Here is a 137,407-nt window from a genome sequence, read left to right as displayed (position 1 = left end):
ATCCTGTCTCAAAAAATAAAAAGTCTAATGTGTGCTTGTGTGCTGGGCACTGTGAGAATCATTTGACATCTGCAAACCTCTGGAGTCCTCACAATAATCCTATAGAGTAGGTGCTATTATTGGCTTTTTGACAGATAAAGAAACCGAGGCACAGAGAGGTTAAGTAATTCACCCAAGGTCAAGTAGCATGGGAGTCAAGGGGCCAGGATTGGAACCCAGTGAGTCACTGAAGACCACAGTCATATCTTTTTAAAATGTTTTTCAGCCAGGCGCGGTGGCTCACGCCTGTAATCCCAGCACTTTGGGAGGCTGAGGCGGGCGGATCACCTGAGGTTGGGAGTTCAAGACCATCCTGACCAACATAGAGAAATCCTGTCTTTACTAAAAATGCAAAATTAGCCGGGTGTGGTGGCACATGCCTGTAATCCCAGCTACTCGGGAGGCTGAGGCAGGAGAATTGCCTGAACCCAGGAGGCAGAGGTTGTGGTAAGCCGGAGATCGCACCATTGCACTCCAGCCTTGGCAAGAAGAGCGAAACCCCGTCTCAAAAAAATTATTATTTATTTATTTATTTTTGGAGATAGAGTCTCACTCTGTCGCCCAGGCTGGAGTGCAGTGGCACAGTCTCGGCTCACTGCAACCTCCACCTCCCAGGTTCGAGAGTTTCTTCTGCCTCAGCTTCTCTAGTAGCGGTGATTACAGGCACGCACCACCACGCCTAGCTAATTTTTTTTTTTTTTTTTGAGACAGAGTTTCTCTCTTGTCACCCAGGCTGGAGTGCAATGGCGCAGTCTTGGCTCACTGCAACCTCTGCCTCCCAGGTTCAAGCGCTTCTCCCGCCTCAGCCTTCCGAGTAGCTGGGATTACAGGCGTGCACCATCATACCCAGCTAATTTTTTTGAGATGGAGTCTTGCACTGTCGCCCAGGCTGTAGTGCAATGGTGCGATCTCGGCTCACTGCAACCTCCGCCTCCCAGGTTCAAGAGATTCTCCTTGCCTCAGCCTCCCAAGTAGCTGGGATGACAGGTGCCCGCCACCATGCCTGGCTAATTTTTTTGTATTTTTAGTAGAGACAGGGTTTCACCATGTTAGCCAGGCTGGTCTCGAACTCCTGACCTCATGATTCACCCACCTTGGCCTCCCAAAGTGCTGGGATTACAGGCATGAGCCACTGCGCTGGGCCCACAATCATATCTGATCCTCCTCAATATCTGGATCTGAAGATCCCATTCGTTGATAGCTCTCAAATCTTGGAGCCCAAATTAAAGTGGTCCTTCCAGCAGGAAACACAAGATGACTTTCACCTCCTTTTTCCCCTAGGGAGGCTGTTGCCTAATAGGGACCAACAAAGGAATGACCTGGAAGAACCTGCTTAAATGCAAATTCTCAAGCTCTATGGTCAGAGATTCTGACTAAACAGGTCTGGAATGAACCTAGAAATGTGTGTTTCTTACCAGGAACCCCTAGTAATTTAAAAATATGTAGTCCTTGGCCGGAGAACAGTGGCTCACGCCTGTAATCCCAGCACTTTGGGAAGCTGAGGTGGGTGGACCACCTGAGGTCAGGAGTTTGAGACCAGCTTGACCAACATGGAGAAACCCTGTCTCTACTAAAAATACAGAATTAGCTGGGCATGGTGGCGCATGCCTGTAATCCCAGCTACTTGGGAGGCTGAGGCAGGAGAATCGCTTGAACCCTGGAGGCAGAGGTTGCGGTGAGTCAAGGCTGCACCATTGCACTCCAGCCTGGGCAACAAGAGCGAAACTCTGTCTCAAAAAAAAAAAAAAAAAAAAAATATATATATATATATATATATAGTCTTTGCACTATATTCTGTTTTGTTGTTGTTTTGGAGACAGGGTCTCACTCTGTCACCCAGACTGGAGTGCAGTGGTGCCAATTCGGCTCACCGCAGCCTCAACCTCCCAGGCTCAAGTGATTCTGTTGCCTCAGCCTCCCGAGAAGCTGGGACTGTAGGCGCTTGCCACCAAGCCTGGCTACTTTTTAAATTTTTTATTTGTAGAGATGGGCTTTTGCCATGTTCCCTAAGCTGGCCTCAAACTCCTGGGCTCAAGTGATCCTCCCATCTCGGCTTCCGAAAATGCTGGGATTACAGGTGTGAGCCACTGTGCCTGGCCCTTGCACCATATTCTAAGAAGCATTCTCGGCTCCATAATTCAGAGCAGCACTGTCATGAGCATTACAAATACGACTAATGTGAGGCAGGCAGGGGCTGAATTTTACATATTATTGAATTTTAATTAACAGAAATCATTAGCTACAATATTGGGCAGTGCAATTCTAGATTTCATATTTCTAGTTTCTGCAGCCTCTGAGTAACTGAGCTCTTTTGATTACTATCTCAACAATTTCTCTTTTCTTTTTTTTTTTTTTTTTTTTTGAGACAGAGTCTCACACTGTCGCCTGGGCTGGAGTGCAATGGCGGCTCTCAGCTCACTGCAACCTCTGCCTCCCAGGTTCAAGTGATTCTCCTGCCTCAGCCTCCCGAGTAGCTGGGATTACAGATGCCCACCACGCCTGGCTAAATTTTTTTTTTTTTTGTATTTTTTTGTAGAGACAGGGTTTCACTATGTTGGCCAGACTGGTCTCAAACTCCTGACCTTGTGATCCGCCCGTCTCGGCCTCCCAAAGTGCTGGGATTACAGGCATGAGCCACCGTGCCTGGCCCATCTCAACAATTTTTTTTTTTTTTTTTTGAGACAGCGTTTTGCTCTTGTTGCCCAGGCTGGAGTGCAATGGTGCAGCCTTGGCTCACTGCAGCCTCCACCTCCCAGGTTCAAGTGATTCTCCTGCCTCAGCCTCCCAAGTAGCTGGGATTATAGGCGCATGCCACCACGCCCGGCTAATTTTTGTATTTCTAGTAGAGACAGGGTTTCACCATGTTGGCTAGACTGGTCTCAAACTCCTGACCTCAGGTGATCCGCCTGCCTCAGCCTCCCAAAGTGCTAGAATTACAGGCGTGAGCCACCGCACCTGGCCAGAACAAGGCGTTCTCTAACATAACCTCAGTAAAATGATCAAAAGCAGAAAATCTGCAGACCTAATTAGATTTCACCCATTGTCACATCACTGACCTTTATAGCAAAAGAAAATCCCAGATCAGTTGTTGTTTCCAGTTGTCTTTTTAGTTTCTTTCACTGAGATCAATTTCTGAGCCTTTTTGTGTTTTGTGACCTTGACGTTTTAACAAAATGTAGGTTAGTTATTAGGCAGAATGTCTTTCAACTTGGGTTTGTCTGCTGTTTCCTTATGATTAGATTCAGGTTGTGCCTTTTTGGCAGGAAGACCCCAGCGTGTCTCTGCTATAAAGTTACTGCTTTCCGGTTTGTAATTATTAAGTTTCTTGTGGGGAGGTATGTGGAGACTCTATAAATATCCTATTATTCATCAGACTTTCACTCTTTCAGCATTCATTCTTGCCTGAATCAATTATTATTCAAAGGATTTTTTTTTTTTTTGAGACAGTGTCTCACTCTGTCGCCCAGGCTGGAGTGCAATGGTGTGATCACAACTCACTACAGCCTCGACCTCCCAGGCCCAAGCGATCCTCCTGCCTCAGCCTCTCAAGTAGCTGGGGCTACAGGTGCAAGCCACCATGTCTGGCTAATTTTTGTAAAGAAGGGTTTCGCTGTGTTGCCTAGGCTGGTCTCCAACTCTTGGGCTCAAGCAATCTACCCACCTTGGCCTCCCCAAATTATGGGATTACAGGTGTCAGCCACCACACCCAGCCAGCCTCACTGGATATTTTGAAGCAAATCTGAGGCCTCAAATAATTTCATTTGTAAATACTCCATTTTTTTATCTCTAAAAGGTAGCAACACTTAAAAAAATGCTACAATACCTTTTTTGGGCAGGGTGTGGTGGCTGACTCCTGTAATCCCAGCACTTTGGGTGGCTGAGGTGGGAAAATAGCTTGAGCACAGAGGTTGGAGGCCATCCTGGGCAACATGGTGAAACCCTGTGTCTACAAAAAAAAAAAAAAGCTGGGCATGGTGGCATGCACCTGTAGTCCCAGCTACTCGGGAGGCTGAGCGGGGAGGATTGCTTGAGCCCAGGAGGCAGAAGCTGCAGTGAGCAGAGATTGCCCACCTGCGTTCCAGCCTGGGTGACAGAGTGAGACCCCCCCATCTCAAAAGCAAAACAAAACAAAAACCGAAAAACCTTTCTGTAGAACCAAGGTCTCACTGCGTTGCCCAGGCTGGTCTGGAACTCCTGGGCTCAAGCGATCCTTCTGCCTCAGCCTCCCAAAGTGCTAGGATTACAGGCATGAGCCACTGTGCCTGGCCTTTCTTTCCACTTTTCCCTGATAACTAAGAATGATCCAGGGATTCGGATGCCATCCGCCTGACCCTGCCTTTGTAAATTCCCCACTTGGCGTTTCCCTAAAGGTTTGATCATCCATGGATAACCATTGCCTGGAACTGTTGTTTCATTAGCAGTCTTCAAAGGGTTTCTGGCTGGGCGTGGTGTGGCCCACGTCTGTAATTCCAGTGCTCTAGGAGGCTCAGGCGGGAAGATTGCTTGAGGCCAGGAATTCGAGACTAGCCTGGGCAACACAGTGAGACACCCCCAGCTCTACAAAAAATCTTAAAAATTAGTTGGGCATGGTAGCATGAACCTATAGTCCCAGCTACTCAGGAGGGCAAAGCAGGAGGATCACTTGAACCCAGGAGTTGGAGGATGCAGTGAGCTATGATGGCACCACTGCACTCCAGCCTGGGCAGTAAAGTGAGACTGCCTCTCTAAAAACAAACAAACAGAAAACCTGCAAACGATTTCTGAACCGTCTCTCCATCCTCATATCTAGCCATTTTTTTCCCATTTGTCTACAAAGCTGACATACTTGCCCAAAATTCAGACACCCAATACCACCACCTTCCCCCTTTTTTTGGACAGATTTAACTATTCTCGGATAAGAAATTCAAAGAAAGCAATACCACCACCCTTCATTGAATGTCTTATCCAAGAATAGACAAATCTGTCCAAAAAACGGGAAATGAAGTGGGTCGGATGTGATTCATTGTTGTCGGCAATTGTTGTGGCATAACTGTTAAAAGTGCATACTATCAAGTTAGGAAAAGCAGATTTGAATCTCACATCCCACACTCAACAATCCAAGTAGCCTTTGGGGATGGCACATGACAACTGTCAGCTGGCCTCATCTATAAAATGAGTATGTTACTTTATTTTTTCTGAGATGGAGTCTCACTCTGTCTCCCAGGCTGGAGTGCAGTGGCGCGATCTTGGCTCACTGCAACCTCCGCCTCCCAGGTTCAAGCGATTCTCCTGCCTCAGCCTCCCCAGGAGCTGCGATTACAGGTGCCCACCACCACGTCCAGCTAATTTTTGTATTTTTAGTAGAGACGGGGTTTCATCATGTAGCCAGGCTGGTCTCAAACTCCTGGCTTCAAGTGATCTACCTGCTTCGTGATCCACCCGCCTCGGCCTCCCAAAGTGCTGAGATTACAGGCATGAGCCACTGCACCCAGCTCATTACTTTTAATAGCAAAGATCGCAATTACCTTTGCACCAACTAATGATCCCCAACTTGCAGATTGCTTTTGGAGAATCAGCTGTGGTTAATTGGTGGTCTTTTTCCAGGAAGGAGTCTCCTCACGTGACATCCCTCTGGCTTAATTTAAGGCCAGGGCAGGCCTAGCTTTTATTCCTGCTCACCGCGGTGTAGACAGGGAAACTTTCTTTGCAGTTCAGGAGCAGACGCTGTGTATTTTCACGTCATTCTCCAGGAGGTGGGCAAGTCTCTGGCCTGTAACTGGCATTTTTTCTCTAGGGCTTGTGGCTTTCATGGACAATGGCCATGTCATGGACCCTGGCAGGCTGAAGGAGGCTGGGAAGAGTTGAGGGAGGAAGGCAGGGTGTAAGTGGCCTGGAAAGAAAGAAGGAAGCCTAAGTTTGGAGTGGGTGAGAAAAATGAAGATAAGTGCCTTGGTAATTTCTATAATCAGAATTACACAGTATGTACCCTCTTATGACTGGTTTCTTTCATACAGTGTAACGTTTTTGAAATTCACCTTTTTTTGTTTGTCTGTTTTTTCTAAGATAGGGTCTTGCTCTGTTGCCCAGGCTGGAGTACAGTGGCATAATCATAGCTCACTGCAGCCTTTATCTCCAGGGCTCAAGCGATCCTCCCACCTCAGCTTCCCGAGTAGCTGAGACCACAGGCGTGTGCCACCATGCCCAGCTAATTTAAATTTTGATTTTTTTTATTTTTTGCTGGGCGCAGTGGCTCATGTCTGTAATCTCAACTCTTTGGGATTACAAAAAAAGAAAAAAAATTAGCTGGGTGTGGTGGTGCATGCCTGTAGTCTCAGCTACTACTTGGGAGCCTGAGGCAGGGGGACTGCTTGAGCCTGGGAGGTTGAGGCTGCAGTGAGCTATGATCACATCACTACACACCAGCCTGGGTGACACAGCAAGACCCTGCCTCTAAAAAAGAAAGTTTATGACCCTTGTGTATAATATTCCATGTGAATAAGTAACTATTTATCTGTTCTATTATTGTTCATGTTGTCTTCAGCTTTTGGCTATTGTGAGTAAACTATTATGAACATTCCTTGTTCATGTCAATTGGTAGATATATACACTCATTTCAGGCATGGGATTGGTGGGTCCTGGGCAGCAGTAGACTTGGCTTTAGCAAATGTTGCCAAATCATTTTCCAAAGGGGCTATACCATTTGAGACTTCCTCCAGCAGCATAGAAGAGTTCTGGTTTTGCCAACACTTGAAAAAAATTTTTTTTTTCATTTGTGTGTGTGCGTGTGAGGGTGATACTGTATTGCGGATTGAGTTTGCATTTCCCTGATGACTAATGAAGTTGAGCAGCTTCCCACGTTAGCCTGGGCCATCTGGGCATCCTCTTTTGTGAAGTGCCTATTTAGCTCTTTTAGCCACTTGGTAAAAAAGTGATTGTCATTAAGTTGAAGGAGTTCTATATGTATTATAGGTATGAGTCTTTTGTCAGACGTATGTCTGTGGCTTTTCTTTTTTTGTTTGAGATGGAGTCTTGCTCTCTCACCCAGGCTGGAGTGCAGTGGCGCGATCTCGGCTCACTGCAACCTCCGCCTCCTGGGTTAAGCAATTCTGCCTCAGCCTCCCAAGTAGCTGGGATTACTGGTGCCCGCTACTGCGCCTGGCTAACTTTTGTATTTTTAGTAGAGGCAGGGTTTCACCATGTTGGCCAGGATGGTCTCAAACTCTTGACATCATGATCCACCCGCCTCGGCCTCCCAAAGTGCTGTGATTACAGGCGTGAGCCACCGTGCCCGGCTGTCTGTGGCTTCCTTTTTAATGGCATCTTTTGATGAACCAAAACTCATTTTCAGCTGGGCGTGGTGGCTCACACTTGTTATCCCAGCACTTTGGAAGGCCAAGGTGGAAGGGTCACTTGAGGCCAGGAGGTCAAGACCTGCCTGGGCAACATAGTAAGACCCTGTGTCGACCAAAAAAAAAAAAAATTAGCCAGGTGTGGTGGTGCATACCTATAGCCCCAGCTACTAGCTACTCTGGAGGCTGAGGTGAGAGGATCACTTGAGCCCAGGAGTCCAACATTGCAGTAAGCTGTGATTGCACCACTACACTCCAACCTGGGAGACAGTGAGACCCTGTCTCAAAAAAAAAAAAAAAAAAAAAACCCAAAAACTCATTTTCATAGAGTCCAGCATATTTTCTTTTATTAATGTGCTTTGTGTCCTGCCGAAGAAACACTTGCTTGTCCACAAGTCACATAGATGTTCTGTGTTTTATTTCAAAAGCTTTCCTGACTTTGCTTTCGTGTTTAGATATGTGATGTGTCTGAGTTGTCTTTTTTTTTTTGGAGACAGGGTCTTACTCTGTCACCCAGGTGGGAGCACAGTGGTGTGATCATGGCTCATTGCAGCCTCAACCTCTTTGGGCTCAGGTGATCCTTCCACCTCAGCCTCCAGAGTAGCTGGGACTACAGGTGCCTGCCACCATGTCCAACTAATTTTTTTTTTGAGAGGGAGTTTTGCTTTTGTTGCCCAGGCTGGAGTGCAATGGCGTGATCTCAGCTCACTGCAACCTCTGCCTCCCAGGTTCAAGCAATTCTCTTACCTCAGCCTCCCAAGTAGCTGGGATTACAGGCATGTGCCACCATGCCTGGCTGATTTTGTATTTTTAGTAGAGAAGGGGTTTCACCATGTTGGTCAGGCTGGTCTTGAACTCCTGACGTCAGGTGATCCACCCAGCCTAATTTTTGTATTTTTTTTTTTGCAGAGATGAGTCTTGTCATGTTGCTCAGGCTGGTCTTGAATTCCTATACTCAAGCAAATCCACCTGCCTCGGCCTCCCAGATTGCTGGGATTACAGGTGTGAGCCACTGCCCAGCCTGTTGGTAATTTTGATGGATATTTGTAAACTGAGCATTTAATGTGGGAAGAACAGGCTTTGTACCCTCTCTCATCTGTGTAGGGCTCCATAATACTTTATTGGGGGCTAACTACATCCTGCGTGCTTTGCTACGCACTGGGCATCGGTGGGGGTATGGCTGATGTAAATCTCAAAATATATGATCAACAGCTGGGGTAAAGGCTCCGAAAGAAAGGGCTTGACTTCTAAAAGACCATGGAACAAAGACCTGAAAGGGCTAGGGGAGGTCAGGAAAGGCTCCTTGAAGGAGGTCATGGTTGAGCCACAATAGGGAGAATAATTGTAGATTATCCAAGCAGGAGAACTGGGTGTGTAGAATAGGACTTTCCAAGCTAAGGAAACAGCACGTGCAGAAGCCTTGCAATACATATCTATGGCTGCATTAACAACAAGCCTCAAACCCCAGTAGCTCAGAACAACACCCATGCATTATATCCTGTGGTTTCTGTGGGCTGGGAATTTGGGTGCAGCTCTGTTAGGGGTCTCTCATGAGGTTACAGTCAGATATCATCTGTGGTTCCACCCATCTGCAGGTCTGATGGGGGCTGGAGTGCAGCTACTTCCAATGTGGCTCACTCACCTGGCTGATAAATTGGTTTCTCTTCCTATGGGCCTCCCTGCAGGGCTGTTTGAGCATCCTTACAATATGGCAGCTGGTTTCCTGGGGAACACAAGGTGGTGCTGCAATGCCTTTTATGATCTAGCCTTGGAAGTCCCTCACCTTCTCTTGGCCACATAAACTGGCCCTGACTATGGAAGAAGGCTTGGCAGGGCATGAATACCAAGAGGCAAGAGACATTGAGGGCCTTCTTGGAGGCTGGCCACCACAGGTCTTAGGCAGAAAGAGGCTGGAACTGTCCATGATGTGGCTCAAGTGGAGTGGGTTAATAGGTGGGCAGCAGGAGCTGAAAGGACAAGACAGGGCTGGGCACTGAGGCCTTGTGGGCTGCAGTGGAGAAGGTAGGGTTGGGTTTACCCTAAGAGCCCTGAGAAGCCATTCAGGGTCATTCGGTGAGGTGGGGAGGAGCTAACATGATCAGATTTGGGTTCTGATGAACTTCTTCTGTGGTGAATGGATGGTGAGGGGGCCAAGTAGCAGCCCAGGAATGAGGCTGGGCAGGCATCCAGCAGAAAGGTGAGGGTGACCTGGGCCAGGGGCCCAGGAGGGGCAGATCAGCTGACTCAAGGGCTCTTTGAAGGAAAAACCCACAGGGCTTGGCAGCAAGCCTCTTGTGATCCCCAACAGGGAGCTGTCTGCCTGCTCAAAGGTCCCACGAGGAGTAGGCGGCTCTACCCAGCACATGCTATGGGACTTGGGTTTCTGCAGATCTGATTCCTAGCTTAGGTAAGTCGAGCCTGGAGAGAGTGCTTCTGAGGCCCTTCCAGGGTAAGGGTGGTAAAGTGTCCCCATTGTTACTGAGTGCTGCTGTTCCTGCCCAGGGCCTCTGATGGGCCTGGCACTGAGCACGGTGTCTGGGATGACTCACCTTCAGCCTTCTGACTGACCGTAGCTCAGGACACGTGGCCAGCTCTCCACCAGCCCTCGTGCTCTGGGCTGCCTGGACCTCGGTTAGACTGGTCTCTGGGCCTCTCCTGGCCTCCCTGGAATGTGGCCTGGGAAGCAAGGAGCTATGGCCTGGCAGATCTTTCCTTTTCATTTACATTTTTTCTTTTTGGTGGGGACAGAGTCTTGTTCTGTCACCCAGGGTGGAGTGCAGTGGCATGATCTTGGCTCACTGCAACCTCCACCTCCCAGGTTCAAGTGATTCTTGTGCCTCAGCCTCCCGAGTAGCTGGAATTACAGGCGCCTGCTACCATGCCCAGCTAATTTTTGTATTTTTAGTAGAGATGAGGTTTCGCCATGGTGGCCAGTCTCGGACACCTGACCTCAAGTGATTCACTTGCCTTGGCCTCCCAGTGTGCTGGGATTACAGGCATGAGCCACCGTGCCCGGCCTAAATTTATTTTTTGTTTTTTAGAGATGTGGACTTACTCTGTTGCCCAGGCTAGAGTGCAGTAGCATGATTATAGCTCACTGCAGCCTCAAATTCCTGTCCTTAAGCAATCCTGCCCCAGCTTCCCAAAGCGCTGGGATCACAGGCATGAACCACCATGCCTGGCCTGGCAAGTCTGTCTTGTGGCATATTAGGAAATGTGACTTTGGAGGCTGAGAGGTGGAGGCAGAGTGAATGCCCATGAAATCTGTACCTGTTTTCTTTTAGAGGCTCCACTTCCTTCTCTCAGGTAAGGCATGAGCCACTGTACTCGACCTTTGTTTGGTCTTTCTTTTCTCCTTTCTTTTTTTTTTTTTTTTTTTTTTGAGACTGAGTCTCACACTTTCACCCAGGCTGGAGTGCAATGGCGCAATCTCGGCTCACTGCAATCTTGCCTCCCGGGTTCACGCCATTCTCCCGCCTCAGCCTCCCGAGTAGCTGGGATTACAGGTGCCCACCACCACGCCCAGCTAATTTTTTTTTATTTTTAGTAGAGACGGGGTTTCACCGTGTTAGCCAGGATAGTCTCAATCTCCTGACCTCGTGATCCGCCCGCCTTGGCCTCCCAAAGTGCTGGGATTACAGGCGTGAGCCACCGTGCCAGGCCTTCTCCTTTCTTTTCTTTTCTCTTTCCTTTCTCTCTCTCTTTCTCTCTCTCTCTTCCTCTCTTTCTCTCTCTTCCTCTTTCTCTCTCTCTTCCTCTTTCTCTCTCTCTTTCTCTCTCTTTTTCTCTTTCTCTCTCTCTTTCTGTCTCTCTCTCTGTCTCTTTCTGTCTCTCTCTCTCTCTTTCTCTCTCTCTCTTTGTCTCTCTCTCTCTCTCTCTTTCTCTTGCTTTCTCTCTCTCTGTGTGTCTTTCTCTCTCTCTCTTTCTTGATGGAGTCTCACTCTGTTGCCCAGGCTGGAGTGCAGTGGCACAATCTCAGCTCACTACAACCTCAAACTCCCGGGTTCAAGCGATTCTCCTGCCTCAGCCTCCCAAGTAGCTGGGATTATAGGTGTGAGCCACCGCACCCAGCTAATTTTCATATTTTTAGCAGAGATGAGGTTTAACCATTTTGGCCAGGCTGGTCTCAAATTCTTGACCTCAAGCGATCCACCTGCCTCGGCCTCCCAAAGTGCTGGGATTACAGGCGTGAGTCACTGTGCCTGGCCCTTTGTTTGAAATTTCTAGTGGTCAAGTGAACAAAGCAAATGACCCAGGAACTGGAGACAAAACTAGGTTTGTAACCTGATCTGGTTTGGGTTTCTGTTTGTGAAATGGAAATGACACTGTTGTTGGGGGAAAAACAACTTTACTTTTATTTATTTTGAGACAGGGTCTCGCTCTGTCGCCCAGGTTGGAGTGCAGTGTTGTGATCTTGGCTCACTGCAACCTCCGCCTCCCGGGTTCAAGCAATTCTCCTGTCTCAGCCTCCTGAGTAGCTGGAACTACAGGTGCACGACACCACACACGGCTAATTTTTGAGGGTTTTTTTTGAGACAGAGTCTTGTTCTGTTGCCCAGGCTTGAGTGCAATGGCACGATCTTGGCTCACTGCAACCTCCGCCTCCTGGGTTCAAGCAATTCTCCTGCCTCAGCCTTCTGGGTAGCTGGGACTACAGGTGCATGCCACCATGCCCAACTAATTTTTGTATTTTTAGTAGAGACAGGGTTTCACCATGTTGGCCAGGCTGGTCTCAACTCCTGACCTCAGGTGATCTGCCTGCCTCGGCCTCCCAAAGTGCTGGGATTACAGGTGTGAACCATCGTGTCTGGCCTAATTTTTGTGTTTTTAGTAGAGATGGAGTTTCACAATGTTAGCCAGGCTGGCCTCGAACTCCTGACCTCAGGTGATCTACCTGACTTGGCCTCGCAAAGTGCTGGGATTACAGGTGTGAGCTACCATGCCTGGCCTCATGTCCTATATGTTAATTCAACCTATATTTGCATTCCTCTGGAGCTTGTAGTCTGTGGAGGAGTCAGCACACTAAGGCCTGAAGGCCAAATCTGGCTGGCCATCTGTTTTTATAAATAAAGTTTTACTGGAACACAGTCATACCTACTCATTTACATATTGGTGATGGCTATTTCTGCACTTTGATGATGGCAGGGTTGAGTAGTTGGGGCATAGAATGTGTGGCTCATGAAACCTGAAATATTTATCTGGTTCTTTAGAGAAAATGTGTGCCAACCCCTGCTTTGTTCTTGTGGGACAGACAGATTATGATAGATAGTAAATAAGAAAATCTCAGGCTGGGCGCAGTGGCTTACACCTGTAATCCCAGCACTTTGGGAGGCGGAGGCAGGCAGATCACCTGAGGTCAGGAGTTCGAGACCAGCCTGGCCAACATGGTGAAACCCCGTCTCTACTAAAAAAATACAAAAAATTAGCCAGGTGTGGTGGTGGGTGCCTGGAATCCCAGCCACTCAGGAAGCTGAGGCAGGATAATTGCCTGAACCTGGAAGATAGAGGTTGCAGTGAGCTGAGATTGCACCACTGCACTCCAGCCTGGGTGACAGAGCAAGACTCTAAGAAAGAAAAAAAAAAAAAAGAATCTTTGACAGTGGTAAATGCTACGAAAAAACAGTAATAGTAAAGCATGACTAGGTGGGTAAAGGGTTGCTTCCCAGTGGTCTGGGGAAGCCTCTGTTTTGAGGCAACGTTGAGCTGTGTGAATCTTCCAGAAGGCTGATTTGGGCAGAAGTGGCAGCAAAAACAAAGGCTTTGGGGCACTTAAGAACTTGAGAGGCCAGGGGCAGTGGCTCATACTTGTAATCCCAGCACTTTGGGAGGCTGAGGCAGGAGAATCGCTTGAGCCCAGGAGTTCAAGACCAGCCTGGGCAACATAGCAAGACCCTGTCTCTACCAAAACAAAACAAAACTAGTCAGACGTGGTGATGTGTACCTGTAGTCCCAGCTACTTGGGAGGCTGAGGCAGGGTGATTGCTTGAGCCCAGGAGTTGGAGGCTGCAGTGAGCTGTGACTGCACCACTACACTCCAGCCTGGGCGACAGAGTGAGACCCTGTCTCAAAAATACAAAATGTAAATAAAGCTAGGCCGGGTGCAGTGGCTCATGCCTGTAATCCTAGTACTTTGGGAGGCTGAGGTGGGCAGATCACTTGAGGTCAGGAGTTCGAGACTAGCCTGGCTAACACGGTGAAACTCTGTCTCCACTAAAAATACAAAAATTAACCGGGCGTGGTGGTGCGTGCCTATAATCCCAGCTACTCGGGAGGCTGAGGCAGGAGAATTACTGGAACCCAGGAGGCAGAGGCTGCAGTGAGCTGAGATGACACCACTGCATTCCAGCTTGGGGAACAAGAGTGAAACTCCGTCTCAAAAAAAAAAAAAAAAAACACCCCAAAACTGGTGCTCAGTGAAGGGAGGAATAAGACTCACCCAAACAGGACCCTGTAAAAATAGTAAAATGCTTAGATTTTATTTCAAGAACAATGGGAAGTTCTGGAAGGTTTTAGTGGCGAAGAAGGGGATGGCATGTTCCAATTTATTTTTGTAAACATTTCTCAGGGCCAGGTGCAGTGGCTCATGCCTGTAATCCCAGTGCTTTGGGAGGCTAAGGTAGGAGGATTGCTTGAGCCCAGGAGTTTGAGGCTGTAGTGAGCTATGATCATGTCACTGTACTCCAGCCTGTGGGGACAGTGAGACCCCAGCTGGGTTGCTGTTGTTGTTGTTTAAAAAAAGGCCGGACACGTAGCTCACACCTGTAATCCCAGTACTTTGGGAGGCTGAGGCGAGTGGATCACTTGAGGTCAGGTGTTTGAGACCAGCCTGGCCAACGTGGTGAAACCCCATCTCTACTAAAAATACAAAAAATTAGCTGGACATGGTGGCTCGTTCCTGTAGTCCCAGCTACTTGGAAGGCTGAGGCAAGAGAATTGCTTGAACCTGGGAGATGGAGGTAGCAGTGAGCCAAGATCACACCATTGCACTCCAGCCTGGGCATCAGAGTGAGACTCTATCTCAAAAAAAAAAAAAAAAGGCCTGGTGCGGTGGCTTACACCTGTGATCCCAGCACTTTGAGGGGCCAAGGTGGGTGTATCACAGGTCAGGAGTTGGCCTGGCTAACATGGTGAAGCCTTGTATTTACTAAAAATACAAAAATTAGCTGGGCGTGGTGGCGAGTGCCTGTAATTCCAGCTACTTGGGAGGCTGAGGCAGGTGAACTGCTTGAATCCGGGAGGCAGAGGTTGCAGTGGGCTGAGATTGTGCCACTGCACTCCAGCCTGGGTGACAGAGTAAGACTCTGTCTCTAAATAAATAAATAAAATAAAGCTTTCTAGCCGAAGCGTTTGGAAGGGACTCTCCAGGGCAGCTGGGAGGTCAGGGAGGAGGCTTCTAGAATGAAGTCCAGGTGAGTGATGATGGCGGTTTGGGCTGGGGTAGCAGGAGCGTGGATAAGTAGAAAGACTTGGCTTGTATTTTAGAGGAAGAACCAGCAGAGCTTGCTCATGTTTTGCATCTGAGGCAAGGAGAGGCATGAAAGGAGATGCCTGGATTTTTTGCCCAGACAACTTGGAAGCAAATTCCAACTTGCAGGGTACCCTTAAGGCAAATCGTTTCCGTATCTGAGTTTTTTCCCCATATCTGGAAGATGGGTCAAGCTATCTCCTCCTGACAAGGTTGACAATGCTGTTACAAAGGAAATCTAGCTTAGAGGAAGTCTCCAATAAATGCAGCTGGTCTCCTTGCGTTGAAGTCCTCAGTAGGAGGTCTGTTCATCTGTCCCCTCTTCCTATTTCCTCCCCCGGCTCTAAGGTGGGTTAGGGGCCCTGATCATGGGTTCTGACAGGTTTATGGGCCTAAGGTTCACTCTGGTGAGACTGTCTTCTGTCATTCCCTTTCTGTTCCTACCCTAGTCCAGCTTCCTTCAAGTGCTATCCCTTTGGTCTCCCATGGCCTGGACAACTGGCCATCCCTGGGGCCACTGTTTTGCCCTCAGGTTCTGGATGAAAGACAGCTGGTTTCATGGTCCGTACTGCTGAGTGAGTCTATGATCTTGGGTAAGTGGCCTCTGAGAGTCCTATGTGATGAATATTTCAGGCCATGGCAAACAGGGTCCTGCTACCTACCTTTTATGGTTAAGGATTAAATTAAATAATTCCCAGGCTGGGCAACATGGGACACCCTGTCTCTACAAAAATATATAAAAAATTAGTCAAGCCTGGTGGTGTGTGCCTGTGGGTCCCAGCTACTTGGGAGGCTGAGATGGGAGGATTGCTTGAGCCTGGGAGGCTGAGGTTACAGTGAATGGTGATCGTGCCACTGCATTCCAGCCTGGGTGACAGAGTGAGACCCTGTCTCAAAATAGAAGAAGGCTGGGCACAGTAGCTCAGGCCTGTAATTATAGCACTTTGGGAGGCTGAGGCAGGAGGATCACTTGAGTTCAGGAGTTTGAGACCAGCCTGGGCAACACGGCAAAACCTTGTCTCTACAAAAATTAACCAGGCATGCTGGCGCATGCCTGTATTCCTAGCTACTCGGGAGGCCGAGGCAAGATAATTGCTTGAGCCTGGAAGGTGGAGGTTGCAGTGAGCCGAGATTGCACACCATTCCATTCCAGCCTGAGAGACGGGAGTGCAACCCTGTCTCAAAAAACAAAACAAAACAAAACAGCCGGGCGCGGTGGCTCACGCCTGTAATCCCAGCAATTTGGGAGGCCGAGGCAGGCAGATCACGAGGTCAGGAGTTAGAGGCCAGTCTGGCCAACATAGTGAAACCTCGTCTCTACTAAAAATAAACAAAAAATTAGCTGGGCTTGGTGGTGGGCACCTGTAATCCCAGCTACTCAGGAGACTGAGGCAGGAGAATTGCATGAACCCGGGAGGCGGAGCTTGCAGTGAGCCGAGATCGCACCACTGCACTCCAGCCTGGGCTACAGAGCGAGACTCAGTCTCAAAAACAAAAAACAAAAAACAAAAACAAAAAGCCCCAGGCACAGTGGTTCACGCCTGTAATTGCTTGAGCTCAAGAGTTCAAGACCAGCCTGGGCAACATAGTAAGACCCTGTCTCTATTAAAAAAAAAAAATTGAAAAAGAAAAAGTTATCTAAAGAGCCTGGTAGACTACGTAAGTGCTGATTCAATATTAATCGCTGGGAATTTTAGTCTTATTATTTAGTCTTCCTGGGTCCTGCCAAGTGTGAGCAATTCATAGCAAATGGAGGGTCTGTGTGAAGGTTCACTTCTGGCCAGGATGACCCTTCCCTACCAGCTGTTGGGGGAACTGTGTGTGCATGTATATGTACATGCATATAAACACATTCACTTGTGAATTTTATAATACAAATATTTTGCAATACAAAAATGTAAAAGTATGCCCTAATTTTAAACTCCTTTCTGGTGCTTCTTGTTGTTGAAGGTAAAGTACTTTTTAGGGCTAGGTGCCGTGGCTCATGCCTGTAATCCCAGCCCTTTGGGAGGCCGAGGTGGGCGGATCACTTGAGGTCAGGAGTTCAAGACGAGCCTGGCCAACATGGCAAAACCCTGTCTCTGCTAAAAATACAAAAATTAGCTGGGCGTAGTGGCGCGTGCCTGTAATCCCAGCTACTCGGGAGGCTGAGGGAGGAGAATTGCTGGAACCCAGGAGGCAGAGGTTACAGCGAACCGAGATCGTGCCACTGCACTCCAGCTTGGGCAACAGAGTGAGACTCTGTCAAAAAAAAAAAAAAAAAGAAAAAAACTTAGCCCCATTTACTAATGGTATTTTATTTACCATCTTATCAATTTTTCAGTGTACAGTTCAGTATATACACATTGTTGTGCAACAGATCTCTGGAATCATTTTGTAAAACTGAAACTCTTGAACAATAACTCCTTTTCCTCCTTCCCCCCCGGCCTTGGTAACCACTATTCTACTTTCTGTTTCTAAGATTTTGATTACTTTAGATACTTCATAAGTGGAATTGTATGGTATCTGTCTTTGTGTGATTAGGTTCTCTCACTGCGCGTAATGTCCTCAAGGTTCATCCATGTTGTAGCATATAATAAGATATTTTTTCTTTTCTTTTGTTTTTTGGAGATGGGAGTTTCACTCTTGTCACCCAGGCTGGAGTGCAATGGTGTGATCTCAGCTCACTGCAACCTCCACCTCTCGGGTTCAAGCAGTATTCTTGCCTTAACCTCCTAAGTAGCTGGGATTACAGGTGCATGCCACCATACCCAGCTAATTTTGTATTTTTACTTTTATATTATTTATTTATTTATTTATTTTGAGATGGAGTTTCCCTCTTGTTGCCCAGGCTGGAGTACAATGGTGTAATCTCGGCTCACCTCAACCTCCACCTCCAGGGTTCAAGCAATTCTCCTGCCTCAGCCTCCGGAGTAGCTGGGGTTATAGGCATGAGCCACTATGTCCGGCTAATTGTGTATTTTTAGTAGAGATGGGGTTTCTCCATGTTGGCCAGGCTGGTCTCGAACTCCTGACCTCAGGTGATCCACCCGCCTTGGCTTCCCAAAGTGTTGGGATTACAGGTGTGAGCCACTGCACCTGGCCATTTTTTTCTTTTTTAAAGACTGAATTAGGCTGGGTGCAGTGGCTTACACCTGTAATCCCAGCGCTTTGGGAGGCCAAGGCCGGCAGATCGCTTGAGCTCAGGAGTTTGAGACCAGCCTGGGCAACATGGAGAAATCCTGTCTCTACTAAAAATATAAAAAATTAGCCCATTGTGGTGGCACATACCTGTAGTCCCAGCTACTTAAGAAGCTGAGGTGGGAGTATGCCTTGAGCCCAGGAGTTTGAGACCTGCCTGGGCAACACAGCAAGACCCCATCTCTTAGCAGCAATATGATCTTTTTTTTTTTTTCTGTCTCTTGGCTGTTGTGACTAATGCTGCAATGAAGACGGGTATGCAAATATCTCTTTAAGATCCTCTTTTCAATTCTTTTCAATTTATATCCAGAAATGGGATTGCTGGATCATATGATAATTCTATTTTTAATTTTTTTGAGGAACTTCCATGCTGTTTCTCATAGCAGCTCCACCATTTTATTCGACTCTCAACCGTGCACAAGGGTTCCAGTTTCTCCACATCTTCACCAACACTTATTATTTGACAGTGGCCATTCTAAGGGGTCTTAGGGATATTTCATTGTGGTTTTGATTTGCATTTCCCTGATGACCAGTGATGTTGAGCATCTTTTCATATGCTTGTTTTCTATTTGCATATCTCCTTTGGGAAAGTATGTATTCAAATCATTTGCTCTTTTTGTTTGTTTTTGAGACGGAGTCTCGCTCTGTTGCCCAGGCTGGATGGAGTGCAGTGGTGCAATCTTGGCTTGCTGCAAGCTCCACCTCCCGGGTTCACACCATTCTCCTGCCTCAGCCTCCTAAGTAGCTGAGACTACAGGCGATTGCCACCACGCCTGGCTAATTTTTTGTATTTTTAGTAGAGATGGGGTTTCACCACGTTAGCCAGGATGGTCTCGATCTCCTGACCGCGTGATCTGCCTGCCGCCTCGGCCTCCCAAAGTGCTGGGATCACAGGTGTGAGCCACCGCACCCAGCCCATTTGCTCATTTGTAAGTCGAGTTTTTGTTGTTGCATTGTAGAAATTTATTATTTTTTTAATTTTTATTTGAGACAGAGTTTCTCTCTTGTTGCCCAGGCTGGAGCGCAATGGTGCAATCTCGGCTCACTGCAACCTCCGCATCCCAGGTTCAAGTGATTCTCCTGCCTCAGCCTTCCGAGTAGCTGGGATTACAGGCACACCACCGTGCCCAGCAAATTTTTATATTTTGAGGAGCGACAGGGTTTCACCATGTTGGCCAGGCTGGTCTCAAACTCCTGACCTCAGGTGATCCACCCGCCTTGGCCTCTCAAAGTGCTGGGATTACAGGCGTGAGCCACCAAGCCTGACGGGTAGTAATTTATTTTTTATATAATTTTTTTCTTCTTTTTTTGGTAGAGATGAGGTTTTGCCATGTTGCTCAGGCTGGTCTAAAACTACCGGGCTCAAGTGATCTGCCTGCCCGGGCCTCCCAAAGTGCAGGGATCACAAGCATGAACCACCATGCCTGGCTGTAATTTTTCATATATTCCGGATATTAACCCTTTACCAGATAATACAGTTTGCAAACTTTTTTTTTCCCCATTCTGTAGGTTGTCTTTTCACTGTTGGTCATTTCTTTTGCTGTATAGCTATCCTTAAGTTTGTTGCAAACCCATTTGTCTATCTTTTGTCTTGTTGCCTGTGTTTTGCTGTCATATCCAAGAAATCATTGCCAAATCCAATGTCATGAAGCTTTTCCCCATGTTTTCTTCTAGGAGCACTATAGTTTCAGGTCTTATGTTTAAGTCTTTAATAAATTTTGTGTTTTTGTATATGGTGTAAGGTAAGGGTCCAACTTCATTCTTTTGTATGTGGTTATACAGTTTTCTCAGCACCATTTGTTAAAGACACAATCTTTCCCCCATGTTCTGGTGCTTTAAAAAAAAAAAAATTCTGGCCGGTTACGGTGGCTTAGGCCTATAATCCCAGCACTTTGGGAGGCTGAGGCAAGTGGACTGCTTGAGGCTAGGAGTCCAAGACTAGCCTGGCCAACATGGTGAAACCCTGTCTCTACCACCGAAGATACAAAAATTAGCCAGGCGTGGTGGAGTACGCCTGTAATCCCAGCCTACTAGGGAGGCTGAGGCATGAGAATCGCTTGAACCTGGGAGGCAGAGGTTGCAGTGAGCCAAGATCTCACCACTGCACACCAGCCGGGGTGACAGAGTGAGGCAGGGTCTTACCCTGTCGCCCAGGCAGGAGTCCGGTGGCCCAATCATGGCTCATTGCAGCCTACACTGCCAGGGTTCAAGCCATCCTCCCACCTCAGCCTCCCAAGTAGCTAGGATTACAGGTGTGTGTCACCATGCCCAGCAAATCTTTGTATTTTTTGTAGAGATGGGGTATCCCTATGTTGCTCAGGCTGGTCTTGAACTCCTAACCTCAAGCGATCCTCCCACCTGGGCCTCTCAAAGCACTGGGATTACAGGTGTGAGCCGCTGCGCCTGACATGGTGCTTCTTAATTTATTCTTACTTTTTATTTTTATTTTTTTGAGACAAGGTCTTGCTCTGTCTCCCAGGCTGGAATGTAGTGGTACAATCATGGCTCACTGCAACCTCTGCCTCTCTGGTTCAAGTGATCTTCCTGGAGTAGTTTGGACTACGGGCATATGCCACAACGACTAGCTAATTTTTGTTTTTCTTTTTTTCTTTCTTTCTTTCTTTCTTTTTTTTTTTTTTTTTTGAGATGCAGTTTCTCTATGTTACCTAGGCTGGTCTAAAACTCCTGGGCTCAAGCGATCCTCCCACCCTGGCCTCCCAAAGTGCTGGGATGACAGGCGTGAGCCACGTGGTGCTTAAAAAAGGCAACAAAAAACCCCACACACACTGGGTATAGAAGTGGCATGGGCCTCTATACACTGTGAGATTCTTGGTACTAGCTACAAATTCTGTGTATACTCAAGATTTTCTAGAGTAGGTGCAATTACCCTGTTTTACAGATGAGGACACAGAGGCTGAGCCGTAGTGACCCACCCAAGGTCGTATAGCCAGCAAATAGATGGAGGTTGGATTGGAACTGAGGACTTTACTCAAGGGCTCTCACAAACCCTTGGGGGCTTCTCGCTGCTTTATCCCCATCACACCTGAAAGAATGAATGAATGAATGCCTCGGGCACCGTGCCCACCTCCCAGCAAACCGTGGAGCTTGGACGAGCCCACTGCTCCGCGTGGGGGTGTGTGCCCGCCTTGCGCATGCGTGTTGCCTGGGCATGGCCGGCTCCGTTCCATCCTTCTGCACAGGGTATCGCCTCTCTCCGTTTGGTACATCCCCTCCTCCCCCACGCCCGGACTGGGGTGGTAGACGCCGCCTCCGCTCATCGCCCCTCCCCATCGGTTTCCGCGCGAAAAGCCGGGGCGCCTGCGCTGCCACCGCCGCGTCTGCTGAAGCCTCCGAGATGCCGGCGCGTACCGCCCCAGCCCGGGTGCCCACACTGGCCGTCCCGGCCATCTCGCTGCCCGACGATGTCCGCAGGCGGTAGGTACCATGGGGGGGAACACGGACTCAGGGGGACAGGCAGGGCGCTGGGTGGGGGGTCGCTTCCCCTCGGGGTGGCCGGTGGCCGCTGCTGACAGACGGGCGCGCATGCGTGGGGTGGTGCGGCGCGCAGCGGCAGTTGGCGCGGGCTGGGTGGCACTTCCGGTCGCGCGTGCCCGGGCTGTTTGGCGCCAAAATGGGCCGTGGATTCCCCCGTAGCTCCCTGGTGGCTAGAAACTAGGCGGGGTGGGGGTTCTCTTTTGATCCCCAAATACAGCAAGCTTTGGGTTCGTTTCCGGGGTCCCCTTCTTCAAGCAGCGGTGGGCCGGGCTCCTGCCTCCAGCTTGGTCGCACAGGAAGTGGGCAGCCCGCGGCCAACGGACACCCCTCGGGCACCGGCACTTCGGCCTCCACTTCCGGTGTCCGGCCCGGTCCCCGGGGGCGCTTCTGTGGTGGGGGGTCCCTCAGTGCCTTTCCCCCAAAGCTGTGCATCTCGATGGCGGCCTCCAGAGACGGATGTCACCCGTCGGGGCCTGGGCTGGGCTGGCTCATGTTCGAGAGCCCAGCCTTCCGTGGGGGTACTCATTCTGTCACTTGGGACTGTGTGGTTCGTGCTCCTTGGGAAAGTCCATGTTTTGGCAGGAACTTTAACCGTGCATTGCAGCGCAGGGCCCGGGAAGCGTGAAGGCTGCATGGTTGGTCTTTTCCTGTAAATCTGTGCCTGTGAGCCGTGGGCATCAGGGAAGTCTTGCTAGTGAGAACTGGCTACACTTTCGTGTGTGTTTGTGTGTGCTCATGGGTGTGTTCTTTAGTGTGTGTCTAATGTTGGAGGCCCTGGCTTTAGCAGTTCATGCCTCTGTCCAACTTCCGTGCACAAGGATCAGTGGGAGCACTGGTCCCAGCCCCTTGTTCATGAACGCCATCAGTTCATTCCTGAAAACTTGTGCAAGTGAGGTGTGCGTGAGTCATAGGAACCCTCACCAGGCGTGGACACTTCCAGCTGGATTTGTGAAAGCACTCTTTGCCATTTTTCTATTTCCTTGGGCTTGTTAACTGACCTGGTTGGGCCAGTCCGGTTCTGATTTGGGTCTTTGGGGAGGGATGGATATTTGGTTCGACCCCCGCTTTTTCTTTTTCTTTTTTCTTTTTCTTTTTTTTTTTTTTTCTGAAGGCTGGGTGCTGTGGCTTATGCCTGTAATCCCAGCAATTTGGGAGGCAGTGGCGGACGAATCTCTTGAGCCAGGAGTTTGAGACCAGCCTGGGCAACAAGGCAAAACCCCATGTCTACTAAAAATACAAAAATTAGCCAGGAGTAGTGCCGTGCGCCTGTGGTCCCAACTACTCAACAGACTAAGGTGGGAGTATCACTTGAGCCCCAGAGGTTGAGGCTGTGTGTAGCGAGCTGAGATCGCGCTATTGCACTCCAGCCTGGGTGACAGAGTGAGACCCTGTCTCAAAAAAAGAAACACTTTTTATTTTTAGAGATGGGTCTCACTCTGTTGTCCAGGCTGGAGTGCCCTGGCATAATTATAACTCACTGTAGCCTTGAACTCCTGGGCTTAAGGGATCCTCAGCCTCCTGAGTAGCTGGGACCACAGGCACCCACCACCATGCCCAGGTGACTTTCTTAGTTTTTGTTTCTGTATACGTGAGGTTTCACCATATTGCCCAGGCTGGTCTTAAACCCCTGCCCTCAAGCAGTCCTCCTGCCTTTGTGTCCCAAAGGTTAGGATTACAAGTATGAGCCATCATGCCTTAACTACTACTTTTTTTTGTTTGTTTGTTTGAGATGGAGTCTCATTCTTTCACCCAGGCTGGAATGCAGTGGCGTGATCTCGGCTCACTGCAACCTCCACTTCCAGGGTTCAAGTGATTCTCCTGCCTCAGCCTCCCAAGTAGCTGGGATTACAGGTGCACACCACCACGCCTGGCTAATTTTTGTGTTTTCAGTGGAGTCGGGGTTTCTCCATGTTGGTCAGGCTGGTCTCGAACTCCTGACCTCGTGATCCACCTGCCTCAGCCTCCCAAAGTGCTGGGATTATAGTCAAACCGCTTCTTAACCAGTTAGTGGGTATATATCTTCTTGAATCATCTGTGCCAGTATCCTCCCAAAATAAAACTTGATTTAAAATGGAATGGAAGTGAAATTATGAAAGTGCCTGGCTTCATGATGTTACACCCAATTCAGAGAAGTTTGGGCCCGGCCTTCCTTTTTTATTCCTTTTTTTTATTTTGTAGAGATGGGGTCTTGCCATGTTGCTCAGGCTGGTCTTCGATTCCTGGCCTCAAGCGATCCTCCTGCCTCAGCTTCCCAAAGTGTTGGGATTACGGGTGTGAGCCACCATGCCCAGCCTGCCCAGCCTTCTTGAAAACATGACCTCCACTGGCTCAATGACCTTAAACAAGCGTATGCCACCTCTATATCCATAGTCTAGGAATAATGACATGGGTTTTCAGCTGGTATTGGGTTAAATGAGAATATGCATGGCACATAAAGGTTCACATGCTAGTGGCTAACTTAGCTTGTTTTTTTCAGTTTTTTTTTAAGAGACAGGATCTCACTGTGTCACCCAGGCTGGAATGCAGTGGCACAGTCATGGCTTACTGCAGCCTTGAACCCCTGAGCTCAAGCAATCCTCCTGCCTTAGCCTCCTGAGTGGCTGGCACATGCCACCATGCCCAAGCTAATCCTTAAAAAATTTTTTAGAAGGCTGGGCGCGGTGGCTCACGTCTGTAATCCCAGCACTTTGGGAGGCCGAGATGGGCAGATCACCTGAGGTCAGGAGTTTGAGACCAGCCTGGCCAACGTGGCGAAACCCCATCTCTACTAAAAATACAAAAAAATTAGCCAGGTATGGTGGCAGGTGCCTGTAATCGCAGCTACTCGGGAGGCTGAGGCAGGATAATCGCTTGAACCCAGGAGCCGAGATTGCACCGTTGCACTCCAGCCTGGGCAACAGGAGCGAAACTCTGTCTCAGAAAAAAAAAAACAAATTTTTTTTTTAGAGGTGAGGGTCTTGCTTTGTTGCCCAGGCTGGTCTTGAACTCCTGGACTGAAGCAATCCTCTGCGTTGGCCTCCCAAAGGGCTGAGATTACAGGCGTGAGCCACTGGGCCCGGCCATTATTCCTCAAGAGTTCTTAAAAGTGGATGCTGCAGGAGTTAACTGCCAGGAAGCAGGAATTCCTGCTAAGGTCTGCTGCTTGCCAAAGCCTTTCCCTTCAACAGGGGTTGCCAGTAGGCCACTGGCTCAGGGGCTCTGTTGGCCCTGTGCAAATATTTTGTTTGGCTGAATTGGAATACCATTAGGTGAGCCTTACAATCCACCATTGACCCTGGGTTCCACATTTCTTTACACTCAGATTGCTTCACTGTAGGCATTGGAGTTTTGGAGGACTGCTTTTGACCATGTGGTAGACATTGAAATTGTAGTTTATATGACTCACTCCACAGATTTTTTTTTTTTTTTTTTACATTTTGAAAATATTTCATTAAATGAAAAATAAACATGGTATCCAACAGTACTTGAAACTTAGATTTTTTTTTTTTTTTTTAATTGAGGCAGGGTCTTGCTCTGTGGCCCAGGCTAGAGTGCAATGGTGTGATCTCAGCTCACTGCAGCCTCCGCTTCCCGGGTTTAAGCAATTCTCCTGTCTCAGCTTCCCAAGTAGCTGGGATTACAGGTGTGCACCACCACGCCCAGCTAATTTTTTTTTTTCCCCCTCGAGGCTGAGTCTTGCTCCGTCGCCCAGGCTGGAGTGCAGTGGCCATGATCTCGGCTCACTGCAACCTCCACCTCCCGAGTTCAAGCAATTCTCCTACTTCAGTGTCCCAAGTAGCTGGGATTACAGGCGCCCGCCACCAAGCCCAGGTAACTTTTGTATTTTTATTAGAGACTGGGTTTTGCCATGTTGACCAGGCTGGTTTCAAACTCTTGATCTCAAGTGATCCACTTGTCTTAGCCTCCCAAAATGCTGGGATTACAGGTATGATGGTGTCCAGCCGGTTCATTGTTTTTATTTTATTTTATTTTATTTTATTTTTGAGACAGAGTCTTGTGCTGTCGCCCAGGCTGGAGTGCAGTGGTGCGAACTTGGCTCACTGCAACCTCCCCCTCCCGGGTTCAAGTGATTCTCCTGCCTTAGCCTCCTGAGTAGCTGGGATTACAGGCATGTGCCACCACACCCGGCTAACTTTTTCTTATTTTTAGTAGAAACCGGGGTTTACCGTGTTGGCCAGGCTGGTATTGAACTCCTGGACTCAAGTGATTCGCCTGCCTCAGCCCCGCAAAGTGTTGGGATTACAGGCACGAGCCACCGTGCCTGGCCTTTTAATTCATTCTTAAGCCTGCTCTCAGACAGCTAGGCTTGCTTCTCCACAATAAGAGTGTTGAATTTTGTCGGTGTACCCCGCATGGTGCCATTATAACACTGAAATTAGTGATTATTTCAGGGTCTGTTACCAGAGCGTGTCTGCCGTATTCACTGTATCTGCAGCTTGGAGCACAGTAGACTCAAATGCTTGCATGCCAGCTCTTCCCCTGTACAGCCTGGATTAACACTAATGCTAGCAGACTCCTTTGCACAACTGATTAGCTTTCGTAACTACCACAGCTTTCTTACTGCTAGTCATTCTGTGATGGGATTAAGCTAGGTCTTGAACTCCTTAACTCCAGTTCCTTGGCTACTACTGAGTACATACTGAATAAGGCAAAATTGACTTACCTCTTTTGTTTTGCTCCCCTGTGGTAGAATTCTAGGGGTACAGACTGCTGGGTTTCAAATGCCGCCCTACTTGCCAGCCGTATGGCTAAGTTATTGAACTTCTTGGTGCCTTGGTGTTCCATCTATAAAAAGGGGGTGGGGCTGCCTGCTCGACAGGGGTGTTAGGAAGACTGAGCTTATCAGTACAGATATGTTGAGAGCAGCACCTGTCCAAAGCCCTTCATCACTGGTTATTACGTGGTACTGTGTGTACAGTGGGGATGCTGTGGGTTTGGTTCCAGACCACTGCAGTAAAGTGAATCTAGCAAGAAAGTGAGTCACACACACATTTTGGTTTCCTAGTATGTGTAAAAGTTATTAGACTAGGCCGTGTGCAGTGGCTCATGCCTGTAATCCCAGCAGTTTGGGAGGCCAAGGCAGGAGGATCACTTGAGCCAAGGAGTTCAAGACTAGTCTGGGCAACATAGGAAGACCCCCCCATCTCAAAAAAAAAAGCCAAAAGTGGTGGCATGCACCTGGGGTCCCAGCTACTCGGGAGGCAGAGGTGGGAGGATCACTTGAACCCATGAGGTCGAGGCTGCAGTTTGCCATGATTGTGCCACTGCACTCCAGCCTGGGTGAAGGAGTGAGACTCTCTCTCAAAAAAAAAAAAAAAAAAAAAAAAATCAGCTGGGCGTGGTGGCTCACGCCTGTAATCCCAGCACTTTGGGAGGCCAAGGCGGGCAGATCACGAGGTCAGGAGATCGAGACCATCCTGGCTAACACGGTAAAACCCCGTCTCTACTAAAAATACAAAAAAAATTAGCCAGGCATGGTGGCACGCGCCTATAGTCCCAGCTCCATGGGAGGCTGAGACAGGAAAATTGCTTGAACTTGGGAGGCGGAGGTTGCAGTGAGCCGAGATCATGCCACTGAACTCCAGCCTGGGCAACAGAGCGAGACTCCGTCTCAAAAAAAAAAAAAATCATCTGAGTCTTCAGCGATTCATAATCTTTTTGCAGGTGGAGGGTCTTGCCTCAAACTTGCCGGCTTAAAGGACATACATTTATTACCTTATGCAGGTCAGAAATCTGATGTGGGTCTCACCGGATGAAAATCAAGGTGTAAGCAGGCTGCATTCCTTTCTGGGGGCTCCAGGGGAGAATCTGTTTCCTATTTTGGGGTGTTGGGAGAAGGTGGTAGTTGTAAGACTCAGGTCCCGTTTTCTTCACTGGTTCTAAACTGAGGGTCGTTGCCCGCTTCTGGAGGCGGTCTCATCCCTCGGCTCATGCCCCCTTCCTCTACCTTTAAAGTCAGCATTTGCGGGTTGCATCTCTCTCTGACTCGTCCTCCAACGTTGCCCGCTCTCTGCAGCTAGAAAGGTTCTGTGCTCTTAAGGGCTGAAGTGATTAGATTGGGCCCACCCCAGATAATCCAGGATAATCTCCCCATCTCAAGGTCTGTATTCTTAGTTACATCTGCAAAATCGCTTTGGCCACGTAAAGTAATATATTCACAGGTTCCAGGGATTAGGGCATGAACATTTTTCGGTGGGTCCACTCTTTTTGAGATGGAGTCTCGCTCTGTCGCCCAGGCTGGAGTGCAGTGGCATGATCTCGGCTCACTGCAACTTCTGCCTCCTGGGTTCAAATGATTCTTGTGCCTCAGCCTCTTGAGTAGCTGGGATTACAGGCGTGAGCCACCAAGCCCGGTTAATTTTTGTATTTTTAGTAGAGATGGGGTTTTGCCATGTTGCCCAGGCTGGTCTTGAACTCCTGAGCTCAGGTGATCTACCCGCTTCAGCCTCCCAAAGTGCTGGGATTACAGGCATGAGCCACTGTGCCCAGTGGGTCTACTCTTTTGCCTACTGTGGATGCCTTCTTGGGCAGCCCTGCTCCAGCTGCCATGCAGCCGGCCTGAAGAAGCTGGTTTGACAGAGACTTGTAACTTGTCTTGCATGGTCCGCTACATTTTATTTTTAGAGACAAGGTCTTGCTGTGTCACCCAGGCTGGAATGCAGCGGCACAATTATAGCTCACTGGGCTCTAGTGATCCTCCTGCCTCAGTCTCCTGAGTAGCTAGGACCACAGGTGCATGCTGCCACACCAAGCTAATTACTATTTTTTGTTTAGGCAGGGTCTCTGCTGTGTTGCCCAGGCTGGTCTCGAATTCCTGAGCTCTATTGATCCTCCCGCTTCGGCTTCCCGAGTAGCTAGGCCTATAGGCACATGCTAGCACACCCAGCTAATTACTAATTACTATTTTTTGTAGAGACAGGGTCTCGCTGTGTTGCTCAGGCTGGTCTTGAATTCCTGGGCTCTAGTGATTCTCCCGCCTCAGCCTCCTGAGTAGCTAAGACTATAGGTGCATGCCACCACACCCAGCTAATTACTATTTTTTGTAGAGACAGGGTCTCGCTGTGTTGCCCAGGCTGGTCTCAAATTCCTGGGCTCTAGTGATCCTTCCGCCTCGGCCTCCTGAGCAGCTAGGAGTACAGGTGCATGCTATCATACCCAGCTAATTACTGTTTTCTTGTAGAGAGAGGGTCTCACTGTATTGCCCAGGCTGGTCACAAATTCCTGAGCTCTAGTGATCCTCCCGCCTCTGCCTCCCGAGTAGCTAAGACTATAGGTGCATGCTACCACAGCCAGCTAATTATTCTTCCTTGTAGAGACAGGGTCTCGCTCTGTTGCCCAGGCTAGTCTCGAATTCCTGGGCTCAAGTGATCTTCCTGTCCTGGCTTCCCGAGTGTAGAGATTACAGGCATGAGCCACTGCGCCCAGCCATGGTCTGCTGTATTTCAGACGAGCATTTCTGGCGTAGAGGTGTTAGGGTAATCTAACATTTTATAATTTCTTCCTATCCAATCTATACTAGATACCTCTGCTGGGTTAGTTTTCTTAACATGGCTCTGATGTCATTGGTTCTACTTCCCCTTGACTGCTTTGGTGGTTTGTTAACTATGGAACAAGATTGATAAGTGTGATGCTTTTGCCCTCCCTCCGACTGTCCCCAGCCACCTCTCTGGAGGTGCCTTTCCCTCCCTGTATGTGGCCAGTCTCGTGTTTGTTTCTTGTGTGTTTCCAGAACCAGCCACTTCTCAATGGTGCCCCTGTTTGAGCAGCTTCCTGTGCCCGGTTCACACAGAGCTGTCAACTTCTTCCTGAGGCTGTTATACCCTTTCTCTTGGGAATCCCGCAGGCAGGCGTGAGCTGTATTTGCCTTATTCCTCTGTGGTTGTTTATATATATCTTTTTTTTTTTTTTTTTTTTTTTGAGACGGAGTTTCACGCTTGTTGTCCAGGCTGGAGTGCAATGACGTGACCTTGGCTTACCGCAGCCTCCACCTCCCGGGTTCAAGCGATTCTCCTGCCTCAGCCTCCTGAGTAGCTGGGATTATAGGCATGTGCCACCATGCCTGGCTGATTCTGGATTTTTAGTAGAGACGAAGTTTCTTCATGTTGGTCAGGCTGGTCTCGAACTCCTGACCTCAGGTGATCCGCCCGCCTCGGCCTCCCAAAGTGCTGGGATTACAGGCATGAGCCACCGCGCCTGGCCAGCTGTTTATATATATCTTATCTCCCCTCTGCGGAGGGTTCATCTCTGAGGGAAGCACTAGGAAGGAATCATAGGGTCTCAGGCTGGGCACTAAGCCGGCATTCTGAGTCCTCTGCTCCGTCCTTCACGGCTGTCTGCGACCCTCCTGGCTTCAGCAGGTGTGATCGGTGTCATCACAGTTTTACCAGGGAAGGGATGTCGCTAAAGTGACCCTCCCGCCAGCTCCTCACTGCCTGCCTGGGATCCCACCTGCCACTCTGGGGCCAGGCAGGTTAAATCCGGTTTCTACTGGATGAGACATTCTAGGGGTTTTGAAGGTTTCTCTATTCTCTTTGCCAGGCTAAATATCCCAGTTCATATGAGGGGCTGAAAGAAAGCAGACCCATTCTGCAGGGACACCTTGGTCTCCTCAATCAGTTGAACCTTGTCCTTCACACCCCAGGCAACCTCAGGATCAGGAGACTGGCTGGCTTGGTAGAGGTAGAAGCCATGTCCTTCCAGTTTTCTCAGCGGCGTGACTGAGAAGTCAAGTGTAACGCTATTACCACAGCGTGTGTGCCTCTGGCTGGAAGTACCAGTGTCTGTAGCCCTCCTGACTTAAGGCTCTCCTTGGACCCCAGGTGCTACAAGGGTAGAATGACTTTTGCCTGGAAGAGGTTCCTTGTGCTCCTGGAAATCCTGATGTCAAAGCATCTTTTTTTTTTTTTTTTTTTTTTTTCTTTTGAGACAGGGTCTTGTTCTGTTGCCCAGGCTGAACAGGCTGGATTGCAGTGGTACCATCATAACTCACTGCAGCCTCAACCTCCCAGGCTCAAGCGATCCTCCCATCTCAGCCTCTCAAGTAGCTGGTACCACAGGTGCACACTAACCACACCCAGCTAATTTTTACATTTTTTTTGTAGAGACGGGATCTCTCAGTGTAGCCCAGGCTGGTCTCAAACTCCTGACCTCAAGTGATCCTCCTGCCTTGGCCTCCCAAAGTGCTGGGATTACAGGCATGAGCTACTGCGTCTTGCCTGGCCTTGTAGCACCTTGAGTCCAAGTGATACAGTATATATAATATACAGTCTATATTACCACTGTGTTTGTAGGGTGCTAAGTGTCTCTTCTACAGAGCAGTCTTTTTTTTTTTTTTTTTTTTTGAGACAGAGTTTTGCTCTGTTGCCCAGGCTGGAGTGCAGTGGCATGATCTTGGCTCACTGCAAGCTTCACCTCCCGGGTTCACGCCATTCTTCTGCCTCAGCCTCCTGAATAGCTGGGACTACGGGCGCCCACCACCACGCCTGGCTAATTTTTTGTATTTTTAGTAGAGGCGGGGTTTCACTGTGTTAGCCAGGATGGTCTCCATCTCCTGACCTCATGATCCGCCCACCTCAGCCTTCCAAAGTGCTGGGATTACAGGCGTGAGCCACCGTGCCCGGCCCTACAGAATGGTCTTTCCTAACCACACAGCAAGTCAGGAAGTCCCTGCCTAGTGACACCTACATCTAATCACTTAGCTCATTGCCTGGAGCAGGGCCTGGCATTCAGCAGGTGCTCATATGTGAGCGGCGCTGGTGGGGAATCAGGGCCCGCATGACCCAGAGCAGCTGTTGTAAGACATGGGTCCAGCAAAGCATTCCTCATGCTGCTGCCTGCACTTACCCTCTAGGAAGGCCAGCCTGGAGGAGCCACTTCTGCCCTTCAGGCAAATGATAACTGAGCACCTGTCTGTGCGGGTGCTAGGTGGAAAGGTCCAGAGATGGCAGTGGCCTGGTCCCTGCCTGGGGCACCTTCTCTCCACCAACAGACACTTACCCAGCTGGTTAGACCTGTTCTCACCCCGCAGTCTGTAGTTAGCACCCAGGCTGGGAACAACAGCCTGTGTTCCTCTCCCTTTCCTTGGTACCTTCTCTTCTTGTTCCTTTATTTTTTTCTGAAGAGATAGGATTGCCCTATGTTGTCCAGGCTGGACTCGAACTCCTGCCCACAAGCCATCCTCCCACCACAGCCTCCTGAGTAGCTGGGGTTACAGGCACGCAGCACCGCAGCACTGCACCGGCTATTGTTCTTTTATTTTTTTCCCTCTTTGTCCCTGAAAGAGTCAAGCCACTAATTGTCAGTAATCAAATCAGACCACGATTTCCCAGGCAAACTCCTGGCAGTTCTACATTTAGGAATGACTAGCTAGAGACATCCTGAAGAATGAGTTATTCGGGGAGGCGCCAGCCACCTCCTCTAACTTCACCTCTATCTGCCCTCTGTGTGGGTACCCCTTGCTTCCCTGGATGCTTGACTCCCCCATTTCATCCTCATTAAAATGCCACCACCCCCCACCAGGCCTTTAGGAACATCAGCTGGCTGTTCCCCACAGTGTCCTGTGGCCCTGGGCTACTCATTCTGACACTGGCCATACTGTGGCACACCTTGTTATGGGCTGTTGTCAGACCCAACTGGAGAAAGACCAGCTGTAGGTCATTTCCCTTACGGAAGGGCCCCAACTATATGACCTGCCCCCTCTTTCCTGGTATCTTTTTGAGTCAGGGTCTCACTCTGTCTCCTAGATTGGAGTGCAGTGATGCAATCACGGCTCACTGTGGCCTCGACCTCCCGGGCTCAGGTGATCTTCCTTCCTCAGCCTCCCAAGTAACTGGGACCACAAGCATATGCCACCAAACCCAGTTATTTTTATTTTATTTTATTTTGAGACAGAGTTTCACTCTTGTTGCCCAGGCTAGAGTGCAATGGTGTGACCAGCTCACTGCAACCTCTGCCTCCCGGGTTCAAGTGATTCTCCTGCCTCAGCCTCCCAAGTTGCTGGGATTACAGCCACCCACCACCACGCCTGGCTAATTTTTGTATTTTTAGTAGAGATGGGGTTTCGCCATGTTGGCCAGGCTGGTCTCAAACCCTTGACCTCAGGTAATCCACCCACCTCGGCCCTCAGGTAATCCACCCAACTGCTGCTGTATGTTGGGATTACAGGCATCAGCCACCACGCCCAGCCACTAATTTTTGTATTTTTGTAGAGACGGAGTTTTGCCATGTTGCCCAGGCTGGTCTGAACGCCTGGGCTCAAGTGATCCGCTCGCCTTGGCCTCCCAAAGTGCTGGGATTATAAGCGTGAGCCACCATGCCTGGTCCCTGGTACCTTTTAAAATATACAGGCTGGGCATGATGGCTCATGCCTGTAATCCCAGCACTTTGGGAGGCTGAGGCAGGTGGATCGCCTGAGGTCGGGAGTTCGAAACCAGCCTGACCAACACGGAGAAACCCTGTCTCTGCTAAAAATATAAAATTAGCTGGGTGTGGTGGTGCATGCCTGTAATCCCAGCTACTCGGGAGGCTGAGCCAGGAGAATTGCTTGAACCTGGGAGTCGGAGGTTGAGCTGAGATCACACCATTGCACTCCAGCCTGGGCAACAAGAGCAAAACCCTATCTCAAAAAAAAAAAAAAAAAAAAAAAAAAAAATATATATATATATATATACACACACACACATATATGCGGGTATATATATACACACATATGTACACATATATACGTATATGTACACATATATACACGTATATGTACACATATATACGTATATGTACACATATATACGTATATGTACACACATATACACGTGTATATATATATATGCATGCCAGACATGGTGGCTCATGCCTGTAATCCTAGCACTTCAGGAGACTGAGGCAGGCGGATCACTTGGGGTCAGGAATCTAAGACCAGCTCGACCAACATGGTGAAACCCTGTCTCTACTCAAAATACAAAAAATTAACGAGGCTGGTGGTGCCTATAATCCCAGCTACTTGGGAGGCTGAGGTGAGAGAATCACTTGAACCCAGAAGGTGAGGGTTGCAGTGAGCTGAGATCGCACCACTGCACTCCAGCCTGGGCAACAGAGCGAGACTCCATGTCTGTCTGTCTGTCTATCTATCTGTATAATGTATATGTATGTATGTATATATGTGTGTGTATATATATACACATATATACATACATATATACACACACATATTCTGTTACAGAGCTGCTGTGTGTGTGTGTATATATACACATATATATACACATATATGTGTGTATATATACAGTGTGTATATATACACATATATATACACATATATGTGTGTATATATATACACACACACACACACATAATTCTGTTACAGAGCTGCTATGTAATCTCACAATCATCAGAAAAACGACCCCCAAAAGGGGAACCTTGTTCAGATCAGATGACTTCTTAGCATTAGGCATTCCAGTAGGACACTCTAGACTCCTGCGGGGAGACAAAAGCCAGCTTAGTTTTTTCTAACACTCATATGTTAAACTTGTTTGTGTCCAAAACTTCTTTAGAACTGTGATATTCTTACAGGCAAATGAAGTTGCTTAACAAGTGTTTGTATTTTCTCCCCTATTTCTTCCTCCCAGGCTCAAAGATTTGGAAAGAGACAGCTTAACAGAAAAGGTAATCTCCACCTTAAAATTTTTCTTATTACCAAGTCTGACTGACACACTTTGTGGCTCATAAAAAGAAATTTGTTTTCTTTAAATGGATTTTGCATTTTTTCCCATGAAGTTTCAAAGATAATTTGGATATTCTTGTTAAATGTCAGCACTAATTTGCTGCTAATAGTTGGGTGGTGGTGGTGTTTTTTTTGTTGTTGTTTTTGTTTTTTGAGACAGAGTCTCACTCTGTCGCCCAGGCTAGAGTGCAATGGCACGATCTCGGCTCACTGTGACCTCTGCCTCCCGGATTCAAGCTGTTCTCCTGCCTCAGCCTCCCAAGTAGCTGGAACTACAGGCACGCACCACCATGCCCAGCTAATTTTTATATTATTAGTAGAGATGGGGTTTCACCATGTTGGCCAGACTGGTCTTGAACGCCTGCTCGTGATCTGCCCACCTTGGCCTCCCAAAGTGCTGGAATTACAGGCGTGAGCCACCATGCCTGGCCCAGGTTTTTTTTTTTTTTTTTTAACCAATCTGAGTTCCTAAACAATCTACTCTGGATTGTAACTTGTCCTGGTAACACTGTTTTATTGTGTTTTTGTTATTGTTTTGAGATAGGGTCTCATTCTGTAGCCCAGGCTGCAGTGCAATGGCACAATTTTGGCTCACTGCAACCTTCGCCTCCCAGGCTCAAGTGATTTTCCCACTCAGCCTCCCGAGTAGCTCTAACTACAGGCTCAAGCCACCATGCCCAGCTAATTTTTAAATACTTTTTGTAAAGATGGGATTTTGTCATGTCGCCCCAGGCTGGTCTTGAACTCTGGGGCTCAAAGCAATCCACTTGCCTCGGCCTCCCAAAGTGCTGGGATTACAGGTGTGAGCCACTGTGCCTGGCCGACACTTTACAGAAGCACAGTATTATTCTTATAAACCATGATATGTCTCCATCTCACCTCCAACTTTCCCATTTTTCACCACTTTGGAGACAGGAGTGAAGTGATCCTAATGGAAATTCCCTGAACACATTTCGTGACTGTTTAGTGTTTTGACCGAGACAGCATTGCCTGCCATTCACTCATTGTGATGTGATCAGGCAGCTCAATAATTTGTGTATTAGTCCACTAGTGAATAGCTTGGGAATGTGGGTTCTGCTAAACCTATATCCTTCCCTTAGGAATGTGTGAAGGAGAAATTGAATCTCTTGCACGAATTTCTGCAAACAGAAATAAAGAATCAGTTATGTGACTTGGAAACCAAATTACGTAAAGAAGAATTATCCGAGGTAAGTCAGTTCTCAGCATCCTAGCCTCTAGAAAAATGTCTCCTCCTAGTAACTTGTCTGTGACCAGGGAGGCAGCAAGATCCCCAGCTGTCCTCATTGCCTGATGATGATGATAATGATGATGATGATGAAGGAAACACATGTGTTTCCTTGTTCTCTGACACTTGTTTACATTCACTGCTACTTAAATTATCCTTTCCTGCTGTAGGAGGGCTACCTGGCTAAAGTCAAATCCCTTTTAAATAAAGATTTGTCCTTGGAGAACGGTGCTCATGCTTACAACCGGGAAGTGAATGGACGTCTAGAAAACGGGAACCAAGCAAGAAGTGAAGCCCGTAGAGTGGGAATGGCAGATGCCAACAGCCCCCCCAAACCCCTTTCCAAACCTCGCACGCCCAGGAGGAGCAAGTCCGATGGAGAGGCTAAGCGTAAGAGCAGATGATTCCTTTTATTTTTAATTGTTTTTGAGATGGAGTCTCACTGTGTTGCCCAGGCTGGAGCACAGTGGTGTAACCTCGGCTTACTGTAACCTCTGCCTCCCAGGTTCAAGAGATCCTCCTGCCTCAGCCTCCCAAGTAACTGGGATTAGAGGTATGTGCCACCACACCCAGCTAATTTTTGTATTTAGTAGAGATGGGGTCTTACCATGTTGGCCAGGCTGGTCCGGAACTCCTGACCTCAAGTAATCTGCCTGCCTTGGCCTCCCAAAGTGCTGGGATTACAGGCATAAGCCACCACGCCTGGCCCTGCTTAACTCTCTTTCTTTCTTTTTTTTTTTTTTTTTTAATGACAGAGTCTTGCTCTATCGCCCAGGATAGAGTGCAATGGCGCGATCTCGGCTCACTGCAACCTCCGCCTCCCAGTTTCAAGCGATTCTCCTGCCTCAGCCTCCCAAGTAGCTAGTATTACAGGCGGGCACCACCATGCCCAGCTAATCTTTGTATTTTTAGTAGAGATGGGGTTTCACCATGTTGGCCAGACTGGTCTGGAACTCCTGACCTCGAGAGGTCCTCCCGCCTTAGCTTCCCAAAGTGCTGGGATTACAGGTGTGAGCCACCGTGCCCGGCCCCACTTGGCTCATTTTCAACCTAGAAGCAGGCTTTGGTAGCATATAAGGGGGCAGTTAAACTTGGACCCCAGGTCAGTGTGTCCAGGTTCCTTTCTTTTGTACGCATCCTCACTAGTAATTACTGGACGCTTCCTAACTAGCTTAGATGTGTACGTCTTTAAATTTTGTCTTAGCTGGGGGTGTGGTGGCTCATGCCTGTAATTCCTGCACTTTGGGTGGCCAAGGTGGCTGGATCACCTGAGGTCAGGAGTCCGAGACCACCCTGCCCAACATGGCAAAACCCTGTCTCTACTGAAAATACAAAAAATTTGCCAGACGTGGTGGCGGGTGTCTGTAATTCCAGCCTGGGCAACAAGAGTAAGACACTGTCTCAAAAAAAAAAAAAAAAATTTTTTTTGTTTTCGACCAAGTTGCAGCATTACATCCCAAAACATGGCTACATGTGTGACAGGTTGCAGATGACAAGTGCTACAAATACTTACTCCTTCTAAGACCTTATATGCCTGGTTAAACATTTATTCTCAGACTCTTGCCCAGTTTTAGGCAAAGGAACTCTTCTGGAATTTTTTTTTTTTTTTTTTTTTTTTTTGAGATGGAGTCTCGTTGTCTCCCAGGCTGAAGTGCAGTGGCACAATCTCGGCTCACTGCAAGCTCTGCCTCCCAGGTTCACGCCATTCTTTTGCCTCAGCCTCCCGAGTAGCTGGGACTACAGGTGCCCGCCACCACGCCCGGCTAATTTTTTTTGTATTTTTTAGTAGAGACGGGATTTCACCATGTTAGCCAGGATGGTTTCGATCTCCTGACCTCATGATCCGCCCGCCTCGGCCTCCCAAAGTGCTGGGATTACAGGCGTGAGCCACCGCGCCCAGCCTCTTCTGGAATTTTTTAAAAAACAATAGGATAGTACTTGAGCTCAGGTCTGGTTCTCAGCTACTTCATTTTTATTTTATTTTATTTTATTATTATTTTTGAGAGAGAATCTTGCTCTGTTGCCCAGTGGCATGATCTCGGCTCACTGCAAGCTCCACCTCCCAGGTTCATGCCATTCTCCTGCCTCAGCCTCCCAAGTAGCTGGGACTACAGGCGCACACCACCACGCCTGGATAATTTTTTGTATTTTTAGTAGGATGGGGTTTCACTGTGTTAGCCAGGATGGTCTCAATATCCCGACCTCGTGATCCGCCTGCCTCGGCCTCCCAAAGTGTTGGGATTACAGGCGTGAGCCACCATGCCCAGCCTTATTTTATTTTCTTTTAATTTTTATTTTATTTTTTGAGATGGAGGCATGCGCCACCACGCCCAGTTAATTTTTGTATTTTTAGTAGAGACAGGGTTTCACCATGTTGTCCAAGGTGGTCTCGAACTCCTGACCTCAGGTGATCCACCTGCCTTGGCCTCCCAAAGTGCTGAGATTACAGGTGTAAGCCACCTCACCCGGCCCTTTATTTTATTTTTTTTTGAGATGGAGTCTCACTCTGTTGCCAGGCTGGAGTGCAGTGGCACAATCTCGGCTCACCACAACCTCCACCTCCTGGGTTCAAGTGATTCTTTTGCCTCAGCCTCCTGAGGAGCTGGGACTACAGGCACGTGCCACCACGCCCAGCTAATTTTTGTATTTTTAATAGAGACGGGGTTTCACCATGTTGGCCAGGATGGTCTTGATCTCTTGACCTTGTGATCTGCCGGTCTTGCCTCCCAAAGTGCTGGGATTACAGGCATGAGCCACTGCACCTGGCCTATTTTTTTTTTTTTTCTTTCTTTTTTTTTTTTTAAGAGACAGGGTCTTGCTCTGTTGCCAAGGCTGTGTACAGTGGCGTGATCTTGGCTCACGGCAACCCCCATCTCCCGGGTTCAAGTGATTCTTGTGCCTCAGCCTCTTGAATAGCTGGGATTATAGGTGTGTCCCACCACGCCCAGCTAATTTTTTTGTATTTTTAGTAGAGATGGGGTTTTGCCATGTTGTCCAGGCTGTTCTCGAATACCTGAGCTTGGATTATTTTCCCACCTCAGCCTCTCAAAGTTTTGGGATTATAGACGTGAGCCACTGTGCCTGGCCCACTTCATCTTTTGATATTTTAACAAGAGGCTCTGTTTCCTGGCCTTCTTTAGCATTTGGCCCCTCAAATAACTGACATGATATGGCTCAACAAACTGGCAGGTGCTAACTGCCAACATTAGCAAGCTGGTTATTGACTAGAATAAAAATGCAAAGATGCTTAGTCCTTAGAACCTGGCTTCCTGCAATAGCTTAGTAATGTTGAACTGCATTATTGCTGTGGGCTTTCTATTCATAGTGGCTTTTTTTTTTTTCTTTTTAATGCTTTTTCTTCTTTAAACAGCTGAACCTTCACCTAGCCCCAGGATTACAAGGAAAAGCACCAGGCAAACCACCATCACATCTCATTTTGCAAAGGGGTCAGTATACGATAAATTGGCGGCTGCCTTTTTTAGGGGTCGGCTGTTTTGGGATGGAATTGGTAGGGCGTCACGTGGCAATTCTGTCTTCCGTGTTGTATAGGTTTTCATCTTGCGGTTCTGTTCTCTAGACATTTATGAGTAGCATTTCTGAAAATGTTACCTGTTTTTACTCATATAGGAAAGTTCAAATGTACACAAAATCATGAGTTTTGTATAATGAACCCTGAAATACCCATCATCTAGTGCCAACGGTTATCAAGTTACAGCCGTTGTTTCATCTATACCCCCATATTGTGTGTCCCTGCCCCACCTGGATTACTTTGTCCATAAATAGTTTAGTATATTTCTAGACAATGAGATCTCTTTTGACAACTTTTTAAAAAATTACTCATATTTTACAATAATTGCTAACATTTAGCAGTCTTTTTTTTTTGAGACAGCATCTGGCTGTCACCCAGGCTGGAGTGCAGTGGCACGATCTCGGCTCACTGCAACCTCCGCCTCCCGGGTTCAAGTGATTCTCCTGCCTCAGCCTCCTGAGTAGCTGGGATTACAGGCGCGCGCCACCACGCCTGGCTAATTTTTGTATTTTTAGTAGAGGTGGGGTTTCACTATGTTGGCCAGACTGGTCTCAAACTCCTGACCTCAGGTGATCTGCCCACTTCAAACTCCCAAACTGCTGGGGTTACAGGCGTGAGCCACCGTGCCCAGCCAAAACAGTCTTTTTAACAAACCAAAGTATAATACTGTTTTGATGTCTTTATAAAAATGTAAGAATTCCCTGCTATCAGATATATAGTTGGTATTTACATTTTTCCCTTTGTGGTGAACAAGCCGTGTGGCAAACAGACAGCGTTTGGTTGACTTGTTCCTTAAAGTTATAGATTCCTTCCCTCCTATTTTACTTAAAATTCCTCACAGATTTTAAATTCTTTCATCTCTTATCTTCTTGCCATTTACTTGAAGAAATTCATTTGTCCAATAGTTCCTAGATTGGGCCGATTGCATCCTTGTGGTGTTCCACAGGTCCCCTTGCCTTCTGTTCCCTATAAACTGATAGGATTACAGGACTGATCAGATTCCAGCTTTTTATTTTTTGAGACTGACTTTTTTTTTTTTTTGATACGGAGTCTTGCTCTGTAGCCCAGGCTGGAGTGCAGTGGCGCGATTTCGGCTCACTGCAACCTCCACCTCCCAGGTTCAAGCGATTCTCCTGCCTCAGCCTCCTGAGTAGCTGGGATTACAAGTGCCCGCCACAACCCCTGGCTAATGTTTGTATTTTTGGTAGAGACAGGGTTTTACCACGTTGGCCAGGCTGGTCTGAAACTCCTGAACTCAGGTGATCCTCATGCCTTGGACTCCCAAAGTGCTGGGATTATAGGCGTGAGCCACTGCACCTGGTCTGAGGCTGACTTTATGGATGGTGCTGTGTCCCTCCATCAGAAAGGTGTGTGAGGTCTCTTCTCTGACACTAGCAGCTGTTGATCGGTGTTTAGACCCGTGATTTCTTAGGACTTACAAGATGGCAAGACAACATTCTAAACCCGTCATTCAGAGAAACATTAAACTTGAAGCCTCTTTCAACATCCTGGTGAATGAGGGTCCACTTCAGGCCAGCTGGAGGCCTAGGGTCTTGTTCCACTAATGGTTGGCCTCACTGTGTGTGACAGCCCTGCCAAACGGAAACCTCAGGAAGAGTCTGAAAGAGCCAAATCGGATGAGTCCATCAAGGAAGAAGACAAAGACCAGGTAGGGCCAGTGCTTTCATTTCCTGACTCTACCTTAACTTGGTGTATTTGATGATTGTGACTTCATATGTGTTCTGTCCAAGTAAATAAAAACCCTGTCTAGGGCTCTATTTAGGGCTCTCCAGAGAGACAGGACCAATAGAATGTATATGTGTGTATACAGCTATAGGTACATATATACATATGCATGTGTATGTATATATATATAATTCGTTTGATTTTTTTCTTGTTTTTATGGGTACATAGTTGGAATATATATTTATGGGGAGAGACTTTATTTTGAGAAATTGGCTCACAAGATTGTGAAAGCCAGCAAATTTGAAATCTGCAGGGCAGGCTGGAGGTCCAGGGGAGAAATGATGTCATAGCTCAAGTGGCAAGGCAGTCTTACATACATACATGTTATATATGTGTGTGTGTGTGTATATATATGTATGTATATATACACACTTTTTTTTTTGAGACTTTTTTTTTTTTGAGACAGGGTTTTGCTCTTGTGGCACAATCTTGGTTCATTGCAACCTCAGCCTCCTGGGTTCAAGTGATTCTCCTGCCTCAGCCTCCCGAGTAGCTGGGACTACAGGCGCGTGCCACCACGCCCGGCTAATTTTTGTATTTTAGTAGGGATGGGGTTTCACCATGTTGCCCAGGCTGGTCTCGAACTCCTTGAGCTTAGGCGATCCGCCCGCCTCGGCCTCCCAAAGTGCCAGGATTATAGGTGTGAGCCACCGTGCCCAGCCAATTTGTTTTTTGTTGTTGTTGTTGTTGTTGTTGTTTTTAATTTTTTTTAGATGGAGTCTCACTCTTTCGCTCAGGATGGACGCTCAGGATGGAGTGCAGTGGCACGATCTCAGCTCACTGCAACCTCCGCCTCCTGGGTTCAAGTGACTCTCCATCCTCAGCTTCCTGAGTAGCTGAGACTACAAGGCATGTGCCATCATACCCAGCTAATTTTTATATTTTTAGTAGAGATGGGATTTCACTGTGTTGGCCAGGCTGGTCTTGAACTCCTGACCTCAAGTGATCCACCCGCCTCAGCCTCCCAAAGTGTTGGGATTACAGTTCTGTCTTTTTTCTTTTCTTTTCTTTTCTTTTTTTTGAGACAGGTCTCATTCTGTCACCAGGCTGGGGTGCAGTGGCGCAGTCATGGCTCACTGCAGCCTCAACCTCCTGGGCTTAAGCAATCCTCCCACCTCACCCTCCCAAGCAGCTGGGACTACAGGCGCATGCCAATGAGCTAATTTTTGTATTTTTTGTAGAGATGAGGTTTCCCATGTTGCCCAGACTGGTCTCTAACAAATAAATTAAACAAATTCCTGACACAAGATGGAGAATCTTTGATTCTCTTACATAGTATCACCAGGCGATCTCTAGTGATGGGCAGTGTGCCTGCCTACTTCTTGGACCTGCCTTTGTTTTGGGGTTGGTGGGGATTAATACCAGAGTAAGAGTTTCTCAGATCTTCTCCCCAAAACCCAGGCCCCTTCTTTTCCCACTCTTGCTCTAACCATGTCAAATGTGTTAATATTTCAACTCACACTTTTGGTGTTGATCTTCCCTTGAAACCAGTATTCTAATCTTTTTTGTTCTTCCTTCCCTCCACACAGGATGAGAAGAGACGTAGAGTTACATCCAGAGAACGGTAAGAATAGTTACTATACCTTTCTTTTTGTTCTACGAGTTGTGTAATCTTGATCACAAAACTTTTTCAGAAAGTTTAAGGCCGGGCACGGTGACTCATGCCTGTAATCTCAGCACTTTGGGAGGCCAAGACGGGCGAATCACTTGAGGTCAGGAGTTCAAGACCAGCCTGACCAACATGGCGAAACCCCGTCTCTACTAAAAATTTAAAACTTAGCTGGGCGTGGTGGAACGTGCCTTTAATCCCAGCTACTCAGGAGGCTGAGTCAGAAGGATTGCTTGAACCCAGGAGGTAGAGGCTGCAGTGATCTGAGATCATTCCACTGCACTCCAGCCTGAGTGACAGAGCAAGACTCCGTCTCAAAAAAAAAAAAATGTTTAAAAAGAACAACTTTATCGTGAGTTTCCATGGCAACCATATCGTTATGAAGGATCTGAATTTGGGGTCAGATCATTAGCGTTTAGATTCAAGTAGAATTCTCCTGTTTTCTTGGAAGGAATGAATCGAGGGCAGCTGGCATTCGAACCAGGTGTAAAAGTCATATCAAATACTAAATGTTAAATGAGTATGTGTCTGTCAGGGCTCCTGAGATAATGAAGATTGCTTTTGGGGGAAGGAGGAGCTTTATGAAAACTGCTTCTTTGGGGAAGCTCCTGGCACTCATACTTGGGGTCTGTGTTATTTTGCTTGACAGAGTTGCTAGACCGCTTCCTGCAGAAGAACCTGAAAGAGCAAAATCAGGAACGCGCACTGAAAAGGAAGAAGAAAGAGATGAAAAAGTAAAGCTCTATCACCTCTAAGTTTGTTAATTCTCCCTTAATCCTATATGGTCCCAATTTCCTTCCAGGACGTGGGGACAGGGGGTGGGGAACGTGGAAGAACAAGATGGGTTTTGCCAGTGATCGAAATGCCTTTGACTTTGGCTGAACACCTTTCAAACTTGTTTTCTCGTGGTCTCTACATGAAAGGTGGGTTATGAGGTTGTGATTGTGAGGACCCTTGCTACTTATTTGTGATATTTTATTTTATTTTATTTATTTATTTATTTTTGAGACAGTCTCCCACTCTGTCACCCAGGCTGGAATGAGTACAGAGGTGCGATCTCGGCTCGTTGCAACCTCTGCCTCCCAGGTTCAAGTGATTCTCGTGTCCCAGCCTCCTGAGTCACTGGGACTACTGGCGCCCGCCACCATACTCGGCTAATTTTAGTGGAGATGGGGTTTCACTGTGTTGGCCAGGCTGATCTTGAACTCCTGACCTCGAATGATCCACCTGCCTCAGCCACCAAAATGCTAGGATTACAGGCATGAGCCTATAATCCTATGCCACTTAATCAACTAGTCACAGAGCTTCAGTTTGTCACCTCGCCTTCTTGCTTCTCTGGCTGATGAGATCTTTGTGAAGATCTAATTTTCAGACGTAGGAGGTGCTAAAACTTTTTTTTTTTTTTTTTTTTTTTGAGACGGAGTCTTGCTCTGTTGCCCAGGCTGGAATGCAGTGGTGTGATCTTGTCTCACCGCAACCTCTGCCTCCCGGGTTCTTGTGCCTCAGCCTCCTGAGTAGCTGGGATTACAGGTGCCTGCCACCACAGCCAGCTAATTTTGTATTTTTAGTAAAGATGGGGTTTCTCCATGTTGATCAGGCTGGTCTTGAACTCCCAGTCTCAGGTGATCTACCTGCCTTGGCCTCCCAAAGTGCTGGGATTATAGGCGTGAGCCACCACACCCAGCCTAAAATACTTTTCAAACTTATTTTTTTGTAGTTCTCTACATGGAAGGTGGGTTATGAGGTTGTCATAGCGAGGATCTTTGCTACTTATTTGTGGTATTTATTTAATTTAATTTAATTTTTTTTTTTTTTGAGACAGTCTCCCGCTCTGTCACCCAGGCTGGAGTGCAGAGGTGCGATCTTGGCTCATTGCAACCTCCGCCTCCCGGGTTCAAGTAATTCTCATGTCCCAGCCTCCCAAGTAGCTGGGGCTACAGGCGCCTGCCACCACATCTGGCTAATTTTTGTGTTTTTATTTATTTATTTATTTATTTATTTATCTGAGACGGAGTCTCGCTCTGTCGCCCAGGCTGAAGTGCAGTGGCTCGATCTCCGCTCACTGCAAGCTCCACCTCCTGGGTTCGCACCATTCTTCTGCCTCAGCCTCCCGAGTAGCTGGGACCACAGGCGCCTGCCACCATGCCCGGCTAATTTTTTGTATTTTTAGTAGAGACGGGGTTTCACCACGTTAGCCAGGATGGTCTTGATCTCCTGACCTCATGATCCTCCCATCTCGGCCTCCCAAAGTGCTGGGATTACAGGCGTGAACCACCGCGCCTAGCCAATTTTTGTGTTTTTAGTAGAGACGGGGTTTCACCATGTTGGCCAGGCTGGTCTCAAACTCCTGACCTCGAACGGTCCACCTGCCTCAGCCATCAAAGTGCTGGGATTACAGGCACGAGCCACCACACTGGCCAACCTATGCTACTTAAATCAACTAGTCAGTTTCAGTCTGTCACCTCAACCACCTTCTCTGGCTGACGAGATCTTGGTGAAGATCTAATTTTCAGATGTAGGAGGTGCTAAAATTCTTTAGCATCATCCAGACATAAAGTTGTATTCTCCTCTCTGAAGTCAGACCAGCTCTTTCCCCAGTCCCTCATCTTCTTTGTAAAATCTGAGTCTAAGGTTCTATGCAATACAGATGTTGGGTCCTGTTTTCTTTCTGTTTGTTTTGTTTTTTAATAAGATGACTGAGGGCCGGGCGTGGTGGCTCATGCCTGTAATTCTAGCATTTTGGGAGGCCGAGGTGGGTGGATCGCTTGAGCTCAGGAGTTCGGGGCCAGCCTGGGCAATGTAGTGAGACCCCGTCTCTGCAAAAAATACAAAAATCAGCTGGATGTGGTGGAGCTTACAACAGGCAGTGTGCCTGTAGTTCCAGCTTCTCAGGAGGCTGAGGCAGGAAGATCACTTGAGCTCAGGAGGCTGAGGATACAGTGAGCCATGATTGTCCCACTGCAATCCAGCCTGGATGATAAAGTGAGACTGGTCTTAAAAAAACAAACAAACAAACAAACAAACAAAACAAACAAAAAAAAGATGACTAGAAGTTTCTTACCAACTTAGGTAGGTGACGAGTGCCTTACTTGGGAGCTTAGTAAAGGATGGCTGTCCATTGGGGAATCAACTAAAATGTACAATAATTTTTTTTGTTTTTTGAAACGGAGTTTTGTTCTAGTTGCCCAGGCTGCAGTGCAGTGGTGTGATCTCGGCTCACTGCAACCTCTGTCTCCTGCGTTCAAACAAATTCTCCTGCCTTAGCCTCCCGAGTAGCTGGGATTACAGGCTTCCGCTACCACGCCCAGCTAATTAACTTTTTGTACTTTTAGTAGAGACAGGGGTTCACCATGTTGGCTAGGCTGGTCTCGAACTCCTGACCTCAGGTGATCCACCCGCCTCGGCCTCCCAAAGTGCTGGGATTACAGGCGTGAGCCACCGCATCTGGCCGCTGTACAATAATTTTTGAACCATTCGGTAACTTCAGGTTGGTCTTTCTTGCTTTTTTTCTTTTTTTTTTTATTGAGATGGAATTTTGCTCTTTCGCTCAGGCTGGAGTGAAGTGGCGCAATTTTAGCTCACTACAACCTCCACCCCCTGGGTTCCAGCGATTCTTCTGCCTCAGCCTCTCCAGTAGCTGGGATTATAGGCGCCCGCCACCCTGTCCGCCTAATTTTTGTATTTTTAGTAGAGACAGGGTTTTGTCGTGTTGGCCAGGCTGGTCTGGAACTCCTGACCTCAGGTGATCCACCCACCTCAGCCTCCCAAAGTCCAGGATTACACGGGTGAAACACCACGCCCGGCCGAGGCCGGTCTTTCATTGATCACCTTTCCTACCCTGATCCTAGTTAAATTAGACAGCAGTTGCAGTCAGTGCATACCTCGAATTTGTTTCAGAACAAGCAGTCCTAACGGGCTAGTTCAACCACCACCTTCCAAAGAAGGAACCTGGGGCAAGATCGAAATCCCTCACCTGTAAGCATACTCTCAGGATTTCTTCTTGTAGTAGGAAGATTTGCAAAGCGTTTATTTTTATTTTTATTTGAGACGGAGTCTCACTCTGTCGCCCAGGCTGTAGTGCAGTGGTGCGATCTCCGCTCACTTCAAGCTCCGCTTCCCAGGTTCACACCATTCTCCTGCCTCAGCCTCCCGAGTAGCTGGGACTACAGGCACCTGCCACCACGCCAGGCTAATTTTTTTTTGTATTTTTAGTAGAGACGGGGTTATTTATTTATTTACTTATTTATTTTTTGAGACGGAATCTCGCTCTTGTCGCCCAGGCTGGAGTGCAGTGGCGCGATCTCGGTTCACTGCAAGCTCCGCCTCCCGAGTTCACGCCATTCTCCTGCCTCCGCCTCCCGAGTAGCTGGGACTGCAGGCGCCCGCCACCACGCCCGGCTAATTTTTTTTTTTTTTTTTTGTATTTTTAGTAGAGACGGGGTTTCACTGTGTTAGCCAGGATGGTCTCGATCTCCTGACCTCGTGATCCGCCCATCTCGGCCTCCCAAAGTGCTGGGATTACAGTAGTGAGCCACCGTGCCCAGCTGCAAAGTGTTTCTTAATATTCCTGACCTTTGCGATCTCTTCACAGACTACCACGTGTGGAGTTTCTGAGGGTTGGATTTGACTTGCCTGATTCTCTGGCAAGATGTGTCTGGTTCTTTAAATGCAGCCTCAGGCTGGGCATGGTGGCTCACGCCTGTAATGCCAGCACTTTGGGAGACCAAGGCAGATGGATCACTTGAATTCAAGACCAGTCTGGCCAACGTGATGAAACCCCGTCTCTACTAAAAATACAAAAATTAGCTGGTCATGGTGGTGTGTGCCTGTAAACCCAGCTACTTGGGAGGCTGAAGCAGGAGAATTGTTTGAACCTGGGAGTTGGAGGTTACAGTGAGCCAAGAGTACACCACTGCTCTCCAGCCTGGGTAACAGAGTGAGACTCCGTCTCATAAATAAATAAATGAATAAATGCAGTCTCAGAGGATGTGTTGTTGTGTCTCAGTTGGAGCTACTTTTCAGATTGGGCCATCCTATTTCATTCCTTTAATATCGGAAGTAGAGATTTATAATAAAGTTACTTTCTGTGAGGCTATCAACACTTATTGATGACAAGTAGTAGAGGAATTTTGAAGTAAAAATACTTAAACTGCAGTGTTGTAGTATCTCCTTTCTAAGTTTCATTTCCTGTCTACTTACCCCACTGAAGAAGAAAAGAAAATTGCTGTCTTGAACACCTGGCACAAGTGATCCTCCCACCTCAGCCTTCCAAAGTTCTGAGATTACAGGCGTGAGCTACTGTGCCCACTGGTAGACAGTCTTTACTCCCACCACTGGACTCTAGAATCAGTTCAGGTGTTTTATTTCCATAGGACACTTTAATAGAAAGATCCAAACCAAATGGAAAAAATTAACTTGTCTTTTTTCCCTGCAACTTAGGAAGAAAAGAGACTCCGAAGTCAAACCAAAGAACCGTAAGTGCAGCGAACCTGCCTTTGTGCTTTGTTGTGAAACTGAATTGCTAACATAAGTATCTTGGTAAAATAACGGGTTGGTGTGGAACAGTGGGCACTAATCATATGTCTCTTATGTGGGCAAGTTCTGCTTGTGAAAGGTGAGACCACCCTGAAATGAAGGCTGAAGTTAACTTTTTTAACTTTAATTTAATTTAATTTAATTTTGAGACGGAGTCTTGCTGTGTCACCCAGGCTGGAGTACAGTGGTGCAATCCCAGCTCACTGCAACCCCCACCTCCTGGGCTCAAGCAATTCTCCTGTCTCAGCCTCCCGAGTAGCTGGGAGTATGGGCCTGTACCACCATGCCCAACTAATTTTTGTATTTTTAGTAGAGACAGGGTTTCACCATATTGGTCAGGCTGGTCTTGAACTCCTGACCTCACGTGACCCACCTGCCTCAGCCTCCCAAAGTGCTGGGATTACGGGGTGAAGTTAGCTTCGATTTCTCCTCCCAACCCCAGGGCCCTTCTCAGGGTTGGTCACACAGCTGTGTGTCATGTGGTAGTGAAAGGCCATCAAGTGAGCAGCTGTGTCACTTACCTTTCACTGTGAAAATGCTGTGTGACAAATGGCTCCAAGGCCAGAGGCCTAGAACAGTGAGCATTTTTCAAGCTCACTTGTCTACAGCTTGGTGGCTGTCGGCTGATCTTGAGCTGGCTTAGTGGGGATGGCTGGGCTGACCCAGCTCTGCCTCCGCAATTTGGCCAGGCTGGGTACACGCTTGTGGCTGTGCCAGACCACAAGGGCAGAAATGAAAAGTAGCACTTTTTCAAACCTCTGTTGAAAAAAGTTGGGCCAGGTGCAGTAGCTCGTGCCTATAATCTCAGCATTTTGAGAGGCTGAGGCGGGTGGATCACTTGAGGTCAGGAGTTCAAGATCAGCCTGGCCAACATGGTGAAACCCCGTCTCTAATAAAAATACAAAAAATTAGCTGGGTGTGGTGGTGCATGCCTGTGGTCCCAGCTACTTGGAGACTGAGGCAGGAGAATCACTTGAACCCGGGAGGCGGTGGTTGCAGTGAGCCGAGATCACATCACTGCACTCCAGGCTAGGTGATAGAGCGAGACTCTGCCTCAAGAAAAAAAAAAAAAGGAAAAAAGAAAAAGAAAACAATTAGCTGAAGCAAATTTTGAGACTGAGCCTGAATCCAGAGGTGGGCAGAATACCCCACCTGAGCGGCAGGGCCCTGGCAGAGTGGGAGGTGAAGACTCGGACCCCTGTGTGCAGTCAGCTGTCCACGGTCACTGACTGACGCTGATCGCACATCAGCCCAGCTCTCAACCTAGGCAGGCCAGACATGGGTCTTCCTCCACCGCAGGCTGGATTCCCATCAGGCCACGGAAATCATGACATCCCTTTGTCTGCTTTTTGTATTAAACCACTGGCATCTCTGACCAACATTCAGATGGGGTATTGATGGTGTTCCTGAAGACCTTGAGTCCTGGAGTAGTAAATGCCCTCTGGGCTTCCTGCAGTGAAGACAGGAGAGGCAGCCTGTCCTCTGAACCTGGGGAGGAGCTTGTGTCAGCCCTTAGGAGCTGTTGGCTCCGGTGCAGGGCCCCCCCGAGCTGACCAGCCTGTGTGTGTGTTGTCTTCTGTGACAGAACACCCAAACAGAAACTGAAGGAGGAGCCGGACAGAGAAGCCAGGGCAGGCGTGCAGGCTGACGAGGACGAAGATGGAGACGAGAAAGTAAAGGCGGGTTATTTGTTTCTGAACTCCCCCTCATTCTTCTGCTCCTGTTTGCTTGGGCGGGAGTGCGCAGGGTGGGGCTCTGGGTTCAAGTCCAGCCCCATCCACCCAGGCTCCATGGGGCCATCCAGACTCTGGGAAGGTCACCTTTTCCTCCTTTTGGGGGCCGGGATTTGTGGCTGGATGCCTGTGCTGGATGCCTGGTGAACACTCAGTTGTCCTCTGTCTTTCACACTAGAGAGGGTCTGTGTGAGCCTGGGCTGAGATGTGCATGAAGCATCCTCTGCTGAGGCCTCACTGCTGAGAAGCCTTGACACACAGTCAGCTCCGACGCACATGTCAGCCACACCTTGATTCTTTCCCAGCCTCCTACGTTCTGAGTCTAGCTCTCCCCCTGCCAGCCTCCCCAGTCTAGTTTAGCCAAGTGCATGCGTTTAAACCCTAAAGCATCATGTGGAAAACCGCTGGGCCTCTGTCAAAGTACAGGATGGCCAGGTTGCCTGCAGGCCCTCCTGCGTGAACTCTAGGGAAGGGAGCTAGGTCATCGGTGGGGGGCGGCGGGTCCCTATCTAAGAGACGCCGAAGACCCCAAGAGGGTCTCTGGGTTTCCGCCTGTTACGATCTAGAGAGTGGAGCCCAAGGTCACGGGCTTGCTGGGTGACAAGCACCCTCACTTCTGACCTGGTCGCCAATGGGCTTCCATCCTCACCCCATAGCAGGGGAGCCTTTGGTATTGCCTCCAGCCTCCCATCCCTCACCTCTTCTGTCCAAATGTTGGTCACCTTACTGTCAGCACTCCTTTAGACTGGAGTAGTCACATTACTCCCTGCCCTCTATTGGAAACTGGCAGGGGCCTGAGCTCACACTGCCAGCACTTTTGCCTCACGGTAGAAAGGGATGTGAGGGCTGGGCATGGTGGCTCACTACTGTAATCCCAGCACTTTGGGAGGCTGAGGTGGGTGGATCACTTGAGGTCAGGAGTTTGAGACCAGCCAGGCCAACATGGTGAAATCCGGTGTCACCTAAAAATATAAAAATTAGCCGGGCATGGTGGCATGTGCCTCTAATCCCAGCTACTTGGGAGGCTGAGGTAGGAGAATCACTTGAACCCAGGAGACAGAGGTTGCAGTGAGCCAAGATTATGCCGCTGCACTCCAGCCTGGGCAACAGAGCGAGACTCTGTCTCAAGAAAATAATATAGTAATAATAATAAAAGCAGTGCCCAGAGAACAAGGATTGTTGGCTGCTCCACCCCAGGGGGCCCCTTGCACAGGAGGTGCCGTCTCTGCCTCCCAAAGCTCTAAGAGCCACTGTCCCCCATCCCAAGAGACAGGGTCTTGCTTTGTCACCCAGGCTGGAATGCAATGGTGCAATCACGGTTCACTGTAGACTCAACCTTCCAGGCTCAGGTGATCTTCCCACCTCAGCCTCCCAAGTAGCTGGGACTATAGGCAGGCACCACCATGTCCAGCTAATTTTTTTTTTAATTTTTTTGTAGAGATAGGGTTTTGCCATGTTGCCCAGGCTGGTCTCAGTCAAACTCCTGGACTCGAGTTATCCACCTATCTCAGTCCCCCAAAGTGGCGGAGTGGTAGGATTACAGGCACGAACCATTGCATTCAGTCTGTTTGGTTTGTTCTCTCTTTTTTTTTTTTTTTTTTTTTTTTTAAGACAGTCTCTCTCTGTCATGCAATGGTGTGATCTCGAATCACTGCAACCTCCACCTCCCAGGTTCAAGTGATTCTCCTGTCTCAACCTCCTGAGTAGCTGGGATTACAGGCGTGTGCTACTATGCCTAGCTAATTTTTATATTTTTAGTAGAGACGGATTCATCATGTTGGCCAGGCTGGTCTCTAACTCCTGATCTCAAACAATCCACCTGCCTCAGCCTCCCAAGGTGCTGGGATTATGTGTGTGAGGCACCACGCCCGGCGTGTTTGTTTTTTTGTTTTTTTTTTGAGACGGAGTCTCGCTCTGTCACCCAGGCTGGAGTGCAGTGGCGCGATCTCGGCTCACTGCAAGCTCCGCCTCCCGGGTTCACGCCATTCTCCTGCCTCAGCCTCCTGAGTAGCTGGGACTACAGGCGCCCGCTACCACGCCCGGCTAATTTTTTGTATTGTTAGTAGAGATGGGGTCTCACCGTGTTAGCCAGGATGGTCTCGATCTGCTGACCTCGTGATCCGCCCGCCTCGGCCTCCCAAACTGCTGGGATTACAGGCGTGAGCCACCGCGCCCGGCCTTTTTTTTTTTTTTTTGAGACAGGATCTTGCTCTGTTTCCCAGGCTAGAGTGCAGGAGTGCAGTGGTGCTATCATAGCTCACTGCAGTCTCCTGGGTTCAAGTGATTCTCCCACCTCAGCCTCCCAAGTAGCTGGCACTATAGGCATGTACCGCCATGGATGTCTACTTTTTAAACTTATTTTTTGTAAGACAGGCGCGGTGTCTCACGCCTATAATCCCAGCATTTTGGGACGCTGAGGTGGGCGGATCACCTGAAGTCAGGAGTTTGAAATCAGCCTGACCAACATGGTGAAACCCCAGCTCTACTAAAAATACAAAATTAGCTGGGTGTGGTGGCGAATGCCTGTAATCCCAGCTACTAGAGAGGCCGAGGCAGGAGAATCGTTTGAACCTGAGAGGCAGAGGTGAGCCAAGATCATACCATTGCACTCCAGCCTGGGCAACAAGAGTGAATTAATCTCTCTCTCTCTCTCCATATATATATATATTAACCATATATATATGCTGCTTTTTGTATTAAACCACTGGCATCTCTGACCAACATTCAGATGGGGTATTGATGGTGTTCCTGAAGACCTTGAGTCCTGGAGTAGTAAATGCCCTCTGGGCTTCCTGCAGTGAAGACAGGAGAGGCAGCCTGTCCTCTGAACCTGGGGAGGAGCTTGTGTCAGCCCTTAGGAGCTGTTGGCCCCGGTGCAGGGCCCCCCGAGCTGACCAGCCTGTGTCATATATATATATAGTATGTTTTGCAGAGATGGGGTCTCAGCATGTTGCCCAGGCTGGCCTCGAACTCCTGGCATCAAGCCTCCTGCCTTAGCCTCCCAAAGTGCTGGGTTTACAGGCACATGCCACTGCACACAGCCTGTAAATAAAGTTTTATTGGAACAGAGCCACACTTTCTCATTTACATTTTGCCTGTGGGTGCTTTTGTGCTACCATAGCAGAGATGATCATCCTGACACAGACCACGTGGTCAGCAAAGCTGAAAATACTGATCCTCTGGCTCTTACAAAAACAGTTTGCCAAGCCCTGGTCTAGGAGGTTCTTTAGTGCCCTCTTGTTAGTTTCAGGTGGGGAATTAAGTGAGGGAAAGTGAAGCCTCGTGTCTACCCGGTAGATCTGCCCAGGCCTGCCTGTCTTCCAGCTCCACAGTGCTGGGATCCCTAACCTGTAACTTCAGTGTTTGCATTTTATCTCACTCTGGCTCAGAAACTAATTTTTTCCCTTCTTTATCTCTCTACCTCCCCCTTATTTTTCTGTCAGGATGAGAAGAAGCACAGAAGTCAACCCAAAGATCTGTAAGTGTTTAAAATGCTTGTGCTTTTGTGTCATCTGGATCAGTAGAAAGCCTGTTCTAGGCCAGGTGTGGTGGCTTGCACCTGTAATCCCAGCACTTTGGGAGGCTGAGGTGGGTGAATCACCTGAGGTCAGGAGTTCGAGACCAGCCTGGCCAACATGGTGGAACCCTGTCTGTACTAAAAATACAAAAATTAGCTGGGTGTGGTGGCGGGTGCCTATAATCCCAGCTACTCGGAAGGCTGAGGCAGAACTGCTAGAAGCCAGGAGGTGGAGGTTGCAGTGAGCCAAGATTGCGCCACTGCACTCCAGCCTGGACAACAAGAGTGAAACTCTATCTCCAAAAAAAAAAAAAAAGCCTGTTCTAGAAACCTGTGGTGATGTAGATGTGTGGGGACCCTGGGGCCTCTGAAGGCCTCGTCTCGGGATGACAAGCTGGCAGTGTGCCTATAGAGCTCCCATGGGTATCTTGCTTTCCCATGAGGAGGCATTAGTTTGTCACTTTCCGTGCGAATTGGCGATGTGGTTAGTGTTTCTAAGCTGCTACTTGCTGTGTATCTGTTCACGCTGCAGAGCTGCCAAACGGAGGCCCGAAGAAAAAGAACCTGAAAAAGTAAATCCACAGATTTCTGATGAAAAAGACGAGGATGAAAAGGTAAAGGTCTCACTTTTCTTTCTTTCTTTTTTTTTTTTTTTTTTTCCCAAGATGGGGTTTCGCCATGTTGCCCAGGCTGGTCTTAGGAAAAAGAAGACTGGGCGTGGTGGCTCACGCCTGTAATCCCAGCACTTTGAGAGGCTGAGGCAGGTGAATCACATGAGGTCAGGAGTTCAAGACCAGCCTGACCAATATGGTGAAACCCTGTCTCTACTAAAAATACAAAAATTAGCTGGGCACGGTGGTGCACGCCCGTAGTGCCAGCTACTCGAGAGGCTGAGATAGGAGAATCGCTTGAGCCTGGGAGGTGGAGGTTGTAGTGAGCCGAGATCACACTCCAGGCTGGGGACACAGCAAAATTAGCTGGGCGTGGTGGCATATGCCTGTAGTCCCAGCTGCTTGGAAGCCTGAGGCACGAGAATTGCTTGAACCCAGGAGGCGGAGGTTGCTGTGAGCTGAGACCGTGCCACTGTACTCCTGCCTGGACAACAGAGCAAGACTCTGTCTCAAAAAAAAAAAAAAATGCTGGGCACAGTGGCTCACGCCTGTCTTCCCAGCACTTTGGGAGGCCAAGGCAGGCGCATCACCTGAGGTCAGGAGTTTGAAACCAGCCTGGACAACATGGTGAAACCCTGTCTCTACTAAAAATACAAAAATTAGCCAGTTGTGGTGATAGGGGCCTGTAATCCCAGCTGCTTGGGAAGCTGAGGCAGGAGAGTCACTTGAACCCAGGAGGTAGAGGTTGCAGTGAGCCGAGATCACACCATTGCACTCCAGGCTGGGGACACAGCAAGACTCTGTCTCAAAACCAACAACAAAAAATACAAGGACGTTGGTCTTATTGGATGGGGCCCCACCTTTATTACCTCATTTAACCATAATTGTCTCCTTAAAGACTCTACATCCAAATACAGTCACATAGCAGGTTAGTCTTAACATATGAATTTTGCAGGGGACATGACTCAGTCTGTATACCCCCTCATCAATTGTTTGCTTACCTTTACATTTTAGTATTTATTTTTGAGACAGGGTCTCACTCTTGTCGAGGCTGGAGTGCAGTGGTACAGTCATAGCTACCATAGCCTCAAACTCCTGGGCTGAAGCAATCCTCCCACCTGGGCCTTCAAGGTAGCTGGGACTACAGGCAGATGGCACTACACCCAGTTAACTTTCTATTTTTGTAGAGACAGGGTTTTACTGTGTTGCCCAGGCTGGTCTTGAGCTCCTGTGCTCAAGCAGTCCTCCCACCTGGGCTTCTTCAAGTGCTGGGATTACAGGCATGGGCCACTGTGCCTGGCCAGTTATTTATTTATTTATTTATTTACTTATTTATTTATTTTTTGAGACAGAGTGTCGCTCTGCCGCCAGGCTGGAGTGCAGTGGAGCGACATTGGCTCACTGCAACCTCTGTCTCCCTGGTTCAAGCTATTCTCCTGCCTCAGCCTCCTGAGTAGCTGGGACTACAGGCATGCGCCACTGCGCCCAACTAATTTTTGTATTTTTAGTAGAGACAGGGTTTCACCATCTTGGCGAGGATGGTCTCAATCTCTTGACCTCGTGATCCATCCGCCTCGGTCTCCCAAAGTGCTGGGATTACAGGCGTGAGCCATCGCGCCCGGCCCTGTGCCTGGCCAATTATTTGTTTACCTTGAGGTGTCCACTTACACAGGAAAGCTAAGGTTTTAAAAAATTGGCTTCTCCTCTAAATCTTTTCAGGAAGTCTTTGGTTATGAGATTTATTTATTCATTTATTTTGAGATGGAGTCTCACTCACTCTGTCGCCCAGGCTGGAATGCTGTGGCATGATCTCTGCTTACTGCAACCTCTACGTCCCGGGTTCAAGCAGTTCTTCTGCCTCAGCCTTCTGAGTATCTGAGATTACAAGTGCCCTCCTGGCTAATCTTTGTATTTTTGGTAGAGACGTGATTTCGCCATGTTGGCCAGGCTGGTCTGGACCTCCTGACCTCCACTCATCTGTGTGCCTTGGCCTCCCAAAGTGCTGGGATTACAGGCATGAGCCACTGTGCTGGGCCTGACTATAAGATTTTGTATTCTATGACTTTAGATGGTAGAGTGAGTCAGAGTTCACCTGCTGGCCCTCTCACTGCCTCCCTCCCCTTCTCTCTGTTTTATGATAATCACTTATACAAAGTTCTTAACACCGAAGCACTATCTGGGTGTAAAACACTCTCTTAGCCTTTAATTCTCTTTTGTTTTCCCTGTGTAGGAGGAGAAGAGACGCAAAACGACCCCCAAAGAACCGTAAGAATTTATTCTTGACATTATCCAAAGCAGATGGTAATGTTAAAATGATGGTTCTAGAACAAAAGGGAAGGGGTTTTAGTAATTGCCAGAGCAACCTTAGGCTCATTTTGGATCGGGTTGGTGAACATAGGACCAAGGTGCGTCAGGCAGGATGCCCCTGCGGTGAAGAGCCACTGTGACCACACGCCTGGGCCTCACCGCCACAGCCGGTGCCTCCCTGTGCCACAGGCACCTCAGGCAGAAACCTCACAGGGGCGATTTTGATATTTTCTGAAACAATTAAACAAACGATCTTGTGATTTTTTTTTTTTCCCCCCAGAACGGAGAAAAAAATGGCTCGCGCCAAAACAGTCGTGAACTCCAAGGTAAACATCTGCTGGGAATAAAGCTGGTGGCGGCGCTCACGAGGCGGCTGGGAGCCGCTCTCTGAGTGCCATCATCTGTGTTCCTGCTCCCACAGACCCACCCTCCCAAGTGCATTCAGTGTGGGCAGTACCTGGACGACCCTGACCTCAAATATGGGCAGCACCCACCAGACGCGGTACGTACAGCTCTCTTCCCAGCCTTCCTCTGCCCGTCCCTTGTCTCACTGCTCACCAGCCCCGTGTCCTTCAGGTGGATGAGCCACAGATGCTGACAAATGAGAAGCTGTCCATCTTTGACGCCAACGAGTCTGGCTTTGAGAGTTATGAGGCGCTTCCCCAGCACAAACTGACCTGCTTCAGGTAAGTGCACTTTCGTGTGCATGTTTGCTTCGTGGAAGGAGGCACATCCCGAGAGGTGCCTGCGGGCTCACGATTCTGGTGATGTTTTTTAGTGCCTGACCTGCAACATGTCTTAAGCTAACACTTCGTGGATAAGAGCCACCGTGGAGGGCTGGGCGCAGTGGCTCATGCCTGTAATCCTAGCACTTTGGGAGGCCGAGGTGAGCAGATCACTTCAGGTCAGGAGTTCGAGACCAGCCTGGCCAACATGGCGAAACCTACCGAAAATACAAAAAGTAGCCAGGTGTGGTGGTACGCGACTGTAATCCCAACTACTCGAGAGGCTTAGGCAGGAGAATTTCTTGAACTCTGGAGGCGGAGGCTGCAGTGAGCCGAGGTGGTGCCACTGCATTCCAGTCTGGGCGACAGAGCAAGACTCCGTCTCAAAGAGCCACCGTGGAAAGCTGGTGAAGGGACAATAGAGCTTTGCTGATTTTTGGTTTGGTTTTTGGGTTTTTACACTACACGTATTACCCCTCCATTCTGCCCACATCCTGAGGGTCACACGCTCAGATTAAGGCCTGCTCTGTGCTAGGTACCAGTGATCTAGGTGTTGTGGATGTAGCTGCTCAGGTCCTGCCTTCACGGAGCCAGAAATGGGTGATACCTGTTGGGTAGTGACAGCCATGACAGATTTTAAAAGCCTGGTGACATGCAGAGAGAATAAGTGGGAGGAGGAAGTTCTGTGAAGACGGGAGAGGCAGTGATTTTCAGTAAAGACCTTGGTGGCCTGTGAGAGAAGAGGCCGAGGGGATGGCCGGGGTGGGGCACCCTAGGTAGAAGGGGACACCATTACCAGGGCTCGGAGGGGCCTGTGCCAGCTGTGGAAGGTGAATGGTGAGTCTGGTGTGGTGGTTGCTGGGTTGGGGCTGGGCCACACAGGGCCTTGCAGGCCTCAGCACTGACTCTCCTGTCCTCTGAGGGAAGGTGCCTGGCGTCCGGCCCGTACCTTCACCGAGGCTCACGTCAGCTCTTGAGTGGGCAGAGGCCCCGTGCTCTCAGGCATCCCCAGCCCCATTTTGCTCCCTCTCCCTGCGGGTGCAGTTACCCTCCAGGGCTTCACCTTGTTCTTCGTGGGAAATGCCTCAGCTCCAGGAACGGCCCTGCCTCCTTTTAGGCCTGGGTGGTATTTTCCCTCTCTGTGAAGAGGAGGGGGAAGTGCCTTGGGGGCCCCTGTTGGAAGCACCCCCAGGCAGCGGTTCCTGCACCCACTGGGAGGGCACCCACACGTTCCCCGTGCTTGGCTGATGGTTGTTCCCCTCCCTCTCCTTCTATGGGATCCTTCTATCTAGATCAAGATGCTGTTGCGTCCACCAGCAACCGCTAGCCCCCCCAGGCCTGGCCCAAAGCAGGGCCACACACCTCTGCCTGCTGGTGTGAGTGAGGTGTGCTGTGGTGGGCAGAGCTGGCAACCATGCCCGAGGGCCTCACTCTGGCCTTCACCAGGACAAAGGCTTGGGGGAGCCTGGGGCTGGGGCTGCCAGAGTCCTGAGTGTCTCAGCTTCCTCCCTAAGTTGAGATCTATCATAGATTCGTTCCTGGAGGGTGGATGGTGGCCTGGAGGACACTTTCCAGAAGTCACATGCCTTCTGTCCACTGGAGCTGGACTGCCTGAGTTATTTAGGTACTCTCCATACTGCTGTACTTGGCTTGAAACTGGCGATAGACGCCAGTCATGGGTGGGGTCTGGCCTACCAACCAGTGGGTCCTGCCCCTGCCTGGGGCTTAGAGCTTCTCTCCCATGTCTCCCCTGTGGAGAGAGCCTCCAGCCCACCTGCGCAGCGGGGAGCGGGACCCCCTCTTCTGTAGGCCCTCCCTTGATCCACACTGTCTTCATCTCTCTGTCTCTTCTTCTGGGCCTTACATCCTGAGGCAGGGCTGCAACCTATTCTGTCTGCCATGCCTGGCACGCAGTAGGGGAGCTCCGCAGGAGGTATGCAGTGTTTTGTTTGAGCCTTTCTGGCTTCTAAGGCACTAAGCTGGGTGAGTGTGTTGGAGGGTGCTCTCCAGAGACCTGTGCAGACTTCATATGGGGGCTCTGAGGATAGCCCAGCATCTTTGGCCGGGAAAGGGTGGTCCTTGTCTAGATGAGCAGGTTTGTAAGCAGAACACCCAGTTCATGTCTTTTTCCTTGAGTTTGACATCTTGCCTCTCTGTCTTCACTAAAGAACGTGCTCCCGAATGTCAAGGGGCATCTGGACAGTGGGGCCGCGGGTGTTTGAGATTTATGCCCAAAAGGAGGCAGAAGTCCTTCCTTCCCACATCCCTTTTCATACTGTTCTATAACCTGCTTTATTTTCTAAATTGAGGTCTAACTCGTATAATATAAAATTAACCATATGAGGTATCTTGAATAGGTGAATTCATAGGTATAGAAAGCAGATTGGTGGTTGCCGGGGGCTGGGGGCTGAGGGCCGGTTGGGAGGAGACTGGAGAGTGACTGCTACTTGATGGGAATGAGGCTTTATTAACATTTGAGTGACAGAAATGTTCTGCAGCTGAATAGAGCTAGTGGCTGCACTGCATAGTGGAAGGTGTTCTAGAAACCGGTATTTCCCGCACTGTAAGTCTGACTGATCTTTTGGTATTGCTGTTGCAGACACACATACACTTGATGCTTAGGTGGGAGAATAAGGTAGAAACTCCGGGTGATAGAACACTGTCTTAATCCAGTGTTCCCGCAACCAAAAAATGAGTGTCGGGGCCAGGCATGGTGGTTCAGCCTATAATCCCAGCAGTTTGGGAGGCTGAGGTGGGTAGATCACTGGAGATAAAGAGTTTGAGACCAGCCTGCTACACATAGTGAAACCCCGTCCCTACTAAAAATACAACAATTAGCCGGGCGTGGTGGTTCAGGCCTGTAATCCCAGCTACTCGGGAGGCTGAGGCAGGAGAATTACTTGAACCTGGGAGGTGGAGGCTGCAGTGAGCCAAGATTATGCCATTGCGCTCCAGCCTGAGGGATAGAGCAAGACTCTGTCTCAAAAACAAACAAAAAAAGAGTGTCAGACTTGTACATTCTCTCATTGCCTCGTGCCTGATCTGAAGTCTGCACGAAGACCCGCCTTCACGGCTTAGCTGGTAAGCATGTGCTTTGTTTCCTGTCTAGTGTGTACTGTAAGCATGGTCACCTGTGTCCCATCGACACCGGCCTCATCGAGAAGAATATCGAACTCTTCTTTTCTGGTTCAGCAAAACCAATCTATGATGATGACCCGTCTCTTGAAGGTAAGGAATAGTCCGGGATTATGTTTGGGGCACACTTTAAAAACAGCCAGGCAGGGTGGCTCACATCTGTAATCCTAGCACTTTGGGGGTCTGAGGCCAGAGGATCACTTGAGCCCGGGAGTTTGAGACGAGCCTGGACAACATAGCAAGAGCCCGCCTCTATTAAAAAAATATATATAGCATATATATATAGTATACATATATACTTATATGTATAGTATACATATGTACTTATATATATGTATAAATAAAAAACATACTTATGAAGCAATAGTCAGCTGGAGTTGCTGCTGCCTCTTAAAGTTAGGGTGTGAGACTTTGTGCCAGGAGCAGCTGTAGGCCAAGTCATTGTGATGACTGAGGAGCACCCGACCTGGCTGATGGGATGTCTGCTGAGTGGGCGCTTGGAGCGCCTCCTGGGTTTGGGATGTGAGTCAGAGCCTTTAGTCCATTTCCTTTTTCTGCTCTAGGTGGTGTTAATGGCAAAAATCTTGGCCCCATAAATGAGTGGTGGATCACTGGCTTTGATGGAGGTGAAAAGGCGCTCATCGGCTTCAGCACCTGTAAGTGTGTGGCCCATCATAGGCTGGCCGGGGTCTGAAAGGGGCCTTCATGTTCTCCTTCCTGGGGGCTGACGGGGCTCTGGTGGGAATTCTCAGCAGGCTTGCAGAAGGCCATGTGACTGGGAACCTTAGCAGGTTCAGCTGGGGTAGCCTCTTGTGTTAGTTATGACTGGCTCTGGAACTGACTCTCCAGTTGTAAGAGCAGGTCTTGGCCAGATATGGTGGCTCACACCTGTAATCCCGGCACTTTGGGAGGCCGAGTTGGGATCATTTGAGGCCAGGAATTCGAGACCAGCCTAGCCTGGCCAACATGGTGAAACCCCCTCTCTACCAAAAATACAAAAATTAGCCACGCATGGTGGTGCATACCTGTAATCCCAGCTACTTGGGAGGCTATGGCAGGAGAATCACGTGAACCCAGGAGACAGAGGTTGCAGTGAGCCGAGATCACACCACTGCCCTCCAGCCTGGGTGACGGAGCAAGACTCTGTCCTCCCCTGCAAAAAAAAAAAGAGCAGGTCTTCTTCTTGCAACCCAAACCCAGACTGAATTCCAAACACCAGAGATGAGCTCAATGAAGGCCTACTCAGCTAGTCTTCGCTCTCTGGCTGGCTCAGACAGGCTTCTTCAGAACAAGCCAGCTATGATGTGTTGTGCCCTATGTTTCTGACATTTGGGTACGGGATGACTTTTAGACTGTTGGGTGAGTTTGGTAGATTCCTCCATGCCCTGTGGCCACTGTAGGCGCCATCGGATTCCAGCCCCTTTTCCACACCTCCTCTGTTCACCCCAGCATTTGCCGAATACATTCTGATGGATCCCAGTCCCGAGTATGCGCCCATATTTGGGCTGATGCAGGAGAAGATCTACATCAGCAAGATTGTGGTGGAGTTCCTGCAGAGCAATTCCGACTCGACCTATGAGGACCTGATCAACAAGATCGAGGTAAGAGATCGAGGGTCCTCAGCATCCGGGATTCCCACTGGAAACTTGCCTTCAGAACCAGCAGACACTGTTCTTCAGTTGGATTTAGGCCAGTTTGGCTTAAGCATGAGAGAAACCTGTTCTCTTTCAAGACCACGGTTCCTCCTTCTGGCCTCAACTTGAACCGCTTCACAGAAGACTCCCTCCTGCGACACGCGCAGTTTGTGGTGGAGCAGGTGGAGAGTTATGACGAGGCCGGGGACAGTGACGAGCAGCCCATCTTCCTGACGCCCTGCATGCGGGACCTGATCAAGCTGGCTGGGGTCACGCTGGGACAGAGGTAAGGATGCGGCGGGGACCAGAGTGAAGACTGGAGACCGGGGAGGGTAGAGCATGGCCCACATCCTCTGTCCCAGTCCTCTGAGATGCTGGAACCTCTCCCGTAGGCGAGCCCAGGCAAGGCGGCAGACCATCAGGCATTCTACCAGGGAGAAGGACAGGGGACCCACGAAAGCCACCACCACCAAGCTGGTCTACCAGATCTTCGATACTTTCTTCGCAGAACAAATTGAAAAGGATGACAGAGAAGACAAGGAGAACGCCTTTAAGCGCCGGCGATGTGGCGTCTGTGAGGTAATCTCACCTGTGGGGGCTCCCGCTCCCCTAAGGTGGCCCAGCCTCTGGCCTGATCTGAGGACTGCTCCATCTTTCTCTCTGTGGCTTGAGACTCTGGCTGCTCAAATGTGACCCCTGAGACAGAAATTAGTTAGTGGTCTGGGAGGACCCTGCATGCTTCATTGAACGTCAATAGGACAGATGTCCACAGAGGCATGCTTGGGTGCTTTGCTGATAATGCCACTGTCCTTAATTGAAGAGCCTGGCTTCTGGGTGGCTCTACTGTGCCTGCATCTCACTGTCTGAAGGCCCCTGTTGGACTGCTAAGGGGGGTATTCACATCTAAGTGGGCACTTTGTCCAGCTTAGATTTGAGGCCCCCAGGAGGCGTTCCTTTCTGTGAGTTTTTAAAATATATGTTTACTTCACTCAGGAGGAACTAACTTCCTAGTCCTATGACCCAAAGACCAGGACTATTTTGATACCTATTACCTGACTTTCTTTTGGATAAAGACTGGCTTCAGGGCTTCGCTTTTGATCCCCGCTGGCATCTCTTAACAGGAGCCTGCATGTCCTCACCATTGTTATTTTGGTTTTATTTTATTTTTCTTGGTTAACACACGTGTGTCCAATGTTTTATAACTTCTAAAATCTTTTTTTTTTTTTTTAATTTTTTTGAGACAGTCTCTCTCTGTCACCCAGGCTAGAGTGCAGTGGCACCATCTCAGCTCACCGTAACCTCCGCCTCCCGGGTTCAATCAGTTCTCCCACCTCAGCCTCCTGAGTGGCTGCGATTATAGGCACCCGCCACCATACCCGGCTAATTTTTTTTGTATTTTTAGTAGAGATGGGGTTTCACCATGTTGGCCAGGCTGGTCTTAAACTCCTGACCTTAAGTGATCTACCTACCTCGGCCTCCCAAAGTGCTGGGATTACAGGTGTGAGCCACTGTGCCCAGCCCTAAAATCATTTGTTTTTATTTGTGTAACGTTATGTGTTGATACTGGTAGATCTAGTTATTTCGTTTTAAATATTCTGTAGTATTTTGTTAAATGAATATCCTAACTTACTCCTCAATGATAGGCACCTCTTCAGTATTGTAAATATGTGGCAGCATCCTTGAGCAAAGCTTCTCGCGAGTGTATCTGCTGAGAAGTAGCGTTGCTGGGTTGGGGGTGTGTATTCTTAACTTTGATCTAGAAGATTGCTCTCCAAAATGGTTCTACCAACTTATCATTTGAGCAGTGTGCGTTCTTGTTTCCTCACACCACCTATCTGGCTTCTTAACCTTTGCCCATCTGGAGAATGGGAAGGGAATTTTATTTCTCTCACTTACCATATTTCTAATAAGGTTGAATATTGCTTTTTTTTTTTTTTGTAGAGACAGGGTCCTGCTGTGTTGCCTTGCCTGGTCTCAAACTCCTGGCTTCAAGTGGTCCTCCTGTCTTGGCATCCCAAACTGCCGGGATTAGAGGCATGAGGCACTGCACCCAGCCAAATAGGCACATTTTTAAAAGTCTTGGTTTTGTTGTTGTTGTTGTTGTTGCTGAGATGGGTCTCGCTCTGTCACCCAGTCTGGAATGCAGTGGCATGATTGTAGCTCACTGCATTCTCAACCTACTGGGCTCAAGTGATCTTCCCACCTTAGCCTCCCAAGTAGCTGGGACCACAGGTGCACGCCACCATGCCCAGCTAATTAAAAAAAAAACATTTTGTAGATGGGATTTTGCCATGTTGCCTAGGCTGGTCTTGAATGCCTGAACTCAAGCAGTCCTCCCGCCTTAGCATCCTGAGTTGCTGGGACTGCAGGAATTTGTCACACGCCTGGCCAATTTTAATTTTTTGTAGAGTTGGGGGTCTTAATATGTTGCCCAGGCTGGTCTTGAACTCTTGGACTCAAGTGATCCATCTACCTCTGCTTCAGCCTCCCAATGTACTGGTTCAGGCATGAGCCACCATGCCCAGCCTAAAAGTCTTAATTCACCGTTTGTTTCATTGTTGCTAAGGGCTGTGTGACTCACTTTTTTTTTTTTTTTTAAATTTTTTGAGACCTAAAAGTCTTAATGCATCATTTGTCTCATTGTTAGTAAGGGCTGTGTGATTTGCCCTTTTTTTTTTTTTTTTTTTTTTTTTTTTTTTGAGATGGAGTTTTACTCTTGTCGTCCAGGCTGGAATGTGGTGGTGTGATCTTGGCTCACTGTAATCTCCACCTCCCAGGTTCAAGCAATTCTCCTGCCTCAGCCTCCCAAGTAGCTGGGATTACAGGCACACCCTACCATGCCTGGCTAATCTTTGTATTTTTAGTAGAGATGGGGTTTCACCACGTTGGCCAGGCTGGTCTGGAATTCCTGACCTTAAGTGATCTGCCTGCCTCGGCCTTCTGAAATACTGGGATTACAGGCATGAGCCACTGTGCCCAGCCCTGATTTGCCTTTTTAATGCCATTTTTTAGGTGTGTCAGCAGCCTGAGTGTGGGAAATGTAAAGCCTGCAAGGACATGGTTAAATTTGGTGGCAGTGGACGGAGCAAGCAGGCTTGCCAAGAACGGAGGTAGGTCAGGCCGAGTCTTCCTCCTGTGGCAGAGGACTTGCCAGCTGGTGGCAGAGGACTTGCCAGCTGGTGGCGGATGCACTGTGGAGAAGGGCCCGCATGTGTGGGACAGCACCAGGATTCCTTCGTTAGGCATTGTCTCAGGGCCTGTCCCTGTTATGAAGAAAACAGCCCCGGTTGGTCTTACTTAGAAAAGGGGCCTTAGGTATAACCAGTGACATTGCAGGTGTCCCAATATGGCCATGAAGGAGGCAGATGACGATGAGGAAGTCGATGATAACATCCCAGAGATGCCGTCACCCAAAAAAATGCACCAGGGGAAGAAGAAAAAACAGAACAAGAATCGCATCTCTTGGGTCGGAGAAGCCGTCAAGGTAACCCTTGGAGCCCCTCGGTCAGCTCACTGCCATGTTCCCAATAAGCAGGTTGCCCTCTAGTATCTCGCCAACCTGACCTCTCAGGCAGCCTGAGCCCCGGCACTAAGAAACCTGTCTGTTTGCCCCTGAGAAGAGCGGGACTGGCCAAGAGACCATGTTCCATGGCTCAGTACCGGCAAGGCATTTTTGTGTGGCCACAAGGCTCAGTTCTCCTAATGTCCCAAAATGGGCATTTGACACAGTTCTAGGGGCGTCAGGCAGGTGAGCCCTCATAGCTTGTTTTTCTGTTTTGTTTTGTTTAAGATGGAGACTTGCTCTATCACCCAGGCTGGAGTGCAGTGGCACGATCTCAGCTTGCTGCAACCTCTGCCTCCCAGGTTCAAGCGATTCTCCTGCCCCAGCCTCCTGAGTAGCTGAGATTACAGGCGTGCACCACCATGCCAGGCTAACTTTTTTTGTATTTTTAGTAGAGACGGGGTTTCATCATGTTGCCCAGGCCATTCTCGAACTCCTGGCCTCAAGTGATCCACCCACCTCAGCCTCCCAAAGTGCTGGGATTACAGGCAGGAGCCACTGCGCCTGGCCCCTCATAGCTTGTTTCCAAGAGAGCCGTCACAGCCCCCTCTGGTGTGGGGTGGGTCTTTTTGGGGCACCAACAGATGGCCTCCCATCCGTTCTGTGGTCATTGGCTTCACTGAAGGTCAGTTCCTTTACCACAGTGTGTGAGAGAGGAGTGAGTATCCTCTGTGTTGCTTCTCTGATGTCCATAAATTAAAGATGCAATCAGTTCACTTAATTATGAGGCTTGCCACCTGCTGGCTGCCTGGGCCGTGGCTGAGCCCCTGCAGGAGGACAGACATGGGTACTGCTGCATGGCATGAGTGCCTCTGCAGGGTAGGGGGCTGGGAGGAGGCTGGGGCCATGAGGCCTTGCAGAGGTGACACCTGGGCTGAGATGGAGAAGGTCAGGTAGGACCTAGCCACACGACCTGGGGGAGAGCTGCACTGAGGTGGCAGTCAGCTTACTTTATTGGAGAAAAGGAAGGAGGCCCCTGCAGCTGGAGTGGCTTGAGCCAGGGGATGATGGGCAGGACAGGGGTCAGGGTTCAGGCTGTGGCCTTACAGACCATGGTGAGGTATTGTGGGCTGTGCTGTTAAAATCGAATCCTGGGACCCGAGTGGCAGAGCAGAAGTGGGAGGGACGTGGATGCCCTTGGCCACAGCATCTGGCCAAGGAAGGTGGATGTTCTCTTCTTTTTTCTTATTATTGAAGCCCTTGTAGAACAGGATGTTCTCTTTAGCAGCAACTCTTCATTGACTTCTTAATGAAATTGAGTCATGTCTTACTTTAAGTAACAGAGGACCATGCAAGTCAAGGCCAGCAAAGACCCTCAGAATGATCCTCCATGAACTTATGCTCTCATTTTCAGACTGATGGGAAGAAGAGTTACTATAAGAAGGTGTGCATTGATGCGGAAACCCTGGAAGTGGGGGACTGTGTCTCTGTTATTCCAGATGATTCCTCAAAACCGCTGTATCTAGCAAGGTTTGCATCTTTCTTTTTGCTTGACTTCTGCATGCACTTTCTCCTCAAGTAGGAGATGCCTGTTTTGCCAAAATAGCACCAGCAGCTTTTTGCCCTAGATGAAAACTGAAAAGGACGAGTGCCCCTGCATAGACTTGGTCACATATCTGCTGGCCAAGTCAGAACTTTCTCCCCATGCCTGTCTTCTGATTCCAGGGTCACGGCGCTGTGGGAGGACAGCAGCAACGGGCAGATGTTTCACGCCCACTGGTTCTGCGCTGGGACAGACACAGTCCTCGGGGCCACGTCGGACCCTCTGGAGCTGTTCTTGGTGGATGAATGTGAGGACATGCAGCTTTCATATATCCACAGCAAAGTGAAAGTCATCTACAAAGCCCCCTCCGAAAACTGGGCCATGGAGGTGAGTGCCTGGTGTCCCTCGTGAGCCCCTGCCTTACCGTGGAGGGTCACTGCTGACGTGCGTTCTGTTTTGTTTTGATTTGTATTTTTTTAAATTTGTTTTGATTTGTTTTTTTTTTTTTTTTTTTTTTTGAGACTGAGTTTCGCTCTTGTTGCCCAGGCTGGAGTGCAATGGCCTGATCTCAGCTCACTGCAACCTCTAACTCCTGGGTTCAAGTGATTCTCCTGCCTCAGCCTCCCGAGTAGTTGGGATTACAGGCACCCACCATCACGTCCAGCTAATTTTTTGTATTTTTAGTAGAGACGGGGTTTCACCATGTTGGCCAGGCTGGTCTCGAACTCCTGACCTTAGGTGATCCACCCGCCTCGGCCTCCCATAGTGCTGGGAATACAGGCATGAGCCACTGCGCCTGGCCTGACACGCATTCTTATCTCCCAAGGGAGGCATGGATCCCGAGTCCCTGCTGGAGGGGGACGACGGGAAGACCTACTTCTACCAGCTGTGGTACGATCAAGACTACGCAAGATTTGAGTCCCCTCCAAAAACCCAGCCAACAGAGGACAACAAGTTCAAGTGAGCACTGGGGCTGGACTCGGGGTCAGCAGGCACTTTCAGCCCACATCGCTCCCTTTTCCCGTGTGCTTCCGTCTGGTTGGCTTCCGCCAACGGCCCCCCAGTTTGTGTCTCTTGCTCGTCAAAGGCCAGCCTGACTATGAATGATGCTCAAGTGTGTAGATGGCCTGGAGTTGCTTTAAGTGTGTGGATGACCTGGCGTTGTCTTTGTAAGAGGGTTCCCTACCCAGGAACAGGGTTCGTCTTCCCATTTCAAGACTTCCCGTGTGTTCTTCAGTGTGTGCCCAGCTCTTGCATGTTTTTGGCTGTTTCTTAGATATTTTCTCCTGTAAATGAGACCTTTTATTTGATTCTTTTCTTTCCTTTTTTTTTTTATTTTTTTTTGAGACGGAGTCTCGCTCTGTTGCCCAGGCTGGAGTGCAGTGGTGTGATCTTGGCTTACTGCAAACTCCGCCTCCCGGGTTCATGCCATTCTCCTGCCTCAGCCTCCTGAGTAGCTGGGACTACAGGCGCCCGCCACCACACCCGGCTAGTTTTTTGTATTTTTAGTAGAGACGAGGTTTCACTGTGTTAGCCAGGATGGTCTCGATCTCCTGACCTTGTGATCTGCCTGCCTTGGCCTCCCAAAGTGCGGGGATTACAGGCATGAGTCACCACACCTGTCCTCGATTCTTTTGTAACTGGGTGACTGCTTTGAGGGAAGCTTTTATTTTTTATTTTATTTTATTATTTTTTTTTTTTAATTTTTTTTTTTTTTTTTTTTTTTGAGACAGAGTTTCGCTTTTGTTGCCCAGGCTGGAGTGCAGTGGCTCAATCTTGGCCCACCACAACCTCTACCTCCTGGGTTCAAGCGATTCTTCTGCCTCAGCCTCCTGAGTAGCTGGGATTACAAGCATGGGCCACCATGCCCGGCTACTTTTTTTGTATTTTTAGTAGAGACGGGGTTTCTCCATGTTGGTCAGGCTGGTCTCGAACTCCCGACCTCAGGTGATCTACCTGCTTTGGCTTCCCAAAGTGCTGGGATTACAGGTGTGAGCCACCGTGCCCGGCGAGCTTTTATTTTTTAATGTCCAATGCCCCATGCCTTCTTTTTAACCTCCGTACCTCACTTGTTTCAACTAAAAGCAGCAGCCAGCACCCCCAGAGGAGCAGGTGGCAACCAGGGAAACCCAGGAGGCCAAGAGGGCTCCCCGGGGGCATCTGTGCTTCTCCCATAAGTCTCGTGCTAGCTTTGGCTTGATCTCTATTTTCATTTTATTTTTTACTTTTTTGAGATGGAGTTTCACTCTTGTCACCCAGGCTGGAGTGCAGTGGCACGATCTCGGCTCACTGCAACTTCCACCTCCTGGGTTCAAGCGATTCTCCTGCCTCAGCTTCCCAAGTAGCTGGGACTACGGGCGCCTGCCACCATGCTCAGCTAATTTTTGTATTTTTAGTAGAGACAGGGTTTCACTGTGTTGGCCAGGCTGGTCTGGAACTCCTGACCTTGGGTCATCTGCTCCCTTCAGGCTCCTAAAGTGCTGGGATTACAGGCATGAGCTACTGCACCCAACCTCATTTATTTATTTATTTATTTGTCACCCAACCTCTTTTATTTATTTATTTATTTATTTATCTGAGACAGGGTCTCACTCTGTCACCCAGGCTGGAATGCAGTGGTGTGGTCACAGCTCACTGTAGCCTCGACCTGCTGGGCTCAAGTGATCTTCCTGCCTCAGCCTCCTGAGTAGCTGGGACTGCAGGCATGCACCACCCTGCCTGGTTAATGTTTTAAAAATTTTTTGTAGAGACGGGGTCTCACTGTGTTGGCCAGGCTAGTCTCAAACTTCTGGGCTCAAGCGACCCTCCTGCCTTGGCCTCCCAAAGGGCTGGGATTACAGACATGAGCCACCATGCTGGGCCTTGATCTCTATTTTTAAGGCCATCTTCAGGTCTCCTTTAAGGGCTTACTAGTCAAGAATAATGTTGAATTTCCTCAAATACCTGTTGAGCCTTTATAGAGAGAACAGTAGGAGTCTCTGCTGGATGGAGTTCCTCACTGAGCCACTCGGGACTGTTGCTCGTGGTGTGTTCTTAACCATATTCTAGACCCTGTTCATTGATATCTTAGGGTTTTTGTGTCAATGACTCAAAAGTTGCCTGATTTTCTTGCTATGTTCTCTCTGGGCTTTGGTCTCAAATAAGTGCCTTCAAAATGTCAACACAAAGCACAAGAAAGCCACCTCTTCCTTCTAGCATCTGCAAATGTTTTTTCCTCTTGGTTGCCAGAGTCGTCTCTGGATTAAGCTGGCAGTAGCTGCTGCGGCCACTGCCGGCCACCTCAGGGCCTTATGTTTCTGTCCCTTTGTTTCCTTCAGATTCTGTGTGAGCTGTGCCCGTCTGGCTGAGATGAGGCAAAAAGAAATCCCCAGGGTCCTGGAGCAGCTCGAGGACCTGGATAGCCGGGTCCTCTACTACTCAGCCACCAAGAACGGCATCCTGTACCGAGTTGGTGATGGCGTGTACCTGCCCCCTGAGGCCTTCACGTTCAAGTAAGTGCCCCCTCGGAGCAGCCGGGGCCAGGGTGCTCCAGGCCGAGCCAGGCTGGCTTTGTGGTGTCCCCCTCCTTACAGACATTGCCAGTCCCTCCGCACCAGCTGTTGTCCTAGCCGTCACGTTGGCATAGGTGGCAAACAGACAACATAAATCGTGTAGACTGACCATGATGCTATTGCAGAGCAAAGCTGAGCGTAAAAGTCAACTCGCTGGTTTGGCTGGGTGTGGTTTCTCACACCTGTAATCCCAGCGCTTTGGGAGGCCGAGGCAGTGGGGAATCATCTGAGGTCAGGAGTCTGAGACCAGCCTGGCCAACACGGTGAAACCTCGTCTCTACTAAAAATACAAAAATTAGCTGGGTGTGGTGGTGCGCGCCTGTAGTCCCAGCTACTTGAGAGGCAGAGACAGGAGAATCACTTGAACCTGGGAGGCAGAGGTTGCAGTGAGCCAAGATCATGCCACTGCACTCCAGCCTGGGCAACAGAGTGTGACTCCGTCTCAAAAAAGAAAAAAAAAGAACTTACTGGCTAAAGCGCGAGGGACAGCTGGGGGCCCACCCCCAAGTTCTGCCTCTGCCCAAGGACACCTCCTCTCCCCTGCTGTGAAGTGGGAGAGTGGAATCTTGCCTGCTGGGGCTCGAAGGGTTGAGTGAGTTGAAAGTGCTCCATACAGTACCTGGCTTAAAGTAAAGGTTTAATGGACATGAGTTACCTCTTGGTTAGAGGGAATCACATCAGATGACTTCTCTGTGTCAGAGGATCGAGGCTCTTCCAGGAAAAACCTAAAGCCACAGATCGTTTCCACACTGATCCATTCTGTGTTTTTTCTAAGAATCAGCGTGTGGTTGGAATTACAGCCAACGTTTTCCAGATGCCTTCCCGGCTCACAATTCCATTTCCTTAGAGCCCCAGCTCCCTTGCCTTAGTTCAGTTACTGTGAATGATGAGAACTGGAGAAGCAGGGTCCCTCCAGCCTTGGCACAGTTGGGGCGCGTTACCCCCTCTGGTTGTCCTTGGTGGGAAGGGGACACCTCCCCGTAGTGTTTTCTGCCAGTTGCTCCTGGCAAAGTGGGAGAGTCAGCACAGAGACGCCTTTGGGGCCCGTCAGACTCCTGGGGGGCCTAGTGGGGAGAACGTGACAGCCGCCTTCCCTAACGGCAGGCCTTCTTCAAAGAACAGCTTTTCCACACTAGTCAGACCACACTCCCATTGTCCCAGGCCCTGTGTCGCCTTACACTGGCCTCCAGTGTCGCTTCTAGATCAGAGCCTTAGTCAGGGTAGCATAGGTTGTATCATAGCAACAACCCCAAATCACAGTGACTTAAAACCACAGAAGCTGGACTGGGTGCGGTGGCTCATGCCTGTCAGGAGTTCAAGACCAAGACTAGCCTGGCCGACATACCTGTCTCTACTAAAAATAAATTAGCCAGGGTTAGCTGGGTGTGGTGGTGGGCACCTGTAATCCCAGCTACTTGGGAGGCCGAGGCACGAGAATCGCTTGAACCTGGGAGGAGGAGTTGCAGTGAGCCGAGATCGTGCCACTGCACTCTAACCTGGGTGACAGAGTGAAACTCTCTCAACAAAAACCACGGTAGCCGCTGTCTCGCTCATACGAGGTGCCCATCACAGGTCAGCAGAGGACTCCGCCTGTTGTGTCCCTTGGATATCTGGGCCGCTGGAGTCAGAAGTTGCCAGTGTTTGAGCCCAAGGGAAAGCACACAGGACATTCCCCAGGCAGTGACATCCTCTTTGGTCACTTCTGCCCACGTCACATGCCAGGAAACACAAGATGCCAAGTGGTCGGGAGGCAGGAGCCTGGGGTATTTGAGCAGTGTCAGCCACCACCGTAGCCAGTAATGCTCAGAGGGTGAATGCGTGCTTCAAACTGTGAGACTAAATCTCCGGCTAAATCTTTTTTTTTTTTTTTTCTGTGAGATGGAGTCTTGCTCTGTCACACAGGCTGGAGTGCAGTGGCACAATCTCAGCTCACTGCAACCTCTGCCTCCTGGGTTCAAGCAATTCTCCTGCCTCAGCCTCCCAAGTAGCTGGAATTATAGGCATGTACCACCACACCCGGCTAATTTTTGTATTTTTAGTAGAGACGGGGTTTCACCATGTTGGCCAGGGTGGTCTCGAACTTCTGACCTTGTGGTCCACCTGCCTTGGTCTCCCAAAGTGCTGGGATTACAGGCGTGAGCCACAATGCCCAGCCTAAATCATTTCTTAGGGTACACACCTACCTTAATTCATCAGGTGCTTGACTTTAAATGGTTATTTTCACTGGTCAGTCATGCCTGACTGACCACTGCAAGGTGGAAGGTTCATTGATGTCAAGTGGGTGCTTCTCTGCAGCATCAAGCTGTCCAGTCCCGTGAAACGCCCACGGAAGGAGCCCGTGGACGAGGACCTGTACCCAGAGCACTACCGGAAATACTCCGACTACATCAAAGGCAGCAACCTGGATGCCCCTGAGCCCTACCGAATTGGCCGGATCAAAGAGATCTTCTGTCCCAAGAAGAGCAACGGCAGGCCCAATGAGACTGACATCAAAATCCGGGTCAACAAGTTCTACAGGTCAGCAGAGGCCTCTGTTCTTCCATGAGGCCACAGACTCTTCTAGAAGGCTCTGCCTGAAACAAGGTTGTGGCATAGCACCCACAGTTGTTCTAAGAGTTAGGTTGAAGTAGCTGTTTTTCCAAGTGTTTCTGATTATCGGTGGGCACTGATAATGACTAGAATTCTAGTTCCCAGCCCTCACTTTTAGGTCCTTATTTTAATGTTGCAGAGCCCTTTTTCCAAAAGAAATCCTTAAGCTGGCTGGGCACTGTAGCTCACGCCTCTAATCCTAGCACTTTGGGAGGCTGAGGCAGGAAGATCACTTGAGTCCAGGAGTTCAAGACCAGCTTGAGGAAACGTAGTGAGACCCCGGCCCTACCAAAAAAAAAAAAAAAAAAGACTAGCTGGGCGTGGTGGCACACGCCTGTAATCCCAGCTACTTGGGAGGCTGAGGCTGAAGGGATCACTCAAACCCAGGAATTTGAGGCCGTAGTGAGCCATGATCCCACCACTGCACTCCGGCCTGGGTGACAGCCAGACCCTGTGTCAAAAGAAAAAACGGGTAGAGTGCCTGGGCACCCCCAGAGAACCTCCCAAGCTCCATCTATGACTGTCCAGGTTCTGTCCCGCTGTCCCCACCTCTTCCCAGGTCCTCCTTTCTGTCTCTGGGATTTTTTCTCTTTCCTAAGCTTTTGGCCTATTACGTTTTCTTTTTCTAAGACCCGAGTAACTTGCGGTGATTAGGCATTAACCTGAAACTAGCCTGTACAGGAAGCTATACACTTGCCTCACCTGTTAGCTAACATAGATCAAAGATTTCCTGAAGCCTTTGTAATAACAGGAAATAAAACAAGGGCTCTGAGTGGTACAGGTGAGAGAAACACACTCGAGAGGCTGCTACCGGCAGGCAGACACAGCAGGGCAGGGCCAGGCGTGCAGAGCAAGCAGCCAAGCTGACCTAATGGTTGGGGGGTCTCTACCCGGTGGTTTCCTAATTGGGGGCGAATCTACCTTGCAGTTCCCTCATTTGGGGAGGGGATATCTTTACCTGCGGTTCCCTAAGTAGGGGGGTCTTGACCCTATGACTCCCTAACTGGGGGGGTCTTTACCCTGCGGTTCCATAACTGAGGGGTCTTTACCCTGCGGTTCCCAACTGGGTCGGGGGTCATTACCTGGCGGTTCCCTAATTGTGGGGGAATCTACCTTGCAGTTCCCTAATGTGAGGAGGGGATATCTTTACCCTGTGATTCCCTTACTGGGAGGGGTCTTTACCCTGCGATTCCCTAACTTGGGGGATCTTTACCCTGCGGTTCCCTAACTTGGGGGGGGGGTCTTTACCCTGCGGTTCCCTAACTAGGGGGGGTCTTTACCCAGCAGTTCCCTAAATGGGGGGAGTCTACCTTGCAGTTCCCCAGTGTGGGGAGGAGATATCTTTACCCTGCAGTTCCCTAACTGAGGGGGTCTTTACCCTGCGGTTCTCGAACTAGGGGGTCTTTACCCTGCAGTTCCCTAACTGGCAGGGATTCCTTACCCTGTGGTTCCCTAACTGGGGGGGGTCTTTACCTGGTGTCTCCCTAACTGGGGGTGTCTTTACCTGGTGGTTCCCTAACTGCGGGGGGTCTTTACCCAGCAGTTCCCTGAGCACCCCAGGAACATGGTACTGTTTAATTCAGCATAAGCTCACCACAAAGGAGAGCTCCTAACGAGGCCTCTCCCGCTCGCAGGCCTGAGAACACCCACAAGTCCACTCCAGCGAGCTACCACGCAGACATCAACCTGCTCTACTGGAGCGACGAGGAGGCCGTGGTGGACTTCAAGGCTGTGCAGGGCCGCTGCACCGTGGAGTATGGGGAGGACCTGCCCGAGTGCGTCCAGGTGTACTCCATGGGCGGCCCCAACCGCTTCTACTTCCTCGAGGTGGTGCCCCTGCTTGCTAGAGGGAAGGCTTCGGGGTCAAAGTTGGCCAGAAGGAGTCTGATGTCGGGTTATACACAAGGCGGCTTGGCTGCAGGGTTTCAGCTTTTGTAAGAAGTGGGTGGTTGGCTGACGTGAAGCTGTTCTGCAGGAGCTTTACGGGGGTCTGAGCAGGGTTCTCCAGAGCACAAGTTGTATGAGATTCAAGTGGTCCTGGAGTTTAACACTCCTGGTTTTTAAAAAGTACGTCATTAGAGAACCTAACGTTTTAGTGTCTTGGTGCAACTGAACGTTGAGGACCATGAGGCAGCTTCCACCAGCCTGACTGGTGTCTTAGTATGAGTTGGAGAAGGTGCCCCTGCTCCTGGGTCCCTTGGGCCAGGCGCCTACGTCCAGGCCCAGCCCACATGCCTGTGCAGGTGGCCCTGGAGAGGGCCCACGAGTCAGCTGATGAAGCTCATGACTTGTAAATTGTTGGGGCTTGGCCTTTCCGTGTTGTTATCTTAAAACGATACATCCACGTTCTCCCAGGCTTGGATGAGGATAGCCCAATTGGACAGCAGATTCTGCATAGCACTTTTTCCTGTTCTAGAAAGGTACTCTCAAGTGCTTGTAATAGGCATTTCAGTGTCAGCCAGATCAAATGTTAGCATTAATAAAATGTATTGTTTTAAGTTTCTATTGTAGCAAAGTCAAACTACTCTTATTGGTGGCTAATTGGTCATGGCCCCACTGAGGGAGAAATTAAGTGACTATCAAATTGCCTTCTTACTAGTCTGCGTTAGAGAGGGGACAGTGCGTTTCTCTCCCAAACGATTGCAGTTCTCTCCTTTTCAGGCCTATAATGCAAAGAGCAAAAGCTTTGAAGATCCTCCCAACCATGCCCGTAGCCCTGGAAACAAAGGGAAGGGCAAGGGAAAAGGTACGTCATTGTATGAGTTTCTTTTCAAGTTATTCTTCTGTAACTTGGAGGCTGCCTGTGAATCCCTCAGTGTAAAACCACCTCTGGTGTTACTGACTCTGGGACAGCGAGGCCGCCTGAGTTAACAAGGCCCTTGAGAGCAAGGTGGACTTGGACTCTGAGGATCGGGTTTAGCCTCTGGCCTCTCTTCCCCAGGGAAGGGCAAGCCCAAGTCCCAAGCCTGTGAGCCGAGCGAGCCAGAGATAGAGATCAAGCTGCCCAAGCTGCGGACCCTGGACGTGTTTTCTGGCTGCGGGGGGTTGTCGGAGGGATTCCACCAAGCAGGTGAGCGCCCGTAGGCTCCATCTCTGAATACCTGGTGAGCCCAGACCGGGCAGGTGCTACCTGAAACGACTTCCAACCCCGGTCACCTTCCTGACTCAAGAATCTCCTTCCAAGGCCAGGCATGGTGGCGCACGCCTGTAATCCCAGCACTTTGGGAGGCCGAGGTGGGTGGATCACGAGGTCAGGAGTTTGAGACCATCCTGGCCAACATGGTGAAACCCCGTCTCTGATAAGAATACAAAAATTAGCTGGGTGTGGTGGTGTGTGCCTGTAGTCCCAGCTACTCAGGAGGCTGAGGTGGGAGAATCGCTTGAACCTGGGAGGCAGAGCTTGCAGTGAGCCAAGATCACACCACTGCACTCCAGCCTGGGTGACAGAGCGAGACTCCATCTCAAAAAAAAAAAAAAAATCTTCTGGAGAGTTGAAAGCATGGCTTCGTGCTTGATCTGCCAGGCATCTCTGACACGTTGTGGGCCATCGAGATGTGGGACCCCGCGGCCCAGGCGTTCCGGCTGAACAACCCCGGCTCCACAGTGTTCACAGAGGACTGCAACATCCTGCTGAAGCTGGTCATGGCTGGGGAGACCACCAACTCCCGCGGCCAGCGGCTGCCCCAGAAGGGAGACGTGGAGATGCTGTGCGGCGGGCCGCCCTGCCAGGGCTTCAGCGGCATGAACCGCTTCAATTCGCGCACCTACTCCAAGTTCAAAAACTCTCTGGTGGTTTCCTTCCTCAGGTAAACGGGTAGAAGCCCCCCAGTGTTGCCAGACGGCCCGGGGCTGTGCCACATGTCAGCAGTGGTCATTTTCGCCCTGCACTGAGGCCTCTGCCCCCCGGAAGCTCACAGCTCAGCTCTCACCAGGGAGAGACTTTGATAACATTCGTGAGGGGCTTCCGGCACAGTGGGTCATTTCTTCCCTCTGTCTGTGGAGGTGACTCCTGCAGTCTCTCCTGCCCCCTACAGCTACTGCGACTACTACCGGCCCCGGTTCTTCCTCCTGGAGAATGTCAGGAACTTTGTCTCCTTCAAGCGCTCCATGGTCCTGAAGCTCACCCTCCGCTGCCTGGTCCGCATGGGCTATCAGTGCACCTTCGGCGTGCTGCAGGTGGGCCCCGGGGCTGGGGCGGGCAGACAGATGTGGCCAGCACGTGACCCGGCCAGCAGCCAGCCATCCCTTACTGAAGGCAGGGTTCAATGGCACAGGCCTGCCATCCAGGCAGCAGAGGCTGGCATGGTGCTCTGTCCCACTGGCGGAGTCAGGGGAGATGCGTGCTCAGCCGGCCCCCAGCAAGTCCACCGCTAGTGTCTCTTGAGCTGTGTTCTCGAACATACCTGGGAGGGCTGGCTACAATGGGCTTCTCGCCATGCAGCTCCTGGCTCCTTTCCCTCGATGGGGAAGGGTGAGCAGCCCACCATGGAGCACTGTGGAATGGCTGAGTCTGCACAGAGGGGGAGGGGAAGTGAGGTACGCAGAGCCATGTGTAGGCGGCAGCTGTTCGATTGGTTTAAAAGACAGTTTTGCTCTGGGTAACTGCGCACACAAACCCCCACAGATGGCCGAGGGTTGCACTCCACGTGGCTGTGTCTGCAGGGACAGGGATGGACATAGTCTGTGGGGCCCAGGCCTTATCTGAAAAGCATCCCCCATCCTCTCTGTATCAGCTCAGCAATTGAGGGCATAATTAAAAATGAAACAGCTATCCAGATGCTAGCACAGGATGTCTGCCTAAGCGGGCAAGCACTTGGCTACCCGGTCCCCTAGCTCAGCCTCAGGGCGACTCAGGCTCACCAGACAAGACTTGTTGCAGCCACGTTCTCTGTCCTTGTGACCACAGCCATCAGGGAAGCGACAGGGCTCCTGGTCTCCAGTGTTCTCCCCGAGTGCTAAGACCTTGGGGCCCTTGCAGTGCTTTCAGAGCTGGCCGGACTTCCCCGCAGGGTTCGCTCCCACCTTCCCCAGTGGCTGCCCCCTGGGCTCAGCTGCTTTTGTTCTTTATCTGCTCCAAACTCCTCTGACCAGGAGCACGCCTGCTGAGGTAACTGGGGATTTCCGCAAGCGCGCTCCGCATTGGCCAGCCACTCCCGACACAGGCTGCTGACCCTGGGCCTGGGTCTGGACAGTCCAGTTGGGAGTGTCCCACTGACGGTGGGGTTGTCTGTCCTTCTCCCCCACAGGCCGGTCAGTACGGCGTGGCCCAGACACGGAGGCGGGCCATCATCCTGGCCGCGGCCCCTGGAGAGAAGCTTCCTCTGTTCCCGGAGCCACTGCACGTGTTTGCTCCCCGGGCCTGCCAGCTGAGTGTGGTGGTGGATGACAAGAAGTTTGTGAGCAACATAACCAGGTAGGTGGCCCCCGTCGCTCCTCCACACACTGCCGAGCAGGCCTCAGTAGCTCATGGGGCCCGTGAGTGCTCCCTGGTGAGGCTTGGGGAGGAGAGGATGGTACAGCATCTGCCCTGCCACACAGTGCTCTGCCACATGGCACTCTGCCACCTGTGGTCTCCAGTTCTGACCCTGCATCATCTGCTTCCCTAGTAGATAGCATGTGCAGAGCGGCCGGCCGCATGCTTGGCTGTGGTCATCCACAAAGCCCACGCCATAGCCCCATCCCCCCTTCCAGATGGCATCCAGGCACACTGCCACCCATGTGACCTCGGGCAGTGCTGTGATCTCGGGAGAAGGCCATCTGAGCAGGCAGGGGGTGGCACCTGTGACGAGGGGACAGCTGCTGCGTGCATCTCCAGAGGTGTTGACCTCCTCCTCTGTTGCAGGTTGAGCTCGGGTCCTTTCCGGACCATCACGGTGCGAGACACGATGTCCGACCTGCCGGAGGTGCGGAATGGAGCCTCGGCACTGGAGATCTCCTACAACGGGGAGCCTCAGTCCTGGTTCCAGAGGCAGCTCCGGGGCGCACAGTACCAGCCCATCCTCAGGGACCACATCTGTAAGGTAATGGCACCCCGACAGAGCGGCTCCTCCTCGAGGCCCAGCCCAGCAGCCTCGTGGGAACAGTCAGCCTGCCCAAGACTCGGGAGACATGGAATCTGATCCCAGGCTCCTCCTCCCGAGTCCTCAGCCTTTGTGTGACCCCTGGCCTCTCTTGCATGGTCATGGGAAGTGTCAGAGCTCCCGCAGTCCTGGACTTGGTCTGGAATGGTGTCAAGCCACTGCCCACCCACCACTGCCTTCCCCCTTGCTGCCTCTCCCTGCATGTTTTCCCAAGATGCCAAGACCAGCCCTTTCACCATCCCCTGGCACCACTCCCCTTCCCCCACCCTAAAGGCTCCGCTTAGATTCCCACGCTCTCCTACACCTGCGCTGCCTCCGGTCCCTGCCATGGCCTCGAGCCAAGTGCGATATCCCTGACTGTCTCTTTCCCGATGGGCGTGAGCCCCAGGGGGCTTCCTGGTCACCATGGTGTTCCCAGCACCCAGCCCACCATGGATGCTTGGATGCTGCTCACATGAGGTGACAGCTGGGCCCCCCACACTCTTTCAGGACATGAGTGCATTGGTGGCCGCCCGCATGCGGCACATCCCCTTGGCCCCAGGGTCAGACTGGCGCGATCTGCCCAACATTGAGGTGCGGCTCTCGGACGGCACCATGGCCAGGAAGCTGCGGTATACCCACCATGACAGGAAGAACGGCCGCAGCAGCTCTGGGGCCCTCCGTGGGGTCTGCTCCTGCGTGGAAGGTGGGGCCTGTAGGTTGTGGTTCCCGGTGGGCTGAGGGGAAGGAAGGCAGAGCCCTGGGCCTTTGGCCTGTGAACCTGGAGGCCAGGGCAGGGCACAGACACACCAAGCCTGGGTGTCCCAGAGAAGGTAGCTGCTGACCATGTTGAGTAGTAAAAGCAGGCTGGGTTCATGACCCACACCTATAATCCCAACACTTTGGGAAACCAAGGCGGGAGGATCACTTGAGCCTGGGAGGTTGAGGAGGCTACAGTGAGCTGTGATTGTGCCATTGCACTCCAGCCTGGGAGACAGAGTGAGACCCTGTCTCTAAAAAGAAAAAAAAAAAACAGTAAATAAATAATAAAAGCAGGTCAGGCACGATGGCTCACCTCTGTAATCCCAGCACTTTGGGAGGCCAAGGCAGGCAGATCACTTGAGATCAGGAGCTCGAGATCAGCCTGCCCAACATGGTGAAACCCCATCTCTATTAAAACTACAAAAATTAGCCAGGCGTGGTGTCGCACGCCTATAATCCCAGCTATTTGGGAGGCTGAGGCAGGAGAATCGCTTGAACCCCATAGGCAGAGGTTGCAGTGAGCCAAGATCATGCCATTGCACTCCAGCCTGGGCAACAGAGCGAGACATATAGTACTAATAATAAAAACAGTGCCCAGAGAACGAGGATTGTTGGCTGCTCCACCCCAGGGGGCCCCTTGCACAGGAGGTGCCATCTCTGCCTCCCAAAGCTCTTAAGAGCCACTGTCCCAAGCCTATACCCCATCCCACAACTGCAGCCTCATCACTGTCCTGTCTTCCAGCCGGCAAAGCCTGCGACCCCGCAGCCAGGCAGTTCAACACCCTCATCCCCTGGTGCCTGCCCCACACCGGGAACCGGCACAACCACTGGGCTGGCCTCTATGGAAGGCTCGAGTGGGACGGCTTCTTCAGCACAACCGTCACCAACCCCGAGCCCATGGGCAAGCAGGTAGGTGGGGAGGGGGCATCCGAGGGCCTGGGTCAGGCCCTGTACTTGGTGGCCTAACTAAGTGGAAGTGTGGGTTTAGCCAAGTGGGGGACAGCACCCCAGGACCCCAGGCACCTGGCCTCTGCCTCCTGCCCCTCCATGTCCACGGGACAAGCTCATAGGCCAAGGCCATGGCCGGATGCTGCCACAGTGCCATTTCCCTCCCTGTCCCCGACGGTGACCCGGCCTGGGTGCTACTGCCCTCGCCCACCGCGCCTCTTTCCCCCAGGGCCGCGTGCTCCACCCAGAGCAGCACCGTGTGGTGAGCGTGCGGGAGTGTGCCCGCTCCCAGGGCTTCCCTGACACCTACCGGCTCTTCGGCAACATCCTGGACAAGCACCGGCAGGTCAGTGGGGTGGCGCCCGCTGGGTCTGGACAGGAAGGAGGCTTCTGTGCCTGTCACCAGGTGGGGCTGGGGCCAGCGCAGTCACTTCCGGGAGGATGCCTGCTGGCTGCCGGCTAGCCCCAGCACTCTCAGTGGGAAGACGGCCCACAGGAGGGACAGTGCTGAGACATCCGAGTCAGGCTGCGTCCCTATGCTGGTTCCTTACTGTTTGTTTTTGAGGCAGAGATTGAGCCAGAAGGACAGTCCGTCGCGCTAAAGGAGCAGGCTAAAACCCATGGTGGCGACAGCTCACTCGCTGTAGGTTCAAATGAACTAGCACCTTAATTCCTACCTGCTTCTCAGGTGTCGGGTTGGCTTAACGAGTTAGTCTATGAGTTAGTCTTAGTTAAGTGTATTTTCATCAACATAGGGCACGCGCATTGCTTAAAAACCAGTGTCCACGGTTCTTGTGAAAACCACATTTCACCCCTCCCCCCGAATCTGGTTCTCGGGAAGCAGCCACTCTCTTTTTTTTTTGAGATGGAGCTTTGTTCTTTCGCCCAGGCTGGAGTGAAGTGGCGTGATCTCAGCTCACCGCAACTTCCACCCCCCTGGTTTTAAGTGATTCTCCTGCCTCAGCCTCTTGAGTAGCTGGGATTACAGTCATGTGCTACCACACCCGGCTAATTTTTGTATTTTTAGTAGAGATGGGGTTTCACCATGTTGGCCAGGCTGGTCCCGAACTCTTGACCTCAGGTGATCCGCCTGCCTCGGCCTCCCAAAGTGCTGGGATTACAGGCATGAGCCACTGCGCCGGCCAGGGAAGCAGCCATTCTTAACTGGGAGCTAAACATGTCTAGGTGGCCCATTTGTCTTTTTTTTTTTTTTTTTTTTTTTTTTTTCTGAGACAGGGTCTCACTCTGTCCCCTAGGCTGGAGTGCAGTGACATGATCTCTGCCCACTGCAACCTCCACCTCCAGGGTTCAAGTGATTCTCCTGCCTCAGCCTCCTGAGTAGCTGGGATTACAGGCATGTGCCACAATGCCCAGCTAATTAGTTTTTGTACTTTTAGTAGAGACGGGGTTTCACCATGTTGGCGAGGCTGCTCTCGAACTCCTGGCCTCAACTAATCCACCCGCCTTGGCCTCCCAAAGTGCTGGGATTACAGGCATGAGCCACTGCTCCCAGCCCCACGTGTCTTTGTCTCAAGTCTTTCTGAAGCTCTTCAAAGGCCCAGTGACTTGTGGCTGTGGGGCGGGATGATGGGCCAGTTGGAGGGTCCAGGGATCTTGTGTTGGAAGGGTTTTGGGCCCATGTGAGCAGGACCAGAACCCTTCCCCAAGGGGTGCAATGCCCAGGTTGTTCTCCATCTGAGCAGGGGCTGGCAGTACACCTGCCCCCGGGCCTTGGGCCTGGGTGTCCACATCAGGCATTGCCCTTCTCCCCTCCCGCAGGTGGGCAACGCCGTGCCACCGCCCCTGGCCAAAGCCATTGGCTTGGAGATCAAGCTTTGTATGTTGGCCAAAGCCCGAGAGAGTGCCTCAGGTATGGTGGGGTGGGCCAGGCTTCCTCTGGGGCCTGACTGCCCTCTGGGGGTACATGTGGGGGCAGTTGCTGGCCACCGCTTTGGGCTCTGGGACTCAGGCGGGTCACCTACCCACGTTCGTGGCCCCATCTTTCTCAAGGGGCTGCTGTGAGGATTGAGTGAGTTGCACGTGTCGAGTGCTTAGAGCAGGCGTGCTGCACACAGCAGGCCTTTGGTCAGGTTGGCTGCTGGGCTGGCCCTGGGGCCGTTTCCCTCACTCCTGCTCGGTGAATTTGGCTCAGCAGGCACCTGCCTCAGCTGCTCACTTGAGCCTCTGGGTCTAGAAACCTCTGGGAACCGTTTGAGGAGTGTTCAGTCTCCGTGAACGTTCCCTTAGCACTCTGCCACTTATTGGGTCGGCTGTTAACATCAGTACGTTAACGTTTCCTGACGGTCCATGTCTGTTACTCACCTGTCAAGTGGCGTGACACCGGGCGTGTTCCCCAGAGTGACTTTTCCTTTTATTTCCCTTCAGCTAAAATAAAGGAGGAGGAAGCTGCTAAGGACTAGTTCTGCCCTCCCGTCACCCCTGTTTCTGGCACCAGGAATCCCCAACATGCACTGATGTTGTGTTTTTAACATGTCAATCTGTCCGTTCACATGTGTGGTACATGGTGTTTGTGGCCTTGGCTGACATGAAGCTGTTGTGTGAGGTTCGCTTATCAACTAATGATTTAGTGATCAAATTGTGCAGTACTTTGTGCATTCTGGATTTTAAAAGTTTTTTATTATGCATTATATCAAATCTACCACTGTATGAGTGGAAATTAAGACTTTATGTAGTTTTTATATGTTGTAATATTTCTTCAAATAAATCTCTCCTATAAACCACCCTGGGTGGGTATTCGTGATTTGCACGGGACTTCTGGCTGAGGTCAGACAGGAGTAAGCTCTTCCATGCTGAAGGCGACCCACATGGAGTTTGAAGCTAGCACGTTTGAAGCTAGACACTCCGTGTGTCTGTCTGTTTGTTCAGAACTGAGTCATGTGAGTTGATCCCCATGACATGCAAATGGAACTTGCTAGTGTAGCTTCCAGGAAAGCCTTTTAAAGGAAGTCTTGGCTGGCCTTCCCCATGGCTGGTAGGCCTTCTTTGGTCTGAAGTGGGTTGTGATGCCTGGCAGTGGAGCAGCCATCCTGTGACCATGAGGCAGAGCTCTGTGCTGCAACTGGTGGAATAAGGAGAGAGGAGTCACCACTGAGCTGCCCTTGGAGCCCCGGCCACCCTATCCCCAAGCAAAACCTCTTCTTTAGTTGGGTTTTTTTTCTTTCCAAAGATTTTTTTTTTTTTTTTTTTTTTTTTGAGACAGTCTTGCTCTGTTGCTCAGGCTGTAGTGCAGTGGGGCAGTCTCCGTTCAACACAGCCTCTGCCTCCTGGGTTCAAGAAATTCTCCTGCCTCAGCCTCCCGAGTAGCTGGGATTGTAGGCGCCCATCACCACGCCCAGCTAATTTTTGTATTTTTAGTAGAGACGATGTTTCACCATGTTGGCCAGGCTGGTCTTGAAATCCTGACATGATCCGCCCACCTGGACCTCCCAAAGTGCTGGGTTACAGGTGTGATCCACTGCACCCAGCCTCCCATTAGCTTTTTTTTTTTTTTTTTGAGACAGTTTCGTTCTTGTTGCCCAGGCTGGAGTGCGGTGGCACGATCTCTGCTCACTGCAACCTCCGCCTCCCAGGTTCAAGTGATTCTCCTGCCTCAGCCTCCCAAGTAGCTGGGATTACAGGCATGCGCCATCACACCCAACTAATTTTGTATTTTTAGTAGAGCCGGGGTTTCTCCATGTTGGTCAGGGTGGTCTCAAACTCCCGACCTCAGGCGATCTGCCTGCCTCGGCCTCCCAAAGTGCTGGGATTATAGGTGTGAGCCACCATGCCTGGCCAGCATTTTTTAATAGTGACATAACACTTCTGTGTGTCCTGTGGCCACTGGATGTACCCTTTCTCTGTGATGGCCACATGACTGTCTTTGCTGGGAGCTCCCTGGGCATTTGGGATGACTGCCCCTGCTCAGTCATCCTGGCTCATCATGTCTGTGCCATACAGAGACCTCCCATTTTTAGGAAGTCAATTTATATTTGTCACTCTTAGTTTTTTGTAGCCTGTTTATTTTTGAGACGGATTCTCACTCTGTCGCCCAGGCTGGAGTGCAGTGGTGTGATCTCTGCTCACCACAACCTCCGCCTCCCGGGTTTAAGCAATTCTCCTGCCTCAGCCTCCCAAGTAGCAGGGATTGAGTAGCTGGGATTACAGGCGCCTGCCACTACATCTGGTTAATTTTTGTTAATTTAGTAGAGACAGGGTTTTGCCGTGTTGGCCAGGATGGTCTTGAACTCCTGACCTCAAGTGATCCTCCCGCCTTGGCCTCCCAAAGTGCTGGCATTACAAGCATGAGTCACCGTGCCCGGCCTTTGTAGCCTATTTAGAAACGCCTTCCCTCCCCCCACCAAGAGATCTTAAACATGTATCTTCTTCCACATTTCTGACATTCCCATTTTAACACATGAATCACTTTTGTAAGGACTAAAAATGGGGATCTCAGCTTATTTTTTGAATAAGACTGATAGCAAATGCACACAGCAAAGTACAACAGCTCAGCTTGACATATGGTAAAGTTCCCCCATCCGAGATTTTTTTTAAAATATACTTTCTGCTGCTATTTTAAGCTAAAAAATTCATTTTAAAGTATATAATGAGTATAATGAGTTTTCTTTTTCTGGATTCCAAGGCACCTTGATCAAGACAACTGAATCTTTGTACTAATGCATAGTGTGACCTTGTGAGAAAACAATCACTCATGTACCTATTATCTTTTCTTTTTTTATTTTCTATTTTTTTGAGACAGGGTCTCAGTCTGTCACCCAGGCTGGAGTGCAGTGGCCTGATCTCGGCTCATGGCAACCTCCACCTCCTGGGTTCAAGTGATCCCCTGCCTCCGTGTAACTGGGACTACAGGAGTGTACCATCATATGTAGCTAATTCTTGTTTTGTTTTTTGAGATGGAGTTTCACTCTTGTTGCCCAGGCTGGAGTGCAATGGCGCAATCTCGGCTCACTGCAGCCTCTACCTCCCGGGTTCAAGGGATCCTCCTGCCCCAGCCTCCCAAGTAGCTGGGATTACAGGTGTGTGCCTGGCGAATTTTTGTATTTTTGGTAGAGACGGGCTTTCACCATGTTGCCCAGGCTGTTCTCGAGCTCCTGACCCCAAGTGATCAGCCCACCTCAGCCTCCCAAAGTGTTGGGATTACAGGCATGAGCCACCACACCAGGCCTAATTTTTACTTACATAGAGATGCAGTCTCACTATATTGCCTAGGCTGGTCTCAAACTCCTGGCCTCAAGCGATCCTCCCGCTTGGCTTCCTAAAGTGCTAGATTACAGGTATCTGCCACCATATCCAGCCGATAGTGTCAATTTTTTTTTTTTTTTTTTATGAGATGGAGTTGTGGTCTTGTTGCCCAGGCTGGAGTGCAATGGCATGATCTTGGCTCACTGCAACCTCCGCCTCCTGGGTTCAAGCGATTCTCCTGCCTCAGCCTCCCGAGTAGCTGAGATTACAGGCGCCTACCACCACGCCCAGCTAATTTTAGTAGAGATGGGGTTTCACCATGTTGGCCAGGCTGGTCTCAAACTCCTGACAACAGGTGATCCACCCACCTTGGCCTCCAAAAGTGCTGGGATTACAGGCGTGAGCCACCGCGCCCGGTGATAGTGTCTATTAAGACTGCCTTTACAAAACTTAGTGGGACATGGTGGCACGTGCCTGTAGTCCCAGCTACTCAGGAGCATGAAGTGGGAGAATCGCTTGAGCCCAGGAGGTGGAGGTTGCAGTAGCAATCTCGGCTCACTGCAACCGAGATTGTGCCACTGCACTCCAGCCTGGGTAACACAGCGAGACCTTGTCAAAAATAAACTGCTTTGGGCCGGGCACGGTGGCTCACGCCTGTAATTCCAACACTTTGGGAGGCCCAGGTAGGTGGGTCACCTGAGATCAGGAGTTTAAGACCACCCTGGCCAACAGGGTGAAACCCCATCTCTAGTATAAATACAAAAATCAGCCAGGTGTGGTGGTACATGCCTGTAATCCCAGCTACTTGGGAGATTGAGGCAGAATTGCTTGAACCTGGGAGGCGGCGGCTGCAGTGAGCCACGATCGCGCCACCACACTCCAGCCTGGGCGACAAAGCGAGACTATCTCGAAAAAAAAAATAAACTGTCTTGCACCTCGAAGGTTGTCTTACCTAGGAATCTCTCTTGTTCTTCTATTTTTGAAAATTGGGGTAGAATATGAAATATGCGAGTCCTAAATGTTCAGCTTAAATTTCGAGAAGTGAACATAGCACTGTAGCCTACATCCTTATCAAGATAGAGAATGTCTCTGTCACCTCAGGTCACCTTGTGCCTCCTCCCACTTGATCTCCCCCTTCCCAGTCCCTGGGCAGCCTCCCATCCAGTTTTGTCTCCATAGATGACATCTGCCTGTTCAGGCCAGCATGGGCTCTTGTGTTTCAGATCTTTCAGCATAAATGCCTTTGGGATTCATCCATGCCATTAATATGTGTATCAGTTTTGTCCTTTTTAAAAAATATATATATATATTTTAGAGGCAGGATCTTGCTCTGTTGCCCAGGCTGGAGTACAGCGATGTTCTACTGCAGCCTTGATCTCCTGGGCTTAAGTGATCCTCCTGCCTCAGCCTCCTGAGTAGCTGGAACTACAGGCGCATGCCACCATGCCCAGCTAAGTTTTACATTTTTTTTGTGGAGATGGGGTCTCACTGTGTTGCTCAGGGTGGTCTCAAACTCCTGGCCTCACGTGATCCTCCCACCTCAGCTTCTGCAGTAGCTGGGACCACAGGCATGTGCCGCCATACCCAGCTAATCATTATTTTTATTTTTATTTATTTTTGAGACGGAATCTCACTCTGTCACCAGGCTGGAGTGCGGTGGTGCGATCTCGGTTCACTGCAACCTCTGCCTCCTGGGTTCAAGCTATTCTCATGCCTCAGTCTCCCGAGTAGCTGGGATTACAGGCCTGCCACCAGGCCTGGCTAATTTCTATGTTTTTAGTAGAGATGGGGTTCCGCCATGTTGGCCAGGCTGGTCTCAGACTCCTGGGCTCAAGCGATCTGCCTGCCTCGGCCTCCCAAAGTGCTGGGATTACAGACATGAGCTACCATGCCTGGTAGCTGATTTTTATATTTTTTGTAGACAGGATCTCGCTTTGTTGCCCAGGCTGGTCTCAGACTCCTGGGCTCAAGCGATCTACCTGCCTTGGCATCCCCAAATGCTGGGATTATAGGCATGAACCACTGCGCCTGGACAAGAATATATTAACTATACTCACTATGTTATACAATAAATCTCTTAGAAAGCCTTTATTTGAACTTTTTTTCTTTATATTGTTTGGAAACAACTACAGTCTCAAGAGCAGTAGATTGAATTGTGATGCAGGTCAGGCCTTTGTATCCAAGGGTTCCACCTCTGGCATTCAACCAACCACAGATTTAAAATATTCAGAAAAATTCCACAAAGTTCCAAAAAGCAAAACTTGTATTTGCCACTTACCAAGTACTACGTGGAATCCATGAGAATAAAGCAACGTGTAGACGTTATGTCAGGTATTACAAATAATCTAGAGACGACATAAAGTACACAGGAGAGGCCGGGCGCAGTGGGTCACGCCTGTAATCCCAGCACTTTGGGAGGCCAAGGTAGGAGGAACACTTGAGGCCAGGAGTTCAAGACCAGCCTGGCCAACATGGCGAAACGCCCTCTCTACAAAAAATAACAAAAATTTGCTGAGCATGGTGGCACACACCTGTAGTCCCAGCTACTCCAGAGGCTGAGATGGGAGGATCACTTGAGCCCAGCAGGTGGAGGTTGCATTAAGCCGAGATTGCGCTAGCCTGGGTGACAAAGCAAGACTGTCAAAAAGTAATGTACACAGGAGAATATGTGTAGCGTATATGCAAATACTATGCCATTTTATTTTATTTTATTTTATATTTGAGACAGAGTCTCACTCTGTCGCCCAGGCTGGAGTGCAGTAGCACAATCTTGGCTCACTGCAACCTCTGCTTCCCGGGTTCAAGCGATTCTTCTGCCTCAGCCTCCCAAGTAACTGAGATTACAGGCATGTGCCGCCATGCCCGGCTAATTTTTTTGTATTTTTAGTAGAGACGGGGTTTCACCATAATTGGTCAAGCTGGTCTTGAACTCCTGACCTCAAATGATCCACCCGCCTCAGCCTCCCAAAGTGCTGGAGCTACAGGTGTGAGCCACCATGCCCGGCCTATGACATTTTATATTAGGGATTTGAGCACATTCTGATTTTGGTACCACATGGGGTCCTAGAACCAATCCCCTGGGGATACCGAGGGATGGCTGGACATAGATTTGTATACACATGTGTATCCACATCTAGGCTACTTTTCTAGGAGTTGAATGACTGGATTGAAACTTTAGAACTGGCACATCCGCTAAAAATCAAGCAGGTGTTTTATAGGGATTTCATTAACTTTGCAGACTTCTGGAAGAATTGACATGTTAATGACAAGCCTTCCTTTCTAAGAACAGGGTTTGTCCTGTTTGTTCAGGAATTCCTTTGTGTCCACAGCTTTTCATCCAGATCTTGCAGACTTCATAACTTGATTCCTAAGTATTTAGTCCCTTCATTACTAATATAAATGGGATGTTTTCTTGATTTCTAAACCATGGTCCTTTGCCTATGGAGAGATGCTCCATTTGTATTGGCTGTGATTTTGTAAACTGTGTTCTTTGAATCTAACCAACTTGTTGAATTCCTTTTTTTTTTTTTTTTTTTTGGAGATGGAGTCTCACTCTGTTACCCAAGCTGCAGTGCAGTGGCGCGATCTCTGCTCACTGCAACCTCCATCTTCGGGTTCAAGGGATTCTCTTGCCTCAGCCTCCGGAGTAGCTGGGATTACAGGCATGGGCCATCACACCCAGCTAATGTTTGTATTTTTAGTAGAGATGGGGTTTCACCATGTTGGCCAGGCTGGTCTTGAACTCTTGACCTCGGGTGATCCGCCTACCTCAGCCTCCCAAAGTGCTAGGATTACAGGTGTGAACCACTGCGCCTGGCCTGAATTTTCTTGTTTTTAATCCCACTTTTTCAGTGGTCACAGTTTCAGGTATACGATCCTTCACCAAGAACAACAACTTGAGGATGTACTTTGGTGTAAGAATTAGAAACCATTGTCTTTTCTTTTTAGAGACAGGGTCTTGTTCTTTCACCCAGACTGGACTGCAGTGATGCGATCATAGCTCACTGCAGCCTCGAACTCCTTCGCTCCAGAGATCCCCCCACCTCAGTCTCTGGAGTAGCTGGGACTACAGGTATGTACCATCACGCCTAACTAATTTTTATTTTTATTTTTAGTAAAGATGAGTTCTTGCTATGTTGCCCAGGCTGGTCTCAAACTCCTGGGCTCCAATGATCGTCCCTCCTCATCCTTCCAAAGTGCTGGGATTACAGGTGTAAGCCACCGTGCCTGGCTTCTTTTTTTTTCCTTTTAATATATGATTACTTTTTGTAAAGATGGCGTCTCACTCTGTTGCCCAGGCTGGTCTCCAGTGATTTCAATTCTTGTAAGTATAAAGCAGATGTGGAAGTGCTGGGTCATTTGGTGGTTCTATTTTTAATTTTTTGAGGAACCACCATACCATAGTTCATAGTGGAAGGCTGTTTTTTTAATGAAATAAACATGTAAGGCTGAGGTGCCCGTCTACTTCCCTAGAAAAACCACAGTAAGGACATTGCCACGTCTCCTTTCTGCCCCTGTTTTTTGGCTGTTACCACATCTGCATGTCCATCAATTTAGTGTTTCTTTCTTTTTATCTCTATTTACTTTTTTTTTTTTTTTTTGAGATGGAGTCTCTGTTGCCTAGGCTGGAGTGCAATGGCGCAATCTTGGTTCGCTGCAACCTCCGCCTCCTGGGTTCAAGTGATTCTCCTGCCTCAGCCTCCTTAGTAGCTGGGATTACAGGCACACACCACCACGCCCAGCTGTTTTTTTTTTTTTTTCTTTTGAAACAGAGTCACCTTCTCGTTGCCCAGGCTGGACTGCAATGGCAGGATCTCGGCTCACCACAACCTCCGCCTCCTGGGTTCAAGCGATTCTCCTGCCTCAGCCTCCTGAGTAGCTGGGATTACAGGCATGCGCCACCACGCCCAGCTAATTTTGTATTTTTAGGAGAGACAGGGTTTCTCCATGTTGGTCAGGCTGGTCTCGAACTCCCAACCTCAGGTGATCCACCTACCTTGGCCTCCCAAAGTGCTGGGATTACAGGCGTGAGCCACCATGCCTGGCCACACCCAGCTGATTTTTGTATTTTTAGTAGAGATGGGGTATCATCATGTTGGCCAGGCTCGTCTCGAACTCCTGACCTCAAGTGATCCTCCCACCTCGGCCTCCCAAAGTGCTGGGATTACAGGTGTGAGCCACCGCGCATGGCCTATTTTTATTTTTTTTTACAAAGTCTTGGCCGGGCGCGGCGGCTCACACCTATAATCCTAGCACTTTGGGAGGCCAAGGCAGGCGAATCACCTGAGTTTGGAGTTCAAGACTAGCCTGGCCAACATGGAGAAACCCCGTCTCTACTAAGAATACAAAATTAGCTGGGCATGGTGGCGCATGCCTGTAATTCCAGCTACTAGGGAAGCTGAGGCAGGAGAATCACTTGAACCCGGGAGGTGGAGGTTGCGGTGAGCTGAGATCATGCCACTGCACTCCAGCCTGGGCAATAAGAGCAAAACTCCATCTCAAAAAAAAAAGTCTCACTCCATCGCCCAGGCTGGAGTGCAGTGGCGCAGTATTGGTTCATGGCAACCTCTGCCTCCCGGGTTCAAGGGATTGCCATGCCTCAGCCTCCTGAGCAGCTGGGATTACAGATGCCTGCCACCACACCTGGCTAATTTTTGTATTTGTAGTAGACAACGGGGGTTTCGCTATGTTGGCCAGGCTGGTCTCGAACTCCTGACCTCAGGGGATCCGCCCACCTTGGCCTCCCAACGTGCTGGGATTACAGACGTGATCCACTGTGCCTGGCAGAAACAGGACCTTTAGAGAGAAAATTAAACCTAGGTGTGGTGGCTCATGCCTGTAATCCCAGCATGTTGGGAGGCTGTGGCAGGCAAACCACTTGAGATCAGGAGTTTGAGACCAGCCTGGCCAACTTGGTGAAACCCCGTCTCTACTAGAAATACAAAAATACAAAAATTAGCCAGGTGTGGTGGCACATGCCTGTAGACCCAGCTACTCGGGAGGCTGAGGCAGGAGAATCACTGGAACCCAGGAGGTGGAGGTTGCCATTAGCTGAGATTGCACCACTGCACTCCAGCCTGGACTACAGAGTGAGACTTCACCTTTAAAAAAAATAATTAAAAAAAATAAGTTTAAATGAGGTCATTAGGGTGGGCCCTAATCCAATGTGACTGATGTCCTTAGAAGAAGAGATTGGGACATAGACACACACAGAGGAGGCCACGTGAGGACAGAGGGAGAAGGTGCCCCCACCTCAGAAGAAACCAACCCTGCCGACACTGTGATCTTGGACTTCCAGCCTCCAGAACTGAGAAAATAAATGTGTGCTGTTTAAGCCTCCTAGTCTGTGATATTTTGTTGTGAAAATGTGAGAGAAAGTAACTAATGTTAAGCTGGGTTTGCTCAATTCTGTTTTCCAGCGTAATTTCACAAAGCCCCTGACTCTGAGACATGTGAGACACGTCTGCGCAGCTCTACAGAACGAGGCTTTGAAGACAAAACAGGACAGAGCACAGGGCACACCTGTGTGCCCGAGTCACTATATTCCTTAAATGAGTCTGGGCACAGTGGTTCATGCCTGTGATCCCAGCATTTTGGGAGACCAGGGCAAGGGCATCACCTTAGCCTGGGGAGGTCGAGGCTGCAGTGAGCTGTGATCGTGCCACTGCACTCCAGCCTGGGTGACAGAGAAAGACCCTGTCTCAAAAAAGAAAAAGAAAAAGAAAAAAAAAGGCGTGCCGGGTGCGGTGGCTCATGCCTGTAATCCCAGCACTTTGGGAGGCCCAGGCAGGCGGATCACCTGAGGTCGGGAGTTCGAGACTACCCTGACCAATATGGAGAAACCCCGTCTCTACTAAAAATACAAAATTAGCCGGGTGTGGTGGTGGCGCATGCCTGTAATCCCAGCTACTCAGGAGGCTGAGGCGGGAGAACCGCTTGAACCCAGGAGGCAGAGGTTGCAGTGAGCTGAGATCGCACCACTGCACTCCAGCCTGGGCAATAGAGCAAGACTCCGTCTCAAAAAAAAAAGAAAAAAAGGACCTGGGCTGGGCACGGGTGGGTCACACCTGTAATCCCAGCACTTTGGGAGGCCAAGGCGGGCGGATCACAAGGTCAGGAGATCAAGACCATCCTGGCTAACAAGGTGAAACCCCATCTCGACTAAACATACAAAAATTAGCTGGGCGTGGTGGCGGGCGCCTGTAGTCCCAGTTACTCAGGAGGCTGAGGCAGGAGAATGGCGTGAACCCAGGAGGCGGAGCTTGCAGTGAGCCGAGATTGTGCCACTGCCCTCCGGCCTGGGCAACAGAGCGAGACACCATCTCAAAAAAAAAAAAAAAAAAGGACCTGGTTCAAACCTTTTCCTACACATAAAATAACATCTAATGGGGTTAGGGTATTATGCTTCTGTAATCTATAACCAGATGTACTCTTGCACCCAAACCTTGATGTGGCTCACACCTGTGTAATCCCAGCACTTGGCTCACGGCAGCCTCACCTCCTGGGTTCCAGCGATTCTCCTGCCTCAGCCTCCTGAGTAGCTGGGATTACAGACATGCACCAACATGCTCAGGTAATTTTTGTATTTTTAATAGAGATGGGTTTTCACCACGTTTTCCAGGCTGGTCTTGAACTCCTGACCTCAGGTCATCTGCCTGCAAAAGTGCTGGGATTACAGACGTGAGCCACTGTGCTCAGCCTCTTTCTTTTTTAGAGACAGGGTTTTTGCTCTGTCACCCAGGCCAGAGTGTAATGGCACAATCATAGCTCACTGCAGCCTTGACCTCCTGGGCTCAAGCAATCCTCCTACCTCAGCCTCCCAGGTAGCTGGGACTACAGGCGTGCATTACCACACCCAGCAATTTTTTGTGTGTAGTGATGGGGTCTCAATGATGTTGCCTAGTCTGGTCTTGAACTCCTGGGCTCAAGAAATCTTTCTGCCTTGGCCTCCCAAACTGCTGGGATTATAGGCACGAACCACAGTGCCCAGCCAAGAAATATATTTATATGTTACATCTCACATATATTACATAAATGCATATTATATATTAATACATGTCCCAAAATAATCTTTCCTTTCTTGGTGCCTTCTTTCCAAAGCATTCCTCATTAACAGGTTCTGATTCTTTCTTTCCAGGAAATGATTTGCATATATCTGCATATCTATGTGCTGTTGAAGATTTACACAAATTGGTTCCTGTAATATATGCCATTTTATATATCGCTTCCTCTTTTTTTTTTTTTTTTTTTTTTTTTTTGAGATGGAGTCTTGCTCTGTCGCCCAGGCTGGAGTCCAATGGCGGTTCTCCTGCCTCAGCCTCCCAAGTAGCTGGGATTACAGGCACCCACCACCATGGCCAGATTTTTTTTTTTTTTTTTTTTTTTTTTTTTTTTTTTGTATTTTTAGTAGAGACGGCATCTCACCATGTTGGCCAGGGGCTGGTCTTGAACTCCTGACCTCAGGTGATCCACCCACCTCGGCCTCCCGATTACAGGTGCCCAGCCTGTTTCCCTATAACATCTTTACTACCACAGGGTGATATCGAATTTTTGAAGCTTTGCCCAATCTGCTAGGTTGTTTGGATTTTGTGTTGCTCAGAGTACATTTGAGTAAGCTTGTAAAAATGTTTATCAGTCCTTTGGACCAGCTTCGTATTTTCACCAATATAGCCAGGCCACCCTCCTGAAAGGCCACAGCGGCGTGCCTCTCTTTCCTGCTCTCCAGCTAATGTTTTCCCTTCCACTTGGCTCTCTACAGGCTTCTAGAATAATTTTTTCCACAAGAAAAGTTGGTGATATTCCAAACACTTGAGTGTCCTCCTCACTCACACCTCAGAGGATAAAAAAGCATAAACTTTTTTTTCCTGTCTTCTTATTTATTTTTCTCAGGGCATTCTCCCTTACAAGTTATTTTTTGTTTTGTTGCATGTGTGTGTGCGTGCGTGTGTGTTTTTGAGACAGGGTCTCTCTCTGTTACCCAGGCTGAAGTACAGTCGCATGATCATGGCTCAACCTCCTGGGCTGAAGCTATTCTCCCACCTCAGCCTCCTGAGTATCTGGGACTACAGGCACACAGAACTATGCCCAGCTGATTAAAAAAAAAAAAATTTTTTTAAGGGCCGGGCGCAGTGGCTCACACCTGTAATCCCAGCACCTTGGGAGGCCGAGGTGGGCCCCCATCTCTACTAAACTGTCTACTAAAAACACAAAAATTAGCACGGCGTGGTGGTGGTCGTCTGTAATGCCAGCTACTCGGGAGGCTGAGGCAGGAGAATCACTAGAACCTGGAAGGCAGAGGTTGCAGTGAGCCGAGATTGCGCCGCTGCACTCCAGCCTGGGCGACAGAGTGAGACTCCATCTCAAAAAAAAAAAAAAAAAAAAAGTTGTTTTTTAGAGATGGGGGGTCTCACTATGTGTTGCCCAGGCTGGTCGAACTCCAAGGCTGAAGTGATCCTTCTGCCTCAGTCTCCCAAAGTTCTGGGATTACAGGCGCGGGCCACCACACCCAGCTAATTTTTGTATTTTTAGTAAAGACGGGGTTTCTCCATATTGCCCAGGCTGGTCTCGAACTCCTGACTTCAAGAGATCTGCCCATCTTGGCCTCTCAAAGTGCTGGGATTACAGGCGTGAGCCACTGCGTCCGGCATTGTCAAACGTTTTTTGTTCATTATCACCCTTCTTAGGAGAAAACCCGAATTATCCTAAAATTGAATTTACATCAACTAAATTAATTTCAATTTAATTACATTTAATATCTCCCTAAAGGCAGAAACTAAATACTTAGGGATAAATGCTGTCTGATAGAGCTGGCTTTGGAAGACCACAATATCTAAGATTTTTTTCCTCCCTGAGGACCAGTTTTTTCTCCTGGGGAGTCATCATGAATCACTTCGACTGAGGACGGTTGTGCTTAGAGCAAGGAGCTGAGCAATAAACAAGTAAATGCACAAAATTATACCGGAAAGCCAAGAATGCTACAAAGAAAAGAAGAGGGAGTGGCTGAGGGGAGGCCACTTGGCATCTGAATCATTGGGATCGGGAAAGAAGACAAGGAACAGTTTAAGCAAAAGGATTGTTTTCCCCGAACTTTGGTTTCTTTTTTCTTTCTTTTTTTTTTTCTTTTTTAGAGACAGGGGTCTCACTATGTTGCCCAGGCTTGTCTCAAACTCCTGGCCTCAAGCCATCCCCACGCCTGGGTCTCCCAAAGTGCGGGATTACAGGCAGGCGCCACTGCACCCAGTCTGAGCCTCAGTTTCTTCAGCTGTAAAATGGAAGTAATATCCTCCTCACCATGCTTCATATACAATAAGCACTCAATAAGTGAGCTTTATGATTATTATTATTTATTTTAATTTTACTTATTTTTCTGAGACGGAGTCTCACTCTGCAGCCCCAGGCTGGAGTGCAGTGGTGCAATCTCGGCTCACTGCAGCCTCCGCCTCCTGGGTTCAAGCGATTCTCCCGCCTCAGCCTCCTGAGTAGCTGGGATTACAGGTGCCCACCACCACGCCTGGCTAATTTTTTTTTTTTTTTTTTTTTTTTGAGACAGTGTCTCGCTCTGTCGCCAGGCTGGAGTGCAGTGGCGCGATCTCGGCTCACTGCAACCTCCGCCTCCCGGATTCAAGCGATTCTCCTGCCTCAGCCTCCCGAGTAGCTGGAACTGCAGGCACGCACTACCACTCCCAGCTAATTTTTGTGTTTTTAGTAGTGGCGGGGTTTCGCCACGTTGGCCAAGCTTGTCTCGAACTCCTTACCTCAGGTGATCCGCCCGCCTCGACCTCCCAAAGTGCGAGGATTACAGGCTTGAGCCACCTCGCCTGGCCTATTTTAATTTTAAAGGTTAATAGGACCAGCCCTGAAATCAGCCTCTGCCCCGCTGGCCCTACTCTGGTACCAGCAGCGCCCAGTAGCATACACAGCCGCGTGCGCCTCCACCTCCGTCCGCAGGTGTCGCTGTGGGTGCCGCGGCTGGGCCCCTCTAGGCGGCGACGGCGGCACCGGAAGTCTCGTTTTCGCCCGCTTCCGCTCTCTGGCCGGGCTTGGGCTGCGTGGAGAATACATTTTGCGATGCCTACTGGAGACTTTGAGTGAGTCGGCGATCGCGGAAAGGGGCACGGGAAGCGGTTGGGGTGCTCTGGGAAGTATTATGGGGCCTGGGTGCGCCGAGGCTGCGGGAGCCGGGCCTGGCTGACTTAATCTTCGTTCCCCACACATTTGTTTCCGCAGTTCGAAGCCCAGTTGGGCCGACCAGGTGGAGGAGGAGGGGGAGGACGGTAAGTGTACACGGTCGTCCAGGGTATTCGCGGCCAGGCCCAAGCCGTGTGACTGCCGCCTGCTTCCATCTCCCAGTCTGGCACCGTGTACCCACGTCACGGCACGTGTACCCCTGCCCCGCGCCATCCTCCTTGGGACCTGCCTGTTGCCAACTCCAGGTGTTCCCCGGCGGGTCCCTCTTCCTCCCATGCCACTGCCTCCCAGCTGTTCCCCTCCAGGGAGGAAGTTGTAATCTCCCGTCTCCTGTTTCTCTACTGGCGCCTGGTTGGCTTCATGGCCTGGCACCCACCTTCCTACGAGGGATCCCCCATCCTTGCCACTCCGAGTCCCCACAGGGCCATCCCAGTGCGTTGCCTGGCCAGCCCTCTGCCCTTGGCCTGCCTTTCTCCGCTTTTGCTGTAGGCGTCATCCCAAAAGCCCTTCCATCGCAGCTGGGGAGCTCCTGCCCCTGGAGCTGACTCCTCCTCCCTACGCTGCCTTTTGCAGACAAATGTGTCACCAGCGAGCTCCTCAAGGGGATCCCTCTGGCCACAGGTGACACCAGCCCAGAACCAGAGCTACTGCCGGGAGGTGAGTGAGGACTGCCACTCGGTGTCCGGGCTGCCTCTCCCTCCAGCCCTGCCGCTCCTGATCCCCATGACCCAGGGCTCAGTCCTTCTCTGTTTTTCCCCTTCTGCCAGCTCCACTGCCGCCTCCCAAGGAGGTCATCAACGGAAACATAAAGACAGTGACAGAGTACAAGATAGATGAGGATGGCAAGAAGTTCAAGGTGAGGGTGGGGGGTGCAGGGAGTGGGGACCCTTGTGCTTGGGGGCCCATAGACCGGAATGGGGTGGGGTGTGTTGAGGAGGTTGATAAAGGAGATCCCTTGGTCCCAGGAGCCTGACCCTTCTCCCCTCCCATCCTCAGATTGTCCGCACCTTCAGGATTGAGACCCGGAAGGCTTCAAAGGCTGTCGCAAGGAGGAAGGTGAGGCTCTTCTTCCCCAGGGCTAACCTAGAGGAATTGGAAAACCGTGCTCCCGGAGTTTGTGTTTAGAGATGGGGCTTAACTCTTTTTGTTTTTTTTTTGAGACAGAGTGTTGCTCTGTCCCCCAGGCTGAAGTGCAGTGGCATGATCTCAACTCACTGCAACCTCCGCCTCCTGGGTTCAAGTGATTCTCCTGCCTCAGCCTCCTGAGTAGCTGGGGTTACAGGCATGTGCCACCACGCCCAGCTAATTTTTGTACTTTTAGTAGAGACAGGGTTTTGCCATGTTGGCCAGGCTGGTCTCGAACTCCTGACCTCACATGATCTGCACACCTAGGCCTCCCAAAGCGTTGGGATTACAGGTGTGAGCCATCGCACCCGGCCGGGCTTACCTCTTTGTACCTATTTTGTTGAAGCTGAACTGAGGCCTGGGGTGCTTGCACTGTCTTGGGGCCCTGAAAAGTCCAAGGCACAGCAGTCGATAAATAGCAACTAAATAAATGATAAATATCTAATCAAAGTTTGATGATAGATATCAAATTATATTAATAAATATCAACATCGATTGTAAATATCGAATAAAAATTAGATTCTTTTAATTTTTTTAAAGACACAGTGTCCAGTTCTGTTGCCCAGGCTGGAGTACAGTGGCACGATCATAGCTTACTGCAGCCTCGAACTCCCAGGCTCAAGCCATCCTCCCACCCCACCCTCCTGAGTAGCTGAGATTACAGGTGTGCACTGCCACACCGGCTAATTTTAATTGTTTGTAGAGATGGGGTTTCACTATGTTGCCCAGGCTGGTCTCCAGCTCCTGGGCTTGAGAGATCCTCCCACCTTCGCCTCTCAAAGTGCTGGGATTACAGGAGGGAGCCACTGTGCCCAGCCACGGTTAGATTCTTATTCCTCTTGGCCTGTCAACCTGCAGGAACGGAGGCAGGAGGTGGTCGCAGCAGTTTTTGGAAGAAGCGTTAGCAATAAGTATACTTAGAACAGCTTGCTGTGCACTTAATTGTAACATACCCCATGCCAAGCACCTTGCACGAAGTGTTTCTCATTCAGTCTCCTTAGGAGCCCAGGGAGGCAGGAAGCTTTTGTGGTTACCGTTTTATAAGGGAGGAAGCTGAGGCTCAGGTTGTCTAGCTCAAGGGCCCGGAGGTCTAGGTGGACCCCTGCACATCCCTGAGTATTGCGCCCTGGTGGGAGCTGGTCCGCCAGGCTGCGCAGGCCCCACGCTGTGTAGCTGTCACCTGGACCCCGAGGCTGACAGCTGCCCTGCCTCCTGGAGCTCAGGCCTGGCGTGTACTCAGGAAACAACTGTCGCCAGGACTGTTCAGGGAGTGCTTGAGGAGGATGAAAATGGGGTTTGAGGCCCAGACACTCTGGGGGTGGCTGTTGTAGGTCTAGGGTACCCCACTGTGGAACCCAGCCTGCCCCTGTCCTCAACTGTCCCCCATCCCTCCCTGAGCCCAGAACTGGAAGAAGTTCGGGAACTCAGAGTTTGACCCCCCCGGACCCAATGTGGCCACCACCACTGTCAGTGACGATGTCTCTATGACGTTCATCACCAGCAAAGAGGTAAGCGGGGCAATTAGGTGGGGCTGGCATCCTGGGGTGGGGCAAAGGGGGTGCCTCAGCCACCTCTGAGCTCCCCCCAACCCGCCCCTGCCAGGACCTGAACTGCCAGGAGGAGGAGGACCCCATGAACAAACTCAAGGGTCAGAAGATCGTGTCCTGCCGCATCTGCAAGGGCGACCACTGGACCACCCGCTGCCCCTACAAGGATACGCTGGGGCCCATGCAGAAGGAGCTGGCCGAGCAGCTGGGCCTGTCTACTGGCGAGAAGGAGAAGCTGCCGGGAGGTGCGGGGGTGGGAGGGTCCTGCTGTCAGTGCACGGGTTCTGTCCCCACTGCTGCCTTTGTGCTGTCATCTCCCGCACGACAGTGCAGCGGGTTTGATGGTGCTGGACTCTCCTTGGGGCGTCTGTGCCTTCCTAATTGGCTGTACCTCCTATGGTTGGGAGACGGGCGTCTCCCATATATGTGCGACTTGGCAGCTGTGACTTTGCTGGTGGCCCTGTGACTGTCCTGATGAGCTGCTGTCTGTCGGCCCCAGGGTGCTGACCACCCCACATTGTGTGTGCGCACTGTGTGTATAGTGTCTCCCTTGCATGCCTGTGGCTGTACCGTCCGAATTCTTCAGTGGGATTTGCTGGTGGCGAGTGTGAGAGTGGAGACGTGCACTTGTCGCCTGCCATGCGAGGGGGACCTGGGTACTGTTCCTGTCGTGTGTCCCATGTCTGCCGTCGCTGTGCATGTGAGGCTGCCGTCCCTATTGTCCTCCCGCCCTCTCTGGGGTGGGGTCGGGGCTCCTCCTCCTCCGCCAGTGTCGCTGGTCGGGAGCTCAAATGGTGTCAGCTTCTCAGGTGTCACCTTGGTGTCCTCGTGGCCAACTGGCTGCCTGTGGTTTGGCACATAGTGCCTGCGCTGGCTCAACACTGAAGCCCGAGCTTCCTGGGGCGGCTCTGTCCCCACGCCTGCGCCACAGTGAGGTTGAACTTGACTGTCTTTTGGTCCCCAGAGCTAGAGCCGGTGCAGGCCACGCAGAACAAGACAGGGAAGTATGTGCCGCCGAGCCTGCGCGACGGGGCCAGCCGCCGCGGGGAGTCCATGCAGCCCAACCGCAGAGGTGAGGGGCACCCCGACGCCAGGCTGGTGGGTGGGCACCTCTCGGCACCTCGTAATTATCCCCGAAGCGTGCAGATGAGGGCTGGGCAGTGTCCTCCCCCTCACAGCCACCTCCCCTCTCCCACACAGCCGACGACAACGCCACCATCCGTGTCACCAACTTGTCAGAGGACACGCGTGAGACCGACCTGCAGGAGCTCTTCCGGCCTTTCGGCTCCATCTCCCGCATCTACCTGGCTAAGGACAAGACCACTGGCCAATCCAAGGTGGGCAGGCAGGCGTGGTGGGGCTGTGTGAGGGTCACTTGTCCTAGGGTCGCCTGTCCTAGCTCGTGCCCCTGACCCCATCCCGCCCCTCCACAGGGCTTCGCCTTCATCAGCTTCCACCGCCGCGAGGATGCCGCGCGTGCCATTGCCGGGGTGTCCGGCTTTGGCTACGACCACCTCATCCTCAACGTCGAGTGGGCCAAGTAAGACTCCACCCCTGCCCCAGCCCCTGCTCCCTGCCTTGTCCCAGCACCTTCACGGAGTGTTGGGCCAACCAATAGCCCTGAGCCAATTTAACAGTCCCCCAGCTGGTTTTGAGGGGACAGTCCTTTATTGTCTTTTTCCAAAACCTGGCAGAGGGGCAGAGGGGTGGCAGCTCTTGTGCCTGGGGTCCCTGCCAGTCCGTGGACCAGGCCTGGAGACTGGCCATCTGGCTCCGTGCCCGCTTTGTCCTCACATTACCCCGTCCTCTGCCCACCTACCCCCAAGATGCCACTTGGGTGTCTGGGGTCTTGGGGTGCCCCCAGAAGTCTCATACCTGCCACCCTCCCCTACCCCAGGCCGTCCACCAACTAAGCCAGCTGCCACTGTGTACTCGGCCCGGGACCCTTGGCGACAGAAGACAGCCTCCGAGAGCGCGGGCTCCAAGGGCAATAAAGCAGCTCCACTCTCTCTACTTGGTTCTTTTTGTTCTTGCGTCTCCAGTCCTCTGGTGGGGGCCAGTGCCTCCCCTCCCCTGGGCGTGGTCTGGTCCCTGACCCTGCAGGGAGCCCTGTGGCCAGCGCTGTGGGTGGGAAAGGTGACTGCTCCTGCCTGGGCTGCAGCTGGGCCTGACCTAGCTGCAACCGGGCCTGACCTGGCTGCAACCACAGGTGTTGCTTTTTGGGGGAAGGGATGCGTCAGGGCTCGGGCCTTGCCCTCAGGGTTCTCCAGCAACACCTAGGGTGAGGAGGTGGCTTCCGCTAGGCCACGTCATTGGCTCAGCTCATGGGACTGGGGCTCTGACTGTTTAGGGGCAGCTGTGGCATTGAGAGGCAGGGCTTGGCCAGTGCTCTTGGCGTCCTCTGGGTTCCAGCTGTCCCTGTAGCCGGGGCAGTGTCGGCAGCAGCAGCCCAGGCTGGGCACTGCGGCCATGTAGAGTAGCGGGTGGACACAGAAGGCCAGGGGCATGAGGCCCCGCATCACCTGGTAGCCCACGTAGGGCCCCAGCTCCAGGGCTGCTGTGGCCTGGGCTATGTCTGCAAAGCTCGGGCAGCGGGTGCTCCAGCGCCGCCGAGCATCCACGTTGAGCACCCGCATAATGTGGTAGGGCACATAGGAGCTGGCATAGAGGGCCACACCACTGGCCACCAACGCTGCCACACGCAGCTTCTCGGCCACAGTCATGCCTGGGCTGCGTAGCACGGCCCGTCCGAGGGCGCCGTAGGCTGCCAGCGTGAGCAGCAGTGGCAGGCCGCAGCCCAACCCCGCCAGCACCAGGCTATACGCTCTGTAGGCCGCCAGCCTGTGGTCTGCTGTCCCCAGACACTTGATGCAGGCCTCGGGCCTGGCCACGCTGCAGTTGCCCGCCCCCTGCTGCGGCCTCTTCAGGTGGGAGAAGCTGAGTGTGGGCATGGCCAGCAGGGCGGCCAGGACCCAGCCGGCAGTGCTCACGGCCCAGGCGTGCTTGGGTCGCAGGTGGCTTCGGGCGAAGAAGGGGTGCACGATGCCCAGGTAGCGGTTGAGGCTGATGCAGGTGATGAAGATGACGCTGCCCAGCAGGTTGCAGGTGAAGAGGAAGCGCTCCAGGCGGCACGCGGCCTCCCCATAGCGCCAGTGCTTGGGGGGATAGAGGTAGGCGGCCAGCGGGGGCAGCGTCAGGGCGCAGAGCAGGTCGCTGACTGCCAGCTGGACCGAGAAGACCACGGCGGGGTGCCACGGGCGCTGCTTCCGGATGCTGAAGCGGTACAGGGCCAGGCCATTGCTGGCCACGGCCACCAGGAACTCAACCACCAGTATGGGCCACAGGAAGTCCCCCTGGAACCCACTGAGGATGTCGTCGGCAGCTGCCAAGAAGTTGGCAGGGCAGGACTTGGCATCTGTGGGCAGAAGGTGTCACCAGCTGAGCCCTATTCCCCCATAAGGCAGCTCCTGCTACCCCGAGAGCCCACGTCTGCCATGGCGTGGATCCAGGGAGTTCTTTCCCCTCCCTGGAAGGGGACCGGGCTCCACTCCTTTATGTGGACAGGACTGGGGCTCAGAGCCAGAGTTCTGCATTGGGCCCCGATGGACCAGCTTAGGCGGGCCAGGCAGTCTTGGAGCTCAAGGTCCACTGGTAACACGGACAGCGGCCACCCTACTCCCCCACCACACCTGGCCCCACTAGAGGCCTCCTCCCCAAAGTCCAGCCCCAGCAAGGCCTGCCGGCTCCACTTCAGATCTGTGCCGTCCGAAGCCCCGTGGGGGTCCAGCCCCCACCCTGCCCTGACCTTGGCACCCGCCGCCGCCCACAGCCTCTTCTCCCCGTGGCCACCAGAGGGCACACGCGAGCGCTGGAGTCCTGCCCCATCCTTTTGCTTCCAGGTGCTCACACTTGGCCAGGGAGTTGCCGCCAAAAAGCCAGACTCACCCCACAAGGTCCCACAAGAGTGCTCCCGCCCACCATACCCCCCAGTGCCACCCTCTGTGCTCCGCGACTCACTCCCTCGCACCAGCCCACCCAGGCTTCCTGGCTGCTCTTGCAGACTTGTGCCTTGGTACCTTTGCACCCAGACTTTTTTTTTGAGACAGAATCTCACTCTCATCACCCAGGCTGGAGTGCAATGACGTGACCTCAGCTCACTGCAACCTCCGCCTCCCGGGTTCAAGTGATTCTCCTGCCTCAGCTTCCTGAGTATTTGGGACTACAGGCACCCACCACCACGCCTGGTTTAATTTTAAATTTTGTATTTTTAGTAGAGATGGGGTTTCCCCATGTTGGCCAAGAGATCTCAAATTCCTGACCTCAGATCTGCCCGCCTCAGCCTCCCAAAGTGCTGAGATTACAGGTGTGAGCCACTGTGCCCAGCCACACCCAGACATTCTTGAGGCTCCTCTTCCCACGTCCGTGGTCCTGCCTGCGAGAGGCCCCAAGGCCACCCTAACCACTGTGACAGCAGCCCTTGTGCCTCCACTCTCCCTTCCCTGCGTTATTTTCCCCCATACCCTGTGCCACCTGATGACGGTGAGAAAAATCTCCCTCCTTCGGGAGGATGGGGGGGCCTGCTTACCCATTACTGGTGCCAGTGCTCACCACAGTGCCCAGGGCACAGCAGCACAGGGGCATTCACTCCTTGTGCACCCCACCCCTGCCTCTGCAGGCTGGGGACAGGCTTCTCCGGAGGCGCCTCCCCGCTCCCAACGTCAGCCTGCTTAGGGAGGAAGTGTCGTCTAGACGTGGCTTTTTTTTGGAGACAGGATTTCACTGTCACCGAGGCTGAGGTGCAGTGGTGCAATCACAGCTCAGTGCAGTCTCGACCTCCTGGGGTCAAGTGATCCTCCTGCCTCAGCCTCCCGAGTAGCTGGAATCACAGGCTCGCACCACCACACCCAGCCTTGACCTAGGCTTTTTTTTGAGATGGAATTTCGCTCATTGCCCAAGCTGGAGTGCAATGGTGCAATCTCGGCTCATGGCAACCTCCGCCTCCCAGGTTTAAGTGATTCTCCTGTCTCAGCCTCCCGAGTAGCTGGGATTACAGGCATGTGCCACCAGGCCCAGCTAATTTTTTTACGTTTAGTAGAGACGGGGTTTCTCCTTGTTGGTCAGGGTGGTCTCGAACCCCTGACCTCGTGTTCCGCCCACCTCGACCTCCCAAAGTGCTGGGATTACAGGCGTGAGCCACCGTGCCCAGCCCCAGACCTAGGTGTTTTACCAATACCCACTACCCCCACCTCCTGACAATCTGCAGACCCCCAGAGACAGCCAACATGCCTTCTCCTTACCCGAGACGTTGGCTGCCATGGTCCCGTGCCGAGCCTCAGCCTGTGTCTGCTACCCAGTTCCCCAGCCCCTCCCCCCGTCACCAGTGGCTTTGCGGGCCCTGCCCCAGCCCCATCCCCAGTTCCTGGCCCAGCCAGCAGAGCAGGCCAGCGTGCCTTTCCACCCACGTTTCCTTCCTCATTGTGCCACAGCCCTCCTGAGGTTCAAGCTCATTTGCTGAAAGCGTGACCTGTCTGCTTACACGGCTCTTTGGTGGGACTGGGGGGAGGGGCCACTCATGGCTGCTGCTGCCACCAATGAAACCAACCCCGTGCAAGGTAGGGGAGAGACCCAGCTTCCAGGAAGAAACCAGGTGGGAGGGACTCTCGGGTGTGGCCGGCCCAGGACTCTCTGGGTTGCTTTGTATGGCTCCAGTATCCCCCATCCCAAACGCTGACGTGGACCCCTGGCCAATTCAGTTCTTTACTGGAGTGGAAGGGTTGGGGACACAACTCCTTTATGAAAGGAAACCGAGGGCCACATCTCGGGCCCCAATCTGGGGCGTTCAATCCAGCCGCTGCTCCGGTGCGGCTTGGGCTCAGGCCACTCTCTTCCCCGGGCGGCCCCGGCCCTGGCCTCGCCCACCATCCCGGGAAGCCCCTCTGGGCCCCCGCCTGGCCTGGGCTCCCTGGGACTTGTCCTTGGTCTTGGGAAACTTCTGGTCACAAAGGCGACCCCTGCCTCGATCCATTTCCCACCGCTTCCGCTTCCGCCCTGGAGACTTGGCGAGCCGTTTCCGCTTGGCCTCGGGGAACAGGTCTGTGGGGAGAGACAGTGTCAGGGCCCCCAGAGACAAAGACAGGCTCTGGGTGCCCTGCTGCAGACCCCACTCCATACCCTCACTGGGCGCCTTGCCCACCGCCTGGCAGAAATACTCGATGTCATCATCTTCCTGTTCATCGTCGTCCTCACCCAACTCCAGGCTCGCCGTCCTTGAAGGGATCCCAGAGGCCTCTTCATCACTACCCCCGACCCGTGCCTTCTTCATGCCCTCCAGGCTCTTCTTTCTGAAGGAGGGCGTGGGGGTCAACATGGCCGCCCATCCCAGGGACCCCCCCTTGGCCCTGCCCTTCCCAGCCCTGCCTGGACCTGTGGGCCTCCCGCTGCTCCTGCTTGCGCTGCACATTCTGGGCCTGCTGGGCCTGCCTCTGCGCCTTCAGCCGCAGCTTCTTCTCCTTGGCTTCCAGGATGGCCTGCAGCTCCTCCTCCGTCTTGCGCACTGAGCCAAGAGACGCGGGTCACCAAGATCCGGGTGCAACTCCACACCCATGACCCCCCACCCCCGGCGGCCCCGGCCTCACCAAAACTGTGGAACATCACTTTGCCCTCCCCGACGCCCTCCTGGACCTTGATGAGCTGCAGTGTCATCCGCGGGCCGATCTGGGGGGACAAGGAAGAAGCGTCAGCCCACCGTTGGGACTGGTGGAGCCCGGGGGTCCCCCTGCCCTGGGCCTCACCTCAGTGAGCCGCACTGCACTCTGCTGGGCCCGCATGTTGCCACGGCCAGCGACAGCCTGAGGCAGCTCTGTGATGTTGTGGTCGCCGTCAGGCTCTGCCTCGCTCTCCGACAGCCCCGCGCCCCTGTGTGTAGGACATAACAGGGCTCAGTGGGGGAGCTCAGGCTCCCGGTCCTGTTCTGGGGTCCCCGGGCCGCGGTGGCCTCCCGCCCTATGCCCTCCTCACGTGGCCAGCAGCTCGCTGATGTCCTGCAGGCGGCTCATGTTGGGGAACTTCTCCTGGAGCAGCTTCTTCATCCCGCGACTCGCGCCCACAGGAACAACTTTGATGCTACTGCAGGAACATGAGTGGATGGCAAGGGGGTGGTCAGGGGGCACGTGATGGGGCTGGCGGTGCCCATCTCACCCTTCCCACAGTGCGTCAGGGCGTTTACTTTGGACAGAGCAATCACAGCGTCTCAGGAGGAGTGCTGTCATCAGCCGCATGTGGAGGCCCCCACCCGGCACCCCCTCGTCTCCCATCCTGCTGGGACACTCACTAGTGGCGGAAGTCCAGCTCCTGGGAGTCAGGGTTGTAGTCAATGAGGAGGCAGCGCTTGATGGTGTTCAGGTTGACCTGGAAGGGGAGGAAGAGAGCATAGTCCAGTAGACTCATGGCAAAGTTTGGGGAAGTGGGGGCTTTGGGGGATACACACACTGTTCGTGGACTGTGGCACTGGCTAGAGATGCTGCTTCCAGCTCGCACCTGCAGTTTTAGCTACTCCAGAGGCTGAAGTGGTGGGACTGCCTGAGCCCAGGAGTTCAAAACCAGCCTGGGCAACACGGCGAGTCTCCATGTCTACAAAAAGTAGATGGAAAAATGAGTTGGATGTGGTGGTGCACGCCTGTAGTCTCAGCTACTCGGGAAGCGGAGGCTGCAGGATTGCTTGTGCCCAGGAGTTCAAGACCAACGTACGGAGACCCCGTCTCTTAAAAAAAAAGTAAAGAAGGCCGGGCACGGTGGCTCACGCCTGTAATCCCAGCACTTTGGGAGGCCGAGGCGGGCGGCTCACGAGGTCAGATCAAGACCACCCTGGCTAACACGGTGAAATCCCGTCTCTACTAAAAATACAAAAAATTAGCCGGGGCATGGTGGTGGGCACCTATAGTCCCAGCTACTCGGGAGGCTGAGGCAGGAGAATGGCGTGAACCCGGGAGGCGGAGCTTGCAGTGAGATGAGATTGTGCCACCGCACTCCAGCCTGGGCGACAGAGCAAGACTCCATCTCAAAAAAAAAAAGGTAAACGAGAAATTCTGGTCCCAGAGCCGTATTAGCCTCCCTGATGACTGATATCTTATATATAATTTATAAGTCCCATCTGAGAGTCACTAGTGACAAGGATTGGGAGCTAGGACTCAGGAGCCAAATGAAATTAAAAATCCAGTCCTGCCCCCTGGAATCTAAACTTAGCATCTCTGCCAGCCTCAGATTTGCTTTTTTTTTTTTTTGAGACAGTGTCTCGTTTTGTCACCCAGGATGGAGTAGAGTGGCGTGAACACAACTCACTGCAGCCTCGACCTCCTGGGCTCAGGTGATCCTCCCACCTCAGCCTCCCCAGTAGCTGGTACTACAGGCATGCACCGCCACACCGGGCTTTTTAAAAATCTACTTTATTGTAGACATGGGGTCTCGCTATGTTGCACAGGCTGATCTCAAAGTCTTGGCTTCAAGCGATCCTCTCACCTCGCCCTCCCAAAGTACTGGGATTACAGGCCGAAGCCATAGCACTGGGCCCGCAGCTTCCCTCTGTAAAACAGGGCCCTAAGAAGAGATGCTACGATCCTGCTCAGCCCAGCACTCAACACACGTGGGAAATAGAGCTCCATCAGTATTTCTTTCCACCGGCTGGAAAAGGTGCAGCTCACGGGGTGTGGAGCGCTGGGGGAATCTCTGGGCACTTTTGCCCAGCATCATCAGACACAGGAGTGGGATTTGACCTCAGGACTCAGCAGACCCAGGGGCTCTCAGTCTCAGCACTGGGAGGAGTGAGCAATCCATCTGAGGGCCTGTGGCACCTCTATCCGCTGCACCCCCCCATACCTGCCACCCCGCCAGGCCAGACCCACCTTGTGCACGTTGATGGAGGGGAACAGGTTCTGGAACATGGTGGCCATGAGCTTCACATGCATACCATGGGGGCCAAAGCTGTTGAGTACCAGGAGGGGTGGGTGGGCAAACTGCTGCTCGTGCATGCGGTGCCGGCGCAGTGAGGAGACCACATCACGCACCAGCGAGTACTGTAGGGCAGGAGAGAGGAGGGGGTGACCACCAACCACACATGGCTGCGGACACCCCCAAGTCCAGCTCCCATCCCACATGGCTTTGTACCACCTCCACCCCTCTCACCTTCTTGACCTGGAAGGTCAAGGTGGGGCCTCCTGGGAGGCGCATCAGCTTCTGCAGGAGAAGAAAAGATCAGTGACTCTGGAGGGGTCTAGCAGAAGTGCCCGGAGTAGGCACCTTTGCCCCATCTCTTCTTCAGAGCGTTTACTTTGAAGCCAGAAATCACAGCAGCTCAGAGGCATATGTGTTCATCATGAGAGATAGGGGAAGGGGGGTCTGGGGGAGATGAAGGGTGAGGGCGTCTACTCACAAAGTAGACATTGGTCTCTGTTTTGCTCAGGATCAGAAAGTGTGTGACCCCGAGGGGCCCAGCCACTGCCACGCAGTCCTTCAGCGAGTTCTTCTTACGAACCTGGAAATGACAAAAAGAAAAAAAGAAAACATAGCTTATCCCTTGTTGCGACGACTATAAGCTGACGGTGCAGATCCTGTTATGGTCTGTCTTGCATCTGACCCCTTCAACAAGCCCAGAGGAGCAAAAGGATCTTAGCCTTTAGAGTCAATCGGACGCGGATTTGAGTTCTAACTCTGTCTCTTGCTCACAGCGCATCTTCCCATTGACAAATGAGCGAACTCAGGCCCAGCGAGGTTAAGTAACTTGCTTCAGATACTGGGGAGAAGTCAGTTTCCAACCCTGCTTTGCTGCCTCCAGATTCTAGTCTTTTTTTTTCTAACACGGTCTCCTCCGGTCGCCCAGACTGGAGTGAAGTGGCACGATCCCGATTCACTGCAGCCTTAATTTCCTGGGCTCAAGGAATCCTCCCACCTCAGCCTCCCGAGTAGCCGGGACTACAGGCACGCACCACCATATCCGACTAATTTTTCTATTTTTTGTAAAGACGGGGTTTCACCATGCTGCTCAGGCTGGTCTCGAATTCCTGGGCTCAAGTGATCCTCCCGCATCAGCATCCCCATATGCTAGGAATACAGGCATGAGCCACCACGCCCGGCTCCAGATTCCAGTCTTAACTGTCAGGCTTAGGCGATTAACTATCTCCCAAACTGCGCGCCCTCACTCCAGCCCAGCAAAAGCCCTGAAAGGCAGAGATGATGCCCCCAATGAGGGTCTCTTTTTCCAGCTGGGGAGAATAAGTCCTCCCACAGTTTTACAGCAGGAGCCATTACTGCAGCTACGAAGACTAGGCCGAGGGTGGGTGGAGGCGGGCTGGGGGTGGGGTACAGACCTGCAGACGGCTGGCAGTGAGCGGCTCCATGACCCGCCGCACGTCCAGGCTGAGCTGCCGGATGTTGCGACCCGTGCAGCCTCGCGTGAACACGAACGAGTGCGGGTTCGCGGCATAGGCCTCGAGGTTGCGGAGCTGCGCCTGGGCGCGGGCGCGCTTCTGGTGCCGGGACTGCGGCGGCGAGAGACAAAGGGTCAGCGCCGCGACCTCGGCCGGGACCCCACCTGCGCCACCTGCCTCCCAAGCTGCCGGGCCTTACCCTCCCTGACTGTCCCATGCTGCTGTGTCCTCCACGAGGCCTCCTGCGTCCGCCGCTTCCGGCGCTGCGCAGCTCTCTTCCGGCGCCTGAGAGCCGGCACGGCGTGGGACGTCATCAGGCGGGCCTGCGCACTAGGTGGCCTCTGGGAGCGGGGAGGGGCAATCCGATGGAGCGGTTGCTATGGAGACACGGGTGCCTGTTTCTAGGGAGACCGGGGCGGGGCTACGCGGCTCCGGGCTGCAGAGAAACGAATCCGCCGGTTCGAATCCCGCTTCGGCCCATTTCCTCCAGCTGGGCTAAAACCACTTTCTGCATTCCGAGGCTCCTAAAATATCCCAAAGTAAGGCTGATAATGTCCCCCGGGCCCACGAATTAGGAGCGAACATGTATGCACAATGTTGGGCGCTCTGGCGCCAAGTACTTGGGGAGAAGCCACCGGAGGGAATGACTGTGGCAATCATTCACTTTCGTCTCACAACTCCTCTGGGCCAGCTGTCCTCCCCGGGTACCCCTGTCTGCAGACAGGCTGAGGGATGGAAACTCCACATCACCTTCTGGAAACTCAGGGCAAGGAGGGCGTTTCGTGAATAACTCGCCCCCTCCTTCTTTCCGCTCAAAGCCTCAGTCTTGGCCTCAGGCCTCTGGCTTCTTCCCCAAAACCTTGCAGTGGGGGAAAGGGACACCCCCTCACTGGGCTGAACATTACTCTCTCCTCCCCCATCGGCCTCCTCTCCCTCCTTGCTCTCTCTGGCACCCCAATTCTTCCTCCTCTTCCCCAGATGTGTCTCCCCTCCCCCTCATCTTCCCCCTGTCTCTTTCTCCCTCTTGTAACTTTGTCTCTGTCATCAGTTGTCTCTTTCATCATTTATAACTGAAGATGGAAACTAAAGAAGTTTCCTTTCTCTGTGTCTGGCCCCATCCCTGTTTCTTTCTTCTCATCTGCCTCCCTGTGTCTCTCCCCATCTTCCCATCTCTCTCTGTCTCTCCCCATCTCCCCGTCTCTCCCTTTCTCTGCCATCTCCCTATGTCTCTCCCATCTCCCTATGCCTCTCCCATCTCCATCTGTCTGACTCTCTGTATTCTTCAGCCCCTCTCTGTGACTTATGAAGTTCCCTCCCTCTCTACTGCCAATGGGGAAGCCAGAGGGGGCTGAGGGTGGGGGGCCGAGGGGCCCAGTGTGGGGGCCCCAACCCAGGCCCAGAGCCCAGCCTGGCAGCCTCTCTCAGATCTGGGACGACCATTTCCTTTTTCAACCCTGGAGTCCACTCGAGTTACTCGGGAGCTCAGGACGGTGCAGACCAGGGGAAGGAGGTGACTCTCCCGGCGTGTGGCTGGTCGTCGGTGGGGCCTTTGGACAGGTCTCAGACCCTGGGCCTGGGCTCTGTGGGGCTCTACGTGAGTTTCTTTGTACCCCTGGGAAATGACTGCATGGTTACTTCCCCCAGTTCCGTCCTTGTGTGATTTGACTTGTGTGAAAATGTGACCGAGTGTGTGGGAGACAGACGGTGACCTCTGTGGTGCGGTGGATAGGTTTCTGGGTGTCACCTGTGTGTACCTGTTTTGTATCTGTGCACTACTGTGTGATCACAAGAACCAGGATGTGGACAAGCCTGACACACAGATAAAGACCCACTCAGCCCACCCCATTTCCCTTTAAGTTGTGATGTGTGTGTGACCATATTTGGAACATACAGTTGTTGCCTGAAACTGTTATGTTTCCAGCTGTGTCTTTTTTTAAATTTTTTTAATCAATGAGATATCCTTTATTTATGAAAGCATAGTTCCAGTGCAGAAGTCAAGCTTTATGGTTATATATTAGGATAGGTTCAGATCCAATATGACAATGTTTAGCACTAACTTTAACATGTTAAAGCTCTGATTCCTGAATGTTTTTCTCACTTAATATATTCTCTCCAACGACAAGCTGGTGTGCTTGGCTTCTTATGCTGAAAAATATATGCCTGAATTCTATAACAAGCTATTAACAAAATCATGAATAGTTAATTAAATAAGTGCCAACACTACATGGAACTTACTGGCCACCAACTCAGAACCATAAAACTACACACACACACACACACACACACACACAACAAAAAAACACCAAAGAAAGATAGCTATCACTGTACATATGAATACTGTCCAGGATATCACATCAATTATCAAATCCAAGGTCTCTGGTGTTTTGTCTCGCAGTGTTGAATATATGAATGCTTCTCTATTATACTGACTTGTATTATTTTCAACAAATAATTATGTGGACTCAAAATCTTACATTTTTATTTCTTTTTTTCTTTTTTTTTTTTTTTTTTTGAGACAGAGTCTTACTCTGTCGCCCAGGCTGGAGTGCAGTGGCTCACTGCAACCTCCACCCCCCGAGTTCAAGCGATTCTCCTGCCTCAGCCTCCTGAGTAGCTGGGATTACAGGCATGGGCCACCACACCCGGCAAATTTTTGTATCTTTAGTAGAGACGGGGTTTCACCATCTTGGCCAGGCTGGTCTTGAATTGCTGACCTCGTGATCTGCCCGCCTTGGCCTCCCAAAGTGCTGGGATTACAGGCGTGAGCCACTGCACCCAGCCTTACATTTTTATTTCTAATTATAAAATCCAGATTAATCCAGAAAACATAAATCACATGTAACTGAGGTAGGGTTTTCACTTTAAGAATATATTGTTTCTATCACAATTTTAAAATTTACAGCTGTGTCTTTTATATTTATTTTTTATTTTAATTAATTAATTCCTCAATTTATTATTTATTTATTTATTTATTTATTTTTGAGATGGAGTTTCAGTCTTGTCGCCCAGGCTGGAGTGCATGAGGTTGCTCGATCTCGGCTCACTGCAACCTCCACCTCCTGGCTTCAAGCGATTCTCCTGCCTCAGCCTCCCGAGTAGTTGGGATTACTGGCGCATGCCACCATGCCCATCTAATTTTTGTATTGTTAGTAGAGACGGGGTTTTAGCATGTTGGCAAGGATGGTTTCGAACTCCTGACCTCAGGTAATCCACCTGCCTCGGCCTCCCAAAGTGCTGGCTTTCAGGCATGAGCCACTGCACCCAGACTTTCTCTGGGTGTTAATGTGTGCGTGCGTGCGAATGTGTGTGTGTGTCTTTGTGTCCACTCTGTTATGTGCCCATATGTGTGTGACTGCTGTGGTGTACATGTGTGAGTTTCTGAGTCAAGCTACCTCGGCTGGCTCCCGTCCTGGTCTCTTTTTGGCTGTGTGACCGCAGGCAAGTCGCTTACCCTCTCTGAGCCTCAGTTTTCCGTGCTGTAAAATGAGGGTACATACAGAATCCAGCTCAGGTTGTAAGGATCAAATACATAAAAGGTGTGGAGAGTTTAGAGCCAAGCCCTACACACGGTGAGTCCCCAGTGATGTTCCTCGTTCTATGTGTGGTGTGTGCGTGTTTGGGGCTGGGATCATGCCTGGCTGCCCCAGGGCCTGCAGCCTCCCACGCTCTGGGCTCTGCAGTGGAGGGTGTGGGGGAAGGGAGGGATGTCCAGGACACTGACCTGTGTTATCAGGCTCTGGTGGCCTGGGCAGGGGGGTCTGGCAATTCTGTCTCATTTGTCATTCGGGAAATGCTAAATATTTATAGTTTGGGCTCCTGGGCCCAGCATCCTAGCTCCACTCCCAGGCTCTGGGGGCTGGGGAGTGGTTACCAAGCCTCCTCTCTCCTTCTGTCCCACTGCCCTCTCCCCGTCTCTAGCTCAGAGGCCCCACTGGACCCTCGGCTCTTCCTTGGACTTCTTGTGTGTTCTGTGAGCTTCGCTGGATTCAGGGTCTTGGGCATCAGAGGTGAGAGGGTGGGAAGGTAGGTGGAGGTTGATTCTCACTGTGGGGAAACTCCGACCACAGCTTGGCTTGGGGGCCCCCAGGCCACCCCGCCACCCCAGGCTGAGAGTGTAAAAGGCAGTGGGTGTTATACACACGTCCCAGTTCTGGGGGGTTGGTCAATCTCTGTTGTGGGGGGTGGGGCATGTCAGTGATCAGGGGACAAAGAGAGGACCCTACCCCCGGATCCTTGTGAGCCCCTGCTTGGTGTCTGAGTCCAGAAGTAAATGTGGCCATCTCCAGCCCAGAACCCTCCATGGCTCCTGCCTGACTCAGAGTAAAACCCAAGTCCTCCTCCGGGCCCACAGGACCCTTCACACTTGGCCCTGTCACGTCTTACCTCCTCCTGCTTCCCCCTTCTCTCTTCCGGCCTCATAGACATTTCTGCCATTTCTTTCTTTTTTTTTTTGAGACAGAGTCTCGCTCTGTCACCCAGGCTGGAGTGCAGTGGCGCGATCTCAGCTCACTGCAAGCTCCACCTTCCGGGTTCACGCCATTCTCCTGCCTCAGTCTCTGGAGTGGCTGGGGCTACAGGCGCTCGCCACCATGCCCGGCTAATTTTTTTTTTTTTTTTTGTATTTTTAGTAGAGACGGAATTTCACTGTGTTAGCCAGGATGGTCTCGATCTCCTGACCCCGTGATCCACCCGCCTCGGCCTCCCAAGTGCTGGGATTACAGGCGTGAGCCACCGCACCTGGCCTTTTATTTTTTTTTTTTTGAGCCTTGCTCTGTCGCCCAGGTTGGAGTGCAATGGCGCAATCTCGGCTCACTGCAACATCGGCCTCCTGAGTTCAAGTGACTCTCCCACCTCAGCCTCCTGAGTAGTAGCTGGGATTACAGGCATGCATTACCATGCCCAGCTAATTTTTGTATTTTTAGTAGAGACGGGGTTTCACCATGTTGGCCAGGCTGGTCTTGAACTCCCGTCCTCAGGTGATCCTCCTGCCTCGGCCTCCCAAAGTGCTGGGATTACAGGCGTGAGCCACCGTGCCTGGCCCCTTTCTGCCATTTCTTGGGTGCAATCTCCGGGCCTTTGCACCTGCTGTTCCCTCTGCCTGGAATGCTCTTCCTCTTCTCTCTCTTCCGTCAGGTCTTTGTGAAAGTGTCACTTATTCTTTATTTTATTTTTATTTTTATATTTAGTAGAAATGGACTTTCACCATATTGGCCAGGCTGGTCTCAAACTCCTAGGCTCAAGCAATCCTCCTGCCTTGGCCTCCCAAAGTGTTGAAATTACAGGCATGAGGCACTGTTCAAGTCAAGTGTCACTTCTTCTGTGAGGCCTTTCCTGACTCCTCTATTTTATTTTTTTTGAGACAGAGTCTCGCTCTATTGCCCAGGCTGGAGTGCAGTGGTGCAATCATGGCTCACTGCAACCTCTGCCTTCCGGGTTCAAGTGAGTCTTGTGCCTCAGCCTCCTGAGTAGCTGAGACTACAGGCGCGTGCCACTACGCCTGGCTAATTTTTGTATTTTCAGTAGAGACAGGGTTTCGCCACGTTAGCCAAGCTGGTCTCAAACTCCTGGCCTCAAGTGATCCTCCCACCTCAGCCTCCCAAAGTGCTGGGATTACAGGCACCTCGGCCTCCCACAGTGCTGGGATTACAGGCGTGAGTCAGCACACCCAGTCCTGACTCCTCTATTAAATGTCCCCCACCTCCGGGACTGTCACCCCCTTGCCTGTTCCATTTTTCTCCTAAGCACGATTACCCTCTGACCTACCTAGCGGCTGTTTGACTTATTTCTCTGTTCTCCCAACTTGAATGTCAGCTCTGCAAGGGCAGGAATTTTGTCTGTTTGGGTTAAGGCTGTGTCCTCATTGCCTAAAACAGCATCCCTGGCACACAATAGGCACTCAAGGCGTCTGTGGTTGAATGCATGAATGAGGCAATGTGTGTGTGAGATGGAGACCCTCGGGATATGTGCTTGTACAGGCATCAGGAAGCGTAGGTTTAGGGCCAGTGTGGTTGCTCACATCTGTAATTTCAGCACTTTGGGAGTCCAAGGTGGGAGGATCACTTGAGCCTAGGAGCTTGAGACTAGCCTGGGCAACACAGTGAGACCCTCTCCCTACAAAAAAGTAGCTGGGCATGGTGGTGCGCACCTGTAGTTCCAACCACTCAGGAGGCTGAGGCAGGAGGACCACTTGCGTGCAGGAATTGGAGACTACAGTGAGCTATGATTGCTCCACTGCACTCCAGCCTGGGCAACAGAGCACGACTCTCTCTTTTTTTTCTTTTTTTTTGAGATGGAGTCTCACCCAGGTTGCCTAGGCTAGAAGGCAGTGGTGCGGTCTCAGCTCACTGCAACCTCTGCCAGGTTCAAGCCATTCTTCTGCCTCAGCCTCCCGAGTAGCTGGGATTACAGGTATGCGCCACCACGCCCAGCTAATTTTTTGTACTTTTAGTAGAGACGGGATTTCACCTGTTGATCAGGTACCCTGTCTCTACTAAAAATACAAAAATTAGCTGGGTGTGGTGGCACATGCCTGTAATCCCAGCTACTTGGGAGGCTGAGGCACAAGAATCACTTGAACCCGGGAGGTGGAGGTTGCAGTGAGCTGAGATTGCAGAGCGAGACTCCGTCTAAAACAAACAAAAAAAAGAGGGTGTGGGGGAGAGAGAGAGAGAGAGAGAAAGAGAAAGAGAGAGAGAGAGAGGGAGAGACAGAGAGAGAGAGAGCTTGTATATGGAGGTACAACCCTAAATCTGCTGTTCAAGGAGCGCTGCTGAGACTTGAATAAGGATAGGAAGGGAATGATGTTAAGTTGTGAACAATGTTCCAGGCTGCAAAAACAGCAGGTACAAAGGACCTGAGGCTGGAACTTGCTTCGTGTGAGGAAGGGCCTGGGAGGAGGGCAGAAGGGGATATGGCGGATAGCACAAGTTTTTGTTTTTTTTTGTTTTTTTTTTGAGATGGAGTCTTGCTCTGTTGCCCAGGCTAGAGTGCAGTGGCACAGTCTCGGCTAACTGCAAGCTCTGCCTCCCGGGTTCACGCCATTCTCCTGCCTCAGCCTCCCGAGTAGCTGGGACTACAGGCACCCGCCACCACGCCTGGCTAACTTTTTTGTATTTTCAGTAGAGACGGGGTTTCACCGTGTTAGCCAGGATGGTCTCGATCTCCTGACCTCGTGATCCGCCCGCCTCCGCCTCCCAAAGTGCCGGGATTACAGGCGTGAGTCACCAAGATAGCGCAACTTTTTATGGACCATGGGTGGATTTGGGCTTTTCCTCTAAAGGAGGTGGGAGCCAAGAAGGATTCAGGGCAGAGGAGGGAGGGAGGGACGTGAACTGACTCAGATGTTCACAGGCGCCCTCTGGCTGCTGTCGGGGAGACTAGACCTGGGGTTGAGGATGGAAATCCAGAGAGCAGGGAGGCAGCTGCTGTTATCCAGATGGTGTCTTGAGCTGGGAATTCAGGGAGGGTCTGGGGGCAGTGGGGAGTAGCGGAGACGTGGAGGAATTCAGGATCTAAGCAGAAGAGCAGACGGGTCTGGCTGATGGATTAGATCTGCTGAGATGGGTTGGATCTCCTGGGGTTTTGGTCTGAGGACGTGGAAGATGGGGTTTCCAATATCCGACGGATGGGAAGGCAGTTAGTGAGACGTTTCCCTCACCCCACCTCACCTCCTTGCACCCTGCTCCCTTTGCTATTTTTTTTTTTTTTTTTTGAGACAGTGTTTTGCTTTTGTTGCCCAGGCTGGAGTGCGGTGGTGCGATCTCGGCTCACTGCAACCTCCACCTCCCAGGTTCAAGTGATTCTCCTGCCTCAGCCTCCCAAGTAGCTGAGATTTCAGGCCTGTACCACCACACCCTAATTTTGTACTTTCAGTAGAGATGGGGTTTCACTATGTTGGTCATGCTAGTCTCGAATTCCTGACCTCAGGTGATCCACCCACCTTGGCCTCCCAAACTGCTGGGATTACAGACATGAGCCACAGCACCCAGCCTCCCTTCGCTTTTGCTTTAACCTCTCCCAGGTTGCTTTAATACATCAGGCAGGGTCCAGTCTCAGAGCTTTTGCACTTAGATCTCCTCCTCCACCAGGCCTTCCCTTTAGGCAACCCCCTCTCAAGCTGCCCCTGCACAGACCTGCGTATTCTTTACCTAGTTTGCTGTTTTTTGTTATTGTTTTGTTTTAAGAGACAGGGTTTGCTCTCGTCCCCAGGCTGGAGTGCAATGCTGCGATCATAGCTCACTGCAGCTTCAAACTCCTGGCCTCAATCGATCCTCCCGCCTCTGCCTCCCAAAGAGCTGGGATTACAGGTGTGAGCCACTGAGCCCAGATTTACAAAATAGTTTAAAAATTAGCAGGGCATGGTGGGTCACACCTGTAATCTCAGCATTTTGGGAGGCAGAGGTGGATTACTTGAGGCCAGCGGAGACCAGCCTAGGCAACATAGCAAGACCTTGACTCTACAGAAAATTTAAACATTAGCCAGATGTGGTTCTGTGCACTTGCAGTTCCTTTTTTTTTTTTTTTTTGGTAGAGACAGGGTCTGGATATGTTGCCCAGTCTGGAGTCTGGTCTTGAATTCCTGGCCTCAAGCAGTCTTCCCGCCTTAACACAGGCCTGAGGCGCCTCACCAGTCCTACTGTTATTTTTATATTTATTATTTTATTTTATTTTTTTTTTTGAGATGGAGTCTCGCTCTGTCACCCAGGCTGGGCTGCAGTGGCACAATCTCGGCTCACCGCAAGCTCTGCCTCCCAGGTTCACGCCATTCTCCTGCCTCAGCCTCCCAAGTAGCTGGGACTACAAGTGCCCGCCACCAAGCCCAGCTAACTTTTTGTATTTTTAGTAGAGACGGGGTTTCACCATGTTAGCCAGGATGGTCTCGATCTCCTGACCTCGTGATCCACCCGCCTCAGCCTCCCAAAGTGCTGGGATTACAGGAGTGAGCCACCGCGCCTGGCCCTACTGTTATTTTTAGCATTTAACATTGTCTAATATGCTCTATTTATTCATCCTATACAGTACATATTTATTTTCTTGCCCACTAGGGGAGGGATTTTTGTCTGTTTTGTTCCTAAATGTATTCCCAGTGCCTAGAAAGGGGGCTGGCACACATTTGTGCCCAGTGACTGCTTTTTTTTTTTTTTTTCTTTTGAGACAGAGTCTTGCTCTGTCGCCCAGGCTTGAGTGCAGTGGCGTGATCACAGCTCACTGCAGCCTGGAACTGCTGGGCTCAGGCGATCTTGGGATGACAAGCCCTTGCCACCATGCCCAGCTAATTTTTGTATTTTTTGTATAGAAAGGGTCTCTCTGTGTTGTCTAGGCTGGTCTCCAACTCCTAGGCTCAAGTGATCAGCCCACCTCGGCCTCCCAAAGTGCTGGAATTACCGGCCTGAACGGCCCCATAAGCCTTGTTTTTATTTATTTATTTATTTTTGAGATGGGGTATCACTTTGTTGCCCGGGCTGGAGTGCAGGGGAGCGATCATGGCTCACTGAAGCCTTGAACTCCTGGGCTCAAGTGATCCTCCTGCCTCAGCCTCCGAATAGCTGGGACCAGAGGTGTGCACCACCACGTCTGGCTAATTTTTTTTTTTTGTAGAGACAGGGGTCTCCCCATGTTGCCCAGGCTGGTCTCGAACTCCTGGTCTCAAGCGATCCTCTCGCCTCGGCCTCCCAAAGTGCTGAGCTTGCAGGCGTGAGCTACGGCGCCCGGCCTCGCTTGTCGAATGAATGAATGCTTGAGATGCGTTATCCGGCCTGGCGCCAGGAGCTCGGTGTTGAAGCCAGAGTGGGATCACCCTGGGGCCCTCCAGCCGCGGGGGGAATGAGATGGGGACTGAAATTATGGGCCCGGGACATCGCGGGTGTAGACGCGCGCATCCCCGCGTGGAAGCGCAGGGGTCTCGCTGGGCCCCAGCACCCCGTCTTCCTTCCGTTCCTCCTCTGCCTGCAGGTCCGCCGCGATGGGGAAGCCCTGGCTGCGTGCGCTACAGCTGCTGCTCCTGCTGGGCGCGTCATGGGCGCGGGCGGGCGCCCCGCGCTGCACCTACACCTTCGTGCTGCCCCCGCAGAAGTTCACGGGCGCCGTGTGCTGGAGCGGCCCCGCATCCACGCGGGCGGCGCCCGAGGCCGCCAACGCCAGCGAGCTGGCGGCGCTGCGCATGCGCGTCGGCCGCCACGAGGAGCTGTTACGCGAGCTGCAGAGGCTGGCGGCGGCCGACGGCGCCGTGGCCGGCGAGGTGCGCGCGCTGCGCAAGGAGAGCCGCGGCCTGAGCGCGCGCCTGGGCCAGTTGCGCGCGCAGCTGCAGCACGAGGCGGGGCCCGGGGCGGGCCCGGGGGCCGATCTGGGGGCGGAGCCTGCCGCGGAGCCTGCCGCGGCGCTGGCCCTGCTCGGGGAGCGCGTGCTCAACGCGTCCGCCGAGGCTCAGCGCGCCGCCGCCCGGTTCCACCAGCTGGACGTCAAGTTCCGCGAGCTGGCGCAGCTCGTCACCCAGCAGAGCAGTCTCATCGCCCGCCTGGAGCGCCTGTGCCCGGGAGGCGCGGGCGGGCAGCAGCAGGTAACCTCGCAGCCTCCCCGGAGAGCAGCATCGTCTGTGAAATGGGGGTTTTGCAACCCCACGATCTCTTATCCACAGTTCTGAAATCCTCAAAACCCTGAAAACCGGATTCCTACTCGCCCCTTCTGGTAACTTATTTGGGTCAAAAAGTGACTGGTGGCTATTTATAGCCTTCACTTAACCACTTAATGTGAAGTCATAGGATCCTATAATTAAGCATATCATTATCACGTAAAGACCAAAAATCCCTTTAGGAGTGTTATGTATATTCTATACAGACATGCATATACATAACCCTCCCTGTGTCACTGTGTCTAAATCCAGCCGTGTTATTCTGAATTCTGGAACGTGTCCTGGTCTGGGTTTGGGATAAGAGAATGTTGCTCTGTGACAGTCCCTACGTTACAGGGTTGGTGAGAGGAGTCAGTAAGTTAGATACTGTTGGATGTGTTCTTATGATCCCTACTCTACAGAGGAGGCTGGGGCACAGATCAGTTAAACCATGAGCACCAAGAGCCGGTAGTTAAGCCCAGCTCTGTCTGCACTTTATTTTTTTAATTTTATTTTTGAGATGGAGTCTCGCTCTGTCTCCCAGGCTGGAGTGCAGTGGTGCGATCTTGGCTCACTGCAACCTCCACCTCCCAGGTTCAAGCGATCCTCCTACCTCAACCTTCCGAGTAGCTGGCATCACAGGCGTGAGCCACCACACTCAGTTAATTTTTTTTTGTATTTTTAGTAGAGACGGAGGTTTCACCACATTGGTCAGGCTGGTCTCGAACTCCTGACCTCCGGTGATCCGCCCGCCTCGGCCTCCCAAAGTGCTGGGATTACAGGCACGGGCCATAGCGCCCAGCCTGTCTGCACTTTAAAGCCAAGTTGTTTAGCTCTTGGGGAGGATCATTCCTAGGGCTGGGACACCCCCACTGCCAGATGTCCAGGTCATTTGGGAGCTGGGAGATTTATCCACCATTTCTGCCCCTGAGACCAGGCCTCCTGGCCTGAGGGTTAGTGCAATTACACCTGACTTTCTCCGTCACCCCAGGTCCTGCCGCCACCCCCACTGGTGCCTGTGGTTCCGGTCCGTCTTGTGGGTAGCACCAATGACACCAGTAGGATGCTGGACCCAGCCCCAGAGCCCCAGAGAGACCAGACCCAGAGACAGCAGGAGCCCCTGGCTTCTCCCATGCCTGCAGGTCACCCTGCGGTCCCCACCAAGCCTGTGGGTAAGTCGACATTAGGGCTGAGGAATTGTGGGTAGAGGAAAATTGAGGAGTCAGGATTTTAGTGGCAGATTTCTCTCATTGTGAGAAGACCGGAAGAAATGATACTCTTATTCTGATTAAAAATAAGACCAAACTTCTAAGGTGTGAAAATAGGAGAAACAAGAAATAGAAGAGGAGGGACTCTTATTTTAGTGAGGCAATGGTTGGGACTGCTACTTTGGTAAGAGTTTGAACTGGTTCAGAGTATCATATTCAGGACTTATATTATGGTGAGGAGATGATAAAAAACCAGGGTTTAAGAACCCCAGAGTTGGCCGGGCGCGATGGCTCATGCCTGTAATCCCAGCACTTTGGGAGGCCGAGGCGGGTGGATCACGAGGTCAGGAGATCAAGACCATCCTGGCTAACACGGTGAAACCCCACCTCTACTAAAAATACAAAAAATTAGCTGGGCGTGGTGGCGGGCGCCTGTAGTCCCAGCTGCTCGGGAGGCTGAGGCAGGAGAAAGGCGTGAACCTGGGAGGCTGAGGTTGCAGTGAGCCGAGATCGCGCCACTGCACTCCAGCCTGAGTGACAGAGCGAGACTCCATCTCAAAAAAAAAAGAACCCCAGACTTGACATTTCCTTTGATTAGAGACAAGGGACCCAGATTCTTAGGTAAAGAAATGGCTATTGGAGCTCGGATTCTGGTGAGGAAATGGGAGAGGCAGGCCTCTTATTCTGGTGAGGAAATGGGAGAGGCAGGACTCTTTGGTAGAAAAGTGGGAGAGGCAGAACTCTTATTCTGGTGAGAGGACCTGTGAGAATCTTGACTCTTGCTCCAGTAAGGGATTGGTCAGCCCAGGCTGTGCCTCCCCCATATCCCTGTGCCCACAGGCCCATGGCAGGATTGTGCAGAGGCCCGCCAGGCAGGCCATGAACAGAGTGGAGTGTATGAACTGCGAGTGGGCCGTCACGTAGTGTCAGTATGGTGTGAGCAGCAACTGGAGGGTGGAGGCTGGACTGTGATCCAGCGGAGGCAAGATGGTTCAGTCAACTTCTTCACTACCTGGCAGCACTATAAGGTGGGCACAGGTGGGCAGAGGCAGGGAAGGGGAGGGAGCCTGTTCTGGCTTCCTGACTTTCCTGCCCTGCCAGGCGGGCTTTGGGCGGCCAGACGGAGAATACTGGCTGGGCCTTGAACCCGTGTATCAGCTGACCAGCCGTGGGGACCATGAGCTGCTGGTTCTTCTGGAGGACTGGGGGGGCCGTGGAGCACGTGCCCACTATGATGGCTTCTCCCTGGAACCCGAGAGCGACCACTACCGCCTGCGGCTTGGCCAGTACCATGGTGATGCTGGAGACTCTCTTTCCTGGCACAATGACAAGCCCTTCAGCACCGTGGATAGGGACCGAGACTCCTATTCTGGTAAGGAGAACTCCTATTCTGGTGAGAGGATAGGGGAGGCGGGACTCCTGTTCTGGTGAGGGAATGAAAGGAGGTAGGGTAGGTAAGACGCCCCTCTGGTAAGTATAAGGATAAGCAAGCTTTTATTCTGTCAAGAGAACAAAGGTCAGGACTTTTATCCTGGTGGGGGGATGGGGAGTCCAGATTCCTTCTCTGTTGAGGCAAAAAAAGAATCAAGACTCCTGTTCAAGTAAAGGGCAGAGGGTGAGAGCTAGTGCTCTTATTCTAGAAAGGAAGTAGATACTTTTCTTTGATAAAGGAATGAACGGTAGACTTCTAGTTTGCAGAAAAGGTGGGAAAGGTGTGACTTGTACTTTGGTAAGGAGATAGGGAAGGAATTAAGGCTATTACTCTGAAGAAAGTTGGGGGGCCAGGGCTCCTATTTTTTTGCTGAGGAGATGGAAGATCAGGGCTTGTATTCAACAAGAATGGGAGGGGCCAGGGGATGCCTGGCAAAAGCCTTGCACTGTGAGGTGCAGGTAGAGGCTTTTATTCTGGTGAGAGGACATGGACTCTCTCTCTCCCCTCAGGTAACTGTGCCCTGTACCAGCGGGGAGGCTGGTGGTACCATGCCTGTGCCCACTCCAACCTCAACGGTGTGTGGCATCACGGCGGCCACTACCGAAGCCGCTACCAGGATGGTGTCTACTGGGCTGAGTTTCGTGGTGGGGCATACTCTCTCAGGAAGGCCGCCATGCTCATTCGGCCCCTGAAGCTGTGACTCTGTGTTCCTCTGTCCCCTAGGCCCCAGGGGACATTGGTCAGCAGGAGCCCAAGTTGTTCTGGCCACACCTTCTTTGTGGCTCAGTGCCAATGTGTCCCACAGAACTTCCCACTGTGGATCTGTGACCCTGGGCGCTGAAAATGGGACCCAGGAATCCCCCCCGTCAATATCTTGGCCCCAGATGGCTCCCCAAGGTCATTCATATCTCGGTTTGAGCTCATATCTTATAATAACACAAAGTAGCCACAGACCGTGTCTGGTTTGTATCTGCACCTGGCAGGGGTCACTCCCTGGGCCCGCCCTCCTCGTCCTCCACCTCCTCCTCTTCCTCCTCCTCCTCCTTCAGGTCCTCCAGGATGAGGTTGTCCAGGTCTTCCAGGAGGCCACCCTGGCTCAAGCAGGTGGCCACAGTGGAGCCACTGCTAATGTGAGGGTTGCTGGGGTGGAGCACTTTGGGCAGGTGGTTCTGCTTCCGGCTCTTGGGGTGAGCACAGGATGTCCCAGGCACGTGGGGCTCTAGGGAGGGAGAGGTGCTGCAGACATGGGGCTGGAGGTCCCATGAGAGTCTGGGGAGGAGGGCACTTAGGCCACGCGGGGCTCTAGGAAGGAGCTGAGACCACCAGATACGGGGACCAGCGCAACTGGACATTCAGGGGTGTTGAAGATACAGGAGACCTGGGGACATGGGGGTCACCTGAGATTACAGGGGACAAAACAGGGGCCCCAAACCCAGAGACCATGGGGGCAGAGGCCATGGGGACCCTCAGGCACGGGCCACTGGGGTGAAACCTCAGAGCCTCGTGGGCAAGACCACGGAGACTGGGGGGTCATGGAGGCCATGTGGAAGCAGTGGCTGCTGCTGTGGGAGACAAAGTGGACTGAGTGGAGATTTGGGGACTTAAAGGCACAGAAGGGGACAATGACTGTCCAGGCTGTTGGGGGAGAAGAGCCTCACCTCGCCGGTTGTAGCAGTCGGCAGCTGAGCAGGAGTGAGTGTGGGTGCTGCGGCGATCCGGGTCCCGGTCCCAGCGCGGGGGGAGGATCCGTGTTGGATACACGGGGAAGCCGCACCCGTAGCAGGGGGACGGGGACCCCATCTGTGCCCAGCCCCTGGGGGCGGGCAGGGCTGTGAGGGTCCGAGGGCGAGGCTGGGCCAGGGTGGGGCCAGGGCAGGGAGGGGCAGGGCTGGGGTAGGGCAGGGCTGAGGGGGAGCTGGGGGTCAGCGCCCTCACCGGAAGTTGTGCCGACACTTCGGGCAGTGGAACTCAGCCAGGCCCCACATCTTGTCAGCTGGCACTGGCTCGTAGCGCTTCCGGCATTTCCGGCACCGGGATACCTGGTGGTGGTGGGCAGGGAGGTACAGAGAGGGGACCAAGGATTGTCAGAGGTGTCTGAGGTTGGGGTCAGGGCTAGCAGTGTGCTGCAGCGGCTGGCCTCAGCTTGAGCAACCCAACTCAATCAGTGACTTCACGTGGGTAGCCTGATATTGACCATGGTGGGAATATTTACACCACAGAAACTGGCAAACACTACACATCTTGGCTTCCTGCCTCTTTTGCAAGAACTAGTTAAGCATTGACCAGAAGTGAACTACTAGTCAGGAGGTTCAGAAGCCAGATTTGGCGCTGTGTTTTTGAGGTCAGATTTGGTTTCTTTTCTTTCTTTCTTTTTTTTTTTTTAGAGACAGGGTCTCGCTCTGTCACCCAGGCTGGAATGCAGTGTTGTGATCATGGCTTACTGCAGCCTCGACCTCCCAGGCTCAAACGATCCTCCCACCTCAGCCTCCTGAGTAGTTGGGACCACAGGTACACACCACCACTCCCAGCTAATTAAAAAAATTTTTTTTTTGCCAGGCACAGTGGCTCATGCCTGTAATCCCAGCACTTTGGGAGGCTGAGGTGGTAGATTGCTTGAGCCCAGGAGTTTGAGACCAGCTTGGGCAACATGGCAAAACCCCATCTCCACACACACACACAAAATACAAAAATTAGCCAAGTGTGGTGGCGCAGGCCTGTAGTCCCAGCTGCTTGGGAGGTTGAGGTGGGAGGATCACCTGAGCCCAGGAGGTGGAGGCTACAGTGAGCTATGATCCCGCCACTGTACTCCAGCCTGGGTGACAGGGCAAGACCCCATGTCTTCAAAACACATTTTTTTTTGGAGACAGGGTCTCACCCTGTCACCCAGGCTGGTCTCAAACTCCTAAGTTCAAGCGATCCTCCCTACTTAGCCTCCCAAAACACTGAGATTGCGGCCATGAGCCACTGCGCCTGGCCAGGTTTGATTTCTGTAGTAGCTGTTCAATTGTGGGTCAAGCGTCAGGTTCTGGGGTAAGGAGGTATTGGGCTTCTCACATTTAAGGTCAGAAGTCCAGTCCTGGGTCAGGGGTTGGGATCAGAGATCAAGGCTGAGCTCTGAGTTTGGAGGTCAGGGATTGGACTCTCAGTGATTGAAATCCTTAGGTCAGAGGTACAGTCACTGAGGATGGGAGTCAGGAGTGGAGTTCGGGACAGTCAAAGTCGAGGTTAAGTTTTAGGTCATCACCTCCTTCCGCTGGGGCACGCGGCGCCACCAGACGTGGTCGCAGGAGGAGCAGGCAAACTGCCGGTCCACAGCAGGGATAAGGTCATCCTGGGCACGTTGAAACATGCGTAGGTTGGCTTCTGTCAGTGGCAGGAGGGAGGTCGCCACTGCCTGTGGAATGGGGCAGGTGGGGATGAGGTGGGGGGGTGTCACCCCTTCTGCACCAACATAAGCATCAGCCCTCCTCTCCCTACAGACGAGTCCTCTTCCTGCCCCAGTGAATATCTCCCCTCCTGCCCTAATGGACATCCTTCTGTGCCTGCAGATGTCCCCCTCCCCACTTCCCCATCCCAAGCCCTAGCCACCAACTCACCTGAATGTCCCGGTCCTGCTTCATATCTTCTGGTGGATCCTGGGTGGAGATAGCAGGGGCAGAAACTGGGGATGGGGCTCAGGCCTCTTTCCACCCATTTGCTGGGGGAGGCCCCCGGCCGCAATGAGTAGGGTGCCCCTAACTCGCCAGAAGCTCACAGAGCACCACTCACTTATTGAGAGCCAGGTGTGTGGCCTCAGTTGTCCTCATAGCAGCCCTGAGAGGTGGGCACACCTGTTACCTTATTGCTCAGATGGGGAAACTGAGGCTTAGGGGAGGGCTTGCCTGAGTGAGGCTAGCCTGACCCCCATACTCACTTCCTGCCTGCAAATGCCACATGCTTGTTGGTGTTGTGACATATCGCCCCTTTGAGGCCACGTTGTGCTCGGCTAAGTGGGAGAGAGATGTGGGTTCAAATCCCAGCTGTATCCCTTCCAGCTGTGGGGACTTGGGCAAGCCACTCCCTGCCCCCTGGGTTCCCACTGACAGGCATGTTAGAGCCCAGGCTCTGACTCTAGGTGGCCAGGGTTCAAATCGCAGCTGCCCCTGCTTGCTGGCAAGTGACTTCGGCCTCAGTTTCTTTGTCTGTGAAATGGGGATAAATAATAGGACCTGTCTCCTGGGGTCACTGCGGTGATGAAATAAATAAATTCCTGGAGTCTTGCCATGTGGGAAGTACTCAATGAATGCTACCCTCTGCTAATATTATTATTATTATTATTATATTTTTGAGACGGAGTTTCGCTCTTGTCGCCCAGGCTGGAGTGCAATGGCACAATCTCGGCTGACTGCAACCTCTGCCTCCCAGGTTCAAGTGATTCTTCTGCCTTAGCCTGCCAAGTAGCTGGGATTACAAGCATGCACCACCACGCCCAGCTAATTTTTTGTATTTTTAATAGAGAAGGGGTTTCACCGTGTTGGCCAGGCTAATCTCGAACTCCTGACCTCAAGTGATCTGCCCGCCTCAACCTCCCAAAGTGCTGGAATTACAGGCGTTAGCCACCACACCTGGCCCCTCTGCTATCATTTTTATCATACTTTTATATGTATAAATGTAGACTATGATACATGTTTTGTTATACTCTGGTTTTGTTTGTTTTTGTTTGTTTGAGACGGAGAATCGCTCTGTTGCCCAGGCTGGAGTGCAGTGGTGCGATCTCGGCTCACTGCAAGCTCCGCCTCCCGGGTTCACGCCATTCTCCTGCCTCAGCCTCCTGAGTAGCTGGGACTACAGGGGCCTGCCAGCACACCCGGCTAATTTTTTTTTTCGTATTTTTAGTATAGACGGGGTTTCACCATGTTAGCCAGAATGGTCTCGATCTCCTGACCTCATGATCCACCTGCCTTGGCCTCCCAAAGTGCTGGGATTACAGGCGTGAGCCACCGCGCCTGGCATTTTTTTTTTTTTTTTTTTTTGAGACAGAGTTTCACTCTTGTTGCCCAGGCTGGAGTGCAATGGTGTGATCTCAGCTCAGTGCAACCTCCGCCTCCTGGGTTCAAGTGATTCTCCTGCCTCAGCCTCCCGAGTAGCTGGGATTACAGGCATGCGCCACCATGCCCAGCTAATTTTGTATTTTTTAGTAGAGACGGGTTTCTCCATGTTGGTCAGGCTGGTCTCAAACTCCCGACCTCAGGTGATCCGCCCGCCTCGGCCTCCCAAAGTGTTGGGATTGCAGGCGTGAGCCACCGCGCCCGGCCTATTATACTCTTTAACAGCCCTACACTGAGCCTTTCAGGCAGGCTAAATCCACAGCGTTCCCATCACCAAAGCTGTCAAAGAAGCAAAGTAGCCATGATGCACCTGTGCTTCAAAGCCATTCATTCATTCATTCATTCATTCATTCATTCATTCAACACAAGGGTTCCATTCCCCTGCCTCTCTCTCCTCCCCAATCCTCTGCTCATCCCAGCCTTTCTAAAGACTGCCACTAACAACCCTTCCCCACCTCCCAGCCTTTGCTTATGCCATTCCCTCCCCCACCCCAAGACCCCTGCCTTTCTTTCCCTTTCCCCTCCCAGGGCTCACTCCTCCCCATTCTTTAAGACTTGGTACCTCCTCCTCCAGTAAGCCTTCTCTGACCTCTGCGCCCCCCCTATGATGGCAATAATCCTGGCTCCTTTCATTGCTTAGTTTCATGGCTCTCTCCCCCATTGAATACAATCAGCACATAATGAGCGCCTACTGTTTGCAGGCTCCCTGGCCGGACAAATGATGGAGAGGTGAAAAAGTGAGATTGGGTGATGAGTTATGGGCCGACAATGCCTGGTCCCTCCTGTTTCAGAGGGGGGTCAGTCACCATGAACGGGTCGGGTCCCCCCTCTTGCTCTCCCTCCCGTGACCCGGTCCTTTGCGAGGGGAGGGGACAGGTTACCTGGGCATCCAGATCGTTACTTAGTTCTTGGCCATCTTTTTGCTTTACCCCTGCGGGGGAGAGTACATATAAGGGAAGGGCCCTTGAAGGGTCTGTGGGAGTTCCAGGCCACCCAGAGCCGCGACGCAGAGCCTCCCCAAGGCTGGGACCTCCGGGGGAGGTGATCTCAACGCCTCTCCCTAGACCACGCCCCCTCGGCGCTCCCACGCGCGGTCCCCGCACCAGGCCCGGGACCCCCGCAGCCTCACCGTACACGATGGAGCGCCCCACTCCCGTGTGGTCGCTGCCGAATTTCCTCATCAGAGCCCCCGCCTTCTTGGAGGATACCTTCCCATGAAACTTCTCCCGGAGGCGCCGGACGCTCTTCTCCAGCTGGGAGGGAGACAGGGGGGTTCCGGTGGGGGAAGGGGAAACGGGATCATCCCTCCCCCATCTCTAGGCACCGTTCTCCCGGCCCGAACTTGACCCTTGGTTTTGGCCTCCGCCGCCCCCCCCCTCTTTCATCCCTTTACGGCATTTCCTGGAAAAAGCCAAAGTCCCCACAGGGCGTTGGGGGAAGGCGCAGACTGGGGCGAGCGTCCCAGCCTAAGGTGGGGGGGCGGCCAGGTTATCTCTGGCCTCTGACCTTTGACCCTGCAGCCCCCGCTTTTCCTCGGGGAGGCCTCATTTCGCTCTGGGGAAACGTGGGAGTCACTTTCCTTTTCAAGGGGGGCGAGAGCCAGGCAGGGGTAAGGATCTGGGGTTCTAGGATGGGGGTCCCCAGGAACTGCGAAGCCCCCTCCGCGCCTCCCGGCCGCTCCTCGGGGTCTGTCGCGGCTGACCCCGGCCCAGCCGTAGCCATCGCTTACCTCCACACCTTCCTGAGACATGGTGGCGGCGGCGCAGTTCCCCGCGAGGGTCCGCACTGCGCGGCTCAGCCGCCCCCCTACCTGGGTGCGCCCGTCGGTCCAGCAGCCGCGCAGGGCAGGGGGCGGTGCCTCGGGGCCGGCTCCGCCCTTCCTCCCCGGCCCCTGTTTCGCTTTCGATTCAGGGGGGACCCGGCGCGCTGGCTCCGCCCTGGCTCCGCCTCTGCTCTTGCGCCCCAAACCCAGGCGGGCGCCCCGGGTCTGCACCCTGCGGCGGAGCGCGCAGACCTCGGACGGGGGAGGCGGCGCGGCCTCTGCAGTCGGTCACATGTCCCCACGCTGCGCGGGGTCCGCGTCTTCACGTCCCTCGTGGGGGCGGGGCCGCATCAGAAGGCCGCGGCGAGGCCCCGCGCCCCCCCACCCAGCGCGCGCTCCCCCAGTTCATCACCCTCCTCTCTGTTCTCCCTCCTTCCCCGGGAATCTGGCGCTCGTGAGGATCTGGGCCCTTTTCCTGCCCTGAGTCTCTGTCCTAGCTACGGTCACCTCTCTCAACCTCAGTTTACCCCTCTGTGAAATGGGGAGAATCCTGGTGTCTACACCATGGAGTGGAGTATGTGCCAAGATTCCCGAGTGGATCGCGTAATAGCGCCTGGCTTGCAGTAGGCGTTCAACTAGTCACTGGGCCACCTGCTGTGTGCCCTTGATAGGGGCAGGCAGTGTGTGTGTGGTTGGGGGGAGCGGTGCTTGAGAAAAATACAGATTCTTGGTCTCTAGTAGCCCAGTAGAATCCGGCTGTCTCAGGGATCCAGGGAATCTGCAATGGTTAAGAACCCCGTAGGGACGGACAACTCTAACCCAGTACAGGGCACATCGGGGAGCCCTTAGGTGGTGGGGCTCTGGCCCAGCCTGGGGACACAGAGATGGCAACTTCATTGGAGGAGGGGATGCTTTGTAGAGTCACTGAAATTGGAGGTCTTAGCTAGGGGAGGAATAGAGTGGGGAGATGAGGCAGCCGTGCAGAGCCCCCAAAGCAAGACTAAGTCTGGGGTTTTTGGGCAAGGGCTTCTCAAGCCCAGCACTCTTGACACTTTGGGCGGCCTAGTTCTTTGTGTGGGGGACTGTCCTGTGTATTGGGGGACATTTAACACCATCCCTGGCCTCCACCCACTAGATGCCAGTGGTTCCCTACTCTCCCCGTTGTGACTACCAAAAACGTCTCCAGAGACTGCCGGATACTCTCTGAGGAGCAAAATAGCATTGTGTTCAACGACTCCAAATTTTTTTCTCCATTGCACACCCCTATAGGTAAAAGTGTTAAAGTTACACCCCCAGATGGATATTTACTCATTTATTTATTTTTTGAGACAAGATCTTGCTCTGTTGCCCAGGCTGGAGTGCAGTGGTTTGATCGTGGCTCACTGCAGCCTCTAACTCCTGGGCTCAAATGATCCTCCTGCCTCAGCCTGCTAAGTAGCTGGGACTACTGGCATATGCCACTACGCCTGGTTAATTTTCTGTTTTTTTTGTAGAAACGGGGTCTCACTATGTTGCCCAGGCTGGTCTCAAACTCCTGGCCTCAAAGATGGATATTATTTATAAATTATATACAAATACAATTATATCAATATATTCTGTTAACTGTTATATAAAATATTGATAGATAAATGGAGCTGGGCATGATGGTTCACACCTGTAATGCTAGCACTTTGGGAGGTCAAGGTGGGAGAATCACTTGAGGTCAGGAGTTCAAAACCAGCCTGGGCAACATAGCAAGACCTTGTCTTTAAAAAAAGAAAAAAGGAAAGGAAAAAGTTATTTTTAAAAAACTAAAAAACAAACAATAAAACCCCCCAAATCTAGATATTCTAAAGTTTTTCCAGTTGAACCCCAAAGCTTTGTTTATAGGGTGTAGGTACTCCACTCTGGAGACTACTGTATTTGCAAACTACAAGCAGTTCATGATTCTTCGTGGCTGAATGGTGGAATCCTAGGCAGGATGGGGGCTGGAAACTGCACAGAAGACCTGGGATTTTATCCTGAGGGAAGTGGCGAGGTTTGGAGTGGATCGCCTGTCATAGTTGCCAGTTACTAATCTATTTGCCCAGTGCAGAGGGAGGTCATAGCTATGTCCCATTCACTGGCCGAGATGGGCACTGAGTGGGCATGAAACAGGTAAGAGTCTGAGCTAGCCCTGACATAAATCAGATCTGGTAGGTTTTTTGTTTTTTGACTTTTTTTTTTTTTAGCACAGAATATGCAGAGCAAAGGTCTGTTAGGTTATAATCACTGTGGCAACCACATAGAGCGTGTACTCTGTTCCCAATGCTGTTCCAGGCACTGTGGACATGACAGCAAACAAAACAAAGATCCCTGCCCTCGTAGAGCTAGCATTTTTTAAAATTTGTTTTAAGAGACAGGGTCTCACTCTGTCACCCAGGCTGGAGTGCAGTGGCACAATCATAGCTCCGCTGCAGCCTCAACCTCCTGAGCTCAAGCAATCCTCCGGCCTTGGCCTTCTGAGTAGCTGGGACTGCAGGTATGTGCCACCACATCCGGCTAATTTGTTTGTTATTTTGTTGTTGTTTTGTTTGGGTTTTGTTTTTGTTTTGAGACAGAGTCTTGCTCTGTCATCCAGATTGCAGTGCAGTGGCACGATCTCGGCTCGCTGCAACCTCTGCCTCCCGGGTTCAGGCAATTCTCCTGCCTCAGCCTCCCGAGTAGTTGGGACTACATGTATGTGCCACCACTCCCGGCTAATTTTTATACTTTTTTGTAGAGCTGGGGGCGGGGGGGGGGGGTCTCACTATGTTGCCCAGGCTGGTCTTGAACCCCTGGGCTCAAGTGATCCTGTTGCCTTGGCCTCCCAAAGTGCTGGGATTTCAGGCGTGAGTCACTGCACCTGGTCCATCCTTATGATTTCATGTGGTCTTTGTAGCTTAGGACTTGAGAAATGGCTTTGCTGCTGGGCTGTTCTGGCTCAGGGCCTCTCAGAAGGTTGCAGTTAAGGAGTTGGCCAGGGCTTCAGTCATCTGAAGGTTTGACGGGGGCTGGCAAATCTGCTTCCAAGGTGGCTCACTCCCAGGGCATGCAGATGGGTGCTATGATTGGCGGGATGCCTCGATTCCTCCCAGTATACTTGAGTGGCATGAGTGTACTCCCAGCATGGGAGCTGGCCTCCCGAGCACCTTCCAAGAGCTGAGAGCCAGGTGGAAGTTGTATCTTTTTATGATCTAGCCTGAAAGTCCCACATCACTTCAGCCACATTGTGTACATTAAAAGCTCATTGGCTGGGCACAGTGGCTCATGCCTGTAATCTCGGCACTTGGGAAGCCAAGGCAGGAGGATCACTTGAGGCCAGGATTTCGAGGCCATGCTGGGCAACATAGTGAGACCCCATCAGCCAGGCATGGTGGCTCACTCTTGTAACCCCAGCACTTTACGAGACCAAAGTAGGTGGATCACCTGAGGTCAGGAATTCGAGACCAGCCTGGCTAACATGGTGAAACCTCATCTCTACTAAAAATACAAAAATTAGCTGGGCGTGGTGGCGGGTACCTGTAATCCCAGCTATTTGGGAGGCTGAGGCAGGAAAATCACTTGAACCCAGGAGGCAGAGGTTGCAGTGAGCCAAGATTATGCCACTGCACTCCAGCCTGGGTGACAGAGCAAGACTCTGTCTCAAAACCAAAACGAAACAAAACAAAACAAAACAAAAAAAGCAGCAAATCTTGACCTGGAACTGGACCCTTGGAGGCTTAAGCTGGGCGACTGTGTTCAATTATGGAGGAAGGCCGGGTGCAGTGGCTCACACCTGTAATCCCAGCACTTTGGGAGGCCCAGGAGGGCAGATTACTTGAGGCCAAGAGTTCGAAACCAGCCTGGCCAACATGGCAAAATCCTGTCTACTAAAAATACAAAAAATAGCCAGGCATGGTGGTGTGTGCCTGTAGTCCCAGCTACTCGGGGGGCTGAGGTGGGGGAATCACTTGAACCCGGGAGGCAGAGGTTGCAGTGAGCCGAGATCGCACAACTACACTCCAGCCCGGGCAACAGAGTGAGACTCCATCACAAAAAAAAAAAAAAAAAAAAAAATGCCGGGCACGGTGGCTCACGCCTGTAATCCCAGCACCTTGGGAGGCCGAGAGCCCAAGGTGGGCGGATCACCTGAGGTCGGGAGTTCCAGACCAGCCTGACCAACATGGAGAAACCCTGTCTCTACTAAAGATACAAAATTAGCCGGGCATGGTGGCACATGCCTGTAATCCTAGCTACTCGGGAGGCTGAGGCAGGAGAATTGCTTGAACCCAGGAGGCGGAGGTTGCGGTGAGCCGAGATCGTGCCATTGTACTCCAGCCTGGGCAACAAGAGCAAAACTCCATCTCAAAAAAAAAAAAAAAAAAAGAAAAAAAATATTGTGGAGGAGATGGAGACCATTGGAGCATGTGCATGCTTTTCACAATCTAGTCAATTTCCCACTCCAGTTGAGTCAAATGAAAAATTGATCGGGAATGCTCAGAGCTGGAGAAGCTGTAGGGAAATGAGAAATCTTCCAAATCATTAGAGACAGCATCCGTTGGTGAAACCTTTTGGGAAGGACACCATGGAAAAATCTACTACTAAACTATTAAGCATGCTGGATTAATCATGTCTCTCATTTTCTGTTGCTGTCTTCTTCTTCTTCTCCTTCCTCCTCCTCCTTCCTCCTCCTCTCTCCTCCTCCTTCCTCCTCCTTCTCTTCCTCCTCCTCCTCCTCTTATTCTTCTTCCTTTTTTTTGTTTTTGAGATGGAGTCTCGCTCTGTCACCCAGGCTGGAGTGCAGTGGTGCGATCTCGGCTCACTGCAAGCTCCGCCTCACGGGTTCACGCCATTCTCCTGCCTCAGCCTCCCGAGTAGCTGGAACTACAGGCGCCCGCCACCACGCCCAGTTAATTTTTTGTATTTTTAGTAGAGATGGGGTTTCACCGTGTTAGCCAGGATGGTCCTGATCTCCTGACCTCGTGATCTGCCTGCCTCGGCCTCCCAAAGTGCTGGGATTACAAGCGTGAGCCACCGCGCCTGGCCTTTTTTTTTTTTTTTTTTTTTGAGACAGAGTCTTGCTCTGCCACCCAGACTGGAGTGCCGTTTCATCATCGTAGCTCACTGCAGCCTTGAATTCCTGGGCTCGAGTGATCCTCCTGCCTCAGCCTCCCGAGTAGCTGTGACGATAGATGTGCACCATCATGTCAGCTAATTTTATTATTTGTGTAGAGACGGGGTCTCACTATGTTGCCTGGGCTGATCTTGACCTCCTGGGCTCAAGTGACCCTCCCTCCTTGGCCCCCCAAAGCCCTGAGATTACAGGCATGAGCCACTGCACCTGGTTTGAATTTTTCTTGCAACAAGCATCTAATCTATCATTTTTGTAGTGAGAAAAAAAAATACCCAATAAGATAAATCCAATTAATTTTCTTTTCTTTTTTCTTTTTTTCTTTTTTTAAGACAGTGTCTTGCTCTGTCGCCCAGGCTGGAGTGCAGTGGTGTGCTCTCTGCTCACTGCAACCTCGACCTCCCGGGTTCAAGCGATTCTCCTGGCTCAGCCCCTGGTGTAGCTGGGATTACAGGCGCGTGCTGCCATGCCTGGCTAATATTTTGTATCTTTAGTAGAGACAGAGTTTCACCATGTTGGCCAGGCTGGTCTCGAACTCCTGACCTCGTGATCCGCCCACCTCAGCCTCCCAAAGTGCTGGGATTACAGGTATGAGCCATCGTGCCCAGCCAATCCAATTAATTTTTAAAAATAACATGTATGAAACCCTGGACACTATCTTTGACAATGATGCCTAACAGGTGAGAAGTAATTTGGGATTTTATAATTTGAGTAGTTCTCAGTAAATGGAACATCCTTTGTAGCACAGAAATCTGTTGTTCGAGTTTTGTGAAATCAGTTTCATACATTTTTCCAGGAATACATTATGTGCAAAAGTTGAGGAACCTGTTTGATGGGGCTCCGCTCAAATGAATTTGGTGAGTGGTGAGTGGAGAAATTATAATGGCTAAAATAAATTCCCTGAGTGTATCTGGAGGCCACTGAGTGTCAGGCTGTCTGCAGGTTATGCCCTAGGCCTTAGGATCTTCTGGCTTAGGCATGATTGGCCCTTACAGATGAAGAAACTGAGCCTCCAAGAGATTAAGCAAATCACGTGGATACCCGGTTTATAAGTGGTATAGCCAGGATTTGAACTCAGGCCAACTGACTGCAAACTCCTTCAAGCTGGAATTTAGGTTAAGAATTGTAGAGATGAAGGGGGCATGCTTTGGAACCAGACAGTCCTTAACCAACCTTCCTTCCTTCTCTCCTTCCTTCTTTCCTTCCTTCTTTCCTTCTCCCCTTCCTTCCTTCCTTCCTTCCTTCCTTCCTCCCTCCTTCCCTCCCTCCCTCCCTTCCTCCCTCCCTCCCTTCCTTCTTTCCTTCTTTTCTTTCTTTCTTTCTTTTTTTTTTTTTTTTTGAGACAGAGTCTTGCTCTGTCACCCAGGCTGCAGTGCAGTGGTGCAATCTTGGCTCACTGCAACCCCCACCCCATTGGTTCAAGCAATTCCCTGCCCCAGCCTCCTGAGTAGCTGGGATTATAGGCACCCGCCACCATGCCTGGCTAATTTTTTATATTTTTAATAGAGATAGGGTTTCACCATGTTGGCCAGACTGGTCTCAAACTCCTGACTTCAGGTAATCCTCCCACCTTGGCCTCCCAAAGTGCTGGGATTACAGACATGAGCCACTGAGCGCAGCCTCTTTTCTTTCTGGTGTCTTTTTTTTGTTTGTTTTTGTTTTTTTCTTTTTTTTTGACACAGAGTCTTGCTCTGTCGCCTAGGCTGGAGCACAATGGCGTGATCTCACATCACTGCTACTTCCGCCTCCTGGATTCAAGGGATTCTTGTACCTCAGCCTCCCAAGTAGTAGCTGGGATTACAGGCGTGTGCCTCCATGCCCAGCTAATTTTATGTCTTTAGTAGAGACAGGGTTTTGCCATGTTGGCCAGGCTGATCTCGAACTCCTGGCCTCAAGGGATCTACCTGCCTTGGCCTCCCAAAGTGCTGGGATTATAGGCATGAGCCATCATGTCTAGCTGCTTTCTTCTTTTTTGGGGGGTGGGGACTTGCCACATCACCCAGGCTGGAGTGCAGTTGTGTGATCATAGCTCACTGCAGCCTTGACCTCCTGGACTCAAGTGATCCTCCCATGTCAGCCTCCCAAAGTGCTGGGACTACAGGTGTGAGCCACCACGCCCACCACTTTGGTTTATCTTGCTTTTCCGAGGGCATGGCCTGTGGGAAACAGTTCCTCACTCCACTCCAGGGACTGCTGCCACATCTCAGCTCCTGACAGCGGAAACAT

At 51.3% G+C, this 137,407-nt stretch overlaps 5 protein-coding genes, 1 long non-coding RNA gene and 2 other non-coding genes across 29 annotated transcripts; 4 read left to right on the top strand and 4 right to left on the bottom strand.

Annotated features, from left to right (window-relative positions):
• Positions 1-21,188: 21,188 nt before the first annotated feature.
• Positions 21,189-83,241, top strand: DNMT1 (DNA methyltransferase 1). Of its 18 annotated transcripts, none has more exons than XM_512361.7 (41): positions 21,246-21,447; positions 34,125-34,161; positions 35,320-35,427; positions 35,636-35,855; positions 35,971-36,018; positions 38,836-38,911; positions 40,585-40,663; positions 42,270-42,304; positions 42,999-43,083; positions 47,789-47,823; positions 49,470-49,557; positions 53,061-53,095; positions 53,667-53,748; positions 55,976-56,010; positions 56,333-56,378; positions 56,474-56,554; positions 56,629-56,738; positions 59,887-60,005; positions 60,476-60,568; positions 61,362-61,513; positions 61,645-61,832; positions 61,939-62,125; positions 64,559-64,656; positions 64,883-65,030; positions 66,463-66,578; positions 66,774-66,978; positions 67,418-67,551; positions 69,909-70,082; positions 72,438-72,659; positions 74,366-74,558; positions 75,393-75,477; positions 75,673-75,801; positions 76,255-76,537; positions 76,766-76,907; positions 77,978-78,144; positions 78,574-78,751; positions 79,301-79,496; positions 80,295-80,461; positions 80,730-80,846; positions 82,280-82,370; positions 82,886-83,241. In XM_512361.7, exons 1-41 carry the CDS (start codon positions 21,368-21,370, stop codon positions 82,918-82,920), a joined length of 4,899 nt encoding a protein of 1,632 aa, XP_512361.5. In that variant the 5' UTR covers positions 21,246-21,367; the 3' UTR covers positions 82,921-83,241. The 18 variants fall into 18 exon arrangements, with proteins under 18 accessions (XP_001163764.2, XP_009432943.1, XP_063656605.1 ...); XM_016934968.4 differs by having other exon boundaries at positions 79,301-79,505; XM_009434666.5 differs by having other exon boundaries at positions 21,263-21,447; positions 49,470-49,563; positions 79,301-79,505.
• Positions 83,242-89,647: 6,406 nt separating this feature from the next.
• LOC134809038 (uncharacterized) lies at positions 89,648-92,033 on the top strand. The gene is made up of 2 exons (XR_010153538.1): positions 89,648-89,771; positions 91,883-92,033. It is a non-coding gene; the product is annotated as an uncharacterized LOC134809038 (long non-coding RNA).
• A 4,616-nt stretch (positions 92,034-96,649) lies between these two features.
• EIF3G (eukaryotic translation initiation factor 3 subunit G) lies at positions 96,650-101,567 on the top strand. The gene is made up of 11 exons (XM_001162705.6): positions 96,650-96,786; positions 96,926-96,972; positions 97,460-97,543; positions 97,654-97,742; positions 97,883-97,942; positions 99,415-99,519; positions 99,614-99,803; positions 100,523-100,630; positions 100,759-100,895; positions 100,992-101,098; positions 101,456-101,567. The coding sequence occupies exons 1-11, from the start codon at positions 96,767-96,769 to the stop codon at positions 101,469-101,471; spliced, it is 963 nt and encodes a 320-aa protein (XP_001162705.1). The 5' UTR covers positions 96,650-96,766; the 3' UTR covers positions 101,472-101,567.
• PPAN (peter pan homolog (Drosophila)) lies at positions 101,208-110,365 on the bottom strand. 2 transcript variants are annotated; one of them, XM_009434582.5, is made up of 13 exons: positions 110,176-110,280; positions 109,917-110,087; positions 108,983-109,084; positions 108,736-108,786; positions 108,456-108,626; positions 106,889-106,965; positions 106,576-106,683; positions 106,350-106,473; positions 106,194-106,272; positions 105,982-106,111; positions 105,730-105,899; positions 105,568-105,651; positions 101,208-102,973 (listed from the first exon to the last, which is right to left on the bottom strand). In XM_009434582.5, the coding sequence occupies exons 1-13, from the start codon at positions 110,191-110,193 to the stop codon at positions 101,868-101,870; spliced, it is 2,391 nt and encodes a 796-aa protein (XP_009432857.3). In that variant the 5' UTR covers positions 110,194-110,280; the 3' UTR covers positions 101,208-101,867. The 2 variants fall into 2 exon arrangements, with proteins under 2 accessions (XP_009432857.3, NP_001191357.4); NM_001204428.4 differs by lacking the exon at positions 101,208-102,973 and having other exon boundaries at positions 105,297-105,651; positions 110,176-110,365.
• LOC112206451 (small nucleolar RNA U105B) lies at positions 106,761-106,839 on the bottom strand. The gene has a single exon (XR_002940820.1). It is a non-coding gene; the product is annotated as a small nucleolar RNA U105B (small nucleolar RNA).
• Positions 108,855-108,939, bottom strand: LOC112206496 (small nucleolar RNA SNORD105). Its single transcript, XR_002940856.1, has one exon. It is a non-coding gene; the product is annotated as a small nucleolar RNA SNORD105 (small nucleolar RNA).
• Positions 110,366-113,311: 2,946 nt separating the features above from the next.
• On the top strand, positions 113,312-124,173 carry ANGPTL6 (angiopoietin like 6). Of its 3 annotated transcripts, XM_054674053.2 has the most exons (7): positions 113,312-113,545; positions 113,895-113,999; positions 119,928-120,531; positions 121,574-121,754; positions 122,631-122,818; positions 122,892-123,162; positions 123,732-124,173. In XM_054674053.2, the coding sequence occupies exons 1-7, from the start codon at positions 113,460-113,462 to the stop codon at positions 123,920-123,922; spliced, it is 1,626 nt and encodes a 541-aa protein (XP_054530028.1). In that variant the 5' UTR covers positions 113,312-113,459; the 3' UTR covers positions 123,923-124,173. The 3 variants fall into 3 exon arrangements, with proteins under 3 accessions (XP_054530028.1, XP_024206913.1, XP_001162795.1); XM_024351145.3 differs by lacking the exon at positions 113,312-113,545 and having other exon boundaries at positions 113,682-113,999; XM_001162795.8 differs by lacking the exon at positions 113,312-113,545 and having other exon boundaries at positions 113,873-113,983.
• On the bottom strand, positions 123,268-130,349 carry SHFL (shiftless antiviral inhibitor of ribosomal frameshifting). 2 transcript variants are annotated; one of them, XM_016934965.3, is made up of 8 exons: positions 130,039-130,349; positions 129,439-129,562; positions 129,191-129,240; positions 126,819-126,857; positions 126,467-126,616; positions 125,158-125,261; positions 124,881-124,927; positions 123,268-124,441 (listed from the first exon to the last, which is right to left on the bottom strand). In XM_016934965.3, the coding sequence occupies exons 1-8, from the start codon at positions 130,057-130,059 to the stop codon at positions 124,209-124,211; spliced, it is 768 nt and encodes a 255-aa protein (XP_016790454.1). In that variant the 5' UTR covers positions 130,060-130,349; the 3' UTR covers positions 123,268-124,208. The 2 variants fall into 2 exon arrangements, with proteins under 2 accessions (XP_016790454.1, XP_016790453.1); XM_016934964.3 differs by having other exon boundaries at positions 124,881-125,035; positions 130,039-130,348.
• Positions 130,350-137,407: the final 7,058 nt, after the last annotated feature.

This window comes from Pan troglodytes, chromosome 20, assembly GCF_028858775.2.
Source record: "Pan troglodytes isolate AG18354 chromosome 20, NHGRI_mPanTro3-v2.0_pri, whole genome shotgun sequence".
Taxonomy (NCBI): domain Eukaryota; kingdom Metazoa; phylum Chordata; class Mammalia; order Primates; family Hominidae; genus Pan; species Pan troglodytes.
Note: the sequence above shows the minus strand (reverse complement) of the source record. Positions and strands in the feature narration are given on the sequence as shown.

Bases quoted from the DNA above. Each gene is read 5' to 3' on its own strand.
- DNMT1 (XM_009434666.5), top strand. From the start codon at position 21,368: ATGCCGGCGCGTACCGCCCCAGCCCGGGTGCCCACACTGGCCGTCCCG. The intron at 35,428-35,635 runs GTAAGTCAGTTC...TTCCTGCTGTAG, and splicing joins GTAAAGAAGAATTATCCGAG to GAGGGCTACCTGGCTAAAGT. The intron at 74,559-75,392 runs GTGGTGCCCCTG...TCTCCTTTTCAG, and splicing joins ACCGCTTCTACTTCCTCGAG to GCCTATAATGCAAAGAGCAA.
- EIF3G (XM_001162705.6), top strand. From the start codon at position 96,767: ATGCCTACTGGAGACTTTGA. The intron at 99,804-100,522 runs GTGCGGGGGTGG...TTTGGTCCCCAG, and splicing joins GAAGGAGAAGCTGCCGGGAG to AGCTAGAGCCGGTGCAGGCC. The intron at 100,896-100,991 runs GTGGGCAGGCAG...GCCCCTCCACAG, and splicing joins AGACCACTGGCCAATCCAAG to GGCTTCGCCTTCATCAGCTT.
- PPAN (XM_009434582.5), bottom strand. The intron at 106,273-106,349 runs GTGAGGCCCAGG...TTGTCCCCCCAG, and splicing joins GTGCAGTGCGGCTCACTGAG to ATCGGCCCGCGGATGACACT. The intron at 105,900-105,981 runs GTCCAGGCAGGG...GCCCTCCTTCAG, and splicing joins GAGCAGCGGGAGGCCCACAG to AAAGAAGAGCCTGGAGGGCA.
- ANGPTL6 (XM_024351145.3), top strand. From the start codon at position 113,767: ATGCTAAATATTTATAGTTTGGGCTCCTGGGCCCAGCATCCTAGCTCC. The intron at 121,755-122,630 runs GTAAGTCGACAT...CTGTGCCCACAG, and splicing joins GGTCCCCACCAAGCCTGTGG to GCCCATGGCAGGATTGTGCA. The intron at 122,819-122,891 runs GTGGGCACAGGT...CTGCCCTGCCAG, and splicing joins CTACCTGGCAGCACTATAAG to GCGGGCTTTGGGCGGCCAGA.
- SHFL (XM_016934964.3), bottom strand. From the start codon at position 130,059: ATGTCTCAGGAAGGTGTGGAG. The intron at 129,563-130,038 runs GTAAGCGATGGC...TCTCCCTCCCAG, and splicing joins TGTCTCAGGAAGGTGTGGAG to CTGGAGAAGAGCGTCCGGCG. The intron at 124,442-124,880 runs GTGAGGCTCTTC...CTCCCTCCCTAG, and splicing joins CGACTGCTACAACCGGCGAG to AGCCCCACGTGCCTGGGACA.